This window comes from Polypterus senegalus, chromosome 2 (genome assembly GCF_016835505.1).
Source record: "Polypterus senegalus isolate Bchr_013 chromosome 2, ASM1683550v1, whole genome shotgun sequence".
In the NCBI taxonomy this organism is placed as follows: domain Eukaryota; kingdom Metazoa; phylum Chordata; class Cladistia; order Polypteriformes; family Polypteridae; genus Polypterus; species Polypterus senegalus.
Window position 1 is genome coordinate 190,174,008 of NC_053155.1, and position 132,314 is coordinate 190,306,321.

At 38.5% G+C, this 132,314-nt stretch overlaps 1 protein-coding gene across 1 annotated transcript; it reads left to right on the forward strand.

Annotated features, from left to right (window-relative positions):
• Window positions 1–17,123: 17,123 nt before the first annotated feature.
• Window positions 17,124–100,184, forward strand: LOC120523614 (lanC-like protein 3). Its single transcript, XM_039745068.1, has 5 exons — window positions 17,124–17,701; window positions 81,135–81,258; window positions 88,296–88,493; window positions 92,048–92,255; window positions 99,418–100,184. The coding sequence occupies exons 1-5, from the start codon at window positions 17,159–17,161 to the stop codon at window positions 99,575–99,577; spliced, it is 1,233 nt and encodes a 410-aa protein (XP_039601002.1). The 5' UTR covers window positions 17,124–17,158; the 3' UTR covers window positions 99,578–100,184.
• The last annotated feature ends 32,130 nt before the right edge of the window (window positions 100,185–132,314 follow it).

Consider the following 132,314-nt stretch of genomic DNA (forward strand, 5'->3'; position numbering starts at 1 on the left):
CCCTCATCCACGCTGGAAAAATTATTGCTCAATTTCAAGGAGTTAGACTCCATCTCTACAATATATAAAATCCTTTTACAATCCCTTCCTTTCAAAGATCCAAGAGGACACTGGGAAAATGACCTCTCAATTAATATATCAGAAAAGGAGTGGAAAGTAGCAATGCAGAGAATTCACTCAAGCTCCATATGCAAAGCATACAATTATACAACTCAAAATTATATATCGAGCACATCTGTCTCGACTAAAACTCTCCAAAATGTTTCCAGGGCATGATCCAACCTGCGAACGTTGCAACCAAGCCCCAGCCTCACTAGGTCACATGTTCTGGGCCTGCTCCAAATTAACATTATTCTGGACAAAAATTTTAATTACCTCTCAGACAGTCTTGGACTCACAATCCCTCCTAACCCATTAACAGCTGTGTTTGGGGTTCTTCCAGAGGGTCTTAAAGTGGAGAAAGACAAACAAACTGTGATTGCATTCACTACACTGTTGGCACGCAGACTTATTCTGATAAACTGGAAGAACCCAAACTCTCCTCTTTTAAGTCAGTGGGAAACTGATGTGTTATATTATTTAAAATTGGAAAAATCAAATACTCAGTTAGAGGATCTGTGCAGACTTTTTTCAAAACATGGCAGGATCTAATCAGTAATATTTTGAAATGATTTTATAAAGCACAGAGAATTTGTTGATTTAGGTATTTTTAAAAGCCTTAAATTTTACACCGTTTGGCTTGCTCTCTCTCTCAAGGGTGGGGATCGATCTGTTCTTAGCATAATTCTTTTTTTTTAAAAACTTGATTGCTATGTATTGATTGTAATAAAATTAATAAATAAAAAAAAAAATAAAAAAAATTAATGTACATACAGCACCCCATATTGACAGACAAATAAAATAAGTTTTGAAATTGTTGCAGATTTATTAAAAAAGAAAAACTGAAATATCACATGGTCCTAAGTTTTCAGACCCTTTGCTCAGTATTTAGTAGAAGCACCCTTTTGAGCTAATACAGCCATGAGTCTTCTTGGGAAAGATGCAACAAGTTTTTCACACCTGGATTTGGAGATCCTCTGCCATTCCTCCCTGCAGATCCTCTCCAGTTCTGTCAGGTTGTATGGTAAACGTTGGTGGACAGCCATTTTTAGGTCTCTCCAGAGATGCTCAATTGGGTTTAAGTCAGGGCTCTGGCTGGGCCATTCAAGAACAGTCACAGAGTTGTTGTGAAGCCACTCCGTTATTTTAGCTGTGTGCGTAGGGTCATTGTCTTGTTGGAAGGTAAACCTTCAGCCCAGTCTGAGGTCCTTAGCACTCTGGAGAAAGTTTTTGTCCAGGATATCCCTGTACTTGGCCGCATTCATCTTTCCCTCGATTGCAACCAGTCGTCCTGTCCCTGCAGCTGAAAAACACCCCCACAGATGCTGCCACCGCCATGCTTCACTGTGGGGACTGTATTGGACAAGTGATGAGCAGTGCCTGGTTGTCTCCACACACTGAGGAGAGGCAAGACACATGACAGCCCGCATGGAGTTTGCTAAAAGAGACCTGAAGGACTCCTTTTCAGTTGTCAGTTATAATCATCAAAATTAAAAGAAATAAACATTTGAAATACATCAGTCTGTGTGTAATGAATGAATCTAATATACAAGTTTCACTTTTTGAATGGAATTACTGAAATAAATCAACTTTGTCATGATATTCTAATTTTATGACCAGCACCTGTATATATACAGTATATATAATATGTTTGTGTGTGTATCATTTTTATAACTGATCATGAGCATGAGTGGCTTTAATTATATCTTCTCCCTTGTGGTGTACCCACTATCATCTGAAAGAAAAGATTATAAAAAATTGTTCGAAATGCACTAAATTTAATTTAAATACTAACAATTAGGTTTAGTTACCAAGAAGCCAAACATCACATATTTGAGGGACCAGAAGTCTACTTTCTACACTTTTTAAAAAAGTTAAGGGAATGTGGGTTGAGCCGGGTCATCTCACAGCAACATTAGTCACAGACATTTGAGTATCATGTATTAGTTAGTTTATAACTAATAAATATAGTTATATATTTTAGTTTTATAACTATAAATAATTAGTATATTAATTGAATAATACAGCTTTCTGTTTACAAACACAAATACATTAGGTGATAATGTCTTTATCGCTGCATATATGCAGACAAATGCACTGATTACATTAGGAGAATCAGAAATCTCTGCAAATTGCCTTTTGATCTTGGCTTGCTTACCCTGACTGGAGATTGGATGTATCCGGGTAGCATCTTAATTATACCATTCCTTGCAGACTGCATAACAAACCTCAAGGATGACTTCAAGATTCCTGACCAGTAGACAGTCCATGCTGAAAAGTGCCTGTTTCCAAATAATGTATAGTTTTTAAATCCTGTATTGAAACAGGGGTTGCCTTATTTCTTTGGGATGGTTTCTGTTATCTAGGCTACATTTCATCACACAACTCCAAGAAGACAGCTCTAAGAAATCTAAATCCAATTATAAGACAGTCATCATCATGAGCCAAAAATCATCGTGACCCCAGATAGCCTGCCATTTGTTAATATCTCATAGAAGAGCTAACGCTGTCATTGCCAGTCATGGCCTACAACACACAGTACACCCTTTCTATACACAAAATAGATAGGTTACACACAAAGGCAATTACCATTAAGCGCATGCATTAAGCATTATTACCAACGTAGCTGTATTGAAAGAACATGTTCATTAACTGGCATAATTAGCTTGAAAACATTGGAATGTGACATTGAAATGTGTAATGAAAAGGATTTTCTGCTCAATCCATTTTTCTGCTGCTCGGAGTTGATAAAATGCCATCAACAAAAAGTTATGTGTAAGATTTAAGCATAGTTGAAACTTTCTGGGGCAGCACGGTGGCGCTGTGGAAGCACTGCTGCCTTGCAGTTAGAAGACCTGGGTTTGCTTCCTGAACCCTCCCTGCGTGGAGTTTGTATGTTCATCCCGTGTCTGCGTAGGTTTCCTCCAGGTGCTCCGGTTTCCTCCCACAGTCCAAAGACATGCATTGACGATCCTAAATTGCCCATAGTATGGGTGTGTGTGTGCCCTGTGGTGGGCTAACACCCTGCCCGGGATTTGTTCCTGCCTTGCAACCTGTGCTGGCTGTGATTGGCTCCAGCAGACCCCCATGATCCTGTGAGGATATAGCAGTTTGGACAATGACTGACTGATTGAAACTTTCTGTAACATTATGTCAATTTTCATACCAAGTTTGTGTTTTACAAATCCTGACTTTTGGGTAAGAAATGCCTTACACATGTTTCTGCGTGTGAGAGAGTTTTATACATGAGGCCGTTGGTCAATGGTCGTCTGCACTCTATCTCCACTGACCTGGCCAGCATGCTCATCATCAGGGAAAACAGGATCACAAACATTCTGCATCCTGTAATAAATATGGATTTATACAATAAAGTTGAGTGAACTTGTGTTCTCCTTATTGTATGAGAGCAAATATTATCAGGGTTTGCGTGTTATCCAACATGTGGCGATCAAGAATGAGAGCATGTTTATGGATGAAGCTCATAACAGTGAAGCAATAAAGGAGGTAATGTCCAGGTATAACAAACAGACCAACATACTCAAAAATTGAACCGTTGTTAAATGTATGCCACTAAGGCAAATTACAGGGTGCCCAGTGGATTACAAAGCATGAAAAAGCTCTTTACTGACAGAGTATATAATAAAGAGGTGTTTTGTTCAGCAGATGCTATATTTGACAGTTTGCTGAACAAAGCACAGTCCTTATGAGGATTAAACAGATGCCTGTTCTGCTACCACTGTTGAATGAGATGTGAGTGAAATGGCAAACAATATTTAGCAGCAACAGATACCTGCACTGAAGGAAACTCAAGATTTAAGTGTCACTCTCAAAGGGAGTGTGGACATTAATTATATTTAGTGTTCAGCAGAGGTTGCCTGGTTTTTTGATTCAGCTGAAATATGCAAAGAACTCTGCTGCTTGGAGCCAATGCATGGCAAAACAAAAGAGGAAGATGTGGCCAAAAAGGTGAGGAAGAATTCAACACACAACACCCCATAATGACAACATGAAAAAAGTTTACTTCAGGTTTTTGCAAATTTATTAAAAAAAAAACAAAAAAACTGAGAAATCACATGTATATAAGTATTCACAGCCTTTGCTCAATACTTTGTCAATGCACCTTTGGCAGCAATTACAGCCTCAAGTCTTTTTGAATATGATGCCACAAGCTTGGCACACCTATCCTTGGCCAGTTTCGCCCATACCTCTTTGCTGCACCTCTCAAGCTCCATCAGGTTAGATGGGAAGCGTCGGTGCACAGCCATTTTAAGATCTCTCCAGAGATGTTCAATCGGATTCAAGTCTGGACGTTGGCTGGGCCACTCAAGGACATTCACAGAGTTGTCCTGAAGTCACTCCTTTGATATCTTGGCTGTGTGCTTAGGGTCGTTGTCCTGCTGAAAGATGAACTATCGCCCCAGTCTGAGGTCAAGAGCGCTCTGGAGCAGGTTTTCATCCAGGATGTCTCTGTACATTGCTGCAGTCATCTTTCCCTTTATCCTGACTTGTTTCCCAGTTCCTGCCACTGAAAAACATTCCCATAGCATGATGCTGCCACCACCATGCTTCACTGTAGGGATGGTATTGGCCTGGTGATGAGCGGTGCCTGGTTTTCTCCAAACGTGACGCCTGGCATTCACACCAAAGAGTTCAATCTTTGTCTCATCAGACCAGAGAATTTTGTTTCTCATGGTCTGAGAGTCCTTCAGGTGCCTATTTGGCAAACTCCAGGCGGGCTGCCATGTGCCTTTTTCTAAGGAGTGGCTTCCGTCTGGCCACTCTACCATACAGGCCTGATTGGTGGATTGCTGCAGAGATGGTTGTCCTTCTGGAAGGTTCTCCTCTCTCCACAGAGGACCTCTGGAGCTCTGACAGAGTGACCATCGGGTTCTTGGTCACCTCCCTGATTAAGGTCCTTCTCCCCCGATCGCTCAGTTTAGATAGCCGGCCAGCTCTAGGAAGAGTCCTGGTGGTTTTGAACTTCTTCCACTTACGGATAATGGAGGCCACTGTGCTTATTGGGACCTTCAAAGTAGCAGAAATTTTTCTGTAAACTTCCACAGATTTGTGCCTCGAAACAATCCTGTTTCGGAGGCCTACAGACAATTCCTTTGACTTCATGCTTGGTTTGTGCTCTGAAATGAACTGTCAACTGTGGGACCTTATATAGACAGGTGTGTGCCTTTCCAAATCATGTCCAACTGAATTTACCACAGGTGGACTCCAATTAAGCTGCAGAAATATCTCAAGGATGATCAGGGAAAACAGGATACACCTGAGCTCAATTTTGAGCTTCGTGGCAAAGGCTGTAAATACTTATGTACATGTGCTTTCTCATTTTTTTATTTTTAATAAATTTGCAAAAATCTCAAGTAAACTTTTTTCACGTTGTCATTATGGGATTTTGTGTGTAGAATTCTGAGGAAAAAAATTCATTTACTCCATTTTGGAATAAGGCTGTAACATAACAAAATGTGGAAAAAGTGATACGCTGTGAATACTTTCCGGATGCACTGTATACTGTAAATAAATACTGCTTCAGAGGGGCTGAACTGCAGAAAGGTGCTGTGCTCTTCATTGATTCAGCCAAAGTGTTTGTACCTGAAAACACTATCCAGAACTCAAAGATGTCAAATGGATCAAAAAATTATTGTTTTTGCAGTTCACTTAAATGAGTTTAACCTGTCCATGCAAGGGGCAGGTCAAACAGATTTACAGTATGAAACTTGGAGATCATCATCATCATTTTAGCCACTTTCATTTATGTTCAAGAGCTTGAGTCAGGATTTTAACATAATGTCTTAAGATTTTAAGCAATATGGACTAATGTTTTCTTTTCTCATCAGTCCAGAGAGAAATAATCACAAGTATTTGATTTTTAGTTTTGCTCTACTTTGTTAATCCCTGAAGGGAAATTGTCTTTTCAAATGACGTTTTTTTGAAGGTCAGAGTGCAGGGTCAGCCATTGTACAGCGCCCCTGAGCAATTTTCAGTTTAAGGGCCCAACCATACAGGGTCCTTTCTGGCAGTAACAGGAATTTAACTGGAAACCATCCAGTTGCCATTTCAAACCCTTAGCCTGAAAGCCACCACCACATGTTTTAGTATTTGGGCATTGAGGACTTTAAAATTATGTCGATTGAAGTGCAGAACTCATCATTTGTGAGTTGCACATAGCGAATGAAACTGCAGAGGAAGATACACACTCCATTTTAACATGTTTATCTTAGCTTTGAAAAAATGTCACTGCGACAGGAAAGTTGCATTTGCAGTGCTATCAGCCTTTGGATCTAAATATCCACAGTATGTGAGCAAATATTCTCATACACAAAGTCCATTCTCAGTCCCTCGAGAAACAAGCTATTTGTGTCATGTTTGCCACATAGATAAAAGAAATTTGCAAAATGATAGTAGGGACAGGAATATCACTAAATAGTAAGTAAACTTAACAAAGCCATCTATTGTAGTTTATACCGATTTATGTTTTGATACATTTGACAATTAAATTTGAAACTGATTAGACATGCGGAGCTGTTTACGTTTTGAAATTTTGAAATCTGTATGCACCACAAAAATGATTGCTGACCCATAGTCTAGCTATACCAGCATAACTGTCATTTAAGACGGGAAGCTCCAGATGTGGGAAACCCGAGAGGCTGCTGTAGCAGTTCTACAAAGAAACCTAGCCTTTGGTTTGCTGAGGTGGAGGTTTGATGTTAAATTCGGTCAAATCCTTCAGCTTATGTCTAGAACTGAACTATTAGTTTTACAGTATGTGCTATGCCATTGGAAACAGGGCAATATCACTTCATCCTATGCCTCTAAGTTAACATGGCCAAACTCATATGAGCTGTCAGAAGAGCACAAAATGTTAGAAAGAAGGCAAAAATACACTGTCAGTGTAGAGCACATTCAGCAGTTAGTGGTTAAGTGCAATTGTTGGCTATTCATGGAAAAGCAGACGTGGTATAAGCTACCTGCCAAATTCTCTAAGTAGCAAATTACTGTAGGTCATCTAAGGAATTGCCTTTGTCACAGCTCAGTTGACCGTGTATATCAGAAAGCTCTGCTTACAACTTGGTCACTGAACTCAGAGAATATTGAGGACCAAGGAGGATTAAACATAACACCTTAAGAAAGTAGTAGAAAAGAGGGTGACTGCTGCTGACACATTTACAGCTTCACATACAGTATTTCAGCAAAAGAATGGTTCCTTAGTAATAAATGTATTTTTCAGATCTATGACTTTTATTATTAATTTTCAAAGATCTGATGCCTTGTCTTGCCATTCCTGTCCATTAAAATTCAATTTTTCTTAACTTTTGGAATAATTAAAAAGGCTTTCCAGTTCAACCAAAGAAAGTTCTGTTACAGGTATGTTCAAATTTTGATCCCAACCATTGGCAAAATAAAATATGACACGGAAAACAACTAGAACATATGTAAACAGTGTAGGATTCATTATGGAGGATTTTTGAAAAGGGGATAGATGATGCCCAAGATTGTTTAAAAGGATTTCAGGTGGCAGTTTGTACAAATGTCTGTGTCCCAGGGTAATAACCTTCAACATAACAGCACTCATCACTATGACATCCCTATGCTCGTCTAATTCAATTTTGAATTGTAGTGTTACTTTCTTCATATGGCGTCTGAAATGTGTTCTTGTTAGTGCATGCTAATTTGATACTCCAGCTGTCACTTGTCCTAAAAAAGGCTTGCATGATCTTTTTAATCTGTAGGTGCCATATGTCATTTCTTCATTAGCAGGTGGCAACTGGTAGCAGTATTCTCAGTAAGGTTATTAATTTATTATGACATACAGTATTTGCATGTCTGTACTTTTTAGGTGTTTTCAGTATATGAAAGCTTTATTAGAAATGATTTTATTGAATCAGTGACAATGTGATGATTTTTTAACTAAGTCTTGAAGGAAATATGGCACCTCCAGCATGCCTAGACATGTCACCTGCTGTCATACTAATTCTGTCAAATTTAGTGTGATTCTTTTTGATTCACACAGCAATTACCTCTTCAAAGCCTTTCAGAATTAATAAAGCCAAAAGATGACCTAGTCTATAGCTCAGCCATTCTTAGGCAGTCTTAAAAAATGGTAATTAAACACTTTCATGCATACAGTAAACAAGAAATACCTACAGTTCAGCATTTGCCTGTAAGACTAGAAGGGTTAGGATCTGCAGTATCTTCTAAGAGTAACCATGAATATTATTTTATTATGTAAAATTCAAGCAATGGTTACAATCCTTTGTTTGCTCTTGGTTTACATGACAAATAATACATTAATGTCTGGTTCTTCTCTTTAACTGTTCTTGTTTGCAATTATTGTTTTGTCATTTCTTTAGTTTGTAAATATCATGGTGATGGGGAGAGGCAAAATTTAATTTAGTTCCTCGAACCGCCACCTTATCGTGGTGGAGGGGTTTGCGTGACCCAATGATCCTAGGAGCTCTGTTGTCCAGGGCTTTATGTCCCTGGTAGGGTCACCCAAGGCAAACTGGTCCTAGGTGAGGGATGAGACAAAGAGCGGTTCATCCAAAACTCCTATGAAGAACAAAAACCTTGGACGACATTTTCCCCTGTGGTGGGTTGGCACCCTGCCCAGGATTGGTTCCTGCCTTGTGCCCTGTGTTGGCTGGGATTGGCTCCAGCAGACCCCCGTGACCGTGTGTTCGGATTCAGCAGGTTGGAAAATGGATGGATGGATGGTCATTTTCCCTCGCCCAGACGCTGGTCACCGGGGCCCCACTCTGGAGACATGTCACCTGCTGTCATACTAATTCTGTCAAATTTAGTGTGATTCTTTTTTTTTTCTGGAGGTGGGGCTTGATGGCGAGCCCCTGGTGGCCGGGCCTGCACCTATGGGGCTCAGTCGGGCACAGCCCGAAGAGACAACGTGGGTCCCTCTTCCCATGGGCTCACTACCTGTAGGAGTGGCCAAGGAGGTCAGGAGCAGTGTGAGTTGGGTGGTGGCCGAAGGCGGGGACCTTGGCGGTCCGATGCTTGGCTACAGAAGCTGGCTCTTAGGACGTGGAATGTCACCTCTCTGAAGGGGAAGGAGCCTGAACTAGTGCGCGACGTTGAGAGGTTCCGGCTAGACATAGTCGGGCTCACCTCGACGCACAGCTTGGACTCTGGAACCAATCTCCTTGAGAGGGGCTGGACTCTCCACCACTCTGGAGTTGCCCCCGGTGAGAGGCGCCGAGCAGGTGTGGGCATACTTATTGCCCCCCGACTTGGAGCCTGTTCATTGGGGTTTACCCCGGTGGATGAGAGGGTAGCCTCCCTCCACCTTTGGGTGGGAGGGACAGGTCCTAAGTGTTGTTTGTGCATATGCGCCGAACAGCAGTATGGAGTACCCACCCTTTTTGGAGTTCCTGGATGGGGTGCTAGAGTGCATACCTTCTGGGGACTCCCTCGTACTGCTGGGAGACTTCAATGCACACGTGGGCAATGACAGTGAGACCTGGAAGGGTGTGATTGGGAGCAATGGCCCCCCCCCGACCTGAACCCGAGTATTGTTTTGTTATTGGACTTCTATGCCCATATTGTCCATAATGAGCATTTGTCTATAATGAACACCATGTTCAAGCATAGGGGTATTCATATGTGTACTTGGCACCAGGACACCCTAGGCCTCAGTTCGATGATTGACTTTGTGGTCGTGTCGTCGGACTTGTGGCCACATGTCTTGGACACTCGGGTGAAGAGAGGGGCGGACCTGTCAACTGATCACCACCTGGTGGTGAGAAGGCTTTGATGGTGGGAGAGGATGCCAGTCAGGCCTGGTAGGCCCAAACATGTTGTGACGGTCTGTTGGGAACATCTGGCAGAGTCCCCTGTCAGAATTAGCTTCAACTCACACCTCCGGCAGAACTTCGACCACGTCCCAAGGGAGTTGGGGGACATTGAATTCGAATGGGCCATGTTCTTTGCCTCTATTGTTGAGGCGGCTGACCAGAGCTGTGACCGTAAGGTGGTCGGTGCCTGTCATGGCGGCAATCCCCAAACCTGTTGGTGGACATCGGTGGTGAGGGATGCCGTCAAGCTGAAGAAGGAATCCTACCGGACCCTTTTGTCCTGTGGACTCTGGAGGCAGCTAATAGGTACCGGTAGGCCAAGTGGAATGTGGCTTCGGTGGTTGCTGACGCAAAAACTCGGGCGTGGGAAGAGTTTGAGGAGGCCATGGAGAACGACTTTTGGACGGCTTCGAGGAGATTCTGATCCACTGTCCGGCGTCTCAGGAGGGGGAAGCAGTGCAGTGTCAACACTGTATATGGTGGGGATGGTGTGCTGCTGACCTTGACTCGGGACGTTGTGAGTCGGTGGGGGGAGTACTTTGAAGACCTCGATCCCACTAACATGCCTTCCAATGAGGAAGCAGAGCCTGGGGACTGGGAGGTGGGCTCCCCCATCTCTGGGACTGAGGTCACCAAGGTGGTTAAAAAACTCCTTGGTGGCAGGGCCCCAGGGGTGGATGAGCCCGGAGTTCCTCAAGGCTCTGGATTTTGTAGGACTGTCTTGGTTGACACGTCTCTGCAACATTGCATGGACATCGGGGACAGTGCCTTTGGATTGGTAGACCGGGGTGGTGGTCCCCCTCTTTAAGAAGGGGGACCGGAGGGTGTCTTCCAACTACAGAGAGTTCACACTCCTCAACTTCCCTGGAAAAGTCTATTCGAGATTTCTGGAGAAGAGGGTCTGTCGGATAGTCGAACCTCTGATTCAGGAGAAACAGTGTGATTTTTGTCCTGGTTGCAGAACAGTGGACCAACTCTACACCCTTAGCAGGGTCCTGGTGGGTGCATGGGAGTTTGCCCAACCAGTCTAGATGTGTTTTGTGGACTTGGAAAAGGCGTTCGACCATGTCCCTTGGGGAATCCTGTGGGGGGTGCTCCGGGAGTATGGGGTACCGGACCCCCTGATAAGAGCTGTTTGGTTTCTGTACAACCAGTGTCAGAGCTTGGTCCGCATTGCCGGCAATAAGTCAAACCCGTTTCCAGTGACAGTTGGACTCCGCCAGGGCTGCCCTTTGTCACCAATTCTGTTCATAATTTTTAAGGACAGAATTTCTAGGCGCAGTCAGGGTGTTGAGGGGGTCCGGTTTGGTGGACTCAGGATTGGGTCACTGCTTTTTGCAGATGATGTTGTCTTGTTTGCTTCATCAGGCTGTGATCTTCAGCTCTCTCTGAATCGGTTCGCAGAGTGAGTGTGAAATGGCTGGGATGAGAATCAGCACCTCCAAATCCGAGACCATGGTCCTCAGCCGGAAACGGGTGGAGTGCCCTCTCAGGGTTGGGCGCAAGATCCTGCCCCAAGTGGAGAAGTTCAAGTATCTCGGGATCTTGTTCACGACTGAGGGAAGAATGGACTGTGAGATCGACAGGTGCGGCGTCCCCAGTGATGCGGGCCCTGCATCGGTCTGTCATGGTGAAAAAGGAGCTGAGCCGTAAGGCAAAGCTCTCAATTTACCAGTCAATCTACGTTCCTACCCTCACCTATGGTCATGAGCTATGGGTAGTGACTGAAAGAACGAGATCGCAAATACAAGCGGCTGAAATGAATTTCCTCCGCAGGGTGTCTGGGCTTTCCCTTAAAGATGGGGTGAGAAGCTCAGTCATCCAGGAGGGGCTCAGAGTAGAGCCGCTGCTCCTCCGCATCAAGAGGAGTCAGATGAGGTGGCTCAGGCATCTGATCAGGATGCTTCCTGAATGCTTCCTTGGCGAGGTGTTCCGGGCACGTCCAACCGGGAGGAGGCCCCGAGGAAGACCCAGGACACGCTGGAGGGACTATGTCTCCCGGCTGGCTTAGGAACGCCTCAGGATTCTTCCGGAAAAGAGCTAGAAGAAGTAGCCAGGGAGAGGGAAGTCTGGGCATTTCTGCTTAAGCTGCTGCCCCTGCGACCCAACCTCAGATAAGTGGAAGAGGATGGATGTGTGGATGGAAAATGTTGAGTGCTTCTCCTTGCAAACTTGTGTTTTTATGGTCTTTAAAACAGATAGATAGATAGATAGATAGATAGATAGATAGATAGATAGATAGATAGATAGATAGATAGATAGATAGATAGATAGATAGATAAGCACTGAATTGCCTGATAGCAATGGGCAGAAAAGACCCTCAGAGGCACTTCTTCACAGATTGTGATGCAATGAGCCTGTGCTACAAGTGCTCTAAGAGAGCTCCTCCTAGAGGGGACTGAGAGTATTATATATGATGACATCTAATTTTGCCATCATTCTGTTTTCCACAACAGCTTCCAGTGTGTCTAGGGTTCGCCCTGTGATGGAGCACACTTTCTTGTTAAGTTCATTCAGACATGGTGCTTTTTTTTTTTTTTTCTCAGATTGCTTTCCCAGGAGATAGCACTGTAGAACACCACACTAGCTACTATGGACTGGTAAAATATTTCCTGCAGTCTCCTTAGCAAGTACAATCTGACATGGCCCTTCTTCTACAGCACCACTGTGTTGTCAGACCGGTCCAGTTTTTTATGTGAACCCCCAGGTACTTTTAGCTCTGCACCACTACCATGTCCTCCCCCTGAGTGGTGACTGGTCTCAGAGGCTTTTTGGCACGTTGGAAGTCCACCACCAGTTGTTTTGTCTTGCTGTTGTTGAGTTGCAGGTTGTTGTTCCTCCATCCACAACTTTCCTGTACTCTTACTCATCTCCATTATTAATGTAGCATTTGATGGATGAGTCATTTGAATATTTCTGTAGATGGCAAGCGCTGGTATTGTGCTTGTAGCCTGTTGTATAGAAGAGTAAACAGGAAGAGAGACAGGACAGTTCCCTGAGGTGCTCCACTATAACACAACATTATTTTTAAACACAGTCCCTAAACCTCACAAATTGCTGTATGTTGGTTGGGTAGATGAGTTCCAGATGATTTTGTTATTGTTAAGTGACATACAGTATATCAAATGTGTTTTATGTATGTGTGTAATATTTTATCAAGTTGATATTCCATTATCAAAACTCCATCATTGGACTTTCACAAGTCCCTGGGTAGTACAGTATATCAAACCATATCATTTTGCAGTACATATACAGTATGTGTACTTACATGCCAGTGACTCTGAGTCACAATTCAGCCTAGCTGGATGTCCTCAGAGTAGAAGGAAGCCAATTAGCATATACACATCAAAACATTGCCCAACTTGTTTAATCCAGTTCAGTGTCACGAGGATGGCTGGAGCTTATGCTAGCAGTATTATACACAAGCCAGGGCACTTCCAGCAACACACCAACATTGTGTCAACCTGAGAGGCACACATTTTGGAATGTTGGAGAAAAACTAGAGTACTTGTAATAAAATAAAACCATAGGGAAAAAATGTAAACTCCACACAGACAACGACAAAGAATTATTTTTGATTTTATAACATTGAATCTGTGAGGTAGCAGTGCTAACCACTGGGCTATTATATCACAGGGTGAACACTTAAATAGCAGGAGGAAGACACTTCATAGCAATACTGCTTGATTCCAAACTGTGCTGTTCTTCTACATACATTACTAAAGTGCTTTTCTGTGAACAAAGTGATGGTGGTACACATAGGTTGGATTTGGATCAAGGCTAAGGTACTGAGGTGCAGTTATAACGCTGCTGTGTCACAGTAAGGAGCTCTTAGGTTCACATCCCTGGTCCTCCCTATGTGAAGTTCGCAAAGTGCTTTGAGTAATAAGAAAAGCAGTATTTAAATGTAAAGAATTACTCTTAGGGCGGCATGGTGGCGCTGCTGCCTCACAGTTGGAAGACCCGGGTTCGCTTCCTGGGTCCTCCCTGCGTGGAGTTTGCATGTTCTCCCCGTGTCTGTGTGGGTTTCCTCCCACAGTCCAAAGACATGCTGGTTAGGTGGATTGGCGATTCTAAATTGGCCCTGGTGTTTGTGTGTGTCCTGTGGTGGGTTGGCACCATGCACAGGATTGGTTCCTGGGATTGGCTCCAGCAGACCCCCTCCCCCCCCTGTGTTCAGATTCAGCGGGTTAGACAATGGATGGATAAATTATTCTTATAGAGAGGCCAAAGGTCATAGTGCTACATGTTTATTTGGTGAAATATAACATTTAAAATTTGAATTTGACAAATTGTCAAGTGTACCGCACTGCATAATATTGTGCTTGATAGTTTAAAATTACAAACACAAAATTTCCGAAATCAAAGAGTATCAGCTGCAAGTTATTAATGAGCTTTAGATTTAACAAAAAAGTTATGTACTCCCACAAAGCAATCAATGATTAAATTGATTGCATTTTAAATAAATGTTTTGCATGTTTTCATTAAATGCAGTCTTCCTAATTCGCTCTTTGCTTTGAGCATCAATGGCTGATCGTCATCCTCATAATAGCCATGAATCTGCAGGATTGAAGTGTGTGAGTGGAATATAAGAAGAGAAGTGCAGAGACAGTGCTTGTCAGTAAAAAGAATGTCATTGGGGTAACAATTAGATTCATTTGCAAAAAACCACGTTCACTATCACTTAATGAGACTGGAATTCAACTAGGAGCATTTGTTTTTGGACTGTTGTCTTGATAAGGCTCTAATCCATCCATGAATCATGTCTCTTTTGGATAACCTTGGACCAGTTGTCACGGCTGAGGTGCACGTATCATCACAAAAAATGCCCTGCTTTACTATAACCCAGGTAGCAAATGCATATGAGCACCAAATGTGTCCCATATTGACTCAAATATGAGTCACTCATATGGGACTCACCAAATGGTGTAGCAAAGGATCATATTTGGCCCATATGGATTATTACACTTTTACTGACTATGAAGGTACAGGTGCACTGGTAGTGACCAAAGTAAAGTCTTGCTTTAAGTGTGGCAAAGGGGTTAAGGCTTAGGACTTCAAACCTGAGGCCATGTGTTCAAATCCTGCTGCTGACACTTTGTGGTCATGAGCAAGTCACTTCACCTGCTTTTGTTCCATTTGGCAAAACAAAAGAATTGTAATCACTGAATAAAGGCTTTGGTCAAACATGTAAATGTAACTTAATAAATCTTTCATTATTTTAAACGTTTGCTTCAAGAGTGGGTACATGTTATCTAGAACAGGGGTTCCAAACCCAGTCCTCAGAGACCCCCAAACTGTCCAGGCATTTTACTTGCTCCCAGAACACCTCTGTCAAACTATTAGTAACAGTGTATTAACTCATCAGGGCCCAATATGACTCTTGGGTGCACAATTTGATCAGGTCACATGTAGGACACCAACATGGGACCCATATTTTCATCCTTATGGGACATAATTGATGCCCATATGGGCTTTCCACTTGAGCACGTTCTCATACCTATTTAAATCAATCTAGCATCCAGAGCACATCCCAGTAGCATCAAACAGAAATCAGTCCTGGACAATGAAGCAGGGGGTGAAACAGTGGCCCAGTGGCAGCGCTGCTGCCCTGTGGTAGAGAGACCAGGGTATGCATCCCAGGTCTTCCCTGTGTGGAGTTTGCATGTTCTCCTCAGGTCTGTGTGAGTTTCCTTCAGATGCTCCACTTCCCTCCTACTGTCTAATGTCATGCAGGTTAAGTGAACTGGTGATGCTAAACTAGCCTGTGTATGTGTGTGTTCACCCTGCAATGGATTAGCACCCTGTCCAGGATGTGTCCCTGCATTGAGCCCTTTGCTAGCTGGGATGGGCTCCAGCTCCTGCTGTGACCCTTGTCTGGATTAAACGAGTTAGAAAATGACATAATATAACAGTGACTATACATTGCAGGGTGCGAAAACTGAAATGCCAATTAATCTAACATATGACTTTTAGGACAGCCCATTCAGACATTGGAAGAATGGGACAATTCAATGCAGACATAAATCAGTGAATATGAATCCAGGAGTCATCCCTGTTGCTGTTGGTGGATCTAGCATCCTGGGTGTGAATGCAATGTCTGTTTACATATTTTCCCCTCTACTTTGTCCTTTCTTCTACAGTATCCCAAAAACCTTTGTTAGGTTAATTGGGGACTCTAAGTTGTCCAGTATGATTGTGTGCCCAGTAGGTCCAACATGATAGACAGACCCCCCATCCAGTTTTGATGCTTTCTTGCAGCTAAAGCTGTGGAGCTCTAATACCCTGAGTACCTGAATTAGATTAATAAAGATTGAGAATGTTAATAATAATAATAATAATAATATCAGTAATAGATGACACATTGACACAGCTCAAAGCATGTGGGTTTGGTTATCAACTAGCTTTTCAACACCCCTCTGAAAAGCACACAGTAAAGTCTAACTCGGTTGATCTAAATCAACCTGAACATGAACATGGGTTACAGTATGTCCTGTGATGTCTTAGTGTTCATTCCAAGGTTGGCTCCTGCTTTTTTGTAAAATGAAGGAGGGAAATTACCTTCTCTCCATTGAGATTCAAAATTGAAAAAGTGTATTCGGAAAATGGATGGATAGATAAAAAGATCATTAATGAAAATGTTTAGTCCTTTTCAATTCATCCATATATCTTGCTCAGACAAATCTGTCTTGTTTAAAAAAAATCCACTTTTTGCCCTGTTGTCACACTGCAGTCTTTCAAGTTTAAAACGTATGGGAAAAATAATCACAACAAACGACCCTTTATGAAAACGCGTTGCATTGGAAGGCTTGAAAACCGATTAATAAATGGATTTTGACGGGCTTCAAATTAGCCAACAAACGATTAGCTTCTGTTAATTTATTTGCGTGTACGTCAATTGATTGTCTCCTTCTGCATCCATCTTGCAGTGTTAGAAGCAAACACTATTGCGCAGAACGGACGTTATCTCATTTTCTATTTTATTTGTTATACGCGATATTAGCTTGTTCGCTGCACGCTACAAATCCTACAGTCGTGAATCTTTTTCACGCGCCAGTATTTCCGGTCTCTAAGCAGATGTGATAGTGGTGAGCGCGCTGATAGGGACCTGTCGCCGTTGCCTGTGGCGGGCGCACGCTGTCAGCAACCGCCTCTTTGATGCTTTGAGATCAGTGTGCGTGTTTGGTGCGGCAACTTAGCATCGCTTCTTTCGTCCTCCTGAATTTGTTTCCATTTTGACTGTGATGGAAACCAAACGCTGCTTTGCAAATCGCTTTGATGATTACAAAGGTGCTCTGTTGGTTGGCCACTCGAGGGAAGCCCTTGTTCCATTGATCGTTGCCAAGATAGAAAAGATCCTGAAGAAGGTACCTATTGCCACGGAGACAAGTGATTGCTGTGACGGGGGTCTTTATGATGGACCGGCGGGGGTTGCCTATATGCTGTACTATGTTTCGGAATGTCCCTGGTTCATCTCTTACAAAGAAAGCTACTTGAAGCTGGCTAAACAGATAATTGACGTGTATGTCAGGTACGTGGACAATGAGTCCGATGTCAACATGCGAACAGCCTTTCTTCTGGGAGGAGCAGGCATATACGCGGTGGCAGCAATGATCTACAAGGCCATGGGGCTAGCCGACTTCGTGAAGCCCCTCACCAAATTTAGGAACCTATGGGAGGTGTGCGCGCCTATCACTTTTTTGGAGTGCGGTTCAGATGAGCTGTTTGTAGGACGGGCTGGCTACTTGTGCGCCGCTCTCGTGCTAAAGCAGAAACTGGGCATAGAGGTAGGTGATAACTGTTTTCTATTATTACAAGAACGCGGAAAAAAATGTAATTACTTAAATTACTGTAAGAGCTGTTATACCATCACCAGTGACAAGAGTTTTAGTCTATTATTTAAGTTTTGCTATTATGAACGGTGCATAGCTTGCTAGTTAAATTATTCTTATTATATGGCAGCACGATTGCACGTTTAGAACCAATGTGCCATCACAATTTCGAATTTCCGACATTGGTGCCTTCTACATGGAGTCTGCATGCGCTCCCTGTATTATATAAGGTTACTTAAATGTCCAAATAAACGCCAATAGAGTGCAACAGCGTGTGGGTACACAAGTGAATGTCGTCCCGTGCAGGTCTTGTGTTTTGCTTGGGGCGCATATTGGGGGGAGGTAATACTCTGACGTCCTAACATCTATGCGCTTCACACCTTTTATTACGCTAAATGAATGAAACAGAAACACCCAATTATGACTTTAAGTAATTTACATTGATGCCTATATTTGATCTTTTTTAAGTTTATTTACAAGATTATTTGTAAATCAGTTTATATTGTGGTGCGATAAAAAAATGTCGCAGCAAATAGTTCGAGAATTTTGTGAATTATGTACTCCTAATAAATCGTTGGTTGTGATCGATGATTCATATAAAGTTAATAAAATCTCCAAAGTCTTCGCGGTGAAGGCAATTCAGCCTCTATTGACAGGAGCGCTTGGATTACTGGCAGTTCACGGTTGAGGTCTTGGGACTCAAATCAAGTTAGCGGACTGCACTGTCCATTCTCGCGTTTCATCGGAGTGTATACACGTGCCCAATAATTTTGAAATACTGAATATACCTCGAAAATGTAATGATCTCAGTCAAAAATAATATGGTATCTTTTCAGAAACTCCAGTTTACACAACTGGGAATTTGAAAGGCACTAATCATTTTCACCAATTATTAGAGATGAAGCATTACGAAAAAGTATTTCCTTTTGTTCTCTTTAATATGACTGTTGATTTGATAGATCCTTTCCTTGAAATGAACAGAAACAACAATTGTAATGACTGTTGAATTAGAAAGGTTGGAGAAGGTCACCTTAAACGTGTCCCCTATGAAAAGGCCTGTGGTGAAGCTCCCCGCAGCGTTTCCTAATCAGTGTGAGCCCATTCAAAGGTGGGAATATTCAGACCTTGTATTGCACTGTCTTTGGCATATGACGTCACACCTCCCTTGTGCATCTGCCATGCATCTTCCCTGTTAGGATTAACAAGGGCTACCAGCCTTCCAGTCAAACATGAACAAAATATTTTAAGTTTGGAATATTTTGAAATGAATACACTCTGGCTCTATTTATTGCAGTGAAGTTTTTATTATTACAGCTTTTAAAATTCATAATGCAATGCTGAGCATGTAAAATTAGTAAAAAGAGCTATGTAGTAAAATGGAATTATAGTAATGATGAATTTAGAATAAGACATATGAATCAACGGCTGAAATGTTGCCTGCTGTTAAAAACTGAGTGTTATTTTCTTTTTCTGCTGGAAGCATCTTATTTATTCTGATGTCGTAAACAATTATGGTGTCTGATCAATATATACAGTATTTCAGAAATAAGAGTTTTTTTTTATAATCAAACACTCCGCTGAAGATGTGACCAGGTTTCAAGCACAGACCTTTCCCCTCTCTGGTACACTGTAGTTTCAAGCAGCGTAGTTAAATTCACAGTGACCAGGCTTCCATCTATTTTCTAATTGGCTTATTCAGTTTAGGGTTGTCTGAGTTGGAATCTCTTCTGACAGAAGTTGAGCACAGGGAAGGCAGGGAGTAGCCAATAATTCACCAGGGACCAGTGCTATGGCAGTAGCAGATATGTCACAGGCACACAACTACATTGTCTCATAACAGGAATTATTTTTAAACTCCTTTACAGTATTTAGGAAACATAACATAGTAACAGAACACAACCCAGCTAAACAAATGAAAACAACTCAGCAAATATAACATATTATAATCTCTATAGCATTTCACTATATATTGTACTGTACAAGTAATTAGTATGTGATAAATAATATTCAATTTGACTGATTTGATATTCCAAATAATATATTCATGAAATTCAGCACTCAACTCTCACTCGACAAAGAAAGCTATATGATTTGAGAGCCCTGTCTTAAATGGCTTTTGTACAGAATAAAACAGCCAGTATACTGAAAAGGTTGAGTTTAGACTCAGCTAACTTAATAATTACATTAATGAATCTATACCATGTTCTGAAAAAAAAATCATGAACACATCCTCATAAAGAGAGTTAGATTTTTTTTCTGATGGTTTATTATATACACTGACATTTTCCATACTGAGTTTTGGAGGGGTACAATTTAGAATTGCCATTTAACCTAATATTCATGTATTTGTGAAGTGGGAGGAAAATCCCAGATACCTGAAGAAAAACCTCATGTAGACACTGCGAAACCTACAAAGTCCAGATGGGCAGCTGCTGGGTAACTTGGGACTGGAACTCAGGACACTGGAGATGTGAGGCAGAAGAGCTATCCAGAAGAGCTTAATATACGGTATATCAAAGTGAATCTTCACTGGTTAATAGCACATTCTTAAGAACTGGTTTATTATACAAAACCAGTAACGGCTTGAGCATTCACAGTTTTCATACTCTTTCTCTGTACATTTAGCATTTCTTTGCTCAGAGGTTGATACGCTTGCTGCTTCCTGAGCACCTCTTCTTCTCTCCACCCTAGCAGCTTGCTTCTTCTCTTCTTTTGTCTGCATCTTTTTGCGTTAAAACTGATTAAGTCAGTGTTTGTGTTGCAATTACTTAGTATGTTTTCTTTAAATTTTCACTTAAGCTGGCACTTAGGTGTTCAATCTACCTCAAGAATGATTGAAGATATGAAGAGGTAGAGGAAGTGACAGTGAAGGTGGTAAGGATGAGAATGGCACCCATACACATGCGCCGCACAGCCGCACTGCTGGCCGCAGCCAAGAGTTGATTCTACAATAAAATAAAATAAAAAGAGGAATAACCTTGGAGGTCAATCATCACCCTGAAAGTGGACAGTAGAAGTCACATAGTATTTGTGTACCAAATTTCAGGTCAATAGGTCAAACAATTTGCGAGCTACAGGTGATTTATAATCCTGGACAGATAAACGAACAGCCACCATAGCATATTATATATAAAGATACTGTATAATCTTAAATGCAGTAGTATTTTTTTTTATCAAATTATTCTGAGTTGTATTTTGGAGCATCTTAAGCAGTTTTTCAAACTGTATTGTATTTCACTGAAATTGTATTTCAGTGAAAATCCATGTACCTATTATTATACATCAGTTTATAAAATATTGTATATACTAAGTTATGATACAAAGTATTTCAGTGCTCATCAGGATGGCATAGTGGTAAATTTCTTAGCCCTACCTCCAGCTCCAGGGATGTATATTTGATTTACAGTGTGGCCATTGCCTGAACATTCAGAGGAATTATTTAATTAGAACAGTCAGAATAAGCTAGACGACAACAGGCCATTAAACCCAAAAAAGCACACTAGTCCTATCAATTTAATTCTTCGAAAATGACATCAAATCTTGGTCTGCAAGTTCCTGAAGCCCTACTGTCTACCACACTACTTGGTAACTTATCCCATCTGCCAATATTCAATGGGTCGAATGGGTTTCATTCTCCCACATCTAAGAGACATTCAGGTTAGTATAATAATCCATCCATCCATCATACAACCCACTATATCCTAACTACAGGGTCACGGGGGGTCTGCTGGAGCCAATCTCAGCCAACATAGGGCGCAAAGCAGGAAACAAACCTTGGGCAGGACGCCAGCCCACCACACACACAAAGCACAATTTAGAATCGCCAATGCACCTAACCTGCGTGTCTTTGGACTGTGGGAGGAAACCGGAGTACCCGGAGGAAACCCACACAGACACAGGGAGAACATGCAAACTCCACGCAGGGAGGACCCAGGAAGTGAACCCAGGTCTCCTAACTGCAAGGCAGCAGCGCTACCCACTGTGCCACCATGCAGCCCTAGTGAAACCATTGTCTCTAAATTGACCCAGCAGGGATGTGAGTATGTGCCTGAATGTTCTCTACTGTGGATAAGAATGCCATTTTGAACTGATTCTGTCCAGTGTTGCCAAGATAGGCTGTGCTCACCTGCATTTCTGAATGGATTAAGGGGTTCATACATGGATGGATGAATGTAGATGTTTACAAAAATGATCACACATTAATCTTTTTCCATAAAAGCTGTGCATCTATTAATATTTTGCCATAAAAGCTGCACACCTATAATCAGTATGATCGTACTTTGCATACTAATTTATAATACATGAACATTTGTACAAGATAGCATTGTAGTAGCTTCTACTGATTTCATGTATCCAGTGATATGGTCATTGTCTTTATTGAGACTGTTGTATTTACATGAGTGTTTCTCAGGGTGTTCTGGTTTCATCTTACATGCAAAAGGTTTCTATGCTGCTGTAAATGGAGTTTAACATGACAGTGCTTAAAATTGGCAGAGGAGTCACTAGAATGTGAAGGCAGATGTTTCAAGTCAGTTCCTTAGATTCCATTATTGTAGTGTTTTTCACTGTTAGTCCGGGAATCCCTGCAGCAGCAGGTTATCATTTGATCTTTTTGTAATCACATGTACATTTATTCATTCATATTGTATAAATGAGTTTATTTCATTAAATTAAATGTTGCAGCTTGCAATCTGTCAATCTTGAATTACCAAAATGTACACTTTACATTTTAAAATAATGTAAGAAACATATAATACACATTACACATTTTTTTTCCTGAATATTTTTTAAAGCTGTCCACTTCTGCAATTTGACAAGGAATGGATCATTATTTCCTCTTTTATTCTGCTACTTATTACTGGGAACAATTAAGGGTTACGTTAACATTGGATCAATATTAGATGTAAATGTAAATTAAGAATTACCTATATGCTGAGTGTTTTTATAAAATCTTTTTAAATATATAATAAAACACCCAATGATGGTTTTCTGATTATATGCATGAGGTACCTAGAAAAACAAGTTAATATAAGATGACGGCGGTAGTCATCTGATTGTAAGAAATTCGTTAACATGAAATCCACAATCTATAAAGTTCCCTCAGGACTAGGATTGACAAACAGTGCATTCATTTTCTGCAGAATCAGTGCCTGATGTTAGGGAGGGTTTCAGGAAAAGCAAACAAGAATTGGAGTGTTTCCCAGTTTAGAGAGTTTGGGTGATTAGCGGTTTATCCTTGTTAAACCACATTTTGTTGTTATTCTTCTGGTTGTCTTAACTCAGTCACTTCTATTTATGTGAAATCACTGAAATAATTTAAAATACCCAATTACATTGCATGTAATATGTGATGTTTTTCACCATTAACAACATCCTCTGATAACAATAGCTACAACATTTAGTAATGGGTACAGGCAAGAAAAACAATCTAGCTATTTATTGCCAATAATTGTGTTGCTAGGTTTCCTCTATTTCCTTACCTTTGGTAGCTGTCAGAAAGTCCTCTAATGGCAGAACATCAGCACTTGTGGAACTTTTTCTTACATACTTCCATGTGAAAGTTCATGCTTCTTTACTTTTCCGTTCATTTGTTTACTTACTGCACGTTGTAATATCAGTTTGTCCTTTTCCCATATCACCTGAGCCATTAATGCTGTGCGTCTTTGCGGAAAAACCACAGCAACAGGAATTAAAGTCATTTCTGAGTTCAGACTGCATTTAGAGTGATTTCTTACTTCTATATTCCCTGGAACGGGGAGTTTACAACAGTATAGTTGTGCAACTGTGGAGTTAATAGCAGCACCTCTGATCGTGTCTACTGCCTTTCGGATTTTATCTCACCGCATTTCCTACACCAGCTTACAGTACCAAGGCCAGCTCTCACGTACTTGGTGCTTCGAGCCAGAAACCAAGGATAAGGTGCTTTTCACAGTACCACTTCAGATAAGGTGGACCTAATCAATATGGCTGGAAATGTTAACCCTTCAGCGGCTGGTCAGGTCAGTCCTTTCTGTTTTATTTACTGAGAGAAATTACCATCCAGAATGCACAGTGAGCACAACTCACCATACAAGTTCTGCCAATGATGCATGCAGTCAGAAGTCAGTTTGCCTCTGCATCCACCGGGAGATTCGTGTTCCACCCCAGCCAGGAGCCTATAAGATGGGATATTACCCATCAAGATGAAAGGCATCCTCTGACACAAGCTATTTAATATCCTAATGGAATATTCCTCAGATGACTTTGGGCTCCCATACAGGTCACAGCAGCGGTCACAGCCTACTGTAAATTCACAACGCAGTAATTTTACACATTTGTCATTGAGCAATTCACAGTCTGCCTTTCTTAGAGTAAAAAAGGAAATATGTGGAACTGTAAGGACTCAGAAAACAAATACAGCACAACCTTAAAATAGATGAGCGATGTAGACTACTAGACAATAGGACTAGAGAAGCATTGAAGGAATGGGAGGCTATAGCTCAGCAGCTGTCGCAGCAGCGATGTCTCAGACAGGCTGAACATGAATTAGAAGAAGCTCAAATGATTTCTTCATTTAGTTTTGAAAATGAACGCAAAGGGATTGTGACCCCCTACTGTTTCCCAGATCTCAAAGCACTTCACAGATGTGTCAGCACCAACTAAAGGTTTGCTTAATGTGAACGTGAGCCCTTCACTATATCCTATCCATTAGACCTGTGTGGCACAGATAATGAGGATAGTGCCAGGGTCCCTCCTGCAACAATAATGTCCCAAGACCTCCAGGATTTTAGTTTACCTATAATTAATACACCAGCCGAATACATAACAAATAATTTGCAGAGTGGAAATGCCAGGCACCAACTGCCTGGGGGTCCACGACTTGTACATCAGCCTGTCCAGCTTGTGGATGTCCCTCCTACATTTTCTGACATGCTTGCAGAATCACCCTTCCTGTCAAGGCCATCTGTCTATGCCCCTTCAGTACAAGTCACCCCCAATATGATGTACTTGCTCATTGCTCATCATGTGGGATTCCTAAACCAAAACTGCCATGCTTTGAGAGTAGCAAAGAGAGTGATTTTGCTCTCCTTAAAAATGGGACTAGACAGTCTTTTAAATGGCCATCCCCATCTAACTGAACAGTACAAACCAAGTGCTGCTTAGATGTTTGAAATTTCCTGGTGCAAACAAGCTGGCCAAAGTGTATATGCATAGCCCAAGTCTATATTCGACTTTCCTGCAAGCTCTGAAAGAAAAATATGGTCAACCAAGGCAGCTTGTTCAGAGTGAAATAGGAGCATTACTTAATGCCTCACCTATAAAATTTGAAGATTCTAGTGCACCATGCTGGGCAGTCAGTTGAGACCTTTGCTGTCCTAGATGTTGGATCAGAAAGGACCATTATCATGACTGCGGCAGTCAACACACTAAAGCAACTACAAACCGCAGAGGTAATGACTCTTAGAAAAGTCCGACTGGATATTGTCCGGGTTCCTGAAAATGCAGTGAACTTCGAAGTCTCTTCAGTGAATGAACCTGACAATAAATATACCATTTAACGGGCCTTCACTGCAAACAGTCTGTGCTTATCAGAATACTCATACCCTATTAAAGAGTTAAAGAAGTGCTACCTGCAACTCCGCAATGTACCATTACCCCAGTAGACCGGGCATATCTTTTGCTTCTGATAGGCTCAGGTTTTCCCCACCTGGTGATGCTGATTCAACCAGTCAATTTTGGTCCACTAGATACACCTGTTGCAGTCCGCACTACCTTGGGATAGACACTACATGGCCCTGCAGATCTAATCCAAGGACAGGGACATGATGAAAGGTGTATACTGATGAATGTCTCATCCGCCACTATTGAATTGGTAAGAAATGTAGAGCGGCTTTGGCAGACAGACACTTTACCCTATTTGAACCTGCAGCAGATGACCCGGTCCAAACAAGGCCAACAAGTCCTGGATAAGCTTAAAACAAAGACTGGGAGATTTGAAGTCCATAGGGTCAGAAGATATGCCACTCCATTAATGAGATGTTCGGAAGTCCACGCTTCCTTGCTTCTACAGAAGCTGTGCTTCCCCACCTCAGACGTGTAGAAAGGTGCCTTCTAAAAGATCAAGATTTGGCTGACTTACATACATAGCAAATCCAGAAGCTTGTGGATGCAGGCCATGTCAGAACTCTGAACGAAAAAAAAATAAAGGCACATGAAGAGACTTGGTACAAACCACATCATATGGTGCAGCATAACGGTAAATACAGGCTTGTATTCAACTGCTCGTACCATAAATGATCATCAGCTTGCAGGTCCAACTTTGGGACCCACATTACTGAGTGTTCTTCTTAGATTTCACTAGCATATAGTTGCCATAGCTGGTGACATCAAGGTTATGTTTCATCAGATACGATTGCCACCATCTGACCGGTCATTACTGAGGTTTATTTAGAGAAATATGGACCATGATAAGTTACCAAGTGTTTATGAATGGCAAGTCCTACCTTTCGGCACAACCTGTAGCCCTTGTTGTGCAACATATGCACTGAGGAAGCATGCTAAGGACAATCAGGAAGGCTATGAAGAGTTGTGGAATTGTGTCAATGAAGCTTTTTATGTTGATATCTGTCTGAAAAGTCTACCATGTATAGAAAGTGCCAAGTAGCCTATTAATGAGTGGCCATGTTCCTTGATTACTGACCAACCTTGGAGACTCCACCGACATGAGAAATGCCACCTTTTGTGGGAATCTTGTAATGGAGAATTCACACTAGACCTCCAGATCCCAGTGTTTTCCAATCTTACCAGAATTCGACCATACAATGAATCTCATTCGAGTTGGTGGCTGGCTAAAAAGAATAGAGAGTTTTGACAAGGAAGGCATCCATCCCATTGTGTTGGACCCTTGTCACCCAATAACTAAACTGCTCATTCAGGACTATGATGAAAGACTTCTGCACCCAGGGCCAGAGCGTGTGTTTGCAGAGGAAAAACAAAATTTTTGGATTTTAAGGAGTCGCGAGGCTATCAGATGACATCAGCACCAATGAAGGGAATGCCAACGTTAGCGTGCCACCACTCAGGCTCCAAGGATGGCGGATCTGCCTCCAGCATGACTATTTAAGCCACCCTTTTGGTTCACGGGGTTGATTGCTTTGGTCCCTTTGGCCGGAGGACTGAAAAACTTTGGGAAATTATATTTAAATGCACGACTACTCTTTGTGTTCATTTAGATGCTGATGCATTTCTCATGGCTTTCCATCGGTTTGTGTCAAGAAGAAGCCAGCCTGCTGAACTTCTGTCCGACAGAGTTCAAAGATTTTCGAGAAGGAGAAGCTGAGTTAAAGGAAACTATTACAGCCATGGCACCTTCATTGTAGGAGCAACTTGCTAAACAACAAGTAAAATTTCAGTTCAACCCACCAAATAGTCCACATTTTAGAGGGATGTGGGAACAGGAAATCAGGTCAGTGGAGAGTGCCTTAGGGCCAATTTATACTTCACGCTCAGAACGCGTACGCGCCTGCATCATGGCTGCCACACGTTCTCAGCGTTCATTTCATGCGTCCTCTGAGCAGGTCCTCAGAAATTAACCCGACGCGTGCGCGAGTTGCTGTACCAGCAAAAAGTCGGGGCGAGTGTGCTAAAAGTCGGAACGTGGCGTCAGAGTCTCTGTTTACTATCTACATGTGACAGCAAGCCTCTATGGAGATCCTTCGGGGATCGATGTGCACGCTTTGCTGTTTGATGAATTGTTCAAAGTGGTGAAGCAAAATGCCGACATACAGATGCATTCGTGGTGCTTTTATATTCAAGTGTCGCATATTCCCGATTGTAATGACACGATACATTTTAAAAGTCTCACATACCATCTTTTGTGCCGTCTATTTTTTATTTTTTTACTTTACCTGCTGTCAGGTCCAAGAAGCTCGTAGCGATTAAAAACTGGGATGACGTTTACGATGGTCTGCTTTAATAATAAAGTACACTTACGAGGTTAAAGTGGACATTTCGAGATTAAAGCCGAAATTTCCACTTTAATCACAAAATACACGTTTTATCTTTTATTTTTTTCTCAGTGGCTCAAATACAGCGCTATACATTATGTTGCCGATGTGAAGTTGCAAATTAAAAAAATAAAAAAGACGACACAAAAGATGGTATGTGAGACTTTTAAAATGTATCGTGTATAGCTTTGAATTCTTATGTTTGTTTTGCTTTTTAAATAAATCATAATTTTCACCAGCTTGATTTTGGTTATTTATGTAACACCTTGTTACTGGTCACTTGTCACACATTATGGTGCAGTGGCAGTGCTGCTGCTTTGCAGTAAGGAGACTGTGGAAGATTGTGGGTTTGCTTCCCACTTCCTCCCTGTGTGGATAGCGCTTTGAGTACTGAGAAAAGCACTATATAAATGCTTTTTAGCATTGCTTTCAGCAATATGGAACTGCATCTCGGCAACACTTAGAAAATGGCTACTCCGTATATAAAACTAGATGGTGTCAGCATGATCCCTTAAAAAGTTTTACTTCTTTAAAACATCTTGTTGGAAGTAAGAAATGTTTGTTTCACAATGTTTGGATTCTAAACCCCTAATTGGACTTTAACTTAAAACAGTTTAGGGGAACCCAAAAAAATTAACAAAACCTGTTAATCAGAACACCTAAATTTGGTTGGTCAGTTTTATTTTTCTTTATGTTATTATGACCTAGCCTTAAATTTTTGTTTTACTACGATTCAGTACAGTCCTTTTCACTCAGAATTGTATGTTGTACCACATAAGTGTCATCTTGTTTACATTTTAGTTGGCTTTTTTTTTTTCATTTTCTCTCTGATCCCTTGCCCTCTGTTGAGCTTGTGTCTTCAGAAGTAGGGCCTCACTCCGGATTAGGACTCTCAGATGCCACAGGCATTTGGCCTACAGTTACTTGTGACTTCTAAATAAGACATGTACTTGCATCAGCAAATCACGTTAGTTGCAATGTTTTTGTGTTCGTCTGTGCTGAAACTCTGCACACTTTGAGAATCTTTTGTAGTAGTGTTGTATAGCTTATCTCTTAGGAGAGTTATTATTAAGGATCATTCGGTTGTTTTTCAACTTTTCTTACCATTTTACTACCGCTTTACTCGATGACATAGACCTCCCTATGTCCAAAAATACCATTTTTGGAATTATATCTGTGTGTCTGTCTGTGTATGTGTGTGCATGTAAACATGATAACTTGAGAACACTTTCACTTAGGTCAGCCAAATTTTGCATACAAGTATTAGGCACAAAAAGTAGATTTCTATCAATGTTTGAGCTATTTACGTTAACCGGAACTGGTACTTTACCTTTTATTCATGCAGCTGCAGAGTCGGATATATTCAACTTTACTTTTATAATAAATGTTCAATATATTATTCATTTGATTTGATTTGTTGTTGATAGGTATTTAATGTGCATAATATAAACACATAATCATTGTCTTTATTGCGGTTTATTCCTTAAATATTCAACGCCATACCTGAGTATATGAGAAAGTCTATTGGAGACCACTCACAATTTTTAGATTTAACTTTGATCACCCTTTGGGTTTGGTTGCTGCTTATTTTAATATATTTTAGTTTTTCTGTTTTCATTAGTTATTTTTTATCCTTTGTTGTTTAGATGTTTAGGATACTTTTCCCCTTTTCAATTTATTAAATCTTAATAAGATTAGCAATTCAAATTTCCTTTTATATGATTCTTTTAATTAAATACATGAATTAGATTATGTTTGGTGGTTTTTTTGAGTGCTGGGAAGATTTTTCAGTTTTAGGCTTTCCATTTGGAGTAAACAGTTACAACATAACAAGTGATATGAGATTCTTAGTGTGTTAAATTTATCATAATGGGATAAAAACTGCCAATAAATTCCACTTTCAACACATCTGTAAAAGAACATTCCTCTTATTGGTCTTTAGTCTAACTGCTGTCAGGCAAATTTGAGATGCGCTCTGATGTTTTTTGTAGTGTGAAATTAATTGCACCCTGCAACTATTCCATAAATCCCTTTTCTGTACAGCATTTGTGATGATGATGCAGTCATGAAAACTGACTTTACTGTAGGGAAAACTAGCCTACAGATTGTTGCATTTTGTTATAGATGTTTTTTTTTTTGCTTCAGTCTTGGAGTCACCTTGGTAGAATGTGCCATTCTAAGCAAGATTTACTACTGTCTTATGTCTTCACTCTTTTAGGAGTATACCTCTTGCAGTTGGCCGATAAAACTTCAATGTGAAACAGTATCAACAACGTTTTGTGGAATTTTATTTAACATATGTTGTCTAATGAATGACATGTCTTGATATATTTAATATGGCATTGAGTGTCAAAAATCTGTGAGATTTACAGTAGAGGACTAAAGTGAGCCTGAAAATTAAGTGAAGTAGTTTGCCAATTGATACCTCTTTCATCCAGTCTCAGCCAGTCATATCAAATATATATAGTTCAGTTGAGGACTGTATTATTATTGTACAAATGTGCAATTAAGTTTCCTCCCACAGTCCAAAGACATGCAGGTTAGGTGCATTGGCGATTCTAAATTGTCCCTAGTGTGTGCTTGGTGTGTGTATGTGGGCTGGCGCCCTGCCCAGGGTTTGTTTCCTGCCTTACACCCTGTTTTAGCTGGGATTGGCTCCAGCAGACTCCCGTGACCCTGTAGTTAGGATATAGGGGGTTGGATTATGGATGGATGGATGTGCAATTAATGTGTACTTGGTAAATACTTTTTACTAAGGCAACCTTTTTTTTTTGTTTTTTTACGTTTCTGTTTCTGTATGCATCAGAATGTTCTTATGGGATTGATATAGTTTATCTAATCTAATCTAATCTAAGTGTTCCTTAAAGGTTTTTCTATTTATGTACATTTTCTTTCAGCATAAGACAGTTTTATTGACATGCTGAGGATCACACGCTGTGTCTGAGGCAAAGACTTTTTAATTTAAACATCAAACTGCAACTGCTATTATATTTTTCTACAAGGAAATTAGCTGTTAGATTATTTTGTTTGTAATTCAAACACTGGTGTTACATTATTTCTTAGCTGCCTTTTACCTATAATTGAAATTTAATGAAGACCTGATTTGATTTAATGCAAAATATATGAAACAGTTCAAAAATATGTGAGCAGGCTATTACTTTGTGATGGAGATGCACTTTATGAATGACAGTTAAAAAATGATGAGCTGTTTTAAAAGAGGAAATGGGCTGTACTGCGTGTTTATCCCATTTCTTTAACAAGGTGTGCAAATTAATATAGTAGGTCCTGCTGTAGCACCTTCGCAACGTTATTGAACTTGTAAATAGCATTATCAAATTTGGTTTATTTCTGGTTTCAACCTCGCACTCACTGCGGCTGGGGTAGGCTCCAGTCCCTGTGGTTCTAAACTACAAAAAAACAGGTTAGGAAATGAATAAATTGACTAATGTCCAATAAATTCCTATGTAGAAGGCAAGGCTAAAAAAGAAATGAACATATTTAAGATCAATTGAAATACAGATTTCACAGAAAACTCTGTCCAATGAAATCATCTTAAAAATAATTTTTTTTGGAACTTGACACAAATTGATACAGTGTCAGCGTTCTGATTTTTATTGTATAGTTATCCAATATTATGTAGTCATTTCTTACAAAAAAGTGAAAAAAAATGTACTGAGTGCATTTGCTTCTGAATCTTTCCAAGTTCATTTTGCGTAAGCGTATGACAAAGCTTTGAACAATGAAGTCTTCTTTTAGCTTGAATGGATATTTCTCTACAAACAGAAGCAGCCAGCATTAATGAGGTAAACAAGAATGATGGCTTAGAGAAATAATGGTTAAGATGCAATTATGGTCACAGCTTAAAATATTGTAGATGCAGTCAATACATTATAATTGACGGCTGGCCGTTAATCTAGTCAAGGAGAAAAGCAAGAGAGCTTTTAATACACAGGCATAGGCAATGTGAAAGCATAGGGCATTGCTATTGAAATCAAGTGCATTTTGTTGTAATGGAGAGCATAATAAGACAATTAAATCAATGGTTATAGTCAAGGAGAATAACATTGTATAACTTTTCTAAATTTAGTAGTATGACCATCCCATTAATTCTATTTAAGTTATTGTTGCATAAGGCCCCTTTATAGATGACAGGTTCAAACTGCAGGCATAGAATTACAAATATAAGATGACATCAAAATACAAAACTTCATATATTATTTACACACTATCTGTTTATATATTGTGAAGGGTTGACTAGCTATCAAACCTAGAATCTCTTTGACAAAGGACAGGGGCAGAACTCAGTATGACTCTAAGAAAGTGAGAGGGACAGAGAGAGGAAAACACATGTTGGCATTAGAGAAACAAGTAACTGAGGATACTGTGGAAGGAGTAAAGTTATGGACGAATAGAAAGAGGGCAGAACACTTTCTACTCATGAAAGGACAGTGTAGTCCTAAGGAAAAACAGTTTTAAGGGTGAGATCTAACAGGAGGCCAGTTATTTCTTCCCATCTTTATCTTCCTCTAGGTGTCAGAACTAAAAAAGGTAAGATAGGGCTATATGACCCTTTTAGATTAGATTAGATTATATTAGATTATATTAGATTAGATTAGATTAGATAAACTTTATTAATCCCATGGGCAATTTCAGATGTATTCAATCACAGAAACATAGAAAACAAGGATACATACTCTCAGGACAAATAATACAGCCAATCAATCAATAAACTGATAAATAAATAAATAAATGTATATAGTGCAGATATTTCAAAATGAATTTAACAAGTACTTCAGGAGGAAACATTGAATTGCCTTATAGCAGTATGCAGGAAAGCCCCCCTATAGCCCCACCCCCCAGAGGCTCTTCATAACACAATGTGGTAGAATAAGCCTGTGGCTATAACTGCTCTAAGACAGCACCTCCTAGAGGGGATGGAGGGGATTTTTCATGATGGTTTCCAATTTGCTACCATCCTCTTTTCCACAACAGCTTCTAGAGTGTCCAGAGTTTGCCCTGTGATGGAACAGTCTTTCCTGATAAGTTTATTCAAGCATTGTGCTTCTTTAGAGCTCAAGTTGCCTCCCAAGGACAATGCAGCACAGAACATTTCCAGCAGCTTTTACGTGAGATGGTCCTGAGGCTCCTTGAGGGAAATGAACCTTTAAGAACTACATACGTTTTAAGCGTGCATGAACACCAGGGAGAGCTATGGGACTTTATAGCTTGATATATCTTAAGTGAAAGCAGTGTTATTCCAAGGCACAGAAGTTATTATTGAGTTTGACTGAAAGAGAAAGCCTGACATCTACTATTTAAATAAGGTTAGATATGACAGCAGATCATTAAAGATTATCAGGGTAATTTTAGTTAAATCTTTGTGACTTTTATATATCTAAATTATAGTCCTTAATAAGTACTACACATTAAATGAATTCAAAAAATATTTGTGTATTTAAACATAGATTGAGAATTTTTAATTCTGCTCCAAACTTAACTGCAAGTAAGTATAACAATGTAGAAACTGAAATCATGCAGTCATAATGACATAATCAAGTCAAAACTTCTAGTTGGGAGTCTTGCAATAGCACTTTGAATTAACTGTAAGATGGGAAGATCTGTATTGACAGCAAGATAAATACTGGAAATATGGAAAACTATCATTAAAACAAATGAATGACCTCACTTGCCTTTATTCAGCCAAGCAGATTTTTAGCCCTCATACCTATTTTACTGCCTGTAAACCTTAAGTTCCAGATATAATACTAAACATTAAAATAATTTATATTACAGTTCAGTAGCTGAATTTAAGCGACTGTTATAGCTTCTTGTCCTAAGTCAAGAATTAAATACAAAAACAATACTCGTTTTAAGAGAGTGATACAAAGTGGGGTGAAATTGAAGACAGGTTAACCTCCACAAGCTATATGTGTGTGATGTGGAATCATAGAGCAAACTGAAGACCTCTTTATTCTACAAGTGGGTGGCCTTGACTACAGAATACCTGCAGGCTGTTATCCCTGTGAAGTGTGCCGAGGTTCTGATCCACTAAGATTGGTGATATTATCCCTTTTCCAGGAGCCTAGACATTATTTTGACATTTTTTTGAGATAGATTTGATTGTGCTGCTTTCCCATTCCCAACATATACTCTAGCTGTAAGGACCATAATAACAAAGCATGAATATATTTTATGCCATTTAGTTAATTTGTCCTTAATAGTGAAAAGAACAATAACAAGATCTAATAAGCACCAAGACACAATATTTCCATGTAATATAATCAATTTTTCAATGGATGTTTTTTCAAGTTCAGAAATGAAAACAATTGGTGAAAACATTTTTCAGTTATTGGCATATTATACACAGATATATATATATTGTCAGAGATGGCTTGGGTCGCGAGGAGGACCGCCCTGATTGCTTTGGGGACCACGGGTACAGAGCTTTGAAGCTCAACCCTGTAGGGGCCCATGGTCTACTCCAGGGGCGCCCCAGTGCCTTTGGAGCACTGGACCTCAGCACTTCCACCACACCCGGAAGTGCTGGGGGGAAGAAGACTGGGGACACCCGGAGTGCTTCCAGGTGCGCAGCCCGCACTTCATTCACACATGTGAGTGTCCGCGTGGGAGTGTCGGGAAACACCTGGAGCCCATCCGGGCATGTATAAAAGGGGCCGCCTCCCTCCATACGATGGCTGGGGTCGGGTGGAAGAGGACAGAGCTCGGAGGAGAGGAGGCAGACCAGAGACAATGAAAGGCGTAGTGTGAAGGCCTGGACTTAAGGGGGTGATTGGTGCTGCAGCACTGGGTTGTGCTCACCTTTGTAAATATGATAGTGTAAATAAACGTGTGTGATGTTAAAAACATCATGTCTACCTGTCAGTGTCTGGCCTGTACCCCACAATATATATATATATATATATATATATATATATATATATATATATATATATATATATATATATATATATATATATATATATATATATATATATATATATATATATATATATATACAGGGTAGGATTCAAAAGTAATGAGCCTTTGTTCAAAAAGACAAATTTATTGAGCAAATCGGTATAACTGATTAATAGTCTTCAAAATAGGCACCTCCTGCATCAATGCACTTTTGTAGGTTGCTTTTCCATGACTCGAAGGCGTCCACGTAGGCCTGTTCCGGGATGGTTGCAAGGGCTGCCTTGACATTTGCTTGGATGTCCTCGATCGAGTCGAAGCATTTTCCTTTCAGTGCTGATTTTAAGCGCGGAAACAAGAAGAAGTCAGAAGGTGACTGTAGGGAGGCTGGGGGACCACCGGAACGTTCATCCGGGCCAGGTAGGCACTCACGATGAAGGAGATGTGGCTGGGCGCGTTATCCTGGTGAAGCTTCCAGCTGTCCTTGATGTCCCTTCGCTTGCGCACGATGCTTCTTTTCACCCTTTTCAGGACTTCCATGTAGTAAGCAGCATTCACGGTCTGTCCTTGCGGGACAAACTCGTAGTGGATGATCCCCTTCACTCTGAAGAATTTGATCACGTACCGTTGCTCTAATGAACTTTCCATTCTGCCGTGTAACGCACTACCGCACAGGGGTTTCCGTCAAGGCCAATCCTAAGAGCTCCATTGCGTTGTGAAGCCAACACCCACCGTCGCCGTCGCTGGCAAGTGGGGCGCGCGGCGAGGTACATTCACGTCAGAACAAAATGAGGCTCATTACTTTTGAATCCTACCCTGTATATATATATATATATATCTATATATATATATTGTCAGGATGCCAGGGCAACGACCCAGCCGGGACGCCGTGAGGGACCGGAAGAGGGTCAAGGCCCACCCTGGATCACGTGGGGGCCGCCTTCCTGGTGGCTCTGGGGGCCACGGGTTGAGGGTATGGAAGCCCCACTTTGTAGGGGCCCGTGGTCATCGCCAGGAGGCACCCCAATGCCTTGGGGACCTGTTACCTCAGCACTTCCGCCACACCAGGAAGTGCTGGGGGGAAGAATAAGGAGGATACCCGGAGAGCTGCCGGCACTTCCGCCATGCTGGGGCGTGGCCAAAGGGGGAGTGTCAGAAGCACCTAGAGCTCATCCGGGTCATGTATAAAAGGGGCCGTCTCCCTTCATTCGAGGCTAGAGTCGGGTGAAAGTAGGACGAGGCACGAGGAGAGTGTGGAGGCGGCCCGAAGAAGAGGCATTTGTGGCCAGGACTGAGTATTGGGGTGTTTTTGTACACAATTGACTGGGTCTTAGTGACCATTATATTTGTAAATAATTGTAAATAAATGTGTGGTGGTTTGAAAAACAACATGTCCACCTGTCTGTCTCCGGGTCGGCTCCACAATATATATATAACAATGGTAACAATGATGCACTGGTGAGAAGAAGGAATATGCTCTTCAGTTTGGATTTAGAAATCTCCACGATTTATGATCAGTTATGATCAATTGCAAACTGTGTAATTGTTTTTGCAATGTTAGATGTTATTGCCCCTGTGGCTGAAGACCTATTCAGGTCTTAATATAAAAAACACAGTTAATTTCTTTGGCCTTTATAATTTTATGAGTGTTCTCATTAGGAATGGATGCAAATATGTTTTGGATTAAATCTTTATCATCCACATTGGGTATGTAGATATTTATCAAAATCACTTTACAATTAAATACATTACCTATAACGATCACATATCATCCTTCAGAATCAGATACTACATCTGATACTTCAAATTAAATTGTTCTATGTATTAAAATTCTCGCACCTCTAGTTTTCTTTGTTTGGCTGGAATAGAAAATTTGGCCAGTCCAATCTCTTTGCAACCAAAATTGCAACAAAGAGTCTTTATAATTGAAAGTATTTATTTTTTAAAAATTCAGAAATTCAAAGTTAAGCTCACACAAGCAGAAAAGAGGCACGCGGGAGTTTCCAAAAGTCAATCCAAAGGCAAACAACCCTCAATATACAAATCCAATAACAGAAATCAATTACCAGGGCAAAAAGTTCAAAGGACCAGCAAACAAAATACAAAAAAATGTCAATACTCACAAACGCTCCAAATGACTTCATTGCACATGAACTATATAGCCAGAGGGAGGCTTTGCCCTGTCTCTTGAGGCTCAATGCATAAAGAACAAGGAACATAAGTAAATTTAAAGCAGCTGTACATAGTTATAAACATAACAGAAAATGCATAAAAAGAGAACATATAACAGCTCAGAAACAACAAAAACAAGAATACAATACATGAACATATGTAATTCTATAACAGTCAGTCAGTCAGTCATTATCCAACCTGTTATATCCTAACACAGAGCCACGGGGTCTGCTGGAGCCAGTCCTAGCCAGCACAGGGTGCAAGGCAGGAACAAATCCCAGGCAGGGCATAAGCCCACTGCAGTAATTCTATAACAACTCCAAATAAATCCTGCTTGAATGAACTAGACAGTTTGTCCAATTAGACCATAATACCACTTGTCTCTCAAAACAGCATAAACAACTTAGCAACCATTAGAAAAGAAATATTATTATTACTAATTAACCTACTGTATTATGTGAGAACAAAGTGATCTCAATACTCATAGTTCTTGCTAACTCTTAACCCACTCATTCCTCAGAGTGAATAATTTAAAATATCATTACATTACTGAAAAGATGCACTCGATCAAGCACAATGGAAGAAGAGTCAGTTTGAATTACAGACCAAGTTTGAAATATGGTGCTATCATAACTTTGGTAATTATTTATTTTGCTACTGGAAACAAATAAATTCTCTCTATATTCTGTCAGATAATTTTATATTGTTCCTCCTGCCCCCATTGTTTGGCACAATACATGGAAGCTTATCAATTCAGAGTTCATTATTCTCCCAGTTATGGAGGAATATTTATGCCTCCATACCCAGTGCTTGTTTCACATGAATATTAATATCTGCTTGTGCTCTGTCACTTCTGCATCATTTTAACTATTTTGATTTTACTTTTAGTTTATTTTATTATAATGACAGTGACGTCAGAGCATTACAATTTTTGGGTAACCTTTCATTGCATATGCAGCTAGTTCATGTGCAATTCTTCAAAACCGCCTTTTGCTGCCTCACAGTTGTGCATGTTCAGTATATAAGATGGCTGCACATTAAGCCAGATGCCCATGTTTATAGGTATTGTTTAAACAAGCTACGCTTTTTACATTACAAACACTTTTTGCATTTATTTTTAGCTAAGATTTCGGATTCAGTTGTATTTTTTTTACTCCTTCTGCTTCAGACTTTTTGCCCATTTTTTGACTACTCTTTTGTTTACCCCTTTTGGTCAGTTCCATTACCTGGTCAATTTCCTTTTTTCACATTTTGGTTTGGCATGCTTAATACATTTTTATTTAAAATTAATCTCCAGATTATTCAACCTAATCTTACTCAGATAATTTTGAAGGCTATGATTTGTTGACAATGCAAAATGACATCTGGTAACTATATTTTTTAGGGGTCAATTCTTCATATAATACCATTTCCTTTACATTTCTCTACTGAGTAAACGCAACTCATGAATTGTTTCTTAAGTTTTGACCAAATCATACAAATAACAGTACCCATAATGTGAGATATGAGCTCATTCTAAATTAGTTATTATAACCTGTTAAAATTTCAATGCTTCTCTTTACAGTTACTTTTCTACAACATTATAAAGAGTCAATGATTACAAAGCTCAAAGGCTATTTCTTGTTAAAACAGTTGATTATATGAATATATGTAATTGCCAGAATCCATTATGGATATCAACCCAAATTTAAATACAGATATTTAATATAAATTTATGACACATTCCAGATACATATTTTGCACATATATTGCAACCTATTGATATTTGTTATCAATAGGTTGCAATATATGTGATTTGTTAAATATATTCAGTTTTATTATTCAGAATTTTCATTGGATTTTTTATTGAATTAAACTATTAAAATTTTAAAAAGAAAGTTTGTCTCTGAAATGTTATACACAGTGTACCCATTAAATGTGGCCATTTTACACTAATTCCATTCATTTTACAGTAGGTATCCTGAACGTTAGTCAGTAATGTTCTGAGCATGCATGCCTCACAGGCACAATCTGTGAAAGTACAGAAAAAATGTTTCTTAATTATTTTTACAATTTGAAAATGACTGCATTCTGACACCATTAATATTTAATCTGCTTCTGTCCTAACTGAAAGAATTGTATACAATTGTTTTCTTTCAGCATGCTTTTAATTTCACAACTCCTTCATATTTTGCACAGTTCTTACCCTGCATAAAAAAAAATAAATACACGACCATTGTGATAGACGGCCGGGGATCTTGCCCGGTCAGGATGCCCTTTTCAGATGAGGACCAGGGGAGTGAACATATAACCAACAATACTTCCCCCGGGACACAAGACTATGACCCCCCAGGTTTACATCGGGGCCACGGGACTGGAGCTTAGAAGCACATCTGAAGAATATGCACATCTTTGAAATGTGAAAGTGATAAAGATATGTAAAAATGTATTCCACTGTCTAAAAGTCATTACCTCAAACACCATTTGTTTGCAAAATCAAAGCCAAGATGTCGATTAATTGAACTGAACTGGACTGTTAATAATGCTACCGCATGTTGGTTCAGTGTCCTTACAAATAAAGGAAAGGCTAAAACTTCATATCTACAATGGAAAAAACAGAAAAAAAGAAAAACTGAGAGACTAAGCATGAGAGACAGACAGAGACAGAACTGGATTTATTTGCATAAGATGTTTTGAGATTTAACCCAGTTTTCCATGTCTGAAAGGGGAGGATTTTTTTAATCCTTCATGACTGCTGTCAAAAATATTCTCTATTGCTGGCAGAGCTAGTGACAAGGTGAATCATACACAGACATCTGTAGAAAAGTAGGAAAAAGTGTACTCTCAACTATCATCATTTCTGTAAAGCACTGTCCACATATATAAATAAAAATCTGTTGTTTGCATGTTTTATACTGTATATTATTTTTTTTTAATTGAGTTTTCTTTCTTATCCATTAGCATCCAAGAAAAAATTATACACTTTGTTGATTTGACTAGACCCGCAGTGACATATAACCATTTCAGTGTTACAGGGAGCTAAAATCTAGAGATGCATAGATTCCACAGATTGTTATGTGAAACACTTTGCCAGAAAAATGTACCATTATGTAATATAGATTGGTTCTTGAGTGCAATTTTCAAAATGGATTATAGCAACAACAATTAAGGTACAAATTGAATGGCTCAGGCTTAACAACTCTTTGAGTAGACTTGATTTAAAATAATTCCTTAAAAAGCCTGACAATTTGTGTAATACAGTCATTTAATTTGTATGCTTATATAATGCATGACATCTTTGAATAGGATTTTAAGGTGGGAGGTAAGAAGAATTCTACATACAGTGGTGCTTGAAAGTTTGTGAACCCTTTAGAATTTTCTATAGTTCTGCATAAGTATGACCTAAAACATCATCAGATTTTCACTCAAGCCCTAAAAGTAGATAAAGAGAATCCAGTTAAACGAATGAGACAAAAATATTATACTTGGTCATTTATTTATTGAGGAAAATTATCGAATATTACATATTTGTGAGTGGCAAAAGTATGTGAACCTTTAGGATTAACAGTTAGTTTGATGGTGAAATTAGAGTCAGGTGTTTTCAATCAATGGGATGACAATCAGGTGTGAGTGGGCACCCTGTGTTATTTAAAGAACAGGGATCTATCAAAGTCTGCTCTTCACAACACATGTTTGTGGAAGTGTATCATGGCACGAACAAAGAAGATTTCTGAGGACCTCAGAAAAAGAGTTGTTGAAGCTCATCAGGCTGGAAAAGGTTACAAAACCATCTCTAAAGAGTTTGGACTCCACCAATCCACAGTCAGACAGATTTTGTACAAATGGAGGAAATTCAAGACCATTGTTACCCTCCCCAGGAGTGGTCGACCAACAAAGATCACTCCAAGGACAAGGCGTGCAATAGTCGGCGAGGTCCCAAATGACCCCAGGGTAACTTCTAAGCAACTGAAGGCCTCTCTCATATTGGCTAATGTTCATGTTCATGAGTCCACCATCAGGAGAACACTGAACAACAATGGTGTGCATGGCAGGGTTGCAAGGAGAAAGCCACTGCTCTCTAAAAAAAACATTGTTGCTCATCTGCAGTTTGCTAAAGATCACGTGGACAAACCAGAAGGCTATTGGAAGAATGTTTTGTGGACAAATGAGACCAAAATAGACCTTTTTGGTTTAAATGAAAGCGTTATGTTTGGAGAAAGGAAAACACTGCATTCCACCATAAGAACATTATCCCATCTGTGAAACATGGTGGTGGTAGTATCATGATTTGGGCTTGTTTTGCTGCATCTGGGCCAAGGCGGCTTGCCTTCATTGATGGAACAAAGAATTCTGAATTATATCAGAGAATTCTAAAGGAAAATGTCAGGACATCTGTCCATGAACTGAATCTCAAGAGAAGGTGGGTCATGCAGCAAGACAACTACGCTAAGCACACAAGTTGTTCTACCAAAGAATGTTTAAAGAAGAATAAAGTTAATGTTTTGGAATGGCCAAGTCAAAGTCCGGACCTTAATCCAATCGAAATGTTGTGGAAGGACCTGAAGCGAGCAGTTAATGTGAGGAAACCCACCAACATCCCAGAGTTGAAGCTGTTCTGTACAGAGGAATGGGCTAAAATTCCTCCAAGCCGGTTTGCAGGAATGATTAAAAGTTACCGGAAACGTTTAATTGCAGTTATTGCTGCAAAGGGGGGCTCACACCCAGTACTGAAAGCAAAGGTTCACATACTTTTGCCACTCATAAATATGTAATATTCGATCATCTTCCTTAATAAAGAAAGTGCCATGATACACTTTCACAAACATGATGTGAAGAGCAGACTTTGATAGATCCCTGTTCTTTAAATACCACAGAGTGCCCACTCACACCTGATTGTCATCCCATTGATTGAAAACACCTGACTCGATTTTCACCTTCAAACTAACTGCTAATCCTAGAGGTTCACATACTTTTGCCACTCACAAATATGTAATATTCGATCATTTTCCTCAATAAATAAATGACCAAGTATAATATTTTTGTCTCATTTGTTTAACTGGTTTCTCTTTATCTACTTTTAGGACTTGAGTGAAAATCTGATGATGTTTTAGGTCATATTTATGCAGAAATATAGAAAATTCTAAAGGGTTCACAAATTTCAAGCACCACTGTATTGTTTAAGAAGTTATTTACACAAGAAGCTATAAACATAAACAACTAGAGCAACAATGACATGCTCATCCAGCTTAGCATGCCATTTTCAAAGTAATTTTTAACATGTCTTTTCCACAAATGTGATCTTATCCAAATTGTCAGAAGTAGATATCTCTCTTATGCAATTCTAATGTAAAAAATGGGTTGCATTTAAATACTGTACAGAAAATATCCCATATAGCATATAAACACATTGTCTGTTTTGGTCTCTAAATAAAACCATCATCTGATCAAAAACTGTCTGCATTGGGACTTAAGCAGATAGCATAATAAAAAGTTGTGCAGTATTGTTACTTTTTCACTATTATTTAGAGATGAATTAATTTAGATTTGGCAAAAACAAGTAGTTCTTTATGATTTTAAGTGGTTGAGTTGTTCTTGACTCCCACAGACACTAAGGGAATATGCATACACCATGCAGGCAGTGATAAAAGCTGGTGAATAAACCCAGGCTCTTGGGAATGTAAGCTAGAAGCACTGCTTTTCATTTTCAGGTTATTTGTTATTATACTTTACAGTATATTTTATAAGATGGAGAATTAGTTGTAGAAGTACTTCATAGAGTGCAGTGTAGCTGGAACAATTGGAAGAATGTTTCAGGAATATTTTATGATCAGAGAATTAAGGCATAGGTTATAGGTGAGTACTGTATTTTAAGACAGTGGTAAGACCAGGGCCGTTTTAACAGCATTATAGACCCCCCGGGCAAAACAGTGCACTGGGGCCCCTACCTACTCAATCGCTCACAGGAATAAAAATGTAACATATATTTATTGTATTGGTACTTACAACAAAATCAGTGTTTAAACATTAAAAACCATGCTGTACAGCAAAGATTAATCAAGACAGATGTTTGAACAATATAACATTAGCCTTGAAAAACACAAAAATTTCAACATATAAATGATACTCGATTGGTAAACCATACAGCATGGGGTGCCTATGTTTGTGGGGCCCCTGGACAACTTCTCAGCATCCTCATGCATTAAGACAGCCTTGGGTAAGACTAACGATGATGTATGGAACTGAGACATGGGCAGTAAATGGAGTGAAGGAGAAGAAGCTGGATGTGGCAGAAATGAAAACATTGAGATGGACATGTGGAGTTACAAAACAGGACAAAATAAGAAATGAGACCATTAGAGGTACAACAAAAGTGGGAGAGATATCTCAGAAAGTGCTGGAGAGTATGTTAAAGTGGTATGGAAATATGATGAGGAGGGACAATGAATATGCGGGCAAAAGAATTATGGGAATGGAAGTACAGGGAAACAGGAAGCAAGAAAGGCCAAAGTGGAGGAATATGGATAAAGTGTAAGAAGATTTGAAGGAAAGGGTTTTGACTGAGTAGGAGGTTCAGGACCAAGCTGTATGAAGAAGGTTTAAAAAGCACATCGACCACACATAGAAGTAGGATAAGATGAAGAGTAAGAAGAAGATGAAGTACAATGAAGAGATTTTGTTTTTTATTCTTCTGGTGCAGTGATAACTAAGTATAGGTTAAAACAACACTGCAGACAGAAGCTACTAAACAAATGGTAACAATCAATGCCAAGAAATTTAAATAAATATTAAACAATAACTGATTAAACGTGCATTAATAATTAAATTTCATACATACACATGCAGCATGTACCAAAGATGACCGGCATATTGGCAGTCAACAGTATTACCTGGTAGTGTAGGTGCTTACATAATGCCGTCTTGTTTACAGATTGAGTAAAAGTAAATAGTTTAAAGAGTTAAGATGTAGAAACTGCTAATGAATCTGCTGGTTTGGTATCAAATACTCCTGTATTACCTGCTCAATGGTAGGAGGAGGCAAGTACTTTTTGGCCGGGTTAAGTGGGGTTTGAGATAATGGAAAAATGTTTTCCATGCATCTCTTGTCATAATGTTTTATATGAATGGGAGCAGGGCTCCAGTAATTAAGTAGGCATTCTGACAACCTGCTGCAGGCACTGCAATCTGCCACAGTGAATTAAGCATGCTAGACTAAGATGCAGCTGGTCAGTGTGCTCTCCACTGTACATTTGTAAATGTTAGTGAGACTCCAGAGTGTCAGACTGACTTTCCTCGACCTTTTCATTACATAGCTGTGACACAATGAATATTCAAAACTTTAAGCTTGCCAATACATTACATACTGCACATTTAACTCATGTCATATTTACAGTTATATAAAAAAGTATAAATAAATATGTTGGATTTGGAGATTTAGCAGTTCATTATAATCCAAAATATTAATTAATCAAATTAATTGTATAATAAGGTGTTACCTTACACAGCCTAGGTCAATTTGAAGCCATGGCTTGGCTGCCTTTTGTGAGTGGTATGTGTTTTATATTTATTTTTTACTTGGGATATTATGTTTTCCATTATACAGAAATGAAAAGAGTATTTTCATTGGATGATAGTGTGGCAACTATGAATGTTATTTAGTATGTTTCAATAAAATTGCCTTGTCAGGATGCAGTTTAGGTTTGTACAAAGCAGAGTATGAACCTATTTTATTTCCCTGTGACCAAAAATGTATATATCTATATCAATATATATATATTGTCACACACGTGCGATTAGGAGGCAGCTAAAGGGCCTGAATAATGGGAGTTCCACGCCAGACCAGAGGGTGGTGAGGTGCACTGACTTTCTTTCTCAATCCTCTGCAGACCATTCATGGGAAATCCTGCACGATTCTGGCGCCAATGATGATGTCACTTCCGGTCCAGATGATGTTACTTCCGGTTCTGGTCCTGATCACTCCCTGTCTCGGCCTTTAAAGCCGCCATCTTCACAGCCTTAAAGCAGTTCTGTTTTGGACTCTGACCAGTGAACAACTCACCACAAATTACCCATTTGCAGCCAGGGCATAATATACAGGTGGCTGCCCGAAACCTTTCTTGATGTCTCTGGTTTGTTCTTATGACAATAGATAGAATTGATCTGAAAGATGCATTTTTAAATGGTAATGCAAGTCTGGATGTAACAGCAGAGCCAATAGCTTTGTTACTGAAAAACATGCACAGACTTAATTTAATTTTCTATTGCTTCATACTCCTGTCACGTTCCTCTTTGTTTAGTTAAAGATGCACAATATAGCTTAGCTGTTTCTGTTTCTTCTTCTGTATTATGTACTCATTTTTGCCATTTGGTTTTATTATTCTTAATTTTCTTTTTTTTTACCAATTTATGGTTCTTGCCTTTCTCAAGATTCATTTGCTGCATGTTATGATTTTGATATTTTGTAACCTCTTTCTGTAAATTAATCTATAAGTGGATGAATTGTGTTCTTTATTTGATTTGATTATTCCATTTATTTTTTTCATCTGTAAGTTTGGTGTGGTGTGTTGTGAAGAGTCTCTGTCTCCTTCTCATTGATTTCTAAACTAAAAATACCAATTTCCTACCTGCACTATGCTCTACTCCAGTGGGTTCAAGCCAAATTGTGCTCTTCTAAATTTTAAGTGTATGAGTGTTTGTGTGATACTTGAAGTATTGATATTCAATTTAGGGAGACTTTCTGTATTATTCCTGGGATAGATTCTGAAACAATTAAGACCACAGCAAAACTAAGCAGGCCTAGAAAAAGTATGAATATTATACATTATTTTTAACTGTTTTTCAAGAAGCTGGATGTTGATATGAAACATATCACTCAGAGAGCTTGAGTGCAGCAAAACTAGAGCACATTTCATTTACTTCTCTCTAAAGGTGACCTCCAGTCAAAGAATCTAATTTGGCTCCGTCAGATCAATAATTATATACACTATACCTTTCAGGAGAGATTTGTGTGATTCAAAAATGGGATTAACATTTAAAGGCTTCTTTAATAATATAGATGACAGAGGACATCTTTAAGGATTTATGTGTGTTTTCAACAATAAAAATATGATTGTACTTTATTTATTACTGGAGTGATATTGTGAATGAAAATTGTGGTAATACAGTAATTAATTAAGAGGTTGATATAAGCAGTAAAACTCTACATTTTCAAAGTCTTGTGGATTCTACAAGGATGGCCACAAACATTAGAAAACTGTTATTGTTATCAGAAAAAAATAAGTGTGGATAGTGAATGGTTTGGAGAAAAACTGCAGTTTTGAGTGAAAATAAAGTATTATCGTAGATAGGAAGTGTTATTTTTCATTTGATACTAATCACATACACAGTATTATGAGGTTATGAAAATGAAAATAGTAAAAAAAAAAGAAAGAAAAAACATAATTTGATATTCAAGATCAACAAGACCAAAATGTAAATTAAAGAAGACATAAGGCTGGCACTGAATGAATGTATTCAGTATAATAAGATAAACTCTTTTAATCATCCCATTACATGCTAAATCAAATGGGAAGTTGGTAGATAAAATATAATTAGAGCTTGGATAATTATTCTTAATATCCTGGATTTTGGTCTTCTATCTTAGCAGTCAATGGAGCTTCTGTTTCAAATAACACATTTTATTAGTCATTGAAATGTTTCTGTTATCTAAGTTAATCTTTCAGTCACCAATAAAATTCAAATTTAATTAACAAGAAGCAAAAGTATATTGACTAAAATTACAATCTGAATAATGTGAAACAGATTTTCTGTGCATGTATGAATAATCTTCATTAGTTTGTGATTTTAAAAATGTATATTGGAGTATAATATGAAAATAAATTGAAAAGTAAAGACAATGGTAATCACAGCGGATGTAAGCTGATGCAACACAAAGCGTTTGCTATGGCTTAGGGGTTGTTTGAACACACACAGCACAGCACTCTGACGTTAGTATAGTTGAAGCCAAGGTCAAATAAACATGAACCCTATGCTGTGGTATCGCACCATTTTTAGAACAATGTGCAGTAGTGAGATTTCTTTGGTCAGAGAGAGTGAAACCTGCTAAAATTCACCAAAGGACCTCGGCTCAGCATAGATCTGAAAACAGCATGACTCAAGAAAAAGTTTATGAATGGGTAGAAAGGTTTAAATCTGGAAGAACAAGTTTAACAGACTAAGCTTGATCTGGTCAATCATCAACATCATGCACACAACCCTTCATCGACATGGTAAATGCCTTCATCAGAGAAGATTAATGGATTATGTTGTCTGCTGTTGCTACACATTTGGATATTAGCCATGGATCTGCATATGCCTTAGTGCATAATGGGCACCCAAACAACTTCAGTGAATTTTAGCAGGTTTCACTCCCTGTGCCCAAAGAAATCTCACTGCAGCGCATTCTTCAACAATGGTGCAATCACACAGCAGAGCGCACACGTTCATTTGACTTTCACTTCAACTAGACTGATAGCAGAGCACTGCGCTGTACATGTTTGAACTACCTATAATCTGTTGCAAAACTCTTGTATTGCTTCATTTTCTTTCCATTGTGGTTTTAAATTCCCTTTACATTTTGATTTAACCTGTGTACATATCCATTATTTGCTTTTCTTCATCTTGTTTCTGTCTTGTGCCAACATTGATGGAATAGGCTTTGGAGCTGAATTTACAGGGTTAGAATTTTTTTTAGAATCAGATATTGAAGTAGTCTGACATAAATACAATGGAGGTTTCAAAGTTAAAGGTAGAACAGTATATACAATGTATGTGTACATAACAAAAAAAGGCAACACCCCACTTGCCTGCTCAACCTCGACACCCTTATCCTTTATGATATTGAAATAGTCTCTGTTTCATCCTATGCTGACTAAAGAAAGAACTTAACAGAACCAAATCAAAAGACATCGCATTCATCAATGATTTTTTTTTTCAGATAGTATCACTAAGCAATTCTCAGTCCTGATGCATCATTTATTTCAGCAGTAGAAGTAAAAAGTTAAGTTAGAGTCCAGTGGTGGCTGGTGAAAAATATTTGGGCAGGGGTGCAGTTTTTGGGGTGTCAAACTGAAGCAGCACTCATCTATTATATAGTGAGTTTCACATCTATTTATAATAGGTGCCCTTTATATCTATCTATCTATCTATCTGGTCATTCCACACGCTCTCATGGTCCTCATCATAGCGTCAATGCACATGTCAGCCTGTCCAGTACCAGACCCATAGGACAAATCCAATTGCAAAATCCTCTGCCAACTTCCCTGGCTCCCCATTCTGACAAAACCTACACCATATTGTCTGCGCCCTTACCTCTGTAATCTTCTAATAACGTACACTTCCGTCAGTCCTATGATACATATTAGCATAAGTCAATCCAAACCTAATTCTGCCTTGCTAATAGAATGCCCAGTCATTTGCCATTTCCGCAGTATTCCATAAATCCACATCATATAATCACTAGTCCTCTGTTTTTTCTCAATCTTACATCCCAGTTTATCATTAAGCACATCCACAGAGTCATTCCCACCCTAATTTTATTTTACACTTGCTGCCAGGCTAACCAAGTCCTATGAAGGTTTGCCAGGCTTACCTCACCTGGGCACAAATTCACTATGTAAGATTCACAGAGCACCAGATCTTTAAATATAACTTACCCCCCAACTTGTCCTGAACTTCAACCAAGTGCAAAAAAAATCCTATTCTGTTATTATGGTCAGGATACCTATATTTCCCTAAACATACATTTTGCCCTCCTTTCCTTCAGACCTGAAATTGTCTCAATTACTTTCTGCCTAAATCTAAACTGAGTCATTTCACTAAGCCTGCCAAAAAATGTAGCGATGTGCTATTGTCTAGTGTTTCCCATCCTTTTTTCCTGCAGTGGCAAAGTTTTTGTAACCAAAATCATCTCAAAACACACCACTGTCTTACTAACTACAAACACATATACTGTATATCTCATACACATGCTCAACAGCTTAAGGGGGTGGGACTACCGGAGAAGACAATTAAAACGGACCTCAGAGAATAGCATTCGCAGACACTGCACTTAGTGAGCACTTTGGTGGCAACTCCCAGCTGCTTTGCCTCTTTGCCCACCCCTCTCCACCTCAGAGGCAACTTGTATGCACAATATCCACCAGCCAGGAGACGCTTCTGAATCACAAAGCTGCTTTTATGTCAACATCTCCAGGTAATCCTATCCTCCTCAGACAGGTCTTGACCACCTGTGGAGCTCCTCCCTCTCACATTCGTTCCCTGTTGTACTACACTATTATTTCCACCACACGGCATACCTGGGTAGCTGTCACTGTGCACCACTGTGCTGCAGCACACTGCTTGAATAACACTGGTCTAGATGACTGTGGCTATTATCAGAGAAGGACTAGAACAGAAATTTTCTCTATATGCAGATGATATGGTACTGTACATATCAGACCCACAAAATTCTGTGCATGCAGTCTTAACAGTACTTACAGAATTTCAAAAGATCTCTGGTCTCAGAATTAATCTGAATAAAAGTGTACTCTTTCCAATGAATTCTCAAGCATATAATATTAGATTAGACACCCTACCTTTTATCATTGCAGAACAGTTTAAATACCTAGGGGTGAACATCACAAGGAAACATAAAGCTCTTTATCAACAACATTTTGCCGTCTGCATTGAAAATTTTAGCAAGACTTGCATAGATGATCAACCCTTCGTCTCACTCTAACTGGAAGAATTAACATTGTTAAGATGAACATTCTTCCTAAGTATATTTTTTAATTTCAAAACATTCCAATATACATCAATAAATCATTTTTTAAGCAATTAGATTCAACAATAACCTCATTTATTTGGAACTCAAAACATCCACATATCCAAAGAGCGATCCTACAAAGACCAAAGGCAGAAGGTGGCATGGCTCTACCTAACTTTGAGTTTTATTACTGGGCAGCAAATATACAAACTATAAAGACCTGGACACAAATAGATGAACATACACAGACCTGGTCCGCAATAGAAGTAAAATCCTGCAGTACTACTTTATATTCCCTGCTTTGTGCCCCAATAAATGCAAGTTATCGGCAATATACTGATAACCCAATTGTGCTTCACTCACTCAGAATATGGAACCAATGTAGAAAGCATTTTAAGATGGAGAATCTTTTATCTGTGGTACCTATCTGTGTAAGAGAACCACCTCTTTCAACCCTCACAAACATATGCAGTTTTTAATATCTGGAAAGAATTTGGGATTAACTTGCTTAGAGATCTTTATATAGACAACATCTTTGCATCCTATGAACAATCCATTCCAAATTTAACATTCCAGCTACACCTTTCTTTCACTATTTTCAAATTAGGAACTTTGTTAAACAGAACCTGCCTGATTTTCCTCATCTTGCACCCTCATCCATGCTGGAAAAAATATTGCTCAATTTCAAGGACTCAGACACCATCTCTACAATATATGAAATTATTTTACAGTCCCTCCCTTTCAAAGATCCAAGAGGACACTGGGAAAAAGATCTCTTAATCAATATATCAGAAAAGGAGTGGAAAATAACAATGCAGAGAATTCACTCGAGCTCCATATGTGCAAAGCATACAATTATTCAACTCAAAATTATATATCGAGCACATCTGTCTCGCCTAAAACTCTCCAAAATGTTTCCAGGGCAGGATCCAACCTGCGAACGCTGCAATCAAGTCCCAGCCTCACTGGGTCACATGTTTTGCTCCTGCACCAAATTGACATCATTCTGGACCAAAATTTTTATTTACCTTTCAGACAGCCTTGGTGTCACAATCCCTCCTAACCCTTTAACAGCTGTGTTTGGTGTTCTTCCAGATGGGTTTAAAGTGGAGAAGGACAAACAAACTGTGATTGCATTCACTACACTTTTGGCACACAGACTTATTCTGCTAAACTGGAAGAATCCTAACTCTCCTCTTTTAAGTCAGTGGGAAACCGATGTTTTCCTGAAATTGGAAAAAATCAAATACTCAGAGGATCTGTACAGATATTTTTCAAAACATGGCAGGATCTAATCAGTAATATTTTAGAATAAGCTTTTAAACCACAGAGGAAGCAATTATTTCCGCATTTCTTTTTCTTCTCCATTCATCTCTATTGCTTATCAAACTCACCAATTTAGGTATGTTTACAAGCCTTAAGCTTTACCCCATTGGCCATGCTCTCTCTCTCAGGGGTGGGGGGCGACTTGTTCTCAATCCTAATTTTTGTAAAAATTGATTGATTTGTATGGAATACTTACAATAAAATAAAAACAAATTTAAAAAAATAGATGACTGTGGCTACTTTCATGTCACCTGCATTTTTCAGAAAGATGTATTGAGTCTCATACCCCCATCGTTGTACCAGAACTTTGGTACCAACACATTGAAACAGGGAAAGCAAAACAAAAGGCATTACTTACACCACATCTAGTTAGCCAACTCCGTTTGTCATAACAAGAACAAGAAAAAGTGAATGATTTATGAAGGGGTGTTTCACTAAGGAAATAACCAATTTTTTTTTTATTTTTGAAGTTCCACTTGAAGTTGCCGTCTCCCTAAAATCTTAATAACTCCTCTGTAGTTACATTAATGGCAGTTATGAACAGTGAACCATGAATGTGAACATAAAATAGTTAGTCGACTATTGTTCTATCACATTAGATTCAAAAACCTAAAACAATAAAAATTCACTGCCAATAAATATGGGAGTGTTCAGGACGCACAGAGCTGCTAAATCCCAGGTGGAAATGTTACAGGGATATTTCCACTAAGAAGGTCTGGATTTCAGAAGATCAGAATATGCACATGGTGTCAGTGGTAGTATTACCATGGAGTGTACGGAAGTGTTTGGAATAGCATACTCCTCAAAAAAAAAATGCAAAAAAATGAAACTAAAACTTATGCTAATTAACAAAATAGTGAAGGAACTGGGTGTGCTGGTGTGACAGAGCAGGAAATATGGACAAACACTCTAAACAGGGCGAGCTCTTTCAGATAGTGAATTTTAAATTACTTTCTTGGCTTATTTTGGATCACTGAAGAACACACTCCTTGTTCCATGAGACATTTTGAACAAACAGTAAATAAGAAAAGGATGCAGTCCAGCTTCTTTAGCTCTCCTCTTTAGAAAATGTATGTTTTCATATGCATACATAATGTGAAAACTCATATCCATGAACAGCCGAATGTGATGACCTTTAAACTGATTATTTGGTGAAAATGGGTGTGAGGCTTCCAAAAAAGACCAGAACAGCAGGCCAGGACTTTAACTGGCCTGTTCAGAAGAGGCTTACCCCAATTCATCTAGTCTCACAACAACTACCTGCTGGCTTCTGGCTTAGAAGACTCCAAAATGGAAGTTAGCTTTTAAAGTTGTAAAAAGATACCATTTAATTTAAAAATAAAACTAATCATAAAAGGTGTTCAAAAGAGTGAAATGGAGTTGCCTCAACTGATCAACAAGCCAACAAAGTCCAAATACAGAAAACAACCCCTTAATACCTTTTAATGAACTTCAAGGAACACCTGCCTGAGCTCCTGTTTCTCCGGCTTAAAAGCCAATGGGACAGCTAAAAAGTGATGACATCAAACTGACCACACCTCTTAGGTTACCACTCACAAAAAACATTGAACATGGACACATTAATCTTTTTACCAATAATAAACAAAATTAACAGACACAACCAGTGCTTGAAGTCGGCCAGTACTCACATCTTCATTTTGTCATTTTGAGTACAGGGAGATTTTTATACATACCAGCAATGTTCATAGTCAGCTGGGGCTCAATATGCATTACATCAGCACTTCTAGCAACTTTTCAGTTGTTGCCATAGCGATCCATTCCATGAAGCCCCTGGAATCCAATGTTGACATCATTTCCACAGCCATATAAAGGTCACTACATCCAAGTTTGGTTAAACATATCAATTTTTGTCATTTTTATTTTTCTGACATCTGCCATTAAAATTTAGCTCTGAAATTTTTGACATTGATTTCTGGTTAGCATTTTAGTTTTTAACAATCCTCTTGTTGACTTCTGGTTTTGACCTTTGCTTAGTATCTGACGCCTTTCTTCGAGTCACTTCTCATCATAATTTTCACTGACAACCATTTTTATTAAGTTTCGGCATGGCCGAATATACAGTATCAGAATTGGATCTTCTTCCAGAAGGCATTGCTGCAAGGAAGCACCAGTTAAGCAGATGGGAGTACTTTTATTAAATATTTAGAGGAAATTAACTTGAAATCCATAGAGCCAAAGTAATTTGCTTCAGTCAACCACCCAGGGTCATGTGGTTTCCCTCACAGCTTGGAGAATATTGCATACATTATGTGTTCATGATATTAGAAATTTGTATAGCGTTAAAGAAGCATGGCACTGTGCACTATATATGACACATATTTAACTTTAAAAATTGATGTTTCCCATTGGCACAATGCCATGGTATTATTATAATAATTATTTTGCTTTTCCTTTTTTGTCTTTGTTTTTTCTGTTTTTCTTAAAAGATAACTTCCCTTAAAACCTGATAATCAGTATAAGTTGGCCAGTAAAATCTTATCTTTTTATTAGTTTTCCCTACTGGATGATCAGCATTATTTGGCAATATACAATATACAATTCTACTATAGCACTATTTTGGATACATATTGCTGTTTAAATCATTACATTGTTTTACATAAAAATGTTATTTGAGATGGTAGTACAGACTTATTAGATAACAATGTGTGAGATTCAGGCATAATGCATTCACTTCATTTAAATAACTACAAGAGCTTAGCTAGTAGCATATGGTATTTTTAATGTTAGTTTTTTTTTAAGTTTATTTCAAGGGTCTGATAGCAATTCTTAGAGATGTGAATTATTATTCTGTAATAGCAGAACTAGGTAAGTAGGTAAGTAAGTAAAATTTATTTATAAAGCTTCTTTCACAGACACGACATTGCAAACCACTTTACAACAATAAAACACATAAAAGTGTCATCCAAACATAACAAAACAAGAAAAAATGACAAAAGAAGAAATGAAATAAGAGGAACAAACCAAAAATAAACTGAAAGTCCAAGCAGAAACTATTCAGCTGCATTCAAAAGCCTACTTAAACAAAAATGTCTTAAGTTGTTTACTAAAATTATCAACTGACTCAGCCATGCGCAATGCTAACAGAAGAACATTCCAGAGCTTTGGCACAGCACGACTGAAAAGCACAGTCCCCACATAGCTTAAGCTGGGTATGAGGGATAACAGACTTAAATGCCTGACAGGCTGTATGGTGTTGCAGGAGGACAGTAATATACTCAGGGGCTTGTCCACAGAGAGCTCTATAGGTAAGCAACAAAATTTTAAAATGATTTCTATAATAAACTAGTAGACAGTGTAATTCATACAAGATGGGAGTAATATGCACACTCCGACTACAGCTGAACTGAACCTTTGTGAGGACTTTTGGCCAAGTCTAAAAAGGAACAAACATACTATATCAATGAAGTCTTGACACAGGGTGATATCCTCAATACTAGCACCTGTATCTACAAATAGCTTTATAATAATACTAAAAAGTTACTAAGGATCCTGGTCAAAGGCTTGGTGTACATGAAAACTAGTGCAACATTCTCTAAGCTTTAAGGAAAGAAATCTTTTAGCATTTAAATTTTGCAAGTTGAGGAGATTGCTTAAAACCCTTATTAAAATTTATGAAATTGTGTCCCTTTGTGCATACAGTCCCAGCTTTGTATCTGGCTTTTCTATAGTGAATACCACCATAAGGACTAGAACACATCTTCAGAGTTGTTGCACAGTGAGCCACAAGCTGGAAACAGAATCAGCAATCTTGGAATATAATATTATTATTATTATTATTATTATTAATAATAATATTATAGAACATTTGAAAAATTGAAAGCAGCTCAAAAGGGTTTATACAAACCGCAATACATTTTACTTACTAAAGATAATAGTTACTAGCAAAATATGCTCCTAAAAGTATATAATAATAATGATAGTTATTATAAGAAGTAAAAACAAACATGCAAAATTTGCATATAAGTTTAAGTAAGCTTTTTTTATGTAGCACCTTTCCATAGTGACTACCTCCCAAAGTACAGTACTTCACACTTTGAGTTGGAGTGCAGGCAGATTAAGTGCTCAGGATCACACAATGCTTCAGTAGTAGAAACTGAATCAGTATCTTTTGATTTGAAGTCCAAAGCCTAAAACATTATCCTTCACCAATCAAAAAGGAAGGTATAAAGGCAGCAGTTTCCTAGGATGTGATTAGTTGGCTGTAGACAAAAAAGGTTTAGGCAGCTGCTGGCTGGTCTTGTCCATGAATCTGTATAATAGACAAACACAAGCACTGACGGAGGGGTGGCTCTGAGGCTAAGGATCTGCGCTGGTATCCTGTAGGTTACTGGTTTGAATCCCCGTCACTACCAAAAGAGATCCTACTCTGCTGAGCTTTTGAGCAAGGCTCTTAACCTGTATGCTAAAACTAACAAATTCCTAATACAAGAAATTGTATAAGGCGAAATAAATAAAAAATAGGCTACCAGTTGCATCAGCAATTCAAACAAGTGTGTTTTTTCTGCTTTCGGGGATCAGTCAACTGGTAAAAACTCAAGCTTTTGCTGCCTCACTGGTCAAGGTATTGGATAAAAATAAATACAACCTCAGAGAAAGCAGCTCCTCATCTTAACAGAATTTGACAGGTGCCACTCAGCAATAAACTGACCACCTCAAGACAATGAAAATAAATTCAGACTGCATCTGCCACTCACAAAAAAGGTAAATCTGTTTCAGCTTGCCTTCAGTGAAACATGCTGTGTAAGAATAAACAAAATTGAATTCAAATAGACTGAGCAATTAATCTTCAGTCAGTTTGTACTTTTCAAAGCATTTTGAGGTGCCCTGGTGAGCAGACTTTTCAGCAAAGAAAGATCTTCCTGTGAGAGAAAGTCTCTCTTCATTTCTGTTATATTTTAATGATAGGCTTTTTTTTGAAAATGTACTTTTCAAAGAAGACAACTGGTATGGTATAAACATTTATTTTTTGGTTATTTAAATACAATTTTCATATTATGCTAATGCTTAATTCACGTTTTGGTTTTGTTCTGCCTTTCTATTTATGTATTAGGATTTTTATTAATATGATGTTCTTTATCATTTTTTCTGTTACATTTTCTTTTGACTATATTGTATATTTAGTGTTTTTGTTATCTTCCCTGCCTCTTGTATGTGAAACCTAAGAAAGCAGGTTACTTAATTAGGTACTAACTCCAGCAAGTATTTAATGTGAAGCTGAAGGATGATCAACAGCTTATTGTCCTTTGATTCCTTTTAGTAATTTTACGCTTCTGTTTTTGATCCCTGGCTTTGACTTCGGCTTTCATTAAAGATACTGATTCTGATTTTATGATTATTGGACTTAGTTGCATTTTTTTTAACCTTGCCTTTCGGTGATTCATTTTTCACTAAACAAATTGGAAATGAAAAACAAAAAAGGAAGGAAAATGCCCTTTCTTCTGTGATATAAATGCTTATTCCAAAATTCTATTAATTAAATCTTGCCACAGATCCTGTATGCAAGAATTGGATTTTTTTGCATTTTCAGATAGTATGAAATATCAGTTACCCACTGAATTATAAAAGGTGGGTTGGGATTTTTAGCATTCAAAGATTTTTATCCAAACTGATGTTAATTTGTTACTCTCTTAAATCATGTGGCCCAGTGAAGCTGGACCCAGATTGCAATGCTTGCAGTTTGGATATTGCCCTGGAAACATTTTGACCAATTTTAAACAAGATAAATGTGATTGATGACAGCTTTTAAGCTGAATTATTGAATGTTTTGAGCATGTAGAGCTGGAGTGTGTTCTATGCATGGCTACCTTCCACTCCATTTCTGAGATATTAATTGAAATATCTCTGGGATCTTTGAAAGGAACAGACTTTAAGATGTTTTTATGTATTATTAAGATACTGTCAGAGTCTTCAAAACTGATCAGTATTTCTTCTGGAATAGACTTTCCAGGTGGGAGGTGTGGAAAATTGGGTAGCTCATTAAATAAATACTTAAATATTAAAGAAATGTGCTTTTATTTTCTTTGGGGCAAAAGGTTTGAATGTTTTTCCTCTTCTCCTTTTGTTGTTGACATTTTTGAACTTAAATACCCTTAGCCCAATCTTTGGGCCAGACAAGGCTGAAACCTGCTATTTGAGTAGGTGATGGGCTGCGTGGGGGCAATCCGTAGACTTGAATTAAGGGAAGGTCTGACCTTTTGTATGGTTTTGTGGAGGCCTGCTGTTTTTGTGCTTTGTTGTAGCAGAAAAACACAACAAATATGTAATTGTTTGGAAAATAATTTCTAAATGAATTTTCCCAGGCCATGGGACCATAATAATTTAAATGCACAGATGTATATATATCACAGTCATCTTCAGGGCTGCAGAAAGACAAGCACTACCACTCTGAACCAGGAGGGGGTGTAAAAATGTGCCTTTTCATTTACTGTATATATACTAGGGGGCTCTACCCCCTGCTTGCTTCACTCGCCAACCCCTTTCCCATGCAGCGCTATGCGCCTTTGTGAAGAGGAGGGCTGAATGCACCCCAAGGAGACTGGAAACAATTATTCCTGTAGAAGCAAAACTTTACATTTCAATCCATCTGCATAATTAAAATTCTATGTATAGTTTTTTTTTTTATATATATCTAATCAGATACCACATATGACATTAATTAGCTTTTCTTTTTAATGTCTGAGTAACTGCTTAATTAGATGCACACACACACACATTTATATATATACACATACATATACACAAATATATACACATATACCAATACACACATACACATAGACACACATATACTGTATATATACATACATACAGTGGTGTGAAAAACTATTTGCCCCCTTCCTGATTTCTTATTCTTTTGCATGTTTGTCACACAAAATGTTTCTAATCATCAAACACATTTAACCATTAGTCAAATATAACACAAGTAAACACAAAATGCAGTTTTTAAAATGATGGTTTTTATTATTTAGAATAAATAGAAAAAAAAAAAGATTGGTCTCGTCCGATGCGAGAGATGGACGTCTGAAGTGGAGCTCCGCTAGCAGTGGTGCTATTTTTCATATTATTTGCTTATTATTCTGAGATATCCTGTATTTATTCAACCCGAGAGGGACCGCTACAGTATATGTAAACACATATAAACATGGCCAACAAGAAGGGGGTCCGAAAGAATCGAAGACTAAAGCTACATCCAAGCTGCGATCAGCAAGCCCTAGTTCGAGATACGGCCTCTCAGAGACAGACCTGGATCAGATGGGCGAAAGTACAGACTCCTCGGGACCACGGTCCGCTACATCGTCGCCTGCTGAGAGCGAAAAGGGGAGCGAAGGTGCGATCGTGAGTGCAGATGTGGATAGCTCGCCGATTGGAGAGGATTACCTGAAACTGGAAAAGGCCGGGAGGTCCGCGGCTTCAGTTACGCAATCACGCGGGATTGGAGCAGCGGGGACACCGGCTTCAGCAGAGTCTGCTGCTTCATCTACGGTACAAGAAGGCACATTTGAGCTATCTGAACTGAAAGTGTTGCTCGCTGACCTCAGGCAAGATATAAAGAAAAGCGAGAAGGCTAATGAGAAAGCAACGGCAAAGGCACATGAGAGACTGAAACAGGAGATGAAACAGGCCAATGAATGTCTGCGACAGGAAATCCAACAGGCAAATGAAAGGCTCGTCAAGAGGTACAGCTTGAACTTCGACAGGTGCTGGGTAAAATTGAAGAGCGCATTGAGAAAAACTCGCTAAACTGAGCACGCTTGCTGATCGATTGGAGCATCTTAGTGAGACATTCACGAATCGGATCGAAATAGCCGAACATCTAGCTGCCAGTGCCGAGGAAAGAGCAGTAAATGTCAGTTGAATGTAAAAACTCGGAGAAAAACTTGGAGACAGACTGGCTGCTTTAGAAGATGGGAATAGAAGGTATAATGTCAGAATTGAAGGCTTGCCGGAGAATCGAGAAAGTTTAAACCCGGTGAAATTCGCAACTGAACTTTTTTCTAAAATAATCGGGGGCGACTTTAAAGCAGAATCTGAGATAGCAGCGGCTTACAGCGTCGCTGATCAAACACCGTCAGACCCCGACCAAGATCTTTTATAGTCCGTTTTGAACGATTATCATTTAAGTTAGAGGTGATGGAACTCCTCAGGAAAAAAAGGAAGATATTATATATGAAGATTGCCAATTCGCGTCTTCCCTGACTTCTCTCCAGCAACAGCTATCAAACGCCGCCTTCTATAATATTAAACAGCGCTACGGCAAGCCAATGTCAAATACGGCCTCCTGTATCCGCAAAACTGAAAGTGGAATGGCAGGGCATTTCTATGTTTTCGCTAGCAAGGAGGAGGCAGAAAATGAGTTAAGAAAGCTGATCCGGGACTATTCTGATACATAATTGTGAGTCATGGCGGTAAATGATAAAGCTAGGATTAATAATCTACTGTCTGATCTATTTGTTTTAAAATACGGGTTTTTATCAGCATATATTCTCATATTCTTATATTATTATTACTTACTTATTACTTATCATTACTTAGTATTACTAGGGCTAAATGTTTTGTTTTATTGTGCTTAATTACGTTTTCCTCCTCTTTTTTTTTTTTTTTCTTTTCTAATTATTTCATGTGTACCCTAAATGAGACTGTTCAATATCATACCCTTGGTTTGCTGTTATTGCTATTACTGCATTAAGACTTGTTATGCTTGTTTTGGACACATCTTTAACACCATCACCTGGGTTTATTATCTGGGGATATCATCTTAATGCACTAAAATTGATGAAGATTATATGTATGTATGTATGTATATATATATATATGTATATGTGTATATGTATATATATATATATATATTAAGTGCAAAATTCTTTTCTTTTTTTTTTCCTCTTTTAAAGACTATATTGGTAACAGATATCTCTATCTTTTAACCTTAAAGCGCCACTGCATGGGGGCTTGATGTGCTTTGGACGTGCTCTGTCTCTGGGTATGTCAGAGGACTGGGACTGCATGAAGTGGGTTTTAGCCTCACCTGGGGAGGCAAAAAGGGGAGGTTGGGGGGTTAAGGGGAAGAGAAAGAGAGCAGGCTTGATCTATATCTAATCTATCATCTCAATCTTTATAATTATAACTATCAACGTAATAATAAGCTGCATGGCAACAACTCTTGGGGGAATAGGAAATTAAGACCTAAACTATTTCACTTCCAGTTAAGACTATAATATGACACCAAAAACTCAGAATCAGTGTCTCCATGATGGGACAGTTAACTTCGTAAGCTGGAATGTTAAAGGCCTGAATCACGAATTAAAGAGAAAGAAAGTACTTTCTCACCTAACAGGTCTAAATGCTAAAATAGTATTTTTACAGGAAACCCACTTACTAAGTAAGGATCAGTTCCGGCTGCAAAAGACTGGACTGGCCAAATGTTCCATTCTAGTTTTACAAAGAAAACTAGAGGGGTGGGAATTCTCATACATAGAACAGTACCATTTGTAGCATCAGATGTAGTATTGGATCCTGAAGGGAGATATGTGATGGTCATGGGAGACTTATCTAACTGTAAAATGATTTTGATAAATGTTTATGCACCTAATGTTGATGATAAGGAATTTATACAAAATTTATTTGCATCCATTCCCAATCTGAACACTCATAAACTTATAATGGCTGGGGACTTTAATTGTGTTCTAAATCCACTTTTAGATAAGACTTCCTCCACAGGGGGAACGGCAACTAACACCGCAAAGATAATTACAAAGTTTATAACTGATCACAACTTATCAGATCCCTGGAGGTTTTTAAACCCAAATTCAAGAACATATTCTTTCTACTCACCAGTACATCATTGCTACTCAAGGATTGATTACTTCTTTATAGATAATAACTTCTTGCCTAAGATTAAATCTTGTAAATACGATGCTATTGTTATTTCAGACCATGCTCCGATGATCTTGGAGCTGAAATTACTAAGCCCCATACACTCACCCCGCAGATGGCGTCTCAATCCGCTTCTATTAGCTGACGAGAATTGTACTGAATTTATATCCAAACAAATTGAATTCTTTCTAGAGACAAATACATCCCCTGAGATCTCTGCAGGAACACTCTGGGAAACTCTTAAGGCCTTCTTAAGAGGACAGATTATCTCATATCTTTCCCACAGAAATAAATCCGAAGCGAAGAAAGTAGCAGAGATAAAAGCGAAATTACTAAAATAGATGAAGAACATGCCAGACTACCAAGCGAGACTCTACATAAGAGGAGGCAGGCTCTACATTCAGAATTAAACCTCTTGACAACTAAAGAAACCGAACAACTAATTTACAAATCCAGACATCATTATTATGAACATGGAGAGAAAGCTAATAAGCTTTTAGCGCAACAAATTCACAAGCAAGAAGTGCGCAACGCAATCTCGGTAATTACTAACACGAATGGAGATAAAATCATCGAACACAAAAATATAATGTGCACTTTTAGAGACTACTATAAATCCCTATATACTACTGAGTTTAAAGAAGACAATATACAATCTAATGCATTTCTGGATAAATTACAGATACCACAAATTGACGCTATTAGTGTGGAGGAGCTCGATAAACCTCTGTCATTATCAGAATTACTGGATGCTATAAAGTCACTCCAAGGTGGAAAAGCAGCAGGCCCTGATGGCTACCCTGCAGAGTTTTACAAGAAATTCTCCGCTCAGCTAGCTCCCTCCTATTAGCAACATTTACAGAAGCCAGAGATAACCAATCTCTTCCACAAACCTTTCGCCAAGCACTAATCACTGTCTTTCCAAAACAAAATAAGGACTTATTACAATGTGCATCATACAGACCAATTTCACTTCTGAATAACGACGTTAAAATACTCTCTAAAATCATAGCTAGAAGGATGGAGAAAGTGCTCCCTCAATAATATCACAAGACCAAACTGGATTTATTAGGGGCCGACACTTATCTTCAAATCTTCGACGCCTGTTTAATGTAATATACTCACCAACTAAATCAAACACCCCAGAAATATTATTATCATTGGATGCAGAAAAAGCATTCGACATGATTGAATGGAAATACCTTTTTACTATTTTGGAGAAGTTTGGGTTTGGCCCGAACATTTGTGCATGGATTAAATTACTGTATACTAACCCAGAAGCTTCAGTTTGCATCAATAACATTTGCTCAGACTACTTTAAACTAGAACGTGGCACAAGACAAGGATGCCCTTTGTCACCACTGCTGTTTGCAATTGCCATTGAACCACTGGCAATACATTGTCGAAATACTGATCAGATAAAGGGGATTAGCAGAGAAGGACTGGAACAGAAAATCTCATTATATGCAGATGACATGGTACTGTATATATCGGACCCAGAAAATTCTGTGCCTGCAGTCTTAGCAGCACTCACAGAATTTCAAAAGCTCTCTGGTCTCAGAATTAATCTGAATAAAAGTGTACTCTTTCCGGTGAATTCGCAAGCATATAATATTAGATTAGACACCCTTCCTTTTATCATTGCAGAACAGTTTAAATACCTCGGGGTAAACATCACAAGTAAACATAAAGCTCTTTATCAAAAAATTTCGTCGTCTGTATGGAAAAAATTAAACAAGACTTGCATAGATGGTCAACCCTTCATCTCACACTAGCTGGAAGAATTAACACTGTTAAGATGAATATTCTTCCTAAGCTCCTTTTTATTTCAAAACATACCAATATACATTAATAAATCGTTCTTTAAGCAATTAGATTCAACAATAACCTCATTTATTTGGAATTCTAAACATCCACGCATCAAAAGAGCGACCCTACAAAGACAAAAGGCAGAAGGCGGCATGGCTCTACCTAACTTCCAGTTTTATTACTGGGCGCAAATATACAGTCGATAAGAACCTGGACACAAATAGAAGAACATACACAGGCATGGACCGCAATAGAAGTAAAATCCTGCAGTACTTCTTTGTATTCCTTGCTTTGTGCTCCAATAAACACACGTTATCGGCAATACACTAATAACCCAATTGTGCTCCACTCACTTAGAATCTGGAACCAATGTAGAAAGCATTTTAAGACGGAGAAGCTTCTTTCTGTGGCACCCTGCAAAAGAACCACCTCTTTCAACCCTCACAAACATATGCAGTTTTTAATATCTGGAAAAATTTGGAATTAACTTGCTTAGAGACCTTTATATAGACAACGTCTTTGCATCCTATGAACAATTACGTTCCAAATTTAACATTCCAGCTACAAATTTCTTTCACTATCTTCAAATCAGGAACTTTGTTAAACAGAACCTTCCAGATTTTCCTCATCTTGCACCCTCATCCACGCTGGAAAAATTATTGCTCAATTTCAAGGAGTTAGACTCCATCTCTACAATATATAAAATCCTTTTACAATCCCTTCCTTTCAAAGATCCAAGAGGACACTGGGAAAATGACCTCTCAATTAATATATCAGAAAAGGAGTGGAAAGTAGCAATGCAGAGAATTCACTCAAGCTCCATATGCAAAGCATACAATTATACAACTCAAAATTATATATCGAGCACATCTGTCTCGACTAAAACTCTCCAAAATGTTTCCAGGGCATGATCCAACCTGCGAACGTTGCAACCAAGCCCCAGCCTCACTAGGTCACATGTTCTGGGCCTGCTCCAAATTAACATTATTCTGGACAAAAATTTTTAATTACCTCTCAGACAGTCTTGGACTCACAATCCCTCCTAACCCATTAACAGCTGTGTTTGGGGTTCTTCCAGAGGGTCTTAAAGTGGAGAAAGACAAACAAACTGTGATTGCATTCACTACACTGTTGGCACGCAGACTTATTCTGATAAACTGGAAGAACCCAAACTCTCCTCTTTTAAGTCAGTGGGAAACTGATGTGTTATATTATTTAAAATTGGAAAAAATCAAATACTCAGTTAGAGGATCTGTGCAGACTTTTTTCAAAACATGGCAGGATCTAATCAGTAATATTTTGAAATGATTTTATAAAGCACAGAGAATTTGTTGATTTAGGTATTTTTAAAAGCCTTAAATTTTACACCGTTTGGCTTGCTCTCTCTCTCAAGGGTGGGGATCGATCTGTTCTTAGCATAATTCTTTTTTTTTGTAAACTTGATTGCTATGTATTGATTGTAATAAAATTAATAAATAAAAAAAAAAAAAAAAAAAGAATCCAAACCTACATGGCCCTGTGTGAAAAAGTAATTGCCCCCTTGTTAAAAATTTACCTAACTGTGGTGTATCACACCTGAGTTCACTTTCCGTAGCCACCCCCAGGCCTGATTACTGCCACACCTGTTTCAATCAAGAAATCACTTAAATAGGAGCTGCCTGACACAGAGAAGTAGACCAAAAGCACCTCAAAAGCTAGACATCATGCCAAGATCCAAAGAAATTCAGGAACAAATGAGAACAGAAGTAATTGAGATCTATCAGTCTGGTAAAGGTTATAAAGCCATTTCTAAAGCTTTGGGACTCCAGCGAACCACAGTGAGAGCCATTATCCACAAATGGCAAAAACATGGAACAGTGGTGAACCTTCCCAGGAGTGGCTGGCCGACCAAAATTACCCCAAGAGCGCAGAGACGACTCATCCGAGAGGTCACAAAAGACCCCAGGACAACGTCTAAAGAACTGCAGGCCTCACTTGCCTCAATTAAGGTCAGTGTTCACGACTCCACCATAAGAAAGAGACTGGGCAAAAACGGCCTGCATGGCAGATTTCCAAGACGCAAAACACTGTTAAGCACAAAGAACATTAGGGCTCATCTCAATTTTGCTAAGAAACATCTCAATGATTGTCAAGACTTTTGGGAAAATACCTTGTGGACTGATGAGACAAAAGTTGAACTTTTTGGAAGGCATGGAAATGCGTAAAAGGAACACAGCATTTCAGAAAAAGAACATCATACCAACAGTAAAATATGATGGTGGTAGTGTGATGGTCTGGGGTTGTTTTGCTGCTTCAAGACCTGGAAGGCTTGCTGTGATAGATGGAACCATGAATTCTACTGTCTACCAAAAAATCCTGAAGGAGAATGTCCAGCCATCTGTTCGTCAACTCAAGCTGAAGCGATCTTGGATGCTGCAACAGGACAATGACCCAAAACACACCAGCAAATCCACCTCTGAATGGCTGAAGAAAAACAAAATGAAGACTTTGAGTGGCCTAGTCAAAGTCCTGACCTGAATCCAATTGAGATGCTATGGCATGACCTTAAAAAGGCGGTTCATGCTAGAAAACCCTCAAATAAAGCTGAATTACAACAATTCTGCAAAGATGAGTGGGCCAAAATTCCTCCAGACTTCTGTAAAAGACTCACTACAAGTTATCGCAAATGCTTGATTGCAGTTATTTCGGCTAAGGGTGGCCCAACCAGTTATTAGGTTCAGGGGCCAATTATTTTTTCATAAAGGTACCATGTAGGTTTGGATTTTTTTTCTCCTTAAATAATAAAAACCATCATTTAAAAACTGCATTTTGTGTTTACTTGTGTTATATTTGAGTAATGGTTAAATGTGTCTGATGATTAGAAACATTTTGTGTGACAAACATGCAAAAGAATAAGAAATCAGGAAGGGGGCAAATAGTTTTTCACACCACTGTACATATACACATAGACATATACATATATAGTACATATATTGTGACAAACCCTCAGACCAAACGCCAGACTCCAGGTAAAAGTCCAATAGTTGACTATATTATTATAAATAGTGCACAAAGCACCATCCTCTCCACAATACTCATAAATACCAATACAATACTCAATAATCACAATCCTCACTCCCAGACGCATTGCCACCCTTCCACCCAGCTCAGTTCAACCCTCTGGGTTTCCCACAATCCTTTATAGTCCTTGACCCGGAAGTGTTTCGCTCTCTCTGTCTATGTTACTAGGAACACTTCCGGGTCAGAAAAAAACTCCTTTTTCTTCAACCCGGAAGCACGTCATTTCCTCTGTCCACGTGACTAGGACGCACTTCCGGGTTGTAGGGAAAATACTCCTTGTTCCTCCCTGCAGCAACCTCTAGCGACCCCCATGGTATCCAGCAGGGCTGTGCTGGGCCTTCGGGGCACCTCTATGCTGCAGGGAGGTCTCCATCTGGAGGCCTGGGGGTATTGGCCGGGATGACAAACATAAATATACATACATATATACAGTGCATCCTGAAAGTATTCACAGCGCATCACTGTTTCCACATTTTGTTATGTTACAGCCTTATTCCGAAATGGATTCAATTCATTTTTTTCCTCAGAATTCTACACACAACACCCCATAATGACAACGGGAAAAATGTTTACTTGAGGTTTTTGCAAATTTATTAAAAATAAAAACTGAGAAATCACATGCACATAAGTATTCACAGCATTTGCTCAATACTTTGTCGATGCACCTTTGGCAGCAATTACAGCCTCAAGTCTTTTTGAATATGATGCCACAAGCTTGGCACATCTATCCTTGGCCAGTTTCGCCCATTCCTCTTTGCAGCACCTCTCAAGCACCATCAGGTTGAATGGGAAGCGTCGGTGCACAGCCATTTTAAGATCTCTCCAGAGATATTCAATCGGAGTCAAGTCTGGGCTCTGGCTGGGCCACTCAAGGACATTCACGGAGCTGTCCTGAAGCCACTCCTTTGATATCTTGGCTGTGTGCTTAGGGTCGTTGTCCTGCTGAAAGATGAACCGTTCGCCCCAGTCTGAGGTCAAGAACGCTCTGGAGCAGGTCTTCATCCAGGATGTCTCTGTACATTGCTGCAGTCATCTTTACCCTTATTCCTGACTAGTCTCCCAGTTCCTGCCGCTGAAAAACATCACCACAGCATGATGCTGCTACCACCATGCTTCACTGTAGGGATGGTATTGGCCTGGTGATGAGCGGTGCCTGGTTTCCTTCAAACGTGACGCCTGGCATTCACACCAAAGAGTTCAATCTTTGTCTCATCAGACCAGAGAATTTTGTTTCTCATGGTCTGAGAGTCCTTCAGGTGCCTTTTGGCAAACTCCAGGCAGGCTGCCATGTGCCTTTTACTAAGGAGTGGCTTCCGTCTGGCCACTCTACTATACAGGCCTAATTGGTGGATTGCTGCAGAGATGGTTGTCCTTCTGGAAGATTCTCCTCTCTCCACAGAGGACCTCTGGAGCTCTGACAGAGTGACAATCGGGTTCTTGGTCGCCTACCTGACTAAGGCCCTTCTCCCCCAATCGCTCAGTTTAGATGGCTGGCCAGCTCTAGGATGAGTCCTGGTGGTTTTGAACTTCTTCCACTTACGGATGATGGTGGCCACTATGCTCATTGGGACCTTCAAAGCAGCAGAATTTTTTCTGTAACCTTCCCCAGATTTGTGCCTCTAGACAATCCTGTCTCGGAGGTCTACAGACAATTCCTTTGACTTCATGCTTGGTTTGTGCTCTGACATGACCTGTCAACTGTGGGACCTTATATAGACAGGTGTGTGCCTTTCCAAATCATGTCCAATCAACTGAATTTGCCACAGGTGGACTCCAATTAAGCTGCAGAAACATCTTAAGGATGATCAGGGGAAACAGGATGCACCTGAGCTCAATTTTGAGCTTCATGGCAAAGGCTGTGAATACTTATGTACGTGTGCTTTCTCAATTTTTTTATTTTTAATAAATTTGCAAAAACCTCAAGTAAACTTTTTTCTCATTGTCATTATGGGGTGTTGTGTGTAGAATTCTGAGGAAAAAAATGAATTTAATCCATTTTGGAATAAAGCTGTAACATAAAAAAATGTTGAAAAAGTGATGCGCTGTGAATACTTTCCGGATGCACTGTACATATACAAACTACTTTTTTTTTGTGCCAAGTATAATGTTGAAGGAATATTTGTGCATATGTGTATGCTTTTACATTTATGTCTGTTTTAATAATTTTTAAAAAATTATTAATATTGTATTTATATTTTTGTTTGTTTTTCACCCTTTTTAAATTGAATCATATTCTGACCTGGTAAATGAATTGGTAATAATTCAACAGAATGACTTCGTCCGTGCATTGACAATTCCATTAAATGCCACCCGCTTTTCATTGCACTGACGTACTGAGTATCTAAATACAGTGATCCCTCACTATATCGAGCTTCGACTTTCGCGGCTTCACTCTATTGCAGATTTTATATGTAAGCATATCTAATATATATCACAGATTTTTCGCTGGTTTGCAGATTTCTGCAGACAATGGGTCTTTTAATTTATGGTGCATGCTTCCTCAGTTGGTTTGCCCAGTTGATTTCGTACAAGGGACGCTATTGGCGGATGGCTGAGAAGCTACCCAATCAGAGCACGTATTACATATTAAATAAAGCTCAATGATATAAGATATGCTTCCGGGGTGGTGTTTCGCATACTTAAAAGCCAGAACAACACGTATTGATTTTTGATTGTTTGCTTGTCTCTGTCTCTCTCACTCTCTCTGACATTCTCTGCTCCTGACAGAAGGGGTGTGAGCAGAGGGGGTGTTCGCACACTGGCCTAGAGGATACGGATGCTCTTCTAAAAAATGCTGAAAGACTACCTTCACATTGCTCCCTTCCTTGCAGCTGCTTTGTCGGGCGGTGCTTCGCATACTTAAAAGCCCGAACAGCCCTATTGATTTTTGATTGATTGCTTTTCTCTCTCTCTGTCTCTCTCTCTCTCTGACATTCTCTGCTTCTGATGCACACTCTTTTGAAGAAGAAGATATGTTTGCATTCTTTTAATTGTGAGACGGAACTGTCATCTCTGTCTTGTCATGGAGCACAGTTTAAACTTTTGAAAAAGAGACAAATGTTTGTTTGCAGTGTTTTAAAGTCCCTGTTTCTACAACGTCCTGTATTTCCGTGCAAATCTGTGACCCAAGCGTGTCAATATAAAAATAACGATATAAACGCAGCCCCCGCGATCGAGGAGGGATCACTGTACATCTCTTCATCTTCATCGCTTCATCTTCGAACAAGTTGCACTATTTTCATAGGTTAGTGGTTGTGTGAAAGAACTGTGTGTGTGTAATTAAATGTACAATAATAATAATATGATTTTGTAATGTCTAATATGTCTTATTTTCTCTTATTTTGTCTAATATATTGGGTAATACAAGTTTAATGGTGACTAAAGGGTGTTATTTCATCTCTAGTGGGCTCTAATAATGTTAAAAAACATATTTATAAGGTCATAAACAGGTTTTATATGCTCTAACTGCGAAAATATTAGATTTGTAAATAAAGAATCATACTTTGCGGAAATTAATTTATTGTGGTAGAGTCTGGAACTGATTAACCGTGATAAATGAGGGCCGACTGTATGCTTGAACGTCATCCTGAGACTGTTCTTTAGATAAAACTATGCATACTCTATCATGCCCTTTATGAATGTACTTGTAAATGTACTTAATACTCATAACCGATGCATAATACTCGACATTAATATGAAAATCTTTGAGTTATCGACCTTCACAATTTTACCATTTTTCTTTGCGTGATAAGTGTGTTGTTCGTGACGATTATCTCTTCGGCGATAATCAGGGAAGTCAACCTTAGTCATATCTGTTGATTGAATGAACGCTTTAGGAAATTTCTTTTAACACTTTTTCTCTTTTGAGTCCCAACATACTGAATCTTTTAAATGTGGTCTGTGAGACATGCATTTAATGACTTTGTACCGTAATTCAGGATAGGTCTCTCTGTTTTGAATTTCAGCACAGACAACCCGATCTACATCATCAGCAGTTAATAATTTATTTTGCAAAGTAACCAATAAATGCATGTGAGGTAAACCACATTTTTGAAATTCGATCATGTAAATGTATGCTCTGATCTGACTGAACACCGTTCTGATTCTATGTTGCATCGCTTCTCCATTATCATAAATATACACCTGCCCGAATTGTGGTATCTTCGAAATTAAACTTCTCATAGCTTTAATTGTTGTGGGACCACAGATTCTCATAGAGTATGGTCCTGAATCGTGTAAATCTACGTTTTGAGCATTGAATGATGCAAATGCGAAAAGATTATTGTAGAGTCTGATATTTTGCCTGTAGTGTTTGTGGATTTCACTTTCACCAAACAACAAATCTTTTAATTCTCACAGATACGCCTCTTCATTGGGAAGAAACACCACTTTTCCCTGATGTCAACAGGAATTAGCTGATCTACAAGCCTCCGACTTAAACTTTAAACCCTAACAATATCTACATAATTCTGACATATCACCTATGTCCATATATTCAATCTGTTTTTGCTGTTCCATTATTTCACCAAGTAATAATTTCTGTTTGTTTGAGCTAATGCGATCTTTATTATCTTTTTTTGATACTTTAGAATTTTCCTAGTTTCATATTCTTTAACTTGCTCTGCATGTGTATCGTGCCAACGTTTTTTTGAGCTTTTTGATTTCCACTGCTTTTACAATCTTTAACCTGCTCTGCATGTGTATCACACCTAAATCTTTAATTTCTGACCCGGATTTGACCTACGAGCTTTTCAATTCCACTTGGTCTGGGCTGATTATTACTTTCCCTATTGTCTGAATTTGCAAAACGATTATTATTGTTCTCTTGTGCATCCTTTTTTGCCTACTTTTCTCTCCAACGCTTTTTCGACGTGCTGCTCTTTCTTCTTCGCTTAGTCGTTCACGTGCCATTTAGAATGTATAACATTTTTAAGAGCCGGGAGCACATGAAGGTGTAAGGTTAGATGTCCGTGAACTTGTTTTAAATTTTTTGTAAGTAGGGCATGATGTGCGAAAGTCACCGTCTCAGGGGTCTTGCTTCCTAAGGTTGTAATGTCTAGTCTTGTGTGATGTCAAAGTGTCTCTCCAAAATGATCACTTTTCGACCCAAGATTTTTTTGTATAATAGATAGATATGTATATATGTATATATACTGTATATATATACTGTATATGTATGTATATATATATGTATTTATTTATTTATTGATACTTTTTCTTCATTTTTTTGTATTTTATTTGTAGCTACTGCTTTACCACTCAGGTCACTTTTTGTCCACAAAAATTGATCCAGCATAGTTAACAAATGCTTCCCTTTATGCTTTCCATTCGTCAAACTCATGGATATTTTTACAATTACAGATATCGCTTTTAAGCTTTACCCAACATTTCTTGTCACAAATGCAAGTGATGGGCGATCGTTCTCCAAGCTCAGACAGATGAAGCATTAGCTCAGATCCACAGTGGGTCAGGAAGAACTGAATCATTTGACTCTTGACATTAATTGGGAGTGATCTGGTTTGGAAACTGGATTTTAGTCATCTCAGAACAATACAATTTTGAAAAACAATCATGTGCCTGTGTTAATATACAGAAAGGCATTATGTAGTATTTCATACTTCTGCTTTTGTAGGCATTTGCAATAGGGTTCTGTAGTTGACTTTTCAAACTTTGCTTTGCGATTATTATTAGGTTACTTGTCATATGTACAGTAATGGCTGTTTAAACACAGTACTGTATAGAGACTTTGATATAGCATACTTTGCCTCTCATAATTTGCCATTCATTTTAAAGATAAAATTCTGAAGTTATTATTTACTTTACTTTTTGTGACTCTGAGACCTTGAGGTTGATGTTTATAGCACTCAGAGTATTTTGTGTAGGGTAGGGCCCTAAAAATACCTCTAGTCCAGGAACCACCACCTCATCCTGGTGTTCCTGGTGTTCACACAGTGATGGGTTGGTGACTGGTCCAGGTGTTGTTCCTGCCTTGTGCCTAATGAATGTTGGGATAGGTTCCAACCTTCTGTTTACTGTGCCTTGGACAAACGAGATACGAATATGGATGGATGGGTATACAGTAACTGTTTACATCTGAGTGGTTGTTTGGGCACCCTTAATTATAGTCTTAAAATGCAGTTTAAAAGTATGATAGTAACAAAACTCTAAAGAAAACTCTTTTCAGAAAGGTATTGGATTGATTTTCTAAAACAAGTTCATCCTGACGAGGGTTCTGTACTTTATATTGCTGAATTTGTCCACACTTTCTACTACATACTTAATAAAGCAACTTACAATCCTCCTTCCCTAATTTCAGTTTCTGAGCAGCCCTGTATTGGAATAAGTGGATACTGAACATTGATTTGTAGATGGAGAAATTAATGTTCCATTGGGTAGTAATTAAATGACCCAAATAACAATAAACACTGAATTAATGAACACTGAAAACTAAATAAATGCAGACTACTGTTTCTATATATATATTGTTTAAAGGAAACTGCATTAATTATGCTATTTTGCTAAGTGGCACAAGCCTTTCTTAGGTCATCTGGAAAAGTGAACTCTAAAGGTTTAGTCATTGTCAAAGGTAACACCTCACTTTTGTTTAGATTCAGACAAATTAAACTTTAATTCCTGGAAATTAAGGGTTGTCAGCATTGTGCTGTTATATACAAACTTTCAATATGGTTAAAGAGAGCTATTACCAAGTTTATATAAAATGAGCCTTCACTCATTGAAAAGAAAAAAAAACCTGTGTCATCCAATACTGTCTGATTAGTGAACAGAAATCCAACAACATACGGTAGCGTTCCCTTTCTATCAGGGACAATAAGAATATAAATTATACAGTTGTCTCTGCAGTCTGTTTGATTATGTGTGTTGAAAGTAGACTACCTGGGTCATGTCTGCTCTTTGCTTTATTGCATGCTGGTTTGTAAAGAGAAAGGCAAACTCAAAAAAAAAAAAATTGTGAGTAATACATGTGAAGAATTCTTCTTTTTTTTTGAGAGCTATCAATTGCTATTAACTCTGCAGTTCACAGTGGCAGAAAAGCATGGCTCAGTAACACCTGTGGAGTAATTGTTTCTCACTGTATGTTCAGGCAACTGTAAACAGTTGCATTAAATAGTAAGCTGTGTTTGTTCTCCATGTGCATATAATTTTTGTTTTCTACTAGTCTTGAAGGCACAGACTATTTTAAGTGTGGGCTGTCGTGTGAGATGGATATTCCAACTGTGCAGGCATTTGGAGTTATTCAATTGTGATGAGTGATCTTACGCTTTCTATTTAAAACATTGAAACAGTTTCAAATACCATAGATCTAGTGGATGTTTTCCAATATTTTCTAAGCTTCATATCTCTGTATTTGTTTTTGATAAAGTACACACCATTAAGTACTATATATTTAATTTATTTCACAGTTGTGCTGTTAAAAAAACAAATGCCTTTAGATGTCCTGTTCAAGACCCTCTTGTTTTTCTAACTACACATTTTAATTAAGTAAACCAGAAAATAAAATTTAAAAACTTCCTTAAACTTCCTGAAATTGTTTAATATAATTAAAAGTAAAATTAAATATATTGTAACAACGATTACCTCTGTGTAGTTCTTTATTAAAAAGTAATACAATTAATACAAGTAATACTTAAACAAAAAAAAAACCTTTAGTGGAAGGAAGATCTCAAAGTAGCTAATCATCAAACAGAAATAACCCGACTCTGCTCCCTGGGCCTAACTAAATATGTCTGAGTCTATTTCTATCCAGTGTAGTAACTAATCCACTCGACCCTAACACAACTAATGCGCATACACCAAGTCATTCTCCAGTTTACATTCCAAGCTCCTAGATTTTGTTATTATTTCATACATATAATACAGTTTAACTTTATACTAATATTACTCTCTATCTCTGTCTCTCTCTCGCGGGGGCGGTCCTAGCCTGTTTGGTGCCCTCTTGAACACCCTCTGCCCCCTGCCCCCCTCTCTGCTCTCCCCCAGCATACTAATAAACAATGAAAAAATACAGTGCAATAAAACAAACTATTGGAAATGTAATGTCTAACAGAGAGAAAATCAAATTTTACATTTATACAGCGCCGAAATAGTTCCTTATATTGTAAAGAATTTTCACTTTAGTCCCATCTCCAGTCATCAGTTCACCAGGTCAGTAACAACTACATAAACCTTTTCTCTCAGAGCTGCAGTCAGTTTATTATTTCGGGTTAACTTTCCCCGCCTACCACTCTCCACTACGCGAGCCATTTGCATTAGTAAGTTAGCACGCAAACATATATATCCATACAAAAAACTCTTACTAACTCAAATTATTTTATCAACATGTTCAAAATCTCATTGACGATATTTTACCGTTTTAAAGCCTGTAATGTGCACTCCAATTATGGTGAATTTACTAACCTGTGATAAAGAATAGAGAGAGCACAGGCATTGAGCTGGAGTCAGGTTCACACAGGAGGATGTATTGTTCTTGTTTGCTGTACTCTCTGCTCTATGCTGCTCGCACAAGGAGCGCCCATGTAACGATTTCTGCGATTTCGTACAACCCAGGAAAAATTAATTGTGACATAATGGGCTTGGATTGACAATATTATGAATGAAATGTGCTTTTTTGGAAGCACCCCGCCCGCCTCCCTTTTCAACAGGCTGTGTGTGAGACTTCAGCACAGACAGCAGCAGCAGCAAGCAGGCGCACCGTTGACCCTCGCGCTCACTTCCCTAATATATGGGTGTGATAGAATTTAGAAAACACATTGGTGCAAATTATAAGTCTATATCATAATGTCTGGTGCTTTTGCATTTGTTTGTTTGTTTGTTTTTATTTTGTTTTATTTCGCGAGCTGGTTATTAGATGCCGCGCCAGTCAGCCAGAGAATTCCCCGGCACCCCTCTCCTCCCTTTTCTGCAAGCACCAAGCACACCTCGCAAATGGAGGGTGCCCTTACTCCCCGCAAATGGGCAATAGAAAACCAATCAGTGCCCATGCAATCCCAAAAATGCGCTGGCATGATGTCGGGGCAGCATGGGAGCGCCCAAAAAAAAAAAAATTTAAAATTTTGCCGATGCCCAAGATGTCGCCCATATCAAAAACCGCCACTGCTCTCTCGTTATGTATTCTGTTATGGCTCCCATCTTTGTTGTTGCCTTTATGGCTCTCTTGAACTCACTCATAACACAAGGACTGTGAATTGTCAATATGTCTTCCAAGAATGAAGTAGGTTGTTTGCATGGCAGAAATAGAACATCGCACTGCGCAAAATGGACCAGGTTATATGCCTGTGTATATTCTCTTTTGAGCTGGTAAACTGGACAAAATTAATGTTTTGAAAAAGTGAGTTAACACTATGTTACTTGGGGTGGGGTCGAAGTCACCTACCTATTAATTTCTGTATTTGTATCTGTGCCAATTTAATACTGCTGTGCCTACTAGGTACCAACACTATGAACCAAAGTGCTCACATGATGCCAGTCTCACTTGTCTGCAATCCAGAAATAATCATGACACTTTTAGTTATAAATACTGATGGAGTGGCTTGGCTTTCTTCACTCTTCTATACCAATTTCATTAACTTTGAAATATTGTAATGCCTGTGACCACAAGTATTTAAATTTTTAGATATTTTCAGATTTTGAAATATTTTGAAATGTAAGTGTAAGCATGAAATGTATTTATTTTTCATATACAATTTATACACATAGATTAAGGTTAATTTTATACATTTTTAATGATTTTGTGCATGAAACCCAGTTTGTGCACAACAGCATCAGCGGAATACCTGTGTCTGCTGTTAAACAACAGCAACAACAAAGGCAAGCTTTCAGTCTCCACCTACAATGCTATGATTTAAATAAAAAGGTAACTGTATACAGAGAATAAGCAAAAAAACACAGAGTACTGCACGCAGGTATGGCGGTGACGACACCAATAGAGAGCCATAGCTTATGTCCCCACTAAGCTGTGCCATGTAGCACTTTTGAATTGCACCATTCCCTTCCCTTCTTGCTATCACACTTTTCACCTTTTGCTAATGCACCCACTGCTCCACTGAACCCCCCGCTCTCTATTTGTATGTTTGTGTGCCACCTGAAAATTCAAAGTAGAATTGAAGTAATCAGATATAAACTGTAAGTACCAGCTTATGTGTTATTTACATCTGCTAATCAGTACAAAAAAAAAATAGCGGGAACCTTAGCTCAGAGCCCCACATGGGCAAGTGAGGTCAGTTGTGGAATTTTCGGCGTCATGTTGATGAATTTCAGATTATGGGTCATCAACCTGTATTATACAAATTACTCTTTTTCCAGTTGTTGATTATTTTTATCATTATGATATTGAAACCATTATTTTTTCACTTCAGAATTAATTTTCATTACCTTTTTATGCTAGTTGTTTGTGGCTACAATGCCCGTTGCCAACCATTGCCATGATTTAAAATTGTTTTTAATGTGTAAAATTCATTTTTGTGGTTTCTATGCTCATTGATTGCATTGGTTTCATTTTATTCAATCTTCTATTTTTTCACATTATAATCTTGTTGTAGTGAATCTTTGTGGTGTGAATATTTCAAGTAACTAATAGTCTTTGTAAGCATATTTTTGACATGTCTTATGTAGTGTTTTGGGTGTTTGATGTTTGGGGTTTTTGACAAACTCGCTCTTTAATTTTTGTGTATGAATCTCCTGTCCGCTTTTCTTGGTCTGTTCCTTTTTTTAGCTTTTGCCATTTACCAACACTGGCAGAACATTCATGTGATCGCTATTTAAGATGGCTGTGCATTATTGGAATATCCAAAATAGTAGATGAAACAAAACTTTCATAATTGCTTAGGGCTAATACGTTCTGGTTACAACTTCTTAATTAGACCATATTCACCTAAAGATTTTATTTTGGTTTTGGGTCATCAATATTTTTGTTTTTCCAATATAGTAGACCCACACTTTTATGAATTTGGACTTTAGGAACTAGTTTTGTTTACCTTTTTCTTCTTTCTCAATAATTCTGTAATTTTATTAGGCTGTAAAATTATTAATTATATGCTCTGTATGCACCAAGCTAAAGTTTCAGCCATTTAAAAATGGAAGACACCTAATTCAATAAAGCAAGTCCATTGTATATATTGTAAGCTGTTGGGAAAATCAAGAACAACAATCATAGATCAAATTCTGAGCACACACATATTGAATTCCTCCTGGTTTAAATTTCTTAAACTAACATACTTGTTACATACTTGTTAGAATTCCAAAAGTATTCAAGTGTTAAATGGGACAATCTCAAAAATAATGACAGCATGCAAAGAGCCTAACACTGCACAATCCTGACAGAGTAGAAGACCTTAAGAAGGCTATTTAAAATGTGTGTAGGAGAGAGATGACAGGGCTTGCTTAGTCAAAGTTAGTTATCTGCCTTCAACTGTTAAATTTGACATTAAAAATGTACCACACTGAAAATGATCACAAAGCTTACCTGTTCACTAATAATCCTTTGAAAACAGACCTAACTTCCTACTTCCCTACTTTGACATACAGTAAGTCCCTCACTCTTTTCCTTTGTGTTGCATAACAATGCATCAATCTTACCTGCTCATATGACAAGCATTATAATTAAACAGAGGTTTAGGGGTTTATGCTACAAATGTCAAACAGTTTGGGAAATGTAAATTGCAAAAGAATAGACAGCATGTGTACTGAAATACAAAGCCTCCTTCCAAATTGAGTACAGAATGCTCAAGGTCACACAATCATTAATGTAATAAGATCAAATTATTGCTTAAGACATAATGCATTATTAATTTTACCTGCACTGTTGTTATGACATTTGCTGTCTTTGTTTGAAGCAGATGACAGTAACCATAGTCAATTCCTGTATATCATGTATATGTACTGTACAGGAAAAGTGCTTGTGCAAAGCAGTGGAATCTGGGAGAAAAAGAAGCAACTCACAGCTGTTCTAAATGACAACCCGATGAAAATGGGAGATTTTCTTTGATAGCTTGACTAACATGACTATGGCTTTTAGGCTGCATCCAATGCAAATAATAACCTTGGATAACAGTTGTTCAGATTGCGCTCTTTAATTCCATTCCTTTTCTATCTGTACTGACAGACCTAATGCAGCTGTTTCAGTCTTTAAATCATGCATTTCCATTTGTTCTCTCTCTCTTACAATAATATATAATATTGCAATATTTTGTAGTTTAATTGATTTGTATATAGCTCACTTCCCATTTTCAAATATATAGGAGTGAACAAATAATGGAAACATCACATGAAAAAGATGTTTAACTTTGATGTAGGTGCAAAGGATTTATGACTTTACAGAAATATACGAATAGAGAAAGTAAAAGAACTTTCAATAAATAAAATCACTAAAATCTCCACTGTGGTCATGGGATACAAGGTGTAAATAAAAGCACTGAAGGACAGATCAATAATTTCTTACTTTTTTTCTCATTCATTTATGCATGACACATGTACTGCAAGTATATATTGGTGTAGGGACAAGATTTCTTTAGGGTTAATGGACATGTTATGCTGAGTATATCGTACATTTATTTCTGGGCTGCCTATTTCTGTTTTAGGCTGAACTTTGTTTTTACTGGATTTCACTATGTCTGTGTGCTCTTTATGTTTTTGCTACGGCGTACAGTTTCCCCACTAAATGTTACTTTCTCTCTTTCTCTCTCACTACTGTTTTCACACTATTTTTATGTTAATACTTAATATTAAAATCATATCAGCCATTCCATTAGACTTAATTCAGTATATTCTTCTGCACTATGTACTGTAGATTGTTGTTAGCTGTTAACATTTCTCAAACTCTGAAGGTTTCCCAAACAAATCTACCTCAGGAAGCAGTGGGAGGTAGCCCTTAGACAGGATTTTGAGAAAGCTGCCCTGTGATGTGTCCAGTGCTAGTTTGGTAACAGATGCTATACCGGCATCATATGTTCAACGCTACCACTTGCTTACATTAAAAAGCAAAGGATGTCTGATGGTTCCTTTTGAGGGTACAGTCAAGGTGGTCAAAGTAGCTGAGTGTGTTATCCGACAGTCGACATTAGGGCAAGCTATCAGTGTATCTTTGTTCAATCAGTTTGTTTGGGCTGAGATTGGTTCAGATGATGTGTTTTTTCTCAAGGAGCACCTTAAGGAAACACAGTTTGAAATTGACAACCATCATTTTATGCATGTCTTTAGTTGTGTCTGTCTTCCACAAACTAAGGCTGCACCATATTGCCAGACTGAATACTCTCAAATTACAGGATCTGAGTGAGCGAGAGGGAGTGTAAGTCTATAGAAGATCAGTGAGGTAGGGGCGAGCAAGACTATGGAGAGCTTTAAATGTTAAGAGCAGTATTTTGTATTGTATTCAGTAGTGAACAGGGAGCCAGTGAAGTTGAGAGAGAATAGATGTAGTATGTTCAGTGGATTTAGAACAGCAGGTTACTATCCTGGCAGCAGAATTTTGAATGAATTGTAAGCGATGGATATGTTTTTATGGGATGACAGATAGAATACCATTACAGTAATCTATACGTTAGGTGACTCGGGCATTAACCAATACTTTAGTACTGTGTTGCATAAGAACAGGACGAAGTCTAGAAATGTTTCAGAGATGGAAGAAGGCAGTCCGAGAAATGTTACTTATATGGGAGGAATTATTTTATAATATTATTATTATTTAATAATTGCCATTATTAGTGTATAAATGGATATAAATGATTGCATTTAAATGGTTCGCCAAAATCTGTTGTATGTAAACGGTACTGTTTTAATCGTTATTGTTTTTTCATCAGAAAAACCCATTTCCACGTCTACCTGTATTAGTTTAAATGGCACTTTTGCCACTCGCAATATGGTGGATGCACTGAAATATCATGTCGACTGGGCAACACAGTGAATGCGGCATCTATCTATATATGTCTATGGGTTGCACTGCACATACGCGCACATGAGTTGATGTCTCTCTGTTGCCCTCTGTACCACGTCTGTGTGGTATACCCGGGGCAATCATACGCTAGTTACTTCCTGGACAGCACCGCAATTACAGTGATCCCGTGCTATATCGCGCTTCGAATTTCACGGCTTCACTCCCTCGCAGATTTTATATGTAAGCATATCTAAATATATACCACGGATTTTTTGCTGGTTCACGGATTTCTGCGGAGAATGGGTCTTTTAATTTATGGTACATGCTTCCTCAGTTGGTTTGCCCAGTTGATTTCATACAAGGGACGCTATTGGCGGATGGCTGAAAAGTGAGAAGTTACCCAATCAGAGCAGATATTATGTATTAAATAAAACTCCTCAATGTTATACGATATGCTTCCCACTCGGTGCTTCACATACTTAAAAGGTTGAACGGCACCTATTGATTTTTGATTGTTTGCTTTTCTCTCTCTGACATTCTCTTCTCATGACGGAGGGGGTGTGAGCAGAGGGGCTGTTCGCACACTGGCCTAGAGGATATGGACGCTCCTCTAAAAAATGCTGAAAGACTACCTTCGCATTGCTCCCTTCCTTGCAGCTGCTTTGTCGGGCGGTGCTTTGCATACGTAAAAGCACCTATTGATTTTTGATTGTTTGCTTTTCTCTCTCTGTCTCTCTCTCTCTCTGACATTCTCTGCTCCTGACGCACACTCCTTTTAAGAGGAAGATATGTTTGCATTCTTTTAATTGTGAGACGGAACTGTCATCTCTGTCATGGAGCACAGAACTTTTGAAAAAGAGACAAATGTTTGTTTGCAGTGTTTTAAAGTCCCTGTCTCTACAACCTCCTGTGTTTCTGTGCAAATCTGTGACCCAAGCGTGTCAATATAAAAATAACAATATAAACGTATGGTTTTTACTTTGCGGATTTTCACCTTTTGCGGGGGGTTCTGGAACGCAACCCCCGCGATCAAGGAGGGATCACTGTACTAAACACCACAGTCGCACCAGAAGAGCACCGGGACCACGTACGACAGTCAGCAGGCATGCGTCTCCACTCAGTGTCCCTTCAAATAAAAACACGTGCTACCCCGTCCTCCCTAAACCTGGCAACACGCCACCGCTAACCGTGTGCACCGCGGGAATAAACCGGTAAGTGAACATGTGACTTTTATTTTTCTTTTATTATAACGATGGTGCTTGCAAAGAATTAAATACAGATATGGCAAAGTGCTTTTGAAGTTTCACCCTGTGGCACTTTTCTTCACAATTAGTGTATGTTTTGAAAAGCTTTTGGTCTTACTGCTTTTATGTATCAATTCATCTATTATCCAGCCTGCCTAATCCAGTTCAGGGTTGCTAGGTTTACAGACTTGGGAGTTTGGGTGATGTGGCAGGAATCGCTAGAGCTCTAGTCGTAATGCCTTTATTTACAATATGTTTTTTGAAATTAAGCAATCTAAGTTTATAGATGGCTGTCTTAATTATTTCCTGGTTAAATGTGTTCATATTGTCTTTCTTACAGGTTTTAAGTCCTGATCAGATCAAAGCTATCTGTCAGGCAATTATTGAAAGTGGAATGCAATATGCAAAGAAGAAAAGAAAGCCTTTTCCCCTCATGTATTCCTACTATGGCACTGAATACCTGGGTAAGAATTACTTCAGCATGTTTGTTATCTCTTATGTTTACTTGAGTTTATTTATTACTTTTCAAGAAAAAAAGCTGACTGTCAAAGAACGTGCAGTATAATATATAACCAACATGACTGCAGATTAAAATAATAATAGTTAGAACAGATGCAAAAATGGCAAACAAAGATAAATCAGATATTAGTTATAAGAAAAGACTGAAAGAGATGGAAAAAATGTTAAAATACAATGTAGTAAGTGTATAAATTACCTGAACAGAATCAAGAACAGAATTAGTTAGTAGTGTGAATGAAGTAAAAATATTTTCTTCTATATTCCGGTACATATTTACCTGTCAATTTTTTTTATTTATTTAAATTTATATCAGGCTGGGGCATTATTGGAAGGAACAGAGCCTTTGACTAAATGTAATGAAACAAATATGACTTCAGTTGAATATTCACACCAGGAAATTTAAAGTCAGCAGTCAATGCAAGAGCATGTTTGTGGACAATGGAATAAAGCTAAAATCCTTAGGCAAAAATCGTGAAAACACTGACTTAGGGAAAAAAAAATAAAGCTTTACATAAGTCTTAAATCAAATCAGGGCCCCTACACAGAAAGATGGCAATATGGCCCTTTATACATGGAATGTGTTATCTCTAATGATGGATTAAACTGTTTAGGGTAAATAGCATATAGTAGTATATTTGGAAACCTTCAAGTCTTGACTCTTTTTATAACAGTTAAGTGAGTAGAGAGTGACAAGCTAGACTGAGCCAACTGGTAATCCATTTCCATTTTTGTAAATCACATGCAGCTTTTTCTATGCTAACACTCACTGCCACCCCCAAATGTTTTTCCTCCCTGCACTTCATTACATTACAGCTAGCTGTGTTACTGTTCTCATTCACTGGGTGTTCAGTTTTCAGAAGCTTGAATGTAGTAATGTAGCTCTGAATCACTTCTTGTCACTAGAAACCTTGGTGCTGTTACTAATGATGCAGACGCAAGATGGTGGGAGTTCTAATTGTACGTTTTGAACACACAATCATCAATATCTGTTTTCTTTTACCATTACTTTGATTCTTGAATTTAATTTATGCCAGAATCAAAAATAGCCACTGAGTCTTACCTCAGTAATATTTTTAAGAGCTCTGAGCCTGTAGGGACCAATCTCTTATTGGTTGTTTCTGGAGGAGAATTGAATTATGAAAAAGTCTCATTGGTTTGACTTGTCAGTTTGAGTGTGTCTTCAAGCAAAACCTAGTAATGTTGCTTTGTATCTGACCTAGGGTGACTCACCTCCTTAGAGCAGACACCTATACAATGGACATTACCAGCAAAAAGCAATAATTTTGAGTATCATATGTGGTGTTTGCTGTTTATTTGACATTTACAGTATTACAAGTTCCTGTCTTGGAAGCAAGGTTGCTGTATAAGTTATCTTGACTGTAGGAAGGTATAATTGTCCAGCCTGGATGTAGCTTAGTTACATCATCTGAAGTCTTGCAAGTCCCATGATGTTCATCTTGTTGTTCTTTATTTCATTGGTCATAGGTTGCGCTGTACCAGGATAAAGCAGATCCTGGGGATCATTTTATTCCTGCACGTACAGTAGGTTCTTTTGCTAATGTTGACCTTTTCATTGTTGATATTCTTTCATTTCAATTATCACAAATGGTTGATGTCATAGCGGACTACATATTTCTGGCTTAGCCCAAGGTCAGTACTTTAACAGTATGAAATTACCTTGGTATTTTACCAGCTTGGTGCCCTTGCTGTGTACAGTCCCTATGGTGTCATCATCTCTGTACAGTGCTCATAATCTCTGACGATGTACCCACTCTCAAAATGGTAACTACTTTTGACCAGTAAATTAAACATTCAATCACAAGACAGAAATACCCTTTGATTTTTGAGGGATGGATGAAACTGCACTGAGTGTAGTTTCACAGCAAGTCTCCAGTATGCCTAATAGTTTAGGCAAAGATCACAGGACTAAAAGTGATCATGATGTTCCACTTACACCCACAATTGGCTAATTTCACATACATCTTTAGGGATGTAGTAGGAAAGAAAGTATATACTCCACACAAACAATAACTGGCTGAGCGAATTGAACTCCGAACACTGGAGTCATGAGGCAGCAATGCTATTCATTTTGCCACCCTGTGCATAAGTGTAAGTAAGAATGCTGCTGTCCATGTGACATACGGTACAGGATATAAAACAATCAACTTCAAAAAATTATGTATCATATGTTTTTATATTGTTAAGAGTGGATCAGCTGTGAAGAAATCAGAAGTGCTGTTCCCAAGACACTGGATCCTGAAATACATGGCAGTGCAGCATAGTGTTTTGGACCTTAGACCTCAAACCCTGAGGTTGTGGGTTCAGATCCTGCTACTGACATAGTGTGACCATGAGCAAGCCACTTTTCCTGCCTGTGGTGCAATTGGGGAAAAAAATGCATGTAACCAATTGTATCTCTCAAATGTTGTAAGTTGACTGGGATAACAGTGTCTGTCTAGTAAAAATAATGGCAAAAATAATGAATTTGTCTAGATCCATAATTTTCTGCAGACCAACAGCAGGAAATCTTATATAACAATCAAGCAGAAATATATAAAATCTTCAGTAAAGATGAAATAGCCATGCACAGAGAAGCAAAGCTGGGTTAAACAAAAAATAACTTGAAGCCTAACCAAGGTAGAGCCACTTCTCATTACCACAACATGTTTGCGAACCTACTCAGGCTGTGTTTGGCTAAGTAGAAAATTTTAAACATCAAATTCTGCAGCTGACCAACAGCAGGTATGGAAAATGGAAGGACCATTTTAGCTCCCACCTAAATCTTATTGCTTCCCTGCAGGGCCTGATAACAGAGGTTGCAAGTACAGTTAAAAGTGAGTCAATCAACTATAAGAAAACAACTGAAAATAAATCAATAGCTGTAATCAGTAAAGAGGAATTTAGTTTTGTAAAATCAATGCAGAAATATTAAAATAAGATGACCTCTGATGTGTTGAATGCCTGAAGCAGATATTTTATCGTGTCTAAATGAAAGAAACGGCTTGAGATAAATGCAGTAGAGGTATCATTTATCCCATCTTCAAAAGAAAGTATTTCAGGCCTGAATGTAGGAACTACAAGGGCATTACTACCAAGAAAGAAAGACCTGAACCTTTCTTATCTGAGTGGCAACTCTCATTCAGGATGACTATCATGTATATAATGTCTACATAAATTATTTCCTTCACAAGTTAACATAATAAAGATCAGGATTTCTGGAAATATATATAAATATTGGAAAAATAATTAAAGTAATAAAGGCACTGTAGTATAAGTATACATAATTCAAGTATAAACTACCCCTTACAACCTATGGATTAGCATATTGGTGTGACCACAAGGGGATGTCACTGAACCCTGAACACCAGACACAACTCCACCAAATGCTGTTTTGGGATAAAATTAAAGGTACTTATTACCCAGGGACATGTTCAGAGGCTTTTTAACAATCCAACAATGTACTCCTTCTCCTTCTCCATGTAAGTTTTGCCCTCTGCCTCCTGACTCTGACTCAGCTGGATAATGCAGAGCGGCTCCTTTACTGTTGGTCCCAGTAGCACTTCTGGTGCAACAGCATTGTATGCCAGAAGCACTTCCAGGTCATTCAGAAGCTCCCCAACATGGGGAGACCATTCCTCACAGCAACCCCCGTGGTGCCCAAGGAACCCCGCAGGGTCCTTCTTCCATACTACAGTACCCAAGCTCTAGCCAGGGGAGCACTGCAACCTCTCGTGCTGGGGGACGATTGTTCAAAAAGTGTTCTCATCCTTTGTCCATCTATTATTTGATCATCCTGACTGGAACAGAAACAGAAAACTATCCCATTCGGGTTGTGTCTCCATTCTTGTGCTCCATCCATTATCCTACCAGAATTGGATGCCAGTCCATTCCTTCCTGCACTTACAGTAGTTGCAACAGAAATCTCAACCACAGAAGAAATGAAGGAGGACTTTGAGTACTGCCTTCAGTTCTAATTATGACATGTTATTGCCCTTCTAACCATGACGAATGTGTATAAATGAGCCTTTGTGTAATTGCAATTGCAAGTGTTGCCCAACATTAATAGAAAATGTGACTTGTGGTCTCTGATGCCAAATCCACTCAAACATAATGTTTACATGGTTTAAGATCTTTACACTGTTGTTTATTTAGGCATTTAATAATAACAAAGGATAAAAGTGCATTAAATAAATAAAACAGATACCTGTGTTTCAATCATTGTGTATGGCACATACAGTATTTAGACTGTCAGTAAAGCTGACAATGCAATAAATAAACACTGGTGTGGCTGGTATTCCTTCTTCCATTGAATCTTGATCCCAATTTTCCTCATAACTGTCAACACAATGATGTTGTGTAGAGGTATCAGTAATACTGTTTAGGTTGTCAAGAGACAAAGTTTTCTCACAGCCCAATACTGAATAAGCAGAGTTCGGTTCCAGGCTGGGATATGTTGTGGAATTTGAATGTTGTCCAAATTATTAAGTTCAGCTAAAATATTGTCATGTGTACGTAGTGTACACCATGCAATGAAATTCTTGCTTGCATGTCTTCTCAAACCAGAAACAGTGCAAGTTTAATCTAGAAGCACCATGTTTTTCCCACAGTCCTTAGTAATTATAAAATGAAAAGTGTCACTAAAGGGCGAGTAGTGGGCAGTAAATTTGCTTATCACTCTCCTGAGGATGTAGGATAAATATTAAAATAGGAAATAACATCTGGGACCATAATTATAATGTCCACCAATGCATGGCAAATTCTGTACCAAAATTTGAGTCTTGAGTATGCAGTATTACTTTGAGTCTACTTTGTTTCCTAACAAATCTCACAAACTTCTACACAGCTCATGGAAATCTATTTTGTTTAGTTTATTTATTTTTTATGCTAAACCATTTGCTTAATTTTGAAATGTTTACTTCCAGCGATGTATCATCTAAGATTTGAGCTTGTAACAATAACTACATTTGGTCCAATGTATTAACCCAGGAGGCTTTTTTTTTCTAATTTTTACACTAACTTTAATTTGAACATTTTATTAAACTTTCATTAGAAATTTAAAATGTCTATGTATGTATTTTCTTCTGTTATTTATGAAGCCCAAGTTATAATATTGAGAAAAAACCTTATAAAAAAGAAATCTTATGGTAGCTGATTCTTTATTGCTCCTATTCCCCATTGTATCCTGATATAAACCTCATTGTTAATTTAGAGTTTTTGACTCATACTGCATAATTTCCCCAGGGGTCTGTCAAAAACACAGTGCACATGAGAAGATTTTTACTATAGATATATTAGCTTAGATAGTGAGTGCACTAATAAAAGCTTTGGATAGAGATTAGATATTCAGTAGTAAGTCAATGTGACCTACTGGAGTAGGTTAAAGATGTAATACTTAAAATTTCAAAAGTTTAGAGGTTTTAAATACAAATAAAGTAATATGTTTGCTTAGCTGACATAAAAACAGAAAATGTGGGCATTCTTAAGTGCCAATATATACAATATATTACTCTTGTTCAGTTATGTTCAAAGTACATATTGCAAGTACACTTTCAAGCCCAGAGACTTGTACACCACTATAACTATAATCCACTTAAAATATACCAAATAATAGCAAGAATACCAGGCCTAGCCCATGAAGTACAAGCGAAACTTATTATTGATACATGGAACTATTTGTATGTTCTGTCTGTACCAGAAAAAATGTCAACTGAAACTTTGAGAAGCATTCCTCACACTGCCTTCTGCACTTCTCCTGTTCTCCTCCTGTGCTCATTCAGCTCCTGTTCACCTTTCACTTCATTAATCTTCATTGCAATCCTGAGTCAAGGAGGATTACAAAGAATTAATATGCTTCTTATGTAATTTGCCTCTTTTCGCAGCTTGGCTCATGTATCATAACTTGTCAGTGTTACATCCCCAATGGGGACATTTGTGCAGCTATTGGTCTGCATGGCGAGTTCTCCTGTGGAGTGGAGAAGGTGCTGTTATTACCCAATATAATGTTATGATTGTACCATTATGCAAGATGTGTTACACCTTAATCAGCATAACAGAAGGAAGTGGTTTTGCAGTGCACTTAAATTAAGAATTGTTATGGTGACAGGCTGATCATGTTTTGAATATATTTTCTTCTCATTCTTCCTAAAACTAACATTCCTTCTCAGTGAATACATCACATGGAGCAATGAATCAACTGGGAAGAATAAAGATTCACTCCATCACAATGGCTATAGTAAGAGATGTGAATGGGGCACCTTGCATGAAAAATAATGTGATTTTGTACCGTAATTGCACTATTTCTGAAAAAAAAATGGAATGATGACAACTCTTTTTTGTTAGTTTATTTTAATTTATAGTTCAAAATATACCATTTTTGGAAAATTTTATTGCCTCAATCAAATCTGTTAAATTTGCATGCTGTTTATGGAGGTGTTGTTTTGCTTGCTTGACATGGCTCTGCTCTGCATTGGCACCATTTTTTTCCATTAAAAGTATATTTAAATAAACAGTAAAGTTTCAATATAGAGAAATTATTATGCTTAATTTATTAGTATCTGTGCTATATCACTTGCATTTTGATTCACTGTTTCAATGCGACTTACGAGTCACTGGACATTTTCTGCTTGTTTGTTACTTGATGTACTTAATATGATTAATAATGCACTTTGCATACAATTTTTTATATTTAGAGATTTATGCATCACGTGGCCACTGCATGCACCGGTGCCCATTGTGTTTTGAACATTCAGTTACAAATATGAAAAATATTCTGTTTCCCTTCACAAAGAAAAATATTGGAAGATGCCAAGTCTAAATGTGATGTTCAGAATGCAGCAGGCTCTGTTTTATGGAGGTAACAGGCAAAGAAATAAAATGGACAATTAACCGATATTCGCATGTTAGAAAAGAACATCAGATATTCAGTTTTTCAGGGTCATCAGGTTTTCATTAATAATAATCAAGCTGTGTCAATGCCTTACAGGTGCAGCTCATGGACTTTCCTCCATTCTTCAGATGTTGTTGTCTTACAATGAATACCTCCCAGCTGTTGACCGTGAACTAGTTTGGCAGAGTGTGGACTTCCTCATGAACCAAGAGCAGAACTGTAACTGGCCCGCAGAACTGGGAGAGATAATCCAGAGGGAAAATGAGTTGGTTCACTGGTGTCATGGAGCACCAGGTAAATGAACAGTGTGTGCAAAACAAAGGAAGAATTAATTTATAGTAACAGCACACTTGCAAACATTATTTACTACAGTGAAAAAACTTGAATAATATACTGTACAGTAGATCATTTATTACCTAAAAAATGTTTGCTACGTAAAGCTGAGAAAATCTGAAGTAAGATTCAACAATTTGAATATTTTCATTGAAATACAACTTTGCATGACATTGCACCCATCTTAAGTATTCAGGAAGACATGTTTCCAGTGTTTCCTATGCTGTTGAAATCCATGAAATTGTGCAGTTAGCATTCTAAAGTAATCAAACACAATTTCTGTTAGTTTGGGTGTGCTGGACTTAACACTGCTGCTTCGTAGCTCCAGGGAACTAGATTCAAATCAAAGTCTTTGTAGAGATGGTATGATTTTCCTGTCTCCACTTTGACTGCTGTCCCATTTAGAGTTGGTTCCTCCCTTTTACCTGACCTTCCTGGAATAGCCTGTGATGCCATGTGATCCTGCAAAGGCAAAAACCACACCATTGATTAGTTCACATGAACCACCTAAAGTACTTAAAGAATTAGCTTAATACTTAATTAGTATTTCAAGCAGTGGGATTTTGTCCACTCTTCTACATATTAAGGGAAGGCTTTGCACAACAAATAATTAATTTTTTGAAGTCTACAGGGTCAGGGCACAATTTAAATTGATGCTTTTTTTCTTTATTAAACCAATAACACAGAGTTTACTAAGTTTCATGTAAATTAATTTTTTGTGTAAAGATTCATTTCAAGATAATGCAAAATGCAGTGTAGTTAGTATTTTTTAAGACATCCATCAAAACAGTCACAAGTATCATTGTCACATACCATAAGTAAGAAAAAGAAAAACAGAAACAGCTAAGTATACTAATTAAAAATCCACAGTTTAGTTTAGTTAGTTTATGATGTGGGTTTTTTAAGAAATACAAATACTTCAGAAGAAGTCACAAGAAACACTGTGGCGAGGCACCTCTGTGTTACCCAAATCCATAATAATGATTCCCAAAAGCAAGCTTTTTATATAAAATTGATGTTTTGGATAGAAAAGTGTCAGGAAGGCATATGCAATAAGAGTACTCAAAGTAACAAGGAGCAGAAACTAAATGCTGCAGCCTCTACTGGTATTGTTAGGAAACAATGCTCATCCTGAAAGATTGCAATAGGAAGATATTAGACCGAAAGATAAAGATCAGAGGAACAGAAACAAAACAGCAACCAAAAATACAGGAGATCGATAGATAGAAAAAAACAAGGCTGAAATGGCCATTGCAAAAAGTTCCTCACTATTACAAAGATGAATCAAAAGGTTTTAACTGATCTTTATTCAGAATCTTGAATGCCAAATAGTGACTATGGTAAGCTAACCTCAGTTTGACTGAAATACCTCCCTGGTAGCTGAGCTTTTAATTACTTACTTACTTACTTACTTACTTACTTACTTATATTTATATAGATCTTTTTCTAAACTACTCAAAGACAGTGGTGAACCATTTCAACCCCCACCAATGTTTAGCATCCACCTGGATGATGTGACAGCAGTCATTCTTGTGCCAGTACACTTACCACACATTTATTAGTTGGTGGAGGGTGAGAGATTTAGCTAGCCAGTAAAGCACAGGGGATGATTAGGGGGCCAGAATGAACAAGGTCATGGGAAATTTAGTTAGGACATCCAAAAACACCCTACTATTTTCAAGAAATACCCATACCATACCATAGGGAGCCAGGGCATTGGAATCCAAACAAAGACCACAGGTTATATGCCCCCTGATGGCCTAACCAACACCTATGTCAGTAACCCAGACATTTTCTAGATGGTCTTCCAAACATGCTTAGCTTCTGGTGGATTGCCTGTTCTGAAGTGAAGGTGGTATGGCTGAGTTTTGCCACAACTCACCTTCTTACTTTTAGGTTCAATAGAAATCTGGATAAGGAACAGCTTAATACCCCACCCTGAGGTTACTTCTGATTCCCAGAAACACTTACAGTGTCAGTGACAACCTAGGAGGGTCCTGTATGTATGCTGCCTAAAACTTGTTCACACAGTCCATGTACTGTGCTGATATCTGTTATGAATCACTTGCCAAGGACCAGGTCAAATACACAGAACAAGAGAACAAAAGACTAGGAGATAGAAGGAATAAATAATATTGAGAGAAATCTTATGCAAAATACAGGAAGGTGACAGAAGACCAAAAGACCCAGTAAAAATGATTGTCAGAGCCAAAACCCAAAGCTGAGAGAAACATAGTCTCTACACTAGCTTTTTTTTAATTGTCCCTGTCTTTAGTAATTGTTGCATAGAATTTTTATAAGAGCATCCTGTGTGATAGTGTGTCTTAAATAGGTGCAATGTGATGACACTACATATCATGTGGTGCCCATATCACATGACTGGCAGCAGGCACCGTGACAGTAAACAGTGGTGTGCGTTGTCTGTGAGTTCTTTTTCCATGTTATTGTGACTTGCCCTTTCTCAGTTCATAGTCACCCGATTCTTACCTTGTGGTGTTGCCATTTCAGTTACGCAATTTATGGCTAACACAGTTTTCTGAGCAGTGGGTGGTGGCTGGGTTTTCTTTTTGCTTAAAATTTATATCTACGTGGCTGTATTTTATCAGATGATGACAAATTCAAAAGGTATCACAGTGGTCTAAGATGCCAGTGAAGATAGACGAGGCACCAGCATCCCATTGTTTAATAGATTTTTTTTTGCTGGCATAAATGATGCATAAACTTGAATCATTCACTAGTCATTAGCAAAACAGAAACAGATTTTATTAGTTAGGTAAGTACTTTTTTTAGTTAGAAAAGTCTGCACACATAAACAACAGCTCCACTAGAATTTTCATGCCAAAAATCTGTGACTATAAACAAAATTGTCATAGCCATACAAATATTGTCATAAAAGGGGCAATGCAAAACACAAAATTTCTACAGTAGAATGAAAAAATATGAAAACACCACAAAAACAATGAAATGAAACAGAATGCATAGCAGAATGATAAAATCCTTATTTCTTTCACCAGACCACTTGTGCAACCTAAACAGCAAAACATCTCTTGCTGGCTGCTTATCCATGTTGGTACAATGGCATTTAGTGATTCTTTCTTGTTGTTAGATTTGGTTAATTTACTTTGTGATGGGTTTTCCTTTCTCCATAATGGGTTTTCCTCCCATATGCCTATATGAGTGTTATATATCCTTGCATCCATCCAGCACACTTTAGTGAAATTAGAAATTAAATACTGGTACTTTAATAATGTCATCTAAGAATACAGTATAAAGGAAGAAAATCATAGTCTTATATATGTTAACCAATAGAACTTTATTAACAGATAATGGATTAGAGTTTTAGAGAGAAAAAAATTGAATTAAGTTTCTTTGAGAACAGTGTATTTAAGTTTTGCAGCCATGAGAAGGCCATCATTAAAGATTATAGTTGTTTCTTATGAAGTAATATTGTAAACATTTGTACATTCAGCTCCTGAAATACATATAATCCATTTGGTTTTTTATTTATTTTCCAGGTATTACTTACCTTTTTGCCAAAGCCTACCTGATCAACAAGAAACCCAGGTATCTGGACACCTGTGTTCGTTGTGGGGAGCTTGCCTGGCAGAAAGGACTGCTGAAGAAAGGTCCTGGTATTTGCCATGGAGTGGCTGGAAGTGGCTATGTTTTTCTACTCTTGTATAGATTAACAGGAAATACGAAATACGTCTACAGGGCACAAAGGTAAGTGCCCCCACCACTCTGAACTTGATTAATAAGACTTTATAATGGATTAATTGAAAGACTGAATAATTTCTTTGGCTCGTAATTAAATACAGACAATCTTACAACAACAACATTTATTTATATAGCACATTTTCATACAAAAAGTAGCTCAAAGTGCTTTACATAATGAAGAAAAGAAAAATAAAAGACAAAATAAGACAACATTAGTTAACATAGAAAAGCAGTAAGGTCCGATGGCCAGGGTGGACAGAAAAAACAAAAAATGGAGGATTATTCCTAACCAAATTAAATAATAAATGTGCAAATAAATACATGTATTTTTAAATGTGCCAATATAAAAATAAAATTAATAATATGTGAGCATAAATAAATGTGTCATGAAATGTTTTTGTTGCTTATTTGTTTATGTATTCATTTAATTATTTCATTTATTTAATTTAATGACTCCACACGCAACATACAATATGCCTGGAAAATTAAAACTATTATTTTCACCTGTCAAAGCTGAGCAGGTAGTGAGGTTTGTTTTTTTTTTTTTGATTGGTGAATTGTCAGTAGTAGGAATATGCGCAGTCATAACTTTGCTCATGTTAAATGCAAGCAAAGTGCATGTCCAGAGTTCTGACTGTGTGTGTGTGCGCTTATGGCATACAGTGGTGTGCAAATGTATTCAGTCCCCATGAAAGTCATCATCATTTTCTGAATGACAAAAGATTTGTACACACATTTATCTATTCATTATTTTTAATGTGGACTCTTGGGCTGTAGCAATACATTTCTAAAGTCAAAATGAAACCATGTTCTATAGATATTTAACTTAAAAAGAAAAACTCAAAAATTAGTGTTTCAAGTCACACACATTAATACTTTGTTGAGAACCCTTTTGATGCAATAACAGCCTTATTTCTTTTGGGGTAAGTATGTACCAGTTTTTCACATTGTTCATGAGTTATTCTCCCCCATTGTTCTTGGCAGAATTGATAGAGATCCTCTAGGTTGGTAGGATGATTCCTCTGGACAGCAGTTTTCAAACAGTGCCGCAGATTCTCTATAGGTTTAAAAGCATAATATTGGCTTGGCCATTCCAAAGCATTCACCTTTTTGTTTTAGAGTCATTCCAGTGTTGTTTTGGCCTTATGCTCAAGGTCATTGTCATATTGAAGGATGAATCTTCTCCTGAGCCGTTGGTTTATAGCAGAATGGAGCAAGTTCTCATGCACTATTGTGTAGTATATGCGTCCATTTGTTGTTCCTTCAAATCTGACAAGATTCCCAGTCCCATCACATGAAAAGCATCCTCATAGCGTGATGCTGCCACCACCAAATTTCACCTTAGGTATGGTTTATCTTGAGGCATGGGAAGTGTTAGTTTTCCACCACCCATACCTCTTTGAAGACTGGCCAAAAGGTTCTATTTTGGTCTCATCTGACCATAAAATATCCTCCCACATCTTAACCGAGCTTTTCTCATGCTTTGTAGCAAATGTCATATGTGCTTTTATGTGGACTTGATTGAGAAATGGCTTCTTTCTTGCTACCCTACTGAAGAAGTCTGTTTAATGGAGAACTCTTGAAATTGTGGACATATGCACATTCACTCCCACTTCAGCCAAAGAGCATTGAAGACTTCTGAGAGTAATGGTTGAATTTTTAGTAACCTCTCCCACCAGTCAACGTCTTGCTCTGATGTTTAGTTTCGAGTTTGTTCTAGTAGTACTAGAGTGTTGTACTTTGTTAGCTATTATGAATGTAGTGAAAAGTCAAGCAAAATGACACCTTTTATTGGTCTGTTCTAGTAAGAGTCTGGATGCTGTAATGAACCCTCCATTTTCTGATTTTGGATCCAACAGTGTATAATGGGACATTTGAAGTCTTTGATATTGTTTTGTAGCCATTTCCCACCTTGTACTATGTTTGTTACATCAGCAGAGTGCTCTTTTGTCTCCATTTTTTCAATGATTGTCCAACAAAGACTAGGGCCCTTTCAAATGGTGCTTTTTATATCCAGAGATATAAAGGACTCACAAGTAGTATAATTATGATTTAATTATAGTCAAATTACTATCAACTTTTGATTAATTTGCACAGATGTTTAAATATGCAAACGCTAACAGTTGAGTTTTTCTTCTTCACTTAAATAACTACAGAAAATGGTTTATTTTGAGTTTGGAAATGTATTGTTACAGTACAAGACTGCATATTAAAAATAGTGAATGGATAAATATGTGTACAAATCTTTCGTCAAGCAGAAAATTATGATGACTTTCAGGGGGATTGAATACTTTTGCACACCAAGTTGGCCCAAATTACAGCATAAAGCAGCTCTTTAAATTCAAAAAGCCATGGATTTATCATCCTCTATGAAGTCTGCATCTGAAGTGTCTGCTTATAAATGGAGCACTTGATAATTAAGGATTTACACGCACTCTTAACAGTGATTAACCGGTCAGGAAGTCAGAACTTGCTAGAGCCCACTATCTTAGCATTGACAGGTGAAAATGATGGTTTTCATTTCAAGGTATATTTGATTTTGCATATGATGTCACTGCAACCTTTAATGCTTCATGAAATATGTAATTATTTATGCTTAAATATAATTGTGCTTTAATGTATTGCCACATTTCACAGTACATTTATTTGCATATTTATTTATTTAATTTTATCTGAAATATTCTTCCATTTTTCCTGATGATTGCTTGGATAGGCTTCAGTTTCCCTATGACCCTACCCTTGATAAAAGAGTTAAGAAGATGGATGCATGGATGGATTAATACTTCTTTATATAAATCTGATCCAATGCTCCTCTTAGAACTATTTGGATGTCTTTGCCACTGATGCAAGAAATATGTCTTATAGTCTGGCCATTGTAGAGAATGCATATTTTCACCATGTCAGCATGGGTATTTCTTTTATTTTCCATAGATGTGTATGCTAGCTCGATAGACAAGACAATATCCTTATGTGAATAAATGTTGGTTTATAAATGAATACATTCTTTGTTGTAAAGGCAAACTGAGCAAAAGTTAGCCATTCTACCATAGACCCTTGATTAATGGAGTGCTGCTGAGATGGTCATCTTTCTGGCAGGTGCTCACATCTCTATCAGAGTGACCATTTGATTATTGGTCAACTTCTTGACCAAAGCCATAAGAGCTTTGGTAGTTCCAAACTTCTTTCCACTTCCCAATTACTGAGGCCACTTTGCTCCTGGGAACATTCAACACTCAACGCTTTAGAATTGTTCTTTTTTATACTCTTTCCTGATGATTGCCTGAGCCATAATTTGATTGTGGAGGTCTACAAAGAGTCCCTTGGAATTCACGGCTTGGTTTTTGTCCTAACATGCAGCATGGGACCTTATATTCACAGACTATGTCTTTCTGAACAATGTCCAATCAATTCAGTTTGCCAGAGGTGGACTTCTATTAAGGCCAGACACATCTCAGGATTAAATAAAGTAGACAGAATGCACCTGACCACAATTTGGAATGCCACAGCAAAGTGGATGAATACTTATGTGAAACATTTCAGTTTTTGATTTTTAATATATTTACAAACCATTCAGAAAACATGTTTTCACTTTGTCATTATGGGTTATTGAGCATGATTGATTGGGCAAAAATGGCAAATGTAGCAACTTAAAATGAAATCAACAAACACAATATAGTGTGCAGAAAGTGAATGAATCAACATATTTTCCGAATCCATTGTGTAAAGGACCAACCCCAAACAGAGAATAAGTATTAGCAGGACCAAGATGCTCTCAGAAAGTATGTTTAATTGATAAAAATTGCAACACAAGAAAAATAAAAAGATGGAAGAAATAACAATGTCTGGTCTCTTTAACTTTATTTTAATTAAACATAGGCTTTGCATTCCTGTCTATCTGGCAGGGTTCTTAAAACAGTTGTGCACATTTTAAATCCAATAACCACTATCAAACCAATTTCACCCTTCAGATTTTCTTACTTTGTCCTTCTTTCCTCCTACCAGTGGAATCCTTGTCCTACTCACCATCCGACTCCAAGGTCAAATGTGATGAGAGTGCACCTTTAATCGCCAGCCTGGGACCATCCTTTCAAGCCAGGGCTTAGTTTCTGTTTGGACAAGGGACACCAAGGCTAGAGCTCTTGCTAGTGGTTCCTTGTGTCCCTATAATGTCTGACCAAATATTAAACTTAAATGGGAAAAATACCATTCCAGCCCCTTAGCTGCATGTCTTCAAAGCACCACACATTTCTGCATGAATATAGGAACCTATTTCCCTAGTACTAAATGTTTCCTCTCAGATCACTTGTCACTTTTCAGTGCTAAGGCTGGCTAGTCATCCCTTTACAACAATATAAAGTACATATAAATGATATTGTTATAACAGAGTGTTTTGTGTTTTAGTATTGCTATATTTGTGTATTGTATTGTGTATAGCAGGGGTGTCAAACTCCAGTCCTGAAGGGCCGCAGTGGCTGCAGGTTTTCATTCTAACCATCTTCTTAATTAGTGACCAGTTTTTGCTGCTAATTACTTCTTTTAGTTAACTTGACTCAGGCCCTTTAGTTGTTTCTTTTTCCTTAATTAGCAGCCAAACAATAATGAGACACAAAACAAGCCACCACATCACACAATATCTGAAAATAAAGAAAGGCGAAGGTCTCAGTAATGTTGATCTCTCAACTCACCAAAACACTTTGACGATGTTTTTATGAAAAACAGAAAATCAACAGTTTTGGAAATGTCAGCTGTGGCAGAACGAGAGCAACAACAAGCCGTAGAATTAAATAACGGGTTTAATTAACAGCAAGAATTGGCTTCTCATTATGAAACTGGTTGGAGTTTGAAGCCCCAGTTTAGCTGGTCATCTGTTGGATCGTTTCACGTCTCATTTCTGATTGGCTGTCATTTAATGAGGAAACGAATCAATTCAGAGGACTGAATCCTTCTAACAGGGCTATTAAAATGAGAATTAGCAGTGAAAACAGGTCACTGATTAGGAAAAGGGTTAGAATGAAAACCTGTAGCCGCTGTGGCCCACCAGACCTGGAGTTTGACACCTGTGGTGTATAGTATGTGTAAAATACTTTAATACTTCTTTTCAGTGTAACAATAAATTCAAGTGAGTTGTAGATCACTACTTCTTGGAGTAAATAGTATTAACATTAGGTAGGTGGCGAACAAAACAGTTTACTTGCTTTTTATGCAAAACTAAAGGTTAATGTTACTACAATCTCTGTGAATACCTAGGAGGAAATAATAATAGCTTTTAAAATATCACTCCTAATTATGCTAGCTTTAGTATCCAACTTACCTCACACAAAATTCAATGCATTTACATTTAATTTACAGTATTCTTGAAGTTTCCTACAAACAAACTTCAGCACTGGATGCTGTGTTGGAGACTGTGACTTTACAGACCATGAACAGAAATACAGGTCCAGGGAATGACTGTCTTGTCTACTTTATTAGCTGTTCTCTGGCCTCAGACAAATTTTCTTTCCATGTTATACCAATTCATCTGCCTGGAGCCATCACTATAATAAGATGACCATTATTTGGCTCTCTTACTGTACCAGTGCATGCTCCCCAATTTGACTTAATGAAAGAAATAAAATGATAAAGTGGCTTGTGCCACATAGTGGAGAAGTAAGTAGCATTGCTAGCTCTACATGCTGTGGTCCTATTCAGGTTTGCTGTCTGTCAGCAAAGCCAATGGAATTCTTCTCTTACACTTGGCCTCAACTATACAAGCAAAATAAAATATATATACAGTAACAGCTTCCACAGCATTCATTTCACAACAAAAAATAGAACCCAAATGACTTGATAAGGTAATTATTGACATGTGTGCTGTTCAGTGGTACTTCAGTATTTAGTCTGATGTTCATGTCATGCAAAGTCTAGGTGTATTACAACAAAGCTCAACTCTATTCGCTTGTTCAGTCTGGGTTTCCAAAAAGCAGCCGACAGTCTCAGTGGTGAAAATGGCCAGAATATTCAAGATAAATTATGCACCAGTTTTTAAGGCAGCAGCAAAAGCACCATAACTGGCTTTTCTATATGAAATTGAAATATTAATCATTAGATTATACATAATTCATCTTCAATGGAATTATTCATTTGTATATTACTGTGAAATTACTTTCTTATTTTATACTCGAGAAAAGGTTGGGAGCAAGTGCATTGCTGCACCCACCACACGATGAACCACCTGGATTGGGACTCGAATGCAACAGATGACACCTCAGCACCGGTGTGAGGTTTTTTTTTTACAGTGGCTAGAGTGCCAATCCAGCCACCAAACCCCAGGTTTTCCCTGTAAGTTGGAGGACCTGCTTGCAGTGCTGGATGCAGATTAACATCATACCCAGGATGAAGCAATTGCATGTTAAGGGCCTTGCTCAAGGGCCCAACAGAGAAAAGTCACTTCTGGTGTTTTATGGGATTTGAACCGGCAACCTTCTGATTGCTGGCACAGATCCCTGGCTTCAGAGCCACCATTCCACTCCATAATGCAGTAAAATGTATAAAAAATAAGTAAGGCAATTGAAAAGGCACCTACTTTTTTCTATTACATTTGCCAGGAGGCTAATTATAAGAGAAAAAGAAAAAAGGAAAACAACCAATTTCAGATCAAAGCATATTTTGTGTATATATTATTTAACCTTCAAGATTCAATTTCCTTTTATGCATATGAACTCCAAATTAATTGATAAAATTTGGAAGAAAAATAAGAGTAACAGAAAAAAAATCCACAAATTAACTTAACAGATAACATGTTTATATCAGTGCTTTGAATATTAAAATGTTGAATTCAGTGATTTTATTGAACTTACCAGTTAAACTAAAAAGATGATGAAAGGGAAAAGACTGAAACAGACAGCTGGTGTCATTATTTTTTAATTACTTTCAAAGAGAAGAGATTTCAAAGGATGAGAGTATCTTAAGATAAATATTGTATAATCACTTTTGCAATTCATCTTTCCTATGTATATGACAATTGCTCCAATGCATTATATATTAAGGAGAACACAGAGATTTCATTTTACAGTAGATATAATGAACACATTTTATATAGCCTTAAATACATATCAAACTGAACAAGGATTGGATAGTTTAATTCATGCCTTGTCTTAATATTTTTAAAATGTATTTACTTTCTTGACAGGTTTGCAGAATTCTTATTTTCAAATGAATTCAAGACTGGATCCAATAATGTCGAGAGCATTTACAGTTTGTTTGAAGGTCTTTCAGGAACGGTGTGTTTCTTGGTGGATCTTATTCAGCCAGAGAAAGCTGAATTTCCTCTCTTCAGTGTATTTGTGTAACAATGAATCATACGCTATGTCCAGGAAAAATTGAATTAATAACCTAGGGGCCGCTCTTTGCCTAAATGGGTTACCTGCATTAGTGTTTGGAAGCTGTCAAAAAAATGGATGTGCGAGACATCAGAGGTATTGTAAGAGTGTTAAATTTTCAGCACTTGCGGCTTAATAAAATGTATGTTGATGTTTCTGTGCTTTTTCTAACACACATGTATTCTTTGAAATTAGTGTATTATTTGTCAAGCTCTTTGTATTATCTGTATTAACAATTTACTTCATACACCATGTTTTATGAATATGTTTAAGTGTATTATGCCTGTTTGCAAAATTGGATATAGACCTGATATTTCATAACACACTGTGGTTATTAAATGGTGCAGGCAGTTCATTCATACTTGGAGTTCCTTTATCTTTTGACAAATAATGTTATTAAACAATATTTATGAGTAGTGTGGGAACAGCAGATATGAGGTAGTAAGTGGGTATTTTTCAAAATTTAAACAACTATTAAACAATGTTTTTTTAACTCTGTATTCGTTTTGCCAAATGTTAGCTATTAGCTGTATAGTAATCCATTCAACACCTAAGTAATTAAAGAAACAATGTGTAATTTTGCATACTTTTTTGCAGTAAAATGGCATGCATATTAATTTTATTATTTTCAGTAATGTTTTAATTATAAACAGTATCGTGTATTTAACCTGAAAAAATTGAATGCTAATATGCTTTGTGTTAATTTGGATTGTTATTACATGTGTCTATCATTTGTTCTAATCGAGTTATTGTGAAAGATTTTCAAAGTAATTAATCAATTAGAAATATGTATTTTTGTAACGTCCAGCCAATAGACCTATTTTATAGATGACTATAAAATAAATGATAATCTAATTAACTCAGAAAGTTAAAGGTACTGCTGACCATGTGTTAAAACAAGTGGGTTCCAAAATAGGAATCAATAAATGAACAGTTGCATGAAAGTCACTTGTTACTCAGCATTGGAGAATATCATATCAAATTTAATTTCACCATTTTGAATGCACACTGTTGTAAACAAAATATACAGTATATACTACTGAACTGATAGTAGCATTGCTTTGGTGATACATTTTGTTTCCTTTTTCATTTGGATATCTTTCTGGACATGCACTAGAGTCATGAATCAACATTTTTATCTACAAGCATAATTTAAAGTAATCATTCAAAACTCATAATAGCTGATACGACTGTCGCTGTTGTAAACCGGCAGTCCCAAAAGTACTTTCAAAAACCCTGACTAGACACAAAAGGAACTCATGGAATCTTTATAAAGTAAACCACAAAAAAAGTATGTTTCTCCAATGCACAAAGGCAATATGAAATTGCCTATAACATGAGCATAATCCAAATCAAATTAGTCCCAATACACATTCCTAAAGCAAGGTTAAAACATAGAGCAGAAGGTCAAAAATCCAGACATCCAATAATTCACTGAAACTATAGTAAACACAAGTAAACTATGAAATCCCAATGAAAGGTCCATAGAGGGCTAAATCACTAGTAAAAGATAAGAAATCAAAAAAAAAACATTGTATTAATAATCACTGGCATTGAAAGAGTCTAAAATGACATTCCTCTTGTTTATATATATGAAATTAGTCATTTTTAACTTTCTGGATTACAACCGCTTGTAAAGAATCAAGTATCAAAAATATTGTAATATTCATGATCAGCAACCTCGAAGTAATATAAAAAGACCGTCCACATACCTATATTACCAATCTCCTAAATTCAGAAGTTTTGTAAAAAAGAGAAACTTCCCATCGGGGGGGTGAACCTCTGGGGTCATTTGACGTGGCATGAATAACTTCAAGTCCTTCTGATTATTTTTTACTGCAGACACCTATTATTTTACTTTTTATGATAAGGATGTAATTTCCTGCACTAAATATGGTTGACAAGTGGCATAGAAATTTTTTGGGGGGGCTTTGAGGGCCAAAAATAGTAGGGAACCCCAAAAAGCTTGATATAATTCATAAGTGGATATCAGGATGCGTTGAACAGTATAACTAACATATGTGGGAGTTTCATACTGGTGAGTCGAGGGCACTGGACAAAATAAATTATCTCAAAGCATTCATAAGTAATTCTTAGGAACACAAAAAAATAGAATCTTTGCTTCAACACCTCAATTTCTGATTGACCCTTCTTTTCATGTACAGCACTTCACTTTGAAATACTTCATCTAAGCATGAGGGTCACAGAAAGTTCTAGATTATCACTGAGAGTGTTCTTGTGTCTAATTTTCACCTGTAGAATACTCTTCTGAAGATGATTCCTGGAGCCTTCTGGTGGTTTTTATACGCCTTTTTTAGTACAACATAAAGGCCATATGAACATGAACTTGAAAGTGACGCCAAGTGCACACTAATCACTAATGACCTAGAACAAATTCTTTGGCAGTCATTTTGAGACTTAAAAACATGTTTAGCAAAAATAATTTCTTTCATGCAAATCAATTTTTCACATCTTTAGTAACTGAATCAAAATGTTTCCTCCAAGATATTTACGTATCTATTCATTTGGAGGCACAAAAAAGTTGGTGAGGGAAATGAAGAAATGAGAAACCAAATTTGGGGAATTTGTTTCCAAATGGTACCTCTGAACTACTGCATGTTGAGTTGCTGGCATGATGCAAGCCTTTATTGTAACTCTTAATAAAATAAATTACATTTTTAATTGTTTAAAACTGCCTAAATTCAGGACATACTGTACACAAAGCACCAAGAGAACTTCTCATTATTTACCAACCATTTTCCATTTGTAAGATTTGCTCCTCCAATATATCCCATTACATTGAACATATTTCATTTCAGGATCAGTTATTTTTTTTCTCAGCTCAGGTGGCTACATCAATCTGAATTCATGATATTTAGAACTGGGCGTTCAAAGAATGCTGCATTGCATTAAATAACAATTGCTTACTATTCTAATTTGTCCTCTGTTCTGCATTTATAATTGAGCCAAATAACATTCAACCAAAATGAAATGTAGCATTAAAGTCTTCTGTAGCATTGGCAGTAATTTGTTCAAAGGTCAGAGAGGTTTGATTGTTGGAAGACACAATGAAAGTAAATTCAGATCACTTAGGCATAGTAAGTGACATCTGTTCACCACTGATAACACACAGCTGGTGACACACCGGTGCAATCACAGTCGCATGCTTGTGTTTGAATTGGTTCTGTTGAGGACAGACAGGGTAAGATATGAAAAAAATAATAAAATTAATGCAAATAATAATTAATACTTGTCACTTAAAACACAGTAAATATATACCATATACCTTCTAGTAACCTTTCACTAAGAACAATGACAAAGAAAAGTGTTGAAATGAATAATTAAATTGTATTTTGTGGAAATAGTTGAAGTTTCATTCTGAATCTTTTCAGTTCCAGCCCATACCTGTTTTTGAAATGGGATAAAAACAGAGCTCTATCTGAAACCCATAAGACATTTCTAGCATCTACTCTAAAAGGCGTTATGATCCTTTCAAGATTAATTATAGATTTCTTAGTTGAATTTGGCATAATTAATCAGAGTATAAATATATCTTCATTTTCACAATTGTATTTTAGACTAATTAAAGGATTTAAGAGTTTCCAGTGTATTTTCTACAGCTGTAAATGTATTATTTAATTCCTAATAATTATCTCCTGAACAATTTTTAGATGTAATTTTAGCTTCCAAAACAGCTCAGTTGTATTGGAATTTTCAGTGGTGTTATGTTTAAAAATGTTCGAAGAACTGACTGATTGTGCAAATGCCTATTAATTTCAAGAGAATGGAGACATTATATGAGAGAAATCATAGTAATAATGTCTAATTTTCTGTTAACCTCATAGAGGAAGTACCCACTATATAAACTGGAATAATTTTAACTAACATATCACACTTTTATGGAGCCTTCAATACACACTGTTCTCAACTTTGTCCCAGAATTATTACTCTCAATTAAACCTAATGATTTAGTTTCATTTTAACTGCCATTGCCATACCATACTCTGTTGCACCAGGTCAATATCTTCTCCAGTTGTAATTGTATCCATTATTTAAGATGGTAGTGAAATAGGTGGACTTTCCTTAGCATTTTCAACAAGTAAAGGTGTTCTTTAGCTTTCTTAGCAAGATAAGTTATGTTGAGTGACCATGGCAGATTGTCAGTGATTTAGACTCCTGCAAGCTCCAGTGTATCACCTCTATTAAGGATTTTGTCTGCATTTGTCATTTCCCCAGCTTTCTGCCACTGTGTTTATGCAGTTTTTCTGTTTATTTTACCATTTTGTCTTACCTCCATTATCTCTTGTGTCTTTAGAGGCAAGGCCTCATTATGAATTAGGACTCTCAGCTGCAGTGGTCATTGCAGCTGCAGTTAACTGAGAGTCCATTATAATACCCTGCTGCCAATAGCAATTTGCTGTGGCATTGACTAACTCTAGATGCTGTATTCTTCAATACCTCTAAATGCATCTGTAAGGTTTTTTTTTTCCTTTTGTTTCATTTATGTTAGCTGTTGTAGTACATCTCCTTTAAGACTTTTACTTTTTGGATGTTTCCATTTTGTAATAGGATTATCAACATTTAAATTATTTTTTGCCTATGTTTTTTGATCTGTTTTACTTGTCTGATTTCTAATCAATTTTTTTTTAATTTTTATTTATTAATTTTATTACAATCAATACATAGCAATCAAGTTTTTACAAAAAAAAGAATTATGTTAAGAACAGATCGATCCCCACCCTTGAGAGAGAGAGCAAGCCAAACGGTGTAAAATTTAAGGCTTGTAAAAATACCTAAATTAATAAATTCTCTGTGCTTTATAAACTTATTTTAAAATATTACTGATTAGATCCTGCCATGTTTTGAAAAAAGTCTGTACGGATCCTCTAACTGAGTATTTGATTTTTCCAATTTTAAATAATATAACACATCAGTTTCCCACTGACTTAAAAGAGGAGAGTTTGGGTTCTTCCAGTTTATCAGAATAAGTCTGCGTGCCAACAGTGTAGTGAATGCAATCACAATGTGTTTGTCCTTCTCCACTTTAAGACCCTCTGGAAGAACCCCAAACACAGCTGTTAATGGGTTAGAAGGGATTGTGAGTCCAAGGCTGTCTGAGAGGTAATTAAAAATTTTTGTCCAGAATAATGTTAATTTGGTGCAGGCCCAGAACATGTGACCTGTTGAGGCTGGGACTTGGTTGCAACGTTCACAGGTTGGATCATGCCCTGGATACATTTTGGAGAGTTTTAGTTGAGACAGATGTGCTCGATATATAATTTTGAGTTGTATAATTGTATGCTTTGCGCATATGGAGCTCGAGTGAATTCTCTGCATTGCTACTTTCCACTCCTTTTCTGATATATTAATTGAGAGGTCATTTTCCCAGTGTCCTCTTGGATCTTTGAAAGGAAGGGATTGTAAAATGATTTTATATATTGTAGAGATGGAGTCTAATTCCTCAAAATTGAGCAATATTTTTTCCAGCGTGGATGAGGGTGCAAGATGAGGAAAATCTGGAAGGTTCTGTTTAACAAAGTTCCTGATTTGAAGATAGTGAAAGAAATTTGTAGCTGGAATGTTAAATTTGGAATGTAATTGTTCATAGGATGCAAAGACGTTGTCTATATAAAGAACTCTAAGCAAGTCAATTCCAAATTTTTTCCAGATATTAAAAACTGCATATGTGTTGATTTCTAATCAATTTTTGATTTGCATAAAACTGATACTTAGTTAAAATTAATTTAAATCACCTTTTAGAGCAGGTTTTCATTGTAACCCTTTTCTTAATTAGTAATCTGTTTTTGCTCCTAATTAACTTCTTTTGAATTAATGTTAATTGACTTGCTCTTGAAGACTCAGACCCAATAACTGTTTCTTTTTCTTTAATTAGCAACCAAACAATAATGAGATATAAACTGAACCAAAACACGACCAGCAAACTGTGACCATCATATAATATCTGGAACTAAAAAGGAATGTTGATTTGCTCAGGTCCCCAAAACATTTTAGCAGGGCTTTTTTAATTTTAAAAAACGACTACCATTAGAAAACGAGAGCAGCAACAAGCCATGGAATTAAAGGACGGGTTTAATTAACAACAAGACTTGGTGTCTAATTAAGTAACTGGTTGGAGTGAAATTTGTTGGAGTTTGAGGCGCTGACTTAGTTGGTCTTCTGTTGGCTCACTCACTTCACATTTCATTTCTGTTTAAGGAAAGAAATGAAGCAATTCAGAGGGACGATAAAGAAATTCCAGGGAACAAAAAAACAAGCCAATTAAAATTAATTCAAAAGAAGTTAATTAGTAGCAAAAACAAGTCACTAATTAAGAAAAGGGTTAGAACGAAAACCTGCAGCCACTGCAGTCCTCCAGGACTAGAGTTTGAGATCCCTGTTTTAGAGTTTGAGAAGTCTTACCTTGTCATTTTTCGGTGTACTTAAATCATTTCTTTGCACTTTTGGCTTGTTTTTGTTCACAGCTGTCCTATCCAGCACTTTAGAAGCCCCTTTTAGGTTTTCTAAAGTGATGTACCATATTTTTAACTCATTTGTTATTACTTTTTATTATTGTTATTATTATTGCTTTCAGTTATTAATAAAAAAATAATTGTGCCATTTTTGTTGACATTTTGTTTTCTATGTGTGGTGGCATTCAAAGTGAGACATATCTAAAATAAACATATTTGATTAAAAAACAACAGAAATAATGAAAAAATGTAGAAATATGGATGGACTGAGTAAAATGACACAATACAAGGCAAAAAAAAAGAAAAAGAAAAAAGAATTCATTGTTACAAAGCGGTTGTGACTGCTACATAGTGTGTCTCTAGAAATGACATAATTACCATCATCAATGCAGTGGTATAAAAAAGTGGCGCCTCAGAAACATAATTATCCAAGGTTCAGAGATCTCTAATGAAACAAAATTCCACCTTTCATGTGTATATTTCAAGTGCTTTAGTATTTCCAATTCCTATCTGTTTGTTTTTGTTTCCTTGCAATGATATTTTGAATTAGTGGCTGTGATGATCATTAGGACAGATCTTTTGTTTTGAGTTTGGCCTGGGTTTACATTTACTCTCCTGGTCATCTCATTAAGTTTTTCCTTGTGCAAGGCATAATACCTGTTAGGGATTAATTGTAAAAATAGGTAGATTGCTTTCATTGTGCCACTTAGTGAGAAGTTTAAATACCTCTTGGTGCCTCCATCACCACTTTAGGTAGGGTATCATAGGCATGTGTAATCAGATTCTAGGTGTGTTGTGATGAACAGGCTTCTTCTTGAAAAGAGAAAGTGACAACTGCTAATGCAGGGCTCCCCTGGAGTTACAGCATCGTTGGCTTAAGGAGACTGAGTAAAATGTCACAAAACATATACAGCATCAGTTAAACTTGCAGTAGGCAATATCCAGGTGATTCTTAAATAATCTGGACTCGCTTGTACATCAAAACTTGTACTGAATGAGGGATTTCAAAGCTTCATTCTTAAGCTAACACTGAGAACATTATATTCCAAGAAAATGTTTTCTTGAATTTTTCTCAGTGAATTAATATGGCTTTGCTTTGGAAATATAGCAATTATGGTAAAGCATTTTCTAGTATGGAATACAATTATAATTATCTGAAGATTGCTTTGATGTGGTATATTTGAATTTACAAGGAATCTAAAAATATGTGTATTAATAAAAACTATTGTCCATAGGCTATTTAATAACACAGTACTGTATTGGTTAATTTGAATCCAATTATGTGCAAATGAATTTAGTACATCAAAAACAGTTTCTTGGAAAGGAATCTACAAGGAAAATACTAAATTAAAATGAAACCTGAACCAATTTAAGATGGGGCAACTGTCTGCGCTATTCTACTTTTCAAAAAAGGGAACTGATCAATGAAGAACGGCTTGAAATCTGTTTTGACAGAAACTCATTTTAGTTGAAGCGAATATCTTGCTAAAGTTTAAATTTATCATGTAGTTTCCTCCATAGTCAAAGACTCTAGGAATGATAAAAAAAAATCCTAGTCATTAGCTGAGATATAATTGTCTTACTTCTTAAACAACCTTTAGGCAGAACATATAAAAAATAAATATGTATAAGTAAATATGAGAGCAAATTATGAATACATGAATAAAGCTTTTAAAGGAGAAACAGAATAGAAAGGCATGCATGTGTCATATATTTCGTTTGATAGAATAAATTCCTAAAAACACACTTAATTATAGACTGACATTCGTCTTTATCTGCAAGATTTTTAATGTCCCTGTTATTTAAGCAGCCACAATGTTACTTGTGTGCCTCTAAATTCTTTTTTCTTTTTCTTTTTTTTTGCCTTGTATTGTGTCATTTTACTTAGTCCATCCATATTTCTACATTTTTTCATTATTTCTGTTGTTTTTTCAATCAAATATGTTTATTTTAGATATGTCTCATTTTGAATATATAATGTATAATACACTAGCAAAATACCCGCGCTTTGCAGCGCAGAAGTAGTGTGTTAAAGAAGTAAAGAAAAAGAAAAGGAAACATTTTGAAAATAACGTAACATGATTATCAAAGTAATTGTTTTGTGTATTTGGCGGCAGCGTCACGAAGTTGTTTTCGGTAGCTGCATCAGAAAATGTACCACGACGTCTGACACGCCTCCTTTTTAGTGTTTTCTCAAAGCTTGGATTGCTGCTGATTGAGTCTACATATATATATATATATATATATATATATATATATATATATATATATATATATATATATATATATATATATACATACATACATACTGTACATACATACATACATACATATATACTGTACATATATACGTATCTACATATACACATATATATATACATACCTATCTACATCATATATACACACACATACATACATACATACACACACACAAATTATATATGTGTGTGTGTGTGTGTGTATATATATATACTGTGTATATATATATATACATACACATACATACATACATACATACACACAGGTGTATATATATGTGTATATATATGTATATATGTATATATATATATATATATATGTATGTGTCTATATGTGTGTGTATAGCTTTGGTCACTGAGTGCAAGGGAAAAATAATAAAATGTAGTCTATAAGTTATTAAACAGTAAAACATTAACATTTTAAGAAGTACAGGTACATTGAGCACTACTGGAGTGGTTTCGGGTAAACTACATTTTAAAGACGGTGTAACACAACAGGTAAGTAGTACTAACAGCAGCTAAAATGTATATGGATGATCTCTCGGTAGTTGATCCCTTTTGAAAGGCGCTACATGACGGCTGTGGTATAGAAATTACATTTTCTATGTGAACGTCCAAATTTCTGCCTCTGGTAATGTGCCTTACCGGCATTACCAGCAATTAAAGAAAATTAGTTTTGTGTCCTCTGCAGTGTTAAGAGAGAAAGGCTTTGGTTTGGGATAAAAGGAAAAAAGGTGTAAAGAAAGGAAAGTCGCCTTTTTATTTTATATAGTGTAGAAAGATGTCTTTGCTGACGATATGAGCGCCTTTTGGGGACAGTCGCGGTGGGTTTTGTGTAGACTGGTGAGACGTCCCTGCCATTAATCGGCTGTGATGGCACTTTTGGTCCTCCACTCCATGTGCGTGTCTTCATAATCCGAGCTGACGACCTCATAATCGTATACGTGCAAAAGAAAGTGTGAATCGCCTTAATATTAGTTTGCCGCAGTGTAGAAAAGGGATCCCATGTTTGCACTTGTCTGAGCTATATCTCAGGGGGTGAAGGAAAAAAATTAAAAGTGCTCACTTTGACTTAAGGCAGAAGCGCAGTCAGCGTCTCAAAGGCCGGCACAGCTATGCGCGCGCGCCGGCTGCTCGAGTTTTGCAGGGCAGGAGACGCCACTTTTTGCAGACACGTTCACGTGATCAAAAGTCTCCGCGCTCTTTGGAGGTCATATATATATAGCAAAATACCCACGCTTCGCAGCAGAGAAGTAGTGTGTTAAAGAAGTAATGAAAAAGAAAAGGAAACATTTTAATAATAACGTAACATGATTGACATTGTCATTGTCATGAGTGTTGCTGTCATATATATATACTAGCAAAATACCCGCGCTTCGCAGCGGAGAAGTAGTGTGTTAAAGAAGCAATGAAAAAGAAAAGGAAACATTTTGAAAATAACGTAACATGATTGTCAATGTAATTGTTTTGTCACTGTTGTGAGTGATGAGTGTTGTTGTCATATATATATATATATACATATATATATATTTATTTATTTACACACACACATAAACATATATATACATATCTATACATATACACATATATATATCTACATATATACACATACATATGCATACACACATACATACATACACACACATATATACACACAAATAAATATATATACATATACATACATATCTACATATATACACACACAGCTATTTCGTATCAGTGCAATACGCTGCTTGTTAAAACGGATAACTCCGCTCTTACGTGCAAGTCTGCGTGGATATTATGAACTATCAGATTTGTTCAAGTTCTATTTAAATTTTAAATAGAAGGAATTTTTATTTAGTCGACAGAAATATCTTTGGTAGGAATGGTAAAAACAGACAGGAATATTATTCCTGAATAAATCAACTCAAACCTTAAACAACTTATAATATTTTGCTCTCCATAAAAATATATCCTGTCTAAATTATACAAGTTAGAAATAAAGTAAACGTTAAAAGAACAAACATTCAAATTTCTTTACTCTTATGTAATTTTATATAAAAAATAAACTTAGATTTTAAATATCCCAAAAGATTTTGCTCTCCATAAAAATATATCCTGTCAAAATTATACAAATTCAAATATGAACATGCTGCATAACAAAACCTGGAAATATAAATAAAATGTGTTCCTTTCAGCAATAACAAATCAAATCATTCAGTTGTCTTTGCTCATATGTCATTTTAGAGCTGGACGCCTGGCATCTTTTTTTGGCAACAGGTTCGTTTCTGTTTGGTGTGAGGTTCTGTGTTGTGGAGATTCTCAGGATGGATTGCAGGTGCTCATCAGTGAGGCGACTCCTGTGTGCTGTTTTGTTAGTCTTTATCACTGAGAAGAGCTTCTCACACAGATATGTGCTACCAAACATGCACAAGGTTCGAGCCGCATGTAGACAGACTTTTTTTGTTCTTCAAAGTCACCAAAGCGCCGTGCAAACTCAGTGCGCAGTGCGCTCAGTTTATCAGCAAAGTGCGTATTTGGGAACACCGTAGTGACGACTTGGTTTAACATTACTTGGCAACAGGGAAGGTGGGGCAAGGTGCACTGGTGCATTTGTCTCCCATAAAAGCAGCTTCACTTGAAATCACTTTGTGATTGTGCACGGGTAAAAACGTCCGCTGAAGTGTCAGATTCTTATTTAATTATTCTGCTTTCTGTATCTTCTGCATTGCATTCAGGTTACCCTGATGTTTTGTCTCATAGTGCCGTCTTAGATTAAATTCTGTAATTACAGCCACATTAGCTCCACAAATGAGACACAAGGGTTCAGTAAACATATACTCAGCCTCCCATCGGTTTTTAAAGGCTCTATTTTCAGAATCAACTTTTCTCTTCAGCATCGTGTGAGCTACCTTCGCAATAACTTGCAGCATCATAAGCTAGACTTGATTAACGCGTAAGTGTTCGCAAGGCAGCTGAAGCGTTGCATTGCATTATGGGATCTGTAGTTTATTGTGTTACCAGCGCTTCATATACCATTAATAACAATAATACAGTATATAAAATGATCTCGCTGGCCCGATATAATTACACGCCGGGCCGGAAGTTTGACACATATGGACTAAATAGAACTTGAAAAGATATATTTTTTCAAATGTGATCGCGCAATTCAGATAGAGTTGACGCGCACTACAGCCTGCATGCCTCAATAAGTCATCCTCCCTTCGCTCTTACTTTTTTACCGTTCATCTAATGAATACACTGAGTATGGCTTTACCAAAACAATCATTGATGGCGAATAAAGTATCCATTATTCGAGTATGTAGTTCGGGATATATATATACATATATATATACCCGCGTATCGCAGCGGAGAAGTAGTGTGTTAAAAAAGCTAGAAAAAGAAAAGGGAACATTTTAAAAATAACGTAACATGACTGTCAATATACAGTATTTGTTTTGTGAGTGTTACTGAGTGTTGCTGTCATCAAGGATTTGATTATCATTATTTCTTTCAATCAGGTTCGTATTTGTAGGATGTGTTGTGTTCAAGTTACATTCCGTGTTTGGAACTGTTGCTTTTTATCTGTGCACTGCGTCAGTTCACGTGAGCCGCTCGGAGTACATGCATCGAAGGTTCCCACCTGTGCTGGTGCCATCTCGTGCGATGTCCATGGCTGTATTTAATGTTACCTTAGTCCTTTCTCTCGCAGTTTCGCTGAGTTTGTGTCAAACACCACCCTGACCATCTCATCTTCCTCTCCATAAGCACAGTCCTTCACCCGTGAATATTTAGTGGGAGTTTGCTATTGGATTGCCGCTGACGGACGGCCTTATATGGGCAGGCACTAAATTACAACGCCAGCGCAGCCTGTCTATGAACTTAATTTAAAGTGTAGGTTTACATCGTGCTTTGTTTCCGAAGTAGCAGAACTCATGAATATGGTTGTATATGTCACTTGCTCGCTTCTTATTGTTTCGCTGCCTTCTCAATTATATAATGCATGTTTTCTTGAGCGCTTTTTTGAGGCCTTCCTGGTTTTCTATGTACTGCGTGATTACGTGGGAGGCGTGATGATGTCACACGAAACTCCGCCCCCACGGCGTTCAAGATCATCTCCATTACAGTAAATGGAGAAAAACAGCTTCCAGTTATGACCATTATGCGTAGAATTTCGATATAAAACCTGCCCAACTTTTGTAAGGAAGCTGTAAGGAATGAACCTGCCAAATTTCAGCCTTCTACCTACACGGGAAGTTTGAGAATTAGTGATGAGTCAGTGAGTGAGTGAGTAAGTGAGGGCTTTGCCTTTTATTAGTATAGATATACACACATATATATACTGTATATACATATATATATACACACACACACATAAACATATATATATATACAGTATATATACATATACATCCACATATATACATATATATATGTGCACAAAACCACGCTTTTATCAAGGCTTCCGTCGGGTAGTCTTTTGAAATGAAATTTTCCTCCAATCAGTCGTAGCAACACGCTTTCTTCCGACTGTTACATTCTTGTAGCTCTGATGTGTGAATCAATGTAATCGGTGTACCAGGAAATCATGCATTGACAGAAGTTCCCCTTTGCTTGGAATGCAAAGTGTGATTAAAAGCGTTATTTTTGAACACGTTATGGAGCACATGTATCGAAGCTTCTCAGCTGTGCTTGTGCTAAGAAAAGGAAACATTTTAAAAATAACGTAACACGATTGTCAATGTAACCTTTTGTAAGTAGTGCCTGGAGGATTCAGAGTGTGGAGAAACTCTAGAGACAGCGTGTGTATTAACTTGTGGATTTTCAGGTGAGTGTTTGGTGGCAGCGTCACAAAGTTGCTTCCGCAAGACTGCGTTAGCTGCGGAGCTCAGCTCAGAGCGAAATGAGGTGAATAGGAGGGGAGATGATGACGTGACTCCCCCTCCCGCCTTAACTGTCAATCCCCCCACAAAGACAGTCTCTCGGAATTTGCATAAGCACACCCCTTTACCAGCAATTTTAACTTAGTTACAAAGTGATCAAAACTCTTGTTTATATCCTGCATCCTCTCATTAAACTTGTATCCCGCATTAGTCGTGGGCATGACAAACGCCAGCGGCAGCCTGTCTGTGAACTTAATTTAAACTTTAGGTTTACACCGTGCTTTGTTTCCGAAGTAGCTGCACTCATGAATATGGTTGTATGTGTAGTCACTCGCTTCTTTTTTTTTTTTGCTGCCTTCTCAATTGTATAATGCATGTTTTCTTCAGCGCTTTTTGGAGCTCTTCCTTGTTTTCTACGTACTGCGTTGACAGTTAGTTCACGTGATTACGTGGGAGGCGTGATGATGTCACACGAAACTCTGCCCCCCACAGCCATCGAGCTCAACTTAATTACAGTATATGGAGAAAAATAGCTTCCAGTTATCACCATTACTCGTAGAATTTCTAAATGAAACCTACCCAACTTTTGTAAGTAAGCTGTAAGGAATGAGCCTGCCAAATTTTAACCTTCCACCTCCACGGGAAAATTAGTGATGAGTGAGTGAGTGAGTCAGTGAGTCAGTGAGTCAGTGAGTCAGTGAGTGAGTGAGTCAGTGAGTGAGTGAGGGCTTTGCCTTTTATTAGTATAGATTAATATAATTTGTAAGGATCACCTCAATACACAGTACACATTAATTAGAAATGATAAGGAATAGCTGCAGTGGGCTGGCACCCTGCCTGGGGCTTGTTTCTTGCCTTGCGCCCTGTGTTGGCTTGGATTGGCTCCAGCAGACCCCCTTGACCCTGTAGTTAGGATATAATGGGTTGGATAATGGATAGATGGATAATGAATGGAAAGAAGTATATTACCCAAATGTTAGTTTCTTGAATATTGTACACTGGTAATTTAATATTCTTCAAGTCTGTTCTCCGAACCCACTTTTTCCATCATATCTAGTGTTGATTGGCAAAGTGTTTTTTGTACCGAATATGTCAAGTTTGCCAGAGACCTTGTTTGCTTAATATTTTCCAGGAAATTTGTCCTATAGTCTGGTATAGTTGAACATTTTTTTCCAAGCGCCTCATGATGCTTTGCAAGGACAGTGTGACATCACAGAGCTGTAGCTGCCATGTGAACAACTTGCACGCATGCCTACAAACAAGTCTATCCATGATGTAAAATGTATAGATTTTTGAATGTCCTGTGCTAAGTTATAGTTAAAGAGATTAACTTTCTGAACAGTAGCTATAGGAATTCAAAGTAATGCATTCTTCATACTGAACCTACTGATACAGTAGCCCGAGGATCAAAAATGATACACACATTCTTCAGTTTTGGAGCACATAGAACAAAATTTTGAAAATTTTTCATTTATTAATTCAAGTCAGTTTCCTAAATCCAGAAAAGAAAAATATGATTATTTTACAGAGATTCTAGACAAAAGTATAAAATGGAATTCTCTTGGAACATAAGAAACCAAAACAGAATTTACAATAAAAAGATATATCTGTATACTGTAATAAAACCAACAGAGACAGGACGAAGGGCTGAGAACTTCCAAAGTAGCCTCCTTTATTGTATGAAATCAAAGTGCTGCAAAAATGATTTAAAAAAATCAAAAGTACTTAGGAATATCTTTCTTTGGATTTAGGTTCCCCTAGAAGTTAAAGCTGTGCTTTCTTCAGTGTTAGGTTTGATAATGAATACTGACTTATTGTCCTATGCCTTCTTAAATCTCTGCTGAGGTTTAGGGACTTCTGAGTGTGAGGCAGAAGTGACATGAGAGGTCTCTAAGAGATTGTCTTCTTTTGGTCAGAGTCCAGGGAGAAATGGTGTCCATGTGTGTATGTGTGTGTCAAACAGAAACTTTTATGTATTTCTGTAGGAGGCTCTCATACAAATTATGTAACTCAAAGTGCTTTTCAAGAACTTTAGCAAAAAATACAATTACAAACAATAATTAAATAAATACAAATAATAGTAATAATGCATAAAATAATAAAAAATAAAAGCATACATAATACACTTAAACAGGTAATAGAAATGTTGGAGTTCTTAAGTATGGATTAAATTGCTAAACTAATTTTCTAAGTCTATAATGATGATACAGATAAGTCCGATGCTATGGTCAGATGGCCAGGGAGGACAGGAAGAGAAAAAGTCGAGCTGGAGAGATGCTGGAAGGAAAAAACTGCAAGGATTTCAAGGCCAAAGGACCACCCAGCCCCCACAAAATATTACTAATTTGTTGATTTGCTTTCAGATAATAAAATCTACACACATTTTGATTATTTCTAATTTTAATGTACCCAATTTCACAAAGAAATTAGTATCCATCTTTATAATTCTATCTTTCTTACAGACTCTTGTAGACATAATTCTCCCTGTCTATATTCTCAGCCACATGCTTACAAAAACTTGAAAATCTGGTATAGTATGTAAATTACAGGAGATCAAAGAGGTAATAGGACATACTTCAATTTTACTTAGATTTGATTTTCTGAGGTTTTTATTTTTATTATCATTATTATTATTATTATTTTGCTAATTTTATTGCTTCGTTTTTTTTTTCCAAAGTTCTTTCTTGAAAGGTTTTTAAGTAATAAATCATATGTGTTCAGTTTATTTATCTGTCATTAACTGCAGTACTTAAATATTGTATATTAAATCATACAGTTCATTTATATATTTAAATATAAATATAAATCTGCTTCCGATGTATTGATCACTTGTGTGATTTTTTTTCATTTTAAACATTAACAGTAAACCTGGACTCATAATCTGTACAGAAATCTTGAAAACAATGTGATTTTTTTTACTTTAGAAAATGAGCATTCTTTACATTTGTATTACAGTTGTATGATTTGATGAATACAAGCAAAGGCTTATATTTCGATATATTAATGCATGTTAATGAAGATGGTAAATATCAAAAGACACTGAGTGTGAGCTGTTGTTGCTATTGGAATTATTTTTATGCACAAAAGCACCTTATTTTCCCTACCAATTTGCTATAATAATCTAATGATTAATCACTGTGATTTATTTGTGTTTTGTGTAATGGTGCACTGTAAGATGAAAAAATGTATTAATATAATGTAATAGTAAAAATGTTTGAATAGTTTTATGTGGGATGAATATATTCTTTGTTGTCATTTGTAATAAAACAGAAGCAAAAGACATGCATTGTGCATTTTTGACAGCATTTCATTATGTTGCAATATACAGTTTATCTTTGTTAAGAAATTATTTAGCTTGCATCTCACTGTTTAAAAATTTCTAAATATACAAATAAAACAATACTTCAGATGTTAATTATCAAATATTGTATTGTATTTTCATTTTTGTACCAAACATATGTAAAACATTATTGAGATAAATAGATAGTGTAGAAAAGAGACAAACCACTCAAAAACGTTTGGGGTTTTCCGGCCTCGTATACTGTAGATAGCGAGTCCAAGTAGATTTATACAAAAGAAATTCATCTAACAGAGACTCCCAGAATGGCTGAGTGGGGGAGCATTTATGGTGAGGGACCGGAAATGAACAGAGATGCATGCTGGGAAGGAACCAAGATGGATTCTGGGATTGATGATGTCATCAGAGGTTGACAGAGGGAAGGTGGAATTGGTGATGAGTGGTCAGGTAGACATGGCAGATTCATGGCGGTGGTGTGTCTTTCTTTCTGCAGAAATAGAGGCTAGTACCCCGCCAATTCCTTCTGGCATGCGATTTCACGCTACAGTTTAGGTCCTTAGGCGGCCCCCTAATTGCACGTGCGTGACAATAGACAGATAGATAGATAAACAGATACTTTATTAATCCCAAGGGGAAATTCACATAATCCAGCAGCAGTATACTGATACAAAAAAAAAAATGAAATTAAAGAGTAATAAAAATGCATGTAAAAACAGACAATAACTTTGAATAATGTTAACGTTTACCCCCCGGGTGGAATTGAAGATTCGCATGGTGTGGGCGGAGGAACGATCTCCTCAGTCTGTCAGTGGAGCAGGACAGTGACAGCAGTCTGTTGCTGAAGCTACTTCTCTGTCTGGTGATGCAGTGAATTCTCCATGATTGACAGGAGCTTGCTTAACGCGCGTCGCTCTGCCACAGATGTTAAACTGTCCAGCTTCATTCTTAAAATAGAGCCTGCCTTCCTAACAAGTTTGTCTAGACGTGAGGTGTCCTTCATCTTTATGCTGCCTCCCCAACACACAACCGCGTAGAAAAGGGCACTCACCACAACCATCTGGTAGAACATCTGCAGCATCTTATTGCAGTTGTTGAAGGACGCCAACTTTCTAAGGAAGTATAGTCAGCTCTGACTTTCTTACACAGAGCATCAGTATTGGAAGTCCAGTCCAATTTATTATCCAGCTGCACTCCCAATAATTTATAGGTTTGCACCCTCTGCACACAGTCTCCTCTGATGATCACAGGGTCAATTATTGATGTAATTAGCTGGTCATACAGGTAGTTGTAACTAAAAATGACAAATATAAAAGTGAGCAACTGCTTGATTGCTAAATCAATAAGGGTTCATTGGCAAATGTGTTCTACTGTAGTGTTATTATTTAAAATTTCTATTACTCCCTCATTTTTGTAACCTTCAATTACCGGGAATTCATCTGTCAAATGATTAAATCATTCTGAATCATTAACTTGTTTTTCACAAGTACAGTATTCATTTTAAAGCAAACATCAGTAGCATGCAAATTACTCAGTTTTAACAAATCTTCAATATGTGAACAACAAAACCATATTGCCATCAGCGTATTTTAATTTTATTTGAACGATCATTGATTCATAGGGTGAATAATGTCACATGTACTGGGTACAGTGCAATTCTTACTTACATGTGCTAATTAACATGCAACATGTCAGCACTCTCCGACACCACAATTAGTGAACAGAGCTACCTTAGCTCAAAATTTATGGCTTCGTTATCTGAAATAACTACCTTACCTCAAAGCTAGACTTATGATAGAATGTAAAGTTAAAGCGAAAGCATTTACCCTGGTTAGATTTTTCACATTTTATTGCCACAGCATGCAAATATGTTGCATTCAAAAGTTGTACTGGAGTTTGTTTTGAGTAAAAGTTGAATTATTGTTTGGAGCAAGAGAACCTCTGCTGTATTTGTTCCTGGTAGTGTCATTACTAAAGAGGCTAAAAAGTAATTTGTGTCATAAGGTTCAAGAGGTTGTTATTTTTTGACGCTAGTGTTTAGAATACTGGCGGTTAACAATGTTTAATAAAGTGTATGCAAAATGAAAGGTAACAAGTAAAACTTCAGAACTCATATCTGATTTGTCCATCACCTAAGGATGTATGGAACTCACAATGCAGCCACTCTTTTATTTTCATGTTGAAAGCCTTCACAGATGAGGTTTGTATTATTATAGCTTTATAAATAAAATACATCCTCTATTGAGTATATAACCAGCTACTGAAAGGCACACTTGTTCAGTTCAGAGTAAACTCATGTTGTTGTTTTTTTGTGAATATCTTTATTTCTCTCTTTAAATTAAATACTTTAGTATGAAAGACACATTTACAAATTATGGTGAGTTAGAAATGAGTTACTGAATAGCAAGCAGGAACTGAAAACTCAATCAGTAGAGGAAAGATGTATATAAACATCTAGTCAGAACAAAGAGGCAAGAAAAGGGCAGGATTAAGTCAGGAGTCTCCCACTTTATTATCTACACACAAAGCATCACACTCAAAACAATCCTTACTGAAGAACACAAAACTTCAAATTCATAGCTGTACATCTGTATTGGTGTGTGGTTCTAAAAGTAAACCATATAAGTAAACTAATGAACCAGTTAGAAATACGTAAACATAAAATATGAACTGAAACACATATAATTGCTATAATATCTATCTACTTCTCTATGATATATGTATTGTAACCAGTAGGGGGCACAACTGAGCCCCAAACCCCAGACATAATTACACCCTAACAGTAGTATGTCTTTCATTTCCTAGGAACATCTGAGTACTGGGGTGTTTTCCAAACAAAGATTTTTAGTGAAGCAGTATTTAGTTGTATAAAATTAAATCAAATGTGAAAAAATGGCTGTGCAAAAATTTGGGTACCCTTGTAGTTTTGCTGATTTGAATGCATGTAACTGCTCAATACTGATTAGTTGCAACACCAAATTGGTTGGATTAGCTTGTTAAGCCTTAAACTTCATAGACAGGTGTGTCCAATCATGAGAAAAGGTATTTAAGGTGTTCAGTTGCAAGTTGTGCTTCCCTTTGACTCTCCTCTGAAAAGTGACAGCATGAGATCCTCAAAGCAACTATCAAAAGATCTGCAAACAAAGATTGTTCAGTATCATAGTTTAGGGGAAGGCTACAAAAAACTCTCTCAGACGTTTAAACTGTCAGTTTCAACTGTAAAGAATGTAATCAGGAAATAGAAGGTGTCACGCACGCGCGATTAGGAGACCGCGGACGGACCTTAAACCGCTTCGGAAAGACATTCGCCGGCAGGGAGTGGCAGGGTACTAACCTTTCTCCTTTGATTTCTTCCAGGAAAAAAGACGCTCCGCCATCATAAGCCTTCCCGCAGTACGTTTACTTCCGCCCTTCCTCCGCCATCTTTCCTGACGTCATCAGTCCCATCCTCCCTCACGGTTCCTTCCCAGCATTCCTCCACTTCCGGCTCCTCCCTTATAAAATGGCCGCCGACGCCTCTAATGGCGTCGCGCATATGAACTATTTGAGTTTGTGTTTCACCAGAGTTATTTTTGAATTGTGGATTGTTTACAATATACGGGACAGGAAAACCCCAAACCTTTATGCTGCCTATTGTTGCATCTTTTACAGTGGCGTAGCCGACAGGATTTAAGTCTGAGTAAAATGACAGAAGGACAAGACCTCAACACAGTGCTGCAGGGGATGAACGCCCAGATCCTGGCCCTGCAGTAAGCGCAAGCCGCTACCACCCGGGAGTTGGAGGTAACGAAGGCAAGGTTGGCAGAAGCCCGGAGGGTAAGACCCGATCCGCCTCGTCCAACACCCCCGCCTCTGGTGCCTATGACAGAGGCGGACGACATTGAATCTTACCTGGGCATATTCGAAGGGACGGCCACCCGGAATGACTGGCAGCGGTCCGAGTGGGCATCCATTCTGGCGCCCTACCTGAAGGGACCCCCGCAGCGGCCTTATTACGACCTCCCCGAGGAGGAGGCCGTGAGTTACGACCTCCTAAAACAGGAGATCCTGGCACGCTACGGCATCATGCCAGGCCAGCAGGCGACCGAATGGCGGAGCTGGCAGTTTTGACCCGGAGAAGCCGGCCCGTGCACAGAAAATGGGACGCTGGTTACGGCCCGAAGGTCCCCAAGCCCGGAAGGTCGTAGAACAGGTGGCCTGTGAGGGCCTGGTAAACGCCTTGCCAAGCTCCCTCGCCCAGCAGGTCCGGCGCCATCCTTATAAGGACATGCCAGGCCTCCTGGAAGTCCTGGAGCGTCAGCTTGCGGTCTACCAAGCCGGGGGGTTGGAAAGGCACGCTCGTGGGAACCGACAGGGACGGGCGGCCACCCCCGAGCACTCTCGGCCGCCTGCGAAGCACCGCAGAGGCCTAAAGAAAAGCTGGCCTCCCCGGGCTGTTACAAGTGCAGCGAGACCGGCCATCTACTGCCGACCTGTCCCCTCAACACCCCAACGGAGCTAATGGACTGTACCTGGGCCACTGCCGAAAGGTACTGTACTCCGTCGCACCCGCTGGCAAGTCCAAACACAGGAGTGGTGTTATTAAACGGGCACTCGGTGGTGGCTCTATTTGATTCCGGCAGCAACATTACAATTGTCGTTCGCCGTTAAGTATTACCGCGACAGTGGCTTACGCAGCACTTGCAAGTCACTTGTGTGCATGGGGAGACCAAGTCTTACCGTTCCGCCCGCTGTTACATCACATGGAAGGGGCAAGTTTCCAACTTGACGGTCGCGGTGTTGCCCGATCCCCCCTATCCAGTAATTTTGGGACAAGACTGGTCGCACAGGAAAAGCGGTAAGACGAACACTGCTCCCGGGGCCTCGCTAGATCTGGTTATGAGGGGGCGAGGCACCCTTCCCGCGGTCTCCACGCCATGCTCTGAGGCAAGCCAAAATGGTGCAGGCACTTCGGGGTAAGTTTCTGAGGCGATGGGAGCAGTGGTATGACAATTCCCTGCGGTTTGCCCGGAATGCAATTGTTCTTCCAGGCAGCTCACAAGCTGACGGTTCCATGCCACGCGAGGCCTTCTTTGTGCTGGAAAATAATCTGTTGTATCGGGTGGCAACCCACGAGGGTGAGGTGCGGAAATTGTTACTAGTGCCGCGTACCTTCCGGCGGGAGGTATGTGAACTAGCTCACGCTCACCTCCTAGGCCCACCTCGGGCCGAAGACATTGAGAGAAACAAGCTCCGCTTTTACTGGCCCGGGATCAACGAGGAGGTCCGGCGCTTCTGTCAATCCTGTCCGGAATGTCAGATTCGCCAGATTCCTAGGAGGGACCGCGCTCCTCTCGTCCCAATACCCCTGATAGACATCCCGTTTGACCGAATAGGGGTGGACTTAGTAGGACCCCTGGAACACTCGAACCGTGGCCACAAGTACATATTGGTCATGGTAGATTATGCAACCCGATACCCAGAGGCGGTTCCCCTGCGCTCCGTTAACACCAAGAATATCGCACGGGAATTAGTCAACCTATTTTCAAGAGTGGGTATCCCCAAAGAAGTCCTCACGGACCAGGGTACTCCCTTCACCTCGGATACGTTCAGGGAGGTTGCCAAATTACTGAGAATAAAGCACCTGAAGACGTCTGTCTACCACCCCCAAAAAGATGGGCTGGTAGAACGTTTTAAACAGACGCTTAAACAGATGCTCTGCAAGGTAGTCAGCGCCGATGGCAGGAATTGGGACCAGCTCCTACCGCTCGTGCTTTTTGCCTACCGGGAGGTGCCCCAGGCCTCTACAGGCTTCTCCCCTTTTGAATTATTGTAGCGGCCGACAACCCGGGGACTTTTAGACATACTAAAAGAGGGCTGGGAGGCTGAGGCCCTTCCCTCCTCCAATATATTGGAGTATGCAGCGCAACTGCGCGACAGGCTGGCTAAAATCAGGCCACTCCTAAAGGACCACGTGACTCGTGCGCAGGCAGCACAGGCCTGGTGTTACAACCGCAACTCCGTCCTCCGGGAGTTCCACCGGGGGATTGGGTGATGGTGCTCATTCCTACCTCCCACTCCAAGTTGCTAGCTCACTGGCAGGGGCCATACGAGGTTAAGGAAAGAAAGGGGCTCGTCGACTGTTTAGATAAGCAACCTAATCGTCAACCGAGTGAGAGGATCTACCATGTGAATTTGTTAAAACCCTGGAAGGACAGGGACGAGCCTCCCGACACTCGTAGATCCCTCACCCTTTTCGCTAGCACGTCTGCCCTTAACCTCGGTGACGAGCTGACACCCCTACAGCGGCGAGAGATAACCCAGGCCAGTGGTGGCGAACCTATGGCACACGTGCCAAAGGGGGCACTCAGAGCCCTTTCAGTGGGCACGCGCGCCGTCACCCGAGCACAGAGTTCGTTACTATAAAGCCAGAGGAATGCGGGGCCGGGCTGCTCCCCTCACCGCTCCCCCTCTTTACGCGCGCCGGAGGACGTTTCTCACATCACCCGCCCCTCTGCCCAGCAGCCCAATGGGAGCGCTTCCGTCCTCTCCTGTCTGGGGTAAGGCGGGTGGCACACATGCTGCTTGAGGGTGCGGCACGGACTGCAGCCTTTTGAGCCTGGGATTCTCTTGGTGGGGTTGGAGGGGATGTGGTATATCGGGTCCACAGCTCAAAATTGAAAAGGCCAGTTTTAACAGATAATTGCCGCACTCGTGGCTTAAAGGGGGTTATGGTAGAGTGGCCGGAGCGGTTTCCGGGAGCTTTGTGATGCGGGCAGTCCTCGCTTAAGCGCACAGGTGAGGAGTCGTCCGCATCTGTAATTATTGCCGGGAGTTGCTAATCGCCACACCTGATCCACGACCCCGTAATATATAATGGAAGCTTTCGGGGCGGAGCTTAATAGGGAAGACCTGCGTGAAACACTTGAGAGGATCGAAGGGATGACAAAGGACAGCACAGTTAGTTATGAAAATGAAATCCTTAAAGTGTGGAATTCTCTGCCAAATAATCTTAAGTCAATGAAGGCACTTGAGATTGCTTTCCTTACTTTGGAACATCTTATGCTTGTGCGCAGCTGTTTTCAGCTTTGAATTAAATCAAATCTGACACCAGAAACAGACTAACAGATGACCTGAGTGCTGCATGTGTTGCTCTCAAACATACAAAGTATGAGCCAAGGTTAGACAAATTATTAGCATGCATACAACAGCAAAAAGCACATTAATTGTTCAAAAGCATACTGAATGAAAACTTTTACCTTTCAACAAAAAGTTGTTTGTATCATTGAAAGCTCCGTTATTATGTTTTTCTTTTAAGACAAAAGATGTTAATGTATGAGTTGCTTTTCTAAACTAAAAGCTCAGTAGATAGATAGACAGACAGAACATCAGTATTGGCAGTTCAGTCCAATTTATCATCCAGCTGCACTCCCAGGTATTTATAGGTCTGCACCCTCTGCACACAGTCACCTCTGATGATCACGGGGTCCATGAGGGGCCTGGTCCTCCTAAAATCCACCACCAGCTCCTTGGTTATGCTGGTGTTCAGTTTTAGGTGGTATTCAGGTTAAATTGCCATGTTCGCACTTTGCGATAAATAAGTGGGTTTTGGATTGCAGTTTGGGCACTTGGTTTCTAAATGGCTCGCCATCACTGACCCAGGCTATCCACGCCATCCCCGAAGTAGTGAGCGAGTCACCGGGCCGGACCTCGCTGATTGCACACGATATAGTCACGGACCCCGGAGTGATCGTCCGGGAGAGGCCCTATAAACGCGCCGAAGTGGAACTGGAGGTGCAACGAATGTTGGATATGGACATTATCGAGGAAAGCCATAGCCCTTGGTCCAGCCCAATCGTCCTCGTTTCCAAGCCGGACGGCTCCTGGAGGTTCTGCAATGACTTTAGACATCTAAACCAGGCCTCCAAGTTCGACACCTACCCGATGCCCGCATTGACGACCTGCTCGAGTGGCTGGGTGCGGCTCGGTACTTGACTACTCTTGATATGACAAAAGGGTATTGGCAAATTCCCTTAACGGCATCTGCAAAAGAAAAGACGGCCTTTAGCACCCCTAGTGGACATTGGCAATACAAGGTCCTCCCATTTGGGCTGCAAGGGGCCCCAGCGACCTTTCAGCGTCTGGTGAATAGAGTGCTGAAGCCCCACCAGTCCTATAGTGCTGCCTACCTGGATGACGTCGTCATCTATTCGGGCACCTGGGAGGAGCATCTATTGCAGGTCTCTGCTGTCCTCGCAGCACTGGCTAAAGCCAGCCACCGCATTAACCCCCGTAAGTGTTTTTTTGGCCTAAAGGAGGCCAAGTATTTAGGCTACCTTGTGGGACAAGGACAGGTGAGACCCCAATGTTCCAAAGTCAAAGACATCCTGGAATGGCCCCGTCCGAATACCAAGAGACAGGTGCAGGCTTTCTTGGGGCTGGCGGGGTACTACCGCCGGTTCGTACCCCTTTTCTCTGAAAGGGCAGCACCCTTGACTAATCTCACAAAGAAGGGCGCTCCCCTGCATGTGGTATGGAACGACAAGGCGGAACACGCATTCAATGACCTGAAAAAGGCCCTAACGTCGGCACCTGTATTAAGGACCCCTGATTTTGGGCGGCCTTTTATCCTCCAGACCGACGCTTCGGACACAGGCCTGGGCGCCGTGTTGAGCCAAAGCGTCGATGGTGTCGAACACCCCGTGATGTACCTTAGCCGGAAACTGCTGGACCGAGAGGCCAGGTACGCGGCAGTGGAGAGGGAAGCCCTGGCCATTAAGTGGGCCGTGACTTATCTACCTGTTGGGTCGCGAATTCACTCTGGTGACTGATCACGCTGCACTTCAGTGGATGTCCCTCCACAAAGAGTCGAATCCGTGGGTCACCAGGTGGTTTCTGGACTTACAGCCCTATAAGTTCATGGTCACTTATCGCCGCAGCGGCCTTCACGCCAATGCCGATGCCCTCTCTCGCATCCACGACCTCTCGGTTAGGTCTGCCCGACCTGACGGTCTTGGGCTAAGGGAGAGGTCGTGTCACGCATGCTCGAGTAGGAGGCCGCGGACGGATCTTAAACCACTTCGAAAGATGTTCACCTGGCGGGGTACTAACCTTTCTCCTTTGTCTTCCAGAAAAAGAGACGCTCCGCCATCATAGCCTGCCCGCAGTACGTCCACTTCCGCCCTTCTTCCGCCATCTTTCCTGACGTCAGCAGTCCCATCCTCCCTCACGGTTCCTTCCCAGCGTTCCTCCACTTCCGGCCCCTCCTCTATAAAATGGCCGCCGACGCCTCTGAAAGGCGTCGCGCATATGAACTGTTTTGTTTATATTTTGACCAGTTCTTTTTTGAAATATTGTGGATTGTCTGCAATATACGGGGCCCAAACCTTTATATTGTCTATTGCATCTTTTACAATATATATGTATGTATGTATGTATGTATGTATGTATGTATGTATGTATGTAGGTATGTGTGTGTGTGTATGTATATATATATATATATATATATATATATATATATATATATATATATATATATATATATATAGAGAGAGAGAGAGAGAGAGAGAGAGAGAGAGATGAAGAATTAAAAGAAGGAGAATGTCATCCTGTATTCACAAGAGGGCTTGAGTGTCTGAGGAACAAAGGCAGCAAGGAGCACAAAGAAAGATGGATGTAAAACCTAACATATCTCATAAACAGAAGGTTATAAATGTAAAGAGATTGATGTATCATTGTACTATTCCACTGAATGTCCTTTTGCTGTACTAATATATATAAAATGCAAAGGGTTGTATCCATCTGTCACTCGATTACTTACAAACCACTGAAAGTGGAACCTTGATCTATGTCTTAAGGTAGCTTATGGCGTAATATGGGCTGATGAACCAGAAATTCTTTATATTAGCAACATCCACAAAGTTATCAGTGTTTGCATCTTTTTTTATGGCTAACTGCTTGAGAGTGTGACATGGCAGAAAAGAACAGTGACAACATCTTCAAAGTGTGAAATAAATTGCCCAAAAAAAAAAAAAAGGAACAGTGGCTCCATCTGCTGAGCAGGAAACTAAGGGAAACAGAATACACGCATGGCAAAGACAACCAAGACTGACCTGTGCTCCTGTCCATGCTGTTCGGGCCCAAAAAAACAACTCCAGCTGTGACAACTCCTGAATATAAACACAGGAGATGCTTCAATGTTGAAAAACAATAAGAGGTAAGCTTAAATATAGAGCCATTGAGCAGCTACCTAAAATCATGGCTCATCATCATGCCACACATAACTCCATGACACAGAATGCAATTTCAACAATAGCACAGAAATGTATGCTAACAAATGTGGAGATAGACAAATACTCACAACTTCCGCCCATATGCAAACATTGCTTTTACACCTTCATATTAGTATTTGTTGAGGAACAAAGCTTTCCAAAGTTAGATTTATAATGAGGATCACTGTGGGGCAGCATTTTTTTCCTAATCAAAGCAAAAGGATGTGTTTTCTAAATGGAAATGTTCAGCTTGCAACAGACAATATGGGATGAGAGTGTGCACTGATATAGCTCATTGCTGCACCCACCATACAATGAACCACCTCCAGATCTCAGATTACGACCTGAGTGCAGCCGTACAATGGGTGATACCTCAGCACCACACTATTTCAAATGGAGTGGGACAGTGTGAGTTTTTTTACACTGGCTGGAGTGCCAGTTCTACCATCAACCTCCAAGTCTTCCCTGCAAAATTGGAGGACCTGCTTGCAGGGCTGGATGCATATTAACGTCATACCCATGATGGAGCAATTGAAGGCTAAGGGCCTATCTATTAAAATTATAGACTTCCTTGGAAGCTTTCACATTTTACTTTTATAAAACATTGAATTACATTTGACTTGATTTTGCTTTTTTGATATTGGCCAACAGAAAAAGACCCCTCAATGTCAAAGTGAAAACAGATCTCTATGAGGAGACTAAAATAATTACAGTTTCTAAAACCCAAAATACTTAATCAGATAAATTATTCACCACTTCACATCAGTATTTAGTAGATTCAACTTTGGCAGCCTTCAGTCTGTGTGCACAGGTTCCTATTAACTTTGCACACCTGGGCACTGCCATTTTCCCCCATTTGTCTTTGCAGAACTACTCAGGTTTTGTCATGTTGTATGGATTTCATGAGTGAACAGCCTTTTTGCAGTCCAGCCACAAATTCTCAAATGTATTCATTTCTGGACTCTAACTTGGCCACTCCATGACATTAGCACTGTTGTTTTGAAGTCATTCCTGTTTAGAATTGACTTATAGCTTGGGGTTATTATCTTACTTTAATAGAACCCTTCTCCCTAGTTGCAGATTTCTTGCAGATTACATCAGGTTTTCCTCCAGGAATTCCCAGTATATTGCTGCATTCATTTTACTTTCTACCCTTACAGTCATTAAAGGGCATGGTTCTGCGATGCAACCCCCTCTAATGCTGCCAGTTCCATGCATCACCATGGGCATGGTGTTTTTTATTGTGTGCAATGGTTAGAGGAAGCCAAACATGGTGTTTAGTATGATGTCCAATAAGTTGAATTTTAGTCTCATTAGATCATCAAACTTTCTTCCTTTCTTTCTTCCTTTCCGGTGATGGACAGGTTGACTGATGAGATTAGACAGGAGTCCCCATGGACTATGATGTTTGCTGATGACATTGTGATCTGTAGCAATAGTAGGGAGCAGGTTGAGGAGACCCTAGAGAGGTGGAGATATGCTCTAGAGAGGAGAGGAATGAAGGTCAGTAGGAACAAGACAGAATACATGTGTGTAAATGAGAGGGAGGTCAGTGGAATGGTGAGGATACAGGGAGTAGAGTTGGAGAATACTTGGGATCAACAATACAGAGTAATGGGGATTGTGGAAGAGAGGTGAAAAAGAGAGTGCAGGCAGGGTGGAATGGGTGGAGAAGAGTGAGGACGGTAGTGAGACTAGCTATGTTATATGGGTTGAAACGATGGCACTGACCAAAAAACAGGAGACAGAGCTGGAGGTGGCAGAGTTAAAGATGTTAAGATTTACCTTGGGTGTGATGAGGATGGACAGGATTAGCAATGAGTACATTAGAGGGTCGAATCAGGTTGGACAGTTGGGAGACATAGTCAGAGAGGCGAGATTGTGCTGGTTTGGACAAGTACAGAGGAGAGATGCTGGGTATATTGGGAGAAGGATGTTAAAGATAGAGCTGCCAGGAAAGAGGAAGGCCTGAGAGAAGGTTTATGGATGTGGTGAGAGATAATGCAGGTGGTGGGTGTGACAGAGCAAGATGGAGAGGACAAGAAGATATGGAAAAAGACGATCTGCTGTAGCAACCCCTAACAGGAGCAGCTGAAAGAAGAAGAGGATCATAAAACTTTCTTCCAGTAGAATTCAGAGTTGCCCATGTGCCTTCTGGCAAAGTCTACCTATGATTTCCTGTGCATTTTTTTTTACCCAAAACCTTTTTCTTTGCCCATCTCCCAAATGGCTATGACTGCTGAAGCACCCAGACAACAGCTGTTGTGTGCACAGTTTCTCCAATCTCTCTCAATGGCCTCCCTCACTCATTTTCATCTTGCATGGTCATTCCATTTTTGTGGATGGTCTGCTTGAGGCAGGTTTACAGCTGTGCGATACTCTTTCCATTTTATTGACTAATTTAACTTGACCTCTTAGGGACATTCAGTAACTTGGATATTTACTTGTCTCTATCCCCTGATTTCTGCTTATTTCTGACGTGTTTGGAGTGTTCTTTTGTCTTCATTGTGTAGGTTAGTCCATGATAGTAACTCACTCCAAGCTAATTTAAACTCTTATGAAAACCCAAAATCAATAATTTGGAGATTGCATAGGTTCTCACAAATAAAGTTAATAACTCAGATAGTTAAAGCATAAAGTGTGAAGTGTAAATACGATGATTGAGGACACACCATAATGTTTTTCCATCCATCCATCCATTATCCAACCCACTAAATCCTAACTACAGGGTCACGGGGGTCTGCTGGAGCCAATCCCAGCCAATACATGGTGCAAGGCAGGAAACAAACCCCAGGCAGGGCGCCGGCCCACTGCAGCCATAATGTTTTTATTTGACAGAAATTCCTGTACCAGAAGCAATGTGTGACCTGAAACTTTGTCATGATCGAGGATGAAACCATTTCCTCATTTCTCAGCTCGTTTTCTATGCACATCATTTCTAATAAGCCCTTATAATATTCAGAGTTCTCCAATTCAGAGTTTGTCGTTGGGTTCCTGGGTGCAAACTCAGCTAACATTATGCCATAAAGATCAAAAAATATAATCATCATCACCTTGATGTTGAATCTTGATTAATGCGCAAGGACATCAACAGGCACAACAGCGCAACTAAAGACACTCATGAAATAGGACTTCCAGAACTGCTTCAGAAAGTGGCAAGAATGATGGGATAAGTGTGTTCAAAGTATAGGGAGGAGTATTTTGAGGGGGATTAATGACAATGTGTCTTTTACTGTAATAGATTGTTTTTATTTAAAAATTCAAAGTATTTTTTTGACCACACTTCATACATTAGTAATGCAATTCTGCAATACTAAGTAATAAACAAATGTACTATATATAATATAGAGTAATGTGTAACTATTAATGATATATTATATATATTATTGTTATATGCAGTGGTGTGAAAAACTATTTGCCCCCTTCCTGATTTCTTATTCTTTTGCATGTTTGTCACACAAAATATTTCTGATCATCAAACACATGTAACCATTAGTCAAATATAACACAAGTAAACACAAAATGCAGTTTTTAAATGATGGTTTTTATTATTTATGGAGAAAAAAAATCCAAACCTACATGGCCTTGTGTGAAAAAGTAATTGCCCCCTTGTTAAAAAATAACCTAACTGTGGTGTATCACACCTGAGTTCAATTTCCGTAGCCACCCCCAGGCCTGATTACTGCCACACCTGTTTCAATCAAGAAATCACTTAAATAGGAGCTGCCTGACACAGAGAAGTAGACCAAAAGCACCTCAAAAGCTAGACATCATGCCAAGATCCAAAGAAATTCAGGAACAAATGAGAACAGAAGTAATTGAGATCTATCAGTCTGGTAAAGGTTATAAAGCCATTTCTAAAGCTTTGGGACTCCAGCGAACCACAGTGAGAGTCATTATCCACAAATGGCAAAAACATGGAACAGTGGTGAACCTTCCCAGGAGTGGCCGGCCGACCAAAATTACCCCAAGAGCGCAGAGACGACTCATCCGAGAGGTCACAAAGACCCCAGGACAACGTCTAAAGAACAGCAGGCCTCACTTGCCTCAATTAAGGTCAGTGTTCACGACTCCACCATAAGAAAGAGACTGGGCAAAAACGGCCTGCATGGCAGATTTCCAAGACGCAAACCACTGTTAAGCAAAAAGAACATTAGTGCTTGTCTCAATTTTGCTAAGAAACATCTCAATGATTGCAAAGACTTTTGGGGAAATACCTTGTTGACTGATGAGACAAAAGTTGAACTTTTTGAAAAGCAAATATCCCGTTACATCTGGCGTAAAAGGAACACAGCATTTCAGAAAAAGAACGTCATTCCAACAGTAAAATATGGTGGTGGTAGTGTGATGGTCTGGGGTTGTTTTGCTGCTTCAGGACCTGGAAGGCTTGCTGTGATAGATGGAACCATGAATTCTACTGTCTATCAAAAAATTCTGAAGGAGAATGTCCAGCCATCTGTTCGTCAACTCAAGCTGAAGCGATCTTGGGTGCTGCAACAGGACAATGACCCAAAACACACTAGCAAATCCACCTCTGAATGGCTGAAGAAAAACAAAATGAAGACTTTGGAGTGGCCTAGTCAAAGTCCTGACCTGAATCCAATTGAGATGCTATGGCATGACCTTAAAAAGGCAGTTCATGCTAGAAAACCCTCAAATAAAGCTGAATTACAACAATTCTGCAAAGATGAGTGGGCCAAAATTCCTCCAGAGCGCTGTAAAAGACTCATTGCAAGTTATCGCAAACGCTTGATTGCAGTTATTGCTGCTAAGGGTGGCCCAACCAGTTATTAGGTTCAGGGGGCAATTACTTTTTCACACAGGGCCATGTAGGTTTGGATTTTTTTTTCTCCCTGAATAATAAAAACCATCATTTTAAAACTGCATTTTGTGTTTACTTGTGTTATATTTGACTAATGGTTAAATGAGTTTGATGATCAGAAACATTTTGTGTGACAGACATGCAAAAGAATAAGAAATCAGGAAGGGGGCAAATAGTTTTTCACACCACTGTATAATTCTAAAACAAATGAATGCAAAAGCTTACATTCAGTTGCATGTACCCTCATATGATACAGAATAAATCCAAACCAAAGTCTTAACTACTTCATGTGCTGGAGAAGAGTCTATAATCAAAAGTCCACAAAGTCCGATCAGAGACCACACTGGTACTGGGTGAGCCTAAATTTGCCAATGAATAAAGGAACATTTCTTTGAGCCAAGTAACAGAAAACCATAAACACTCTTTTGGAAAGATCTTGCACATTCCACACAGAATTTCACATGGAAAGAACACCAGCAATAAGGTGAATCAAGATCTATGTCTGGGTGGTAACGTTATTTACTGCCTCGCCACAGGGGGTGGTCAGCCCCGGTCGACATATTTTCGGGGGCGGCATTATTGGTCAAAAGGCTCAGTATAATTCGCGTGTAAGCAGCAGGGTTCGGAAAAATATCACTCATGAATGAAGAAAGTAAAATTCTCTGTTTTTTTACCCACAAATGATTTAACAATAATTTTCAAACTGCCCTTATGTGACGGCATCAGAAACAGCATTTGAAATGTATG

Excerpts from the sequence above, each read along its gene's own strand:
- LOC120523614 (XM_039745068.1), top strand. The coding sequence starts at position 17,159 with ATGGAAACCAAACGCTGCTTTGCAAATCGCTTTGATGATTACAAAGGT. Across the intron at positions 81,259-88,295 it reads CTATGGCACTGAATACCTGG|GTGCAGCTCATGGACTTTCC; the intron begins GTAAGAATTACT and ends AATGCCTTACAG. Across the intron at positions 88,494-92,047 it reads CTGGTGTCATGGAGCACCAG|GTATTACTTACCTTTTTGCC; the intron begins GTAAATGAACAG and ends TTTATTTTCCAG.